The 144,179-nt window shown below is 40.7% G+C and overlaps 2 protein-coding genes, 1 long non-coding RNA gene and 1 other non-coding gene across 5 annotated transcripts; 1 reads left to right on the top strand and 3 right to left on the bottom strand.

The window, feature by feature from the left end:
- The first annotated feature begins 3,567 nt into the window (after positions 1-3,567).
- On the top strand, positions 3,568-93,652 carry znf644a (zinc finger protein 644a). The gene is made up of 6 exons (XM_042101289.1): positions 3,568-3,702; positions 59,712-62,230; positions 89,939-90,430; positions 92,300-92,425; positions 92,529-92,625; positions 92,711-93,652. Exons 2-6 carry the CDS (start codon positions 59,731-59,733, stop codon positions 92,901-92,903), a joined length of 3,408 nt encoding a protein of 1,135 aa, XP_041957223.1. The 5' UTR covers positions 3,568-3,702; positions 59,712-59,730; the 3' UTR covers positions 92,904-93,652.
- On the bottom strand, positions 25,188-26,592 carry LOC121708714 (zinc finger BED domain-containing protein 4-like). The gene is made up of 3 exons (XM_042091583.1): positions 26,383-26,592; positions 25,242-26,016; positions 25,188-25,209 (listed from the first exon to the last, which is right to left on the bottom strand). Exons 1-3 carry the CDS (start codon positions 26,477-26,479, stop codon positions 25,188-25,190), a joined length of 894 nt encoding a protein of 297 aa, XP_041947517.1. The 5' UTR covers positions 26,480-26,592.
- Positions 93,653-134,551: 40,899 nt separating the features above from the next.
- On the bottom strand, positions 134,552-136,916 carry LOC121723043. 2 transcript variants are annotated; one of them, XR_006034895.1, is made up of 5 exons: positions 135,781-136,916; positions 135,578-135,660; positions 135,406-135,453; positions 135,015-135,308; positions 134,552-134,921 (listed from the first exon to the last, which is right to left on the bottom strand). It is a non-coding gene; the product is annotated as an uncharacterized LOC121723043 (long non-coding RNA). The 2 variants fall into 2 exon arrangements; XR_006034894.1 differs by having other exon boundaries at positions 135,578-136,916.
- Positions 136,917-137,016: 100 nt separating this feature from the next.
- On the bottom strand, positions 137,017-137,101 carry trnal-uaa. The gene has a single exon. It is a non-coding gene; the product is annotated as a tRNA-Leu (tRNA).
- Positions 137,102-144,179: the final 7,078 nt, after the last annotated feature.

Consider the following 144,179-nt stretch of genomic DNA (forward strand, 5'->3'; position numbering starts at 1 on the left):
TCAATGGAAGCATAGAAGCTAAGTCATGGGTGATCCCGCAGATCAGCAAATCGGTTGACCCCCGACAGCGACAGCCTGATGCTCCGAGAGACTGCAGAGCTCTCCAACGTCAACGGTGGTTTCGAATGTTAGCAGCAGGCTAGTCTGCTCAATCCAGACTCCAGGCAAGGCAGATGGCAGCTCGCAGGTCAGCAGCATATCGGCGGTCGCGGCAGATCCCTCGCAGAGTAGGCCCAGGTCCAGCTGCCTCGATAAATCTCCTTGACCAGACAGTGAAGTGCAGCACCCAGGGCTCCGAACCGGTTCAAGGAACGAAAACGAAAACCGAAAACGAACGGAATTTTACGAGGAGCGGAAACGGAAACGAAAACAAAATGGTCTTCAACTGTTCCGGAACAGAAACGTTATTCTGAAATCCACAAAACCGGTCAAAAACGTTTTTTTTTCGTTCTCTATATATTTTATAAAATTTCACAAAAGCATATCCTATGTCAGGGAGACTATTTCCGGTTGTGCGAAAAACAAGCCCGCATCTACACTGTTAATGTGAGCTAACAAGCCGCTATGTAGCCAACTACTGTAGGCGAACAGCCTAATAATTTGATTTCTGCCGTTTGAAAAAAAAAAATACGAATCCAAATGTCCAAATGTGTATATTTTGTCTTGCTGTTGTAACCTATCCGTCTGCCACTTCAGATCTTAGGCCAGCTCGTAGCGTAGGCTACTGAAACTGATTTGGAAATTGTTTGTAGCCTATGCGTAATAGCCTATTTTGCCTGTCCACGCCTTGTCGTTTTAAAGTCGGGATTTGAAATGTAGGCCTACCTGAACCGTTCGGAATGGAACGTTTGAAAAATAATTTTGTTTTCAAGCCCTGGCAGCACCACTCACGGATGGATGGATGAAGGATGTCAGTCCAGGGCAAAGGCTAGTTCTAGCCATAGCAAGCTCCCAATGTGTCACGCATTAACTATTTTGGCCACTAGATGTCGCCAAAAACTTCTTTTCTGTCCCTAGCTAGTCACTTGTTACCCAATCCTCTTGTTATCCAATTAACCTGTTCCTCATTGTCTCTGGTCACATGTCTCATTTCCTCATTGTGTCAGTGTATTTAAACCCTGCTCTTTGTCTGTGTCTTTGCTAAGTCTTCGTGATTACCCTGTGTGTCTCAAGCTCTAAGCCTTTGTGGAAATTTGTGGAAGTTTTTACCCTGTGTTGACCCGGACTGTTTAAGGTATCTCCTTTGGATTCTCCTATTGGATTTGTTTGCCTTTCCTCCCTCGGACTGAACTCTGTTATCTGAACCCTGGCTTGGCTCTTGGACTTTGATTTTCTGGATTACGCCTTGGATTGATGTTTTTGGATTTAACTTTTTGGACTGTTTTTGACTTTTTTCGGATCTTCTGAGCTTTTGTGTCTAAAACCTGAATTAAACTCCGTTAATCTTACTTTTTCTGCTCTGCACTTGAGTCATTAGTCTCAGTGGCCTAGTGGGTTAAAAGTCAGTTTGCCACTCCGGCGGCCCGGGTTCTAGACCCGACCGTGACCCAATGGACCAACGCCAACGACATCAGCCGACTTGGAAGCACTAAAACTGTTGATGACAACTACAACTGTTTCCAAATAAAAGTTTATTTTGCATTTTCATGCACTGGTACATTTTCTAGTTTGACATTGTTGTTTTTTCCATTATTGCTATTTTTCCTCATTTCCATTGTTTCCATTTCATTAGGTTATTGATTGAATTGACATTGTTGTTTATTATTGCTATTCTCCTTATCATAGTCTGACCAACATCTGAATTTGTTCCCTGTTAAATTTAAGTATTATATTGTTTTGTATTTGTATGTCGCTTTGGACAAAAGCGTAACCCTAACCATAAATCAATAATATAATAACAATAACAATAGCATGGTCAGACTACATTAAGGAGAATAGCCTACTGTAATGGAGTCGACAGTATGGGGAGACACGGACACAGCGGATATTTAAAAGCCCAAACTCGGGGAAACTTTAATCACCGTAAAAACTTAGTTCGCGTGTCAGTTTTGAGGTCCACACAAGTCGCGCCAGCGAAAATCATCAGACAGTACACAACGACTCAACAGGTAAAAGCAGGCTGTAACTTCAACAATACCATTCAAGTAAACGCATAATGGCTGGCTGTGAATTATGTACAATGCGGTGCCCCTACAATATCAATAAAAACAACAATGTCAAAAAAGAATAGCCTAATGAAAATAAACAATACAAACTGTAACGCATGAGAAGCTCTTAAAGAACTAAATGCAGTTTGAACAAATATGCCTTTAGACCACTCCAGAGAATGTCTAATAGGAAGAGAATTGGCACTGTCTGGTTACTTCCGGTTTCTGGACTGGTTGCAGTTCCTCCTCAGATTCCACTTGAGGGCGCTCGCAGGCGAGTGCAGAATGCATGGAGGTCTATGGAACTTTACCCCTCAATATCCACTTTTCTCTGGATATAATTTTTTGAGTAGTAATTTGAATGTTACATTCGCTAGGAGAGGCAAAGAAAATACACACTGTTGATTGTTATATTTTTTGAAGTCACGTAAGTCTTCTTAAGTCAGGTTCTGCTCAAGGTTTCTTCCTGGAATATGGGAGTTTTTCCTTGCCACAGTTGCCATATGGTGTGCTTGTGGGGGGTAAGAGGGTTAAGGCTGCCAGTCTTATGACGTCATTTTCTATATTTTTGATATGTTGCTGAGTAGATCATAAACAGCAAAGAAAAGTGATTGATAATGACTGACTGACTATCATTGTGTTACATGCTTCAAATGTAAAGCACTTTGAGCTGCATTCTGTGTATGAAAGGTGCTATACAAATAAAGCTTATTATTATTATTATTGTTATTATAAAAAGCCTTTCAAATATGTCAATGACGTCATTCATTAGCACAATGCTAGCGTGATATGGGCAACAACGACCCAACCTGTAAGAAATGAAAAGGACATAAGTACTCGTTCATTCAACTTTAGATCTTAAATCTATATTGAACCTGCATAAACTACAATAAAATCTACGATTCTTCTACGACAAGCGGGTGAAAGAGATACATTTAGCCGTCTAGCTCCATAGACCCCCATTCAACCTGCACTCGCCCGCGATCACCCCCAGTGGAATTCTAATGGAACTGCAACCAATGTCGATACAATGAGGCTTAATAGGAAGTGCCAAGGCTCTCCGTAGACGGGCTCTGACCACTCTTAAAAGACCCAAAACTATCACAGGAACGGAGAGCACTGGGCAACTCATTCCACCAACATGGAACCACTGGAAAAGAGTCTTGAATTTGACCTATGAAACGAAAGGAGCAATTTTGTTTATTTTAAAAGAAGGCAAAATAGGGTCTGACATTTTCACAGTTAGTAAATTATTACCGTTTACACACTGAAAAATATTTTTGATGGCTTGATATTTTTTGGAAAACTAGGTCTATAGGCTACTTAACATTGGAGCTGCTCTTCGATAGTAACGAAACCACTAGGGGTGCTGGTTTTCACTTTTCCTCCTCTGAGCCACAACCACAACCAGCTAGTCTACAACCAAATCGCCGCCCACTCCCAGAAATCATCACGATAGGCAAATATGGCGGCGTTGGTTTAGATGGAAGAGGCGCTGGATCTTTACAAATTAATTTCGCACAGTTGGTGATGTTCGCATTTTCGCTGGAGAAAGGTAAGTGGTATCCCATCAGTAATGTAGCTGAACTAACACATGATCGCTCTGCAATACATCGGTCATGTGTAAAACGTTAGCTAGCAGCTAACGTTTGCAGCTTATGACAATGAACAGTTAGGGAAGCCGAATGAAGCAATAAGTTAACGTTAACGTTCGGTATCATCCTCGGTCAGGAATTACAGTAGTCGATCAAATGTGATGTTCGACTAGGTCTTGCCAAATGCATGCGTGCAGATCTCGCCTATCAGCTACTTTTAAATTATATCGACACCTGCAAAGTAAGCGCACTGTGAGCTATTTGGTCAGAAATCTGTAAGACCCTAGAACTAAGAACTATCTGAGGGCTCGTTTTAATTTTCTGGCAGATCCGTCAAACAGATTTCCACCCGGTCGAAAATCGCCAGATCAATAACATGCAATTATAATTATCTGATATGGGACATTAGGGAAGATGGTCGGCGCACAACACAAAATGCAGGGCTGAATCTAGATTTCAAGATGGACTGATTATTCTTTTGACTGTGTTCCTACTCTCTAAAGCAACCTTGAGTGCTTTGAAAGGCGCTATAACAAATCAAATGTATTATTAATAATTAGATCCAAATTCCCCCCACTTTATTAAAAGTCTTTTCCTCGGTGGTCCACCTGAGGGGGATAGTGTTCTGCGTTCCTTCGATAGTTTTTCATAGTTTGGAGATTCCAGACCCTGGTAATCTATAAAGATTAAGGGTCTTGCCACAAATAATGTAATGACCCAACTCGAGGGGTGGCACCAAGCGTGCATTTGAAAATCTCACTGCACGCAATTGGATAACATAATACGACCACTGTTACTAGCTGTATTCATATTCTCTCTCATTTGTGTTTGATATTGTTATTGACTGGACTCACAAGTACTTAAATAGTACATAAATTGTATTTTAAATCAGTTACTCTGTTCTCTCTTGATGTAATGTTCATTCACCCCAGTAACATGTATGCAATAGTGGACTGTAATGTGCTCAAAGTGCCAGCTAATTTTTAATTAAAAATGTGTAATGATCACTTTTCCTTAACTAAACCTTGATGTTGATTATTTCAGGCACTTAAATGTTTCTCCATATCTTGTTCTGATGGCCATGTCTCCATTATTCTTGTGAATGAAGTGCTTATCAGTATAGGAAACTGATCACCCACATGCAATGTCCTAGTTCATGTATACTGCTCAAAAAAATTAAGGGAACACTTAGGTTTTCCACAATTGTTAAAACACATTTTTTGAAACCTTCCACCCTTTTCTTCATTCTCAAACTACAGTCACAGAATGTCTGACAGTTCTTGCAAAATAAAACACTCGCCTCAAAAGTTTTACTTGTGCTCAGAACCAAACAGTGTCAGAGTACCGATCCAGTGTATGATTGAAGTGTTAGCTTAATTTTATTTTGAGCAGTATATATTACACATGCATATCAAAGTCTGCTTTATTGTCAATTTCTTCACATGTCAAGACATACAAAGAGATCGAAATTACGTTTCCCACTATCCCACGGTGGAGACAAGACATATTTTACCAATTTGGTCCACAGACAAACATAACATTCAAGTAAACAATATAAAAAGTAAATAAGAAGGCACATACAATGAAGAAATTAGAGCAGCAAAATTTGGGTTGAAATTGTGCAATTGTGCATACAGTAGACAGTCAATATAATAGTGCAAAAGTCAGGCCAATAAATGGCTGAGGTAGTTCTGTTTGACCTAAGTATGCGAGTGGCATAGTGGTGCAAGTTATGTAAGAGCAGCAGAAGTGTGTTCAGAAGTATTTTCAGGACAACAGGACAAACAACAACAAGTTGCAAAGTGTGCAAGTGGAGTAGTGCAAGTGGAGTAGTGCAAGGCAGCCATTGTGGGTCCAAAGTCCAGGATGTTATGTAGCTGAGGGTGGAGGGGGGAGAGAGTTCAGCATCCTAACAGCCTGGTGTATAAAGCTGTTGGTGAGTCTGGTGGTGCGAGAGCGCAGACTTCTGTACCTCTTCCCAGAGGGCAGTAGATCAAACAAATTGTGAGCGGGGTGACATGCATCACTCACAATTGTGGTCGCCTTGCGGGTGAGGTGGGAGGTGTAAGGCGTTCTACATACTCGACGCACCCGACCGTTAGCGCGACACCGTGACGTCAAAATGACGTAGATCTTGCTGGCGCGCCAGGATTTTAGCCAGGTAGCGCGAGGTAGCGCACCACTCATTTTTTTTCCGACGAGCGCGACAAAGCGGAAACAGGAAGATGGACTAGTTCGAGGGCAAGCGAGAGTTGCAGTGTTTTGTTACAGTCGTGAATTTGTAATAGTTTGCTGGATAAGTTAATAAAGTTACCAGCGAGAGTTGCAACACATGGAATTAAGAGGAAAGAATAGAAACGATTTATTTTCAAACAAAGGATATCTATTAAGGCCTGAACAAAATCTCTTTCCACTTCAGGAAATTACACAAACTCAGCCAGCTGCTAGCTAGCTAGCCAGCTAACTAAACTGTTTAAATTATTCAAATTTCCCTCGGGATGACTAAAGTATCTATCTATCTCTATCTATCTATCTATCTACTTGTGCGCACACCTTGGAAACTAGATGATAATGATGGTGGTAGTTGTGAATAGTAGCAACCAAAGTCTGAAGTACCATCACAGAGGCTAGCTAATAGCAGAGCCCGTTTACATTCTCTGCTACTAGTGTTTCTTAATGCAGCTTCTTCTGCTGTCTAACGTAGTTAGCGTTAATCTTTTCACAACAGCGACACCTCTGTTCAGGAGAATATTGCAACTAGTGTCGTGACCATGACGCGTGAGTATAAATGGTTACGGCGCTTCTGTGACGTCACATTGTCGCGCTACAGGTCGGGTGCGTCGAGTATGTGGCGCACTTAAATGTCCTTCAGGGAGGGGAGTGAAGCACCAATAATCCTTCCAGCTGTGTTCACTATGCGCTGCAGGGCTTTCCTGTTTTATTCAGTGCAGCTTCCGCCCCACACAGCGATACAGCTGGAGAGGATGCTCTCAATGGTGCCTATATATATGTATATATACATACACACTTTTGCTCAATTATGAAGTCGAGGCTGGTATCCTCAATTGTGCAAGCTCATACATTTTACTGTATCTGTTTGATGCAGAATGTTTGTAGATAATATATATATATATGTGTGTGTGTGTGTTGGGGAAATTCAAATTGCGCATATATGCATGTTTATTTAACAATTTTAATGTGAACTTGGGAATTCGCCTTTTTTTGTCACTTTAAAATTGCTTCGCAAACGTCTTACACAATGTCTTTAAGCAAATACAGTTGTTTATTTAAGATTAGTGAGCATAGCCTATGCTTTCACCTGTATCATCCATGTTTTCCACACATTCCGATGGTAAAGCACATAATGAACACTCGCAGTGGGGAAAACAACGGCATAACAGGTGGTCAGGGCTCTACACTAACATTTTTTTCCAAGAACACTTGTGTGCCCAAGTTAAAAAATTTAGGAGCACAGACAAAAATCTGGGGGCACAGTCAGTTCTGTACTTAACTTACACATAATGTAACTTTACACTGCAGCCAACAGTTAAAGAACATCAGTGCATACTTTATTTTCAGTCCGGTCTATTTTTCTACATTTTGTTAATGTATAATAATATAATGCATTGCCATATTTGCATATAGCCTGAAGTAGGCTATCCTGTCAAATGTAGGTCCCTAGGCCAATTTATTTATTTGTGAATCCACCTGTAGCTAATCCTAATATGCCCATGGGTGACCTATCTGACTGCATACTGCCCAATACTAGGCCTACTACTAAAACCGTGAATTTTCTCTTCCACAAAACCCAACATAGTCTAATCAGTGATATTTATATCTATTTGAAATATCTGCATTGATGGGGGCAGTTGGCAAATGGTAGGCCTATGCATACTTTTGTTTTGCACTTCAGCTTGTATTCGGTGTAAAACAAGCAAGCATGCATGGATGCCTGGAGTTGTCTGCAGCGTTCTCTCTTTGAAGAAAATGGGAGACTATTACGGGAGGCTACTTTTGTGCCTGTTCGCTACAGCTATATTTTGCATATTGCACCCAATACATCAACTGGGCTAAAATGCATGTTACCTTTTCCTTCTCTCATTGCATTCTCAGAATCTTATCCTGTTCCTCATATATCCGATGAATTCAGTGGATTGAAGAAATTAATTCTAGCCTACTTGGGATCTTGGCTGGCTAGTCTAACTTTCCGCTTTTTCTGCGCATCCTTGAATTTGATAGAAGCAACTAGCGAGTCACAACGCGAAAACTGCTAACGTTGATGGGAGGTGTAGTTTTTATGCTATATTGGTGACGTGATTTTATGGTTCACACCAGTAATGTTTTGCGATGTTGCGGTGTATTTTGTAGGCAAACATTGACTTGGCTAGAAGTCATTCGCACCAGTGCGGCTAAATATTTTTTTGCAATCGCACGCAATTATTTTTACTCGCATGTGCGAGTGAAATGGGCGCACTGTAGAGCCCTGGGTGGTGTAACAATATTCCCAGGTGGCATTAACGGACCTTATGAGTAGAACCAGGTGACGACGTAGCAGCTCCGTTATTCACGTTACGAACTGACAACGTAATCACGGGACAAGATAGCGACATCGTGACAACGTAATTCACGGCACGAAATGGCAACATTGTCTCCACCACGTAACTGTCACGTAGCAACGATGCCGAATCTTAGTCTCGTCGCGGTGACCAAACAACGACCAACTAGTTACGTAGTCACTACGTCCTGTGTTTGGTGGGTGATTGCGGGCTTCAACGCAATTGGATAACACTACGACTGTCATCTGTTTAGCTCGCCTCTGGCTTGCCTAGACTATATCAGATACACCGATGTGATTGGCTCGTCATGATACAAGTGCCAAAAGTAACGTGATCATTACTCATTGCCAGAGTGTTTCGCAGAGACAATTACTGACACACTTTAACTGACACAAAGGGTCTGTTCGAAACGGGAAAAACTGCTGTCTTTTAAGATATCTAACTGGGGAGCGAGGCAGCAAGTGCGGTTTGAAACCGAAAAAAAACTAATTTTGCTGCCTTCTAACGGTGGGTTTCCACACAGCGAAACACCTCGCGATTTTCGGCCAGCGAAATTTCACCTCGGGGGCGTGACGGCGAAACCGCTAACCTTTTGACTGCAGTGTCTAGCCAGTGGTGGCAAGCGAGCTAATCAGCTAATTCAAACGTTTAAGTATTTAATGAAGATATCCAGGGGTCTTTATACCTCGACTAAGTTGATGTTGCCTATAAACAACAATTCATGTTCATAGAAACAACAAGGTCAATAAGACATAATATATTTCATACCTGTGTTGCAGCATGTAGCCTAGCTGTCTAGCTAGGTTTACAATGCAATCCAATGTCCTAAAATACTAGCATTTCGCCTGTCAGTTAGCTAAAAAGATCGAGTGCTTAAACTAACATATATAGTGGTCTATTTAGTGGTGTATGTGCTCTGACTAAGTTTGTGTGGCATATAAACCACAATTCGTGTTGATACAAGTGCCAATGTTCGTGTAGAAACATTTTAATCACATACAAATTTTCGTGTTACAGCTCAGGTAGTCTCCGCCATCTTGGTCAGACTTTTTTGTAACTCCCGCCTCCAAACACAAAGACGCAGACCTGATTGGTTCTCGAATGGTCCTCATTTAAATAAAGTTAAACTTTGGCCAACTTTGTTTCGCTTGCCTCGGCGATTCGGTTTCATTTCGCCCAACCAGGGTGAATTTCGTCTCCATTCAACCTCAATGAGTGCGACGCGAAATTTCGGTATGTTTCCACATACCGTAAGATATCTTAAGATTTCCTGATAATGGTAATTTTGGAGGCAGCATTGATGCACACTTCATGTTCCCTCCCATAATCGTTTGCGGCAACGTCTGAAACAGCTGTGAAAAGTAAACAGAGATGGCGGGTGACCTCAGCAATGGCTGCTGAATCTGTTGAAATGTTTACCATCTGATAGCGTCTGGTCTGATATATCTGCCGCCCGTAAAACTAATTTATACCGTTAGCCTGCTAGCTTACGTAAGCTAATTGGTTACACTTTACTTGACACTGTATCGACATTAGGGCTTTGACTCCGAACTTCGTTATTCGAATATAATTCGATTATTTTAAAAATTAAAGATATTCGAACGAATTTTAGGGATCTCTTAATATTCGAACCTGTAGCCTATGGAAATATTTTTTTGTAAATGTATTTGGTTGTAGCCTAAACGTTGTTTTCAATTCAGATTCCGAGGTTTTATTCATGCCTTCTGAAGTGAAATCGCGAGCTCATTAGCAAGGCTGTTATTGGCCATCTGGGCTCCTGTAGGTTAGCATCCTGGCTGGTTCGCACTTAGTGAGCAGCTCCCACATAGACATTTTTATTTTAAACTTAACCTTCCTCTGATTTTAATCACCTTAGTTATCAATCAAAGCAAACAGGGAAAAGAAATGGCAACACAATCATTAAAAACACTCAAATACATAAATGTGCAGATAATTCTGAATGAAAAGCAGCACTGGTTGAAGCCTGGAAATATTGTAAACAAAGTAACGTTAGCTTAATTTGCTAGTTTATCATAGTCTATGGTTAGACTGTTCAGTTTCCCCACGTGTGTTTAAGTTTCAATTGAATACTTTTTCTCCTTGGACAGGCCCGTTTGAGTCTTGGAAAATACTTTTCCATTTGCATTGGGATTGAGATGATTAGAATTTAGCAGTCAATTTGAATGCAGTAGTTTTTAATAAATTCGTGCTGCGTGCTAATGATGCTAACCGGATTTAATAGCAATTCAGCCAGTCGTCTTGCACGATTAATGTTTGGATTACATGTGCATGCTGAGGAGGGATGCGCCTGTTGAGACGGAGAGAGAGAGAGAGTGCACGGGGCAAGGAGAGTCTGTGTTGAGGTAACGTTAGGCCTACTTCTGCCGCCTACTCTGGTAGAGTTTGACATACTACAATGCAAGATATATTTAGCCTAATTTATTTATGGACAACGTAAGGCAGGAGGTGTGTGTTGCTTTTAATTATGAATGTTCTATCGAACGTATTTTTTATTGATATCGATTACATGTGCTATACATATTGCTATCGTTGTATCGCCCAGCCCTATGCTCAATAATAACAATTTTGACACACGCATTTACTCAGCCTTTCGTGCACGTAGTCTATTGACATTGACTGATACACTGCCCTCTGGTGGACAGAACAAATAGAACTTAAGTTTGATACCAATATCGGTCTTACGGAAGACATTTAATGGTTAAAATATTATTAATACATATTCGAATATATTCAAATTTTAATATTAATAATCAAACGAACTTCGAATATGATTTTTGGGCAAAAGTCAAAGCCCTAATCGACATAAGAGTGACATGACACTGTCATGAATGTGTCATAAACAAGTCATAAACGTATGACATAACGCTTCTGGTATTAACCCTCTAGGCGCCACAGGCGACTATAGTCGACAAGATGCGGTACTGAATAAAACGGCCGATTTAGTCAAATAGGGTGTCATATTTCGTTCGACTTCCACTCCACTAGATGGCAGACATGTCATACGTCATCCCCGAGTCGAAAAAAGGACACGCTTTAAACAAAAGTTTCTAGCTACAGCGCATTGAATCAGTGTATGAAATACCGGAGCTAGTGTGCGTGTGAGCCACTTTGTCAGAGCGATATTGTCAACGTCAGCGAGTATTTGCATTAGATTATCGTCTAATGGCATCAAAAAAGTTTACCTGAAATGAAGTGTTGGGTCTTCTATTCGCGGACCCTGATTCTGAAGGGGAATATCTGCCTTCAGAAAATGACGGTGATTCGTTTAGTGAGGCTTCAGATGCGTCCCTGCCTTGCAATGATGCAGCTGGACAAAGTGAGAGTTTACTCCATAGTTTAGCTTACACCAAGCACAAACGTTGAATCGTTTGCCCAATGTCACTGGTGGGAATAATGTTTCACGGGTTCGGAGTGTTCATCGGGAAGTTAGCAGGGTGTTAGTGGTGTGGCGAACGAGGCTGGAGGTAGCCTAATATCCATAGCGCTAGCTTCTGTCTTCTGAACGTGTGCCTCTCCACAATCGCGGCGACAGTAACGTGGTGGAGCCTTTGTCTAATGCCACTGGGTATGTTAGACGAGGTCGAAGTGCTCATAGGACAGTTAGGGGGGAACGTAGTGGCAGTGTGGGGAGTCGCAATGAGAATGACAGTAGGCCTAGTCCGAGCTGCGCAAATTCTCTCCACTCGGCGCGCGCGAGGCAGATCTGGCCATGCTGCTCGCATGGTGGAGGTGGTGACACGCTCTCTCCCTCTCCCACACACACACACACACACACACACACACACATTAGGTCATGCATAGTCTATCACAAGATGATGGGAATGCCGGCCCTGTATGGATAGGGATAGGGAGTCATTATCTCTACAGCAAAAGGCCTGCTACATAAAAAAAAAAAAAGTCAGCCATTTAGTAATGATTTACACTGTTGATTTGCTATCTACTTCCCTGATCATTTAGGACATACAGTACACTATGTGTTCCTTTTTGTGTGTTCATGTCCTTGTGAAGTGTGTGTCTTTGTCAGCTAAGAAAAAAAACAAAAAAACATCAACAAAAACAACAAAAAGAAAAAAAATACTAACATTGTCTCTTGTCTTGTCTCGTCATCTCACTCCTGATCTGTGCCTTGCCGTGGCAAATGAGCTTTTGAACTAAACAGGTCTTGTCTACTTGTGTTTGTGTGTCATCTGAATAATATATATGTGCCCCATACATGGAATCAGAGTGCCTACTGTATGTAGTAAATGGAAAATCTCTACAGCAAAAGGCCAGTCTACCGCTACATGCATTTGGTTTGTTTCTGCCATTTATTAGTAATGATTTACACAGTTTGTTCACTACTTACTATTTACCTGAGCATTCAGTATTGTGCAATATAGCATACAGAAGGTGAGGGACATTTTGGGGGGAAAGAAGTGGTGCATTTTATCATTCAAACATGCAACTTTTCATGAAAATTCTATAATCCAAGATGGCCGCCACCATATGACGTCATAATATGCAAATTAGATATAAACATTTAATCTCTACATACACTTTGGGTCATCCTTAATATTTCTCTAATTTACAGAAAGTCTCTATCTCTTATCACTTTTAAGATATAGCCTTTTGAAATGAAGATGTCAAAATTGATCGTTTCGGAAAAAAACCTCTGGCGCCTAAAGGGTTAAGTGACATTCGGTTTTTGTCATAACAAGTAAGGGTTAGAGGTTAGGATTAGGGTTAGGGTTCATGCGTCATGACAGTGTCATGTCACTCTTATGTCGATACTGTCAAGTAAAGTGTTACTAGCTAATTACGTGGAGTGTCGTTCGTCCGCCATATTGGATTGAACAGAAAGCGAAACTAAATTTTCACAGGTCACAAATTTGGTCCGAACGCCACGAAACTTGACGTACATTATCCTTGGACCAAGCCTCACAAAAGTTACCGGAAGGATTTTTGATTTTCCGGAAGTCATAAAACAGGAAGTCGTCCATATCTCAGGAACACTGTCACATATCGATACCACATTTTGTATTTGAACTCGGGACTCCAATGTGAGGGTGCACAAGCTAAAAAAAAAAAAAAAAGAAATATTCCAAAAGTTTCCATCATTTCACAAACCACCCAAAGGTATTTGGTAACTCACCATTCACCTTCTATCACAATGCCTTCCAAGTATGCACAATGTCTCTGGGCAGCCACAATGTCTATGGGGCAGCCTTGCCTAACCATGAAATCCTTGCTCAGCCATGGGATAGTATGGACTTACGAACTGAAATGGCAAGGTGAACATTAGCTATTTATTGCTGACATAGTACAGTTATTTTCACATTGACGGTATTCAAATTACATTTTTCATTATTGTTAAATATCATGATGGGAGAGTATTATTAAAAATGTTACAAGTATGCAAATGCATATGTTTACGGGCATTAAGGTTTTACTGTGTTGTTTTGTTGTAAAGACATGCAAGGCATTCTGGGCCGTAATGAACAGTGGTCGACAGCACTCCATAGGCTACGTATTAATATGAATAGGTGTTTCTGTAAACCTAGGGACAATAAACAGCTATCTCTGTTACAAAAACCAGCTGGTAATTGCTCATTGAAGAGGGTACTATGATAAAAAGATTGTTTTCCTAAAAGCATGGAGTTGACGAAAGAATAAGCAAGCAATGTCACGTTAATGTTAAATGCATCTGAACGCTAGGTGGCAACGTTGAAATACGGTGGCATTAGTGAGCTTCATAAGTAAGGAAGGTGCAAATATGTAATTTATCATGGGAAATTATTGGAAATGTTATTTCTAATTGCAAACCACACACATCCATTCGTAATCACTCGTACACTTTTGATACCATTGGTATCAAAGACTGTCATTTCGTTTATTTGTTGTTGCCTAGCAACTCTGGGATCAACAGAGCAAAGATTCTAGAACAGAGCTTCAGAGAGACACGTTTTGAGTTCGTGGCCAAGTGCCTAAAATATCGGTTTCCATGTGTATGTGCTGGATGGTGTGCGTCCTTTATGAAAGTAAGTGTTTTATACAGTTACAGATATAATGAGTCACATGGTAGTGGTCAACATAAATGTGCCCCTTCTGTTATTAGAATGCTAAGCGGAGAAGCATGCTAAGCAGAGATTTAACATTATTCATTTCTTGTGTGGCTAGAAGCTAGGGAGGAGATGTTGCTGTATGGGATTTATGTTGCTTAGCGTGATGCCATGGTCATTTGATATGAGATGCTTGTACTCGTAACTTTAGGACTCCTATTTTTTTTTTTTACTAAGAGTAATTCAGGAAGCATTTTAGCCCTAAAAGTAGCGCCTGAGTCTGTGACCGCTTAAAAGAAGTCGCGAAGACTCCTAACTCACTAAGACCGAACAATTTTTTGTGGTGGCATTTCACGTCTCGATGTTTTGAAATGCGTCTGCAGGAGATAACAATCGCGAGGGAACAATTTTGCATTGTAGGCATAACTAAGGGATGCAGTAACCCCACCAACAACAACCAAAACTAGCCTACTCATTGTCAACATGTACATTAAATGTAACGTTTCATTGTGAATCAAATTAAAATGTTCTCCTCCTTGCAAACTATGGCATAGGCATATGGTGACAGATTCATTTAATAATGTTGCTGCGTGGATCACGGTAAGTGTGAATGAAGTGGCCACTTCTTAATGGGACTCGCTGTATGGAAGTAGGCTAAGTAAAATAGATAAGATCAAATAAGATAAGGTTAGGATATGCCCGCTTGACAACGGCAGAGATAAAACTGGCCTTTGGCCATAGCAACCATCCATTTAGAACAGTGGTCCCCAAACTTTTTCTTCCGAGGGCCAGCTTACTATGCCTGGCTCTAAGAGAGGGCCAGAGACTCGGAGTATATCAGTAACCATAAATAGCTTAGTGCTGTGAACAACAGCAGTCTACCTTAGTCGAATATTCCATTACATTTAATCTATAGGCTATTGCAATTTAATACCATTGTTAGCTGTGTTTATATTGCCATGCCATATCAGTGTGTAATTCAAATTAAATAATACTAATAAAAAGACTTTTGCATTCCCAAAAGTATATTTTATTAAAAATGGGTGAACTCTGAAAATGTAAAGTTCTCAAACTATGAGAATTTTATGAAGCGCTGAAGTGGTCTGAAATTACCACTATTCTAACTTTCACTCACCTGAACTTGTGACCTCTTTGTAGGCCTATGAACATTTGAACGAGTGAATACAAAATAGAAATAATTATCCCAGAAAGTCCCAGAAATATGACTTGAATAGAAGTTAGTTAGTTATTAACAATTAATTGATAAACTTTTACAATACTTTTGAGCACTAATGCAGTCAGCATAGGCCTCTTACATTTTTTGCAGGTAGGCCTACATTTCATTCCGTTTTTGATGGCAAACGCGAAATAGCGCCAAAATAACCACCAGTGGACAAAAAGAATATTACATGTGTACTGTTAAGACTCGCCATACAGAATGAATGGGGGAAATTGCGGAGGTTATAGTTTGACGATGTCGTACTCCCGTGCGGGACGGTTGCTATATACCATGGACATGTTTTGGGGGGCCACCCAAAATGAGGTGGCGGGCCGTAGTTTGGGGACCACTGATTTAGAACAACTGGCCTTCATAGCAACCAAAGATCTTAGCTGTGATTCATGTACAGTATGCATTCAATGTGATGCAAAGTATAGAAAGGTGATGAAATATACAGAGACAGGTCAAGAAATATAGTGCAATGTAGACAGTAGTATACAGTTGATTTACAGAAGGTGGTTTAGAGTATATATCTCATACAATAAGTAGAATAATGTATGTAGATGTAGCAGTAACATAATAATAGTAGAAATAATAATATAGATATATGCAGTGTATTAACAGAATATAATAAAACAGAATAAATATGGATATTCAATATGACAAATATATAACAGATATGTACATAACATACAGCTATGTGCAGTGTAGAAACGGTGTCATTGTAGTGCAGAAACAACATTATAAGAGTAGTAAGAATAAGTATGTGCAGGATGAATAGTATAAAGATCAGTAGAATAACTATGTATAAATGTAAATACAGTAGACCTATGTACATTTGTAAATAGAAAACTATGGGTGAGAGGGATAAATTAATTTTATTTAATCGTATAAGTAAATTGCATTCAATTAAATTGCAATTAAAAATATTTCCAGTAGGCTTTAATGTCACGCAAAAAGTACAACCAAAGCTGAGCTTGATCAACTAGAACGTCTAAAGAACCAGAACTTGAGTGTAGTTTTTTTGCTGGGTCCCAGGCCATGTTGGTCTGAGGGGAAATGAGAAAGCGGACAGTGCTGCTAAGCAAGCCCTCAATGAAGAAGTCACATAATGTCAAATCCCTGCCCCAGACCTTAAACCTATACTGAACTCTTACATCTCAGATAAGTGGCAATCTGAATGGGATTAATGTACCAACAACAAGCAAGGAATGTGAATTTTGGCACATTTTCATGATCCACTGGGTCGTTATGGGCCACACAAAATACGGTGTTGCTAAAATTACTCCTACTGTGGCTATTAGAGACATGTGTTCATGAGTATCCAGCTACATTCAATGAGTTAAGTAAAATACATTCATGGACATTCCTTTATTCTGAGATACATCAATAGGCTCTCAAAACAATCCCAAACAGACATAAGGTCTTTATAGAGCAAATCCATATAGATTATTTGTCAAATAAACCAGTAAAACAGAATTAGGGGATGGAATATATAACATTCACACTCATAGCTCATATTTTTAAAATAAATCAGTGAAAAAGTATCCTGACAAACAAGCAGCATTTTAATGCCTTAGTCATATTTCATAATTTCAATGAAATTGAAATTCTCTAGGTTACCTGATAGCCCAGTTTGAGAGGTGCAAGACGCGTGACATTATTTATTTTTGCAGCCAATCACTGCTGTTGTTTTATTTTATTGATTTGATTTTAGTCATAGAAGCTAAATTCGAAGGCAGGCCACAGGTAAAATCCAACGAACCGCATTCACCCCGCAAGGCAATAGTTGAATAGAGCTTTTGAGGTATTGCCACTGCTCCAACACTGAAAGGCACTGTTAGAATGCTTGGATCAAGCCAGGTTCAGCATAGCGTATGTCACTGTCTGCTCACGTTGGTGACCGGACCAGGGCAAGCACACTTTCGCAGTTCCCGCCGGAAATGCAGTCTAGTTTAGTTTAATGTCCGGCTTTTGCTATCATACCCTAGTGTTAACCAAAGATTCTAGAGTGCTATGCTCATTTTTAAAATATGCATGTAATCCAAAGTCATGTCTAGGGAGGGAGGCAGGCAGCAGGCAGCTGTCTTCCGTTTCGAACAGACCCAAAGAATATGCTCTGGTCCAGGTGTGGCCCACACGCAGTAAAATGGCTTATTGTTTCTGTAAGTGTTGGCTAGGTGCCGGCTGGGTCCCCGGGCCTGTGCTGGGCCACACACTATAAAACTGATCTGACTGAGTGTTGGCTGAATGTCGGCTGGGTCCCTGGGCCATTAACTACCAAAAGTACTTGAAAATAAGCACAAATCCAGAATTAGTAATTAAAAGCACTTGCTACTTTTAGTTTAACAAACACAACCTTGCAAATAAAACAAACATTTAAAAATTATACAAACTTATAGAAATTGGAAAATTATACACTATTTTAAATTCTGTATTTTTGTACCATGTACCATGACCTACCTACCCAGCTACACACACTAGGGGTGCCACGGTTTACAAAACCCATGATCCACCATTTAGGCTACAGTATTACAGTGGGCAGTGCTTCGACTTGGCCAGCTTCACTCGCTGGCCAAGTCGAACTGGGATCACGCGGTATCACGCGACTTTAATTTGTATTTTTCCAGTGACGCTGGAACAACCCAAACAACCGGTAGATGTCTCAAGTGAGCAGGGTGTCCCCTGCACCCCAACCCTACACAGACTTCACTACAGACTTTAGCAGACTGGTTTAGAAATAATTTAATAGCCAGAAATATGCCTGCCCTGCCCTAATAAAGAAATATTTGGTTAACTGCGAGTGAATCCCGTTTGCAGCCGTACAAGAAACGCAGGACAAAATGCAACGATGATAGACAGACATCATTTGGACAAAATATAGAGCATATTAACCTCCGTTGCTCAGCCAAATGCCTTCCTGTTACGTCCTGTTATCACGGAGTTACAGGCGATAAACGATTTTTAATGGTCACAAGTTTACTTTACAGTGGGTCCCAAAATTGACACTTCATTCACGATCATGGTGAATGGTGAAATGTAAGTACAACTGCAGCCGCTTGGGGGCAGCATAGTCCGCTGTGGAGTTCCACGGTCGAACCAGACGGCGCATTCGACAGCAAGGGCTGTGATTGGCCGAGTTTTCAGTGCGTTTCTCTGTGTTTTTAGCAGCCCCTGCAACATGCTAGTCCACTGTAGCCTAAGCCTTGTACATGATATTAAACATAGTTTTGGATTCAGTGGCAAGATTTCTTGATTGTACAGTGTCTGTCTCTCAGTAATGTTTTAAAATGAGCAGCTGGCAGTAGGCTACTTAGTCGGTAGTCATGAGAAGTTCGCTTGCTAACAGAACATAAATATGCTGCCCAGAAACCTTGTGAATAGTTCTGATTTTTTTTACTACACTAACGAGGTTGAAATATAGACTTTGCCTACAGCATCTCCTTAACAGTAATGTTAACAAAATGACAGCATTCATATGACAAAGGAAAACGAATTCGGTCACTCAAGACTGTGCCACAGCAACCAGTGTAGGCTACAGTCCTACCCAATAGGCCTACTCGGAGCAGATAGCGTTGTCTGACGGTCGAGTGGGTTAATGCACGTATTTCCAGAACAGGTCTGCAACTTTCAGGCAGTTCTGAGTTCGAATCTAGGCAGAGCAGAGCCATATAAAGGCCTAGGCTTATTGTTATCATTTTTTGCAAGGTGTTGCTCCTGGCAATACTTGTTTATAAGACATTTGGTGATTAATTGATAGCTGTTTTTGGGACACGTTAAACATTCTTTATAATGAGCGCATCCGGGGAGTAAAACGACTGTTACGCGCTGTTACAACTGTAGGCTACAATGATTGCAATACAAAAATATGCGCGTGTTAGTTTAGTTAGTTTTGTGATGTTTTGCACTTTTTCCTCATGTGTGTTCAGGGTTGAGGGCTTTTTTGGCAAGATTGACCTTGGTTAGACTCTGCATATGTTATTTCTCCGTATGGAAAATAAAGTAAATTTTCGACACACGTCTGTTATTAGTTCAATAACAAGTGTTGCTTGTTAAAACATGTGACTAGTGAAACTCAAATGATTTTAGAAATATTTAGCCAAAGCCAAAAAGTGTTAGAGAGAAGGAGAGACGCCGGTGCAGCTCAGATGTCTTCTTAATTTTTTTTATTCTTTAGTAAAAGGTGCAGAACATTATTAAACTTTGACTAACGTTTCGATGTTCGTTAGTCAAAAACATCGACACATCGAAATGTTAGTCAAAGTTTAAAGGAGAATTCCGGTGTGATATTGACCTAAAGTGTATCGAAACATGATACCGAGTGTGAACGTATGTCTCATAGCCCATCTCGGCTTGTCCCCTGCACTCCAAAATCTGGCGCTAGTTAGCCGATGCTACCAACATCTTTTTCAATAGTGGTGCTTCGGCATCGGGCTAGCCATGCAAATAAATCACTGTTTTACACCCATTTACGAGGCTCAATGTATCTCCACACTTCATTGGTAGACTTCCGAGGGCCCTGACATTTAAAACGAGACATTGAGAACTTTGAAAAAGCACTGGTAGTTTACTTACAAGACGATTTATACAGACAGTATCTTCACGAAGTTTAGCGTTTGCAGCCATCTTGAATTTAGTCACGATAAGTCGAGCAACGAGTAAGAATGAACAGCTATGATAAGGGATCAGATTCCAAAAATAATTCAGTGGAAATGCATGGATTCCAGTTGCTGCTACTGGAAGAAACTGGAATCCATGCATTTCCACTGAAAGCTCTTGTTGCTTGCAGTTTGTTAAATAAAGCGATGCAGATTACATTATTTATTTCTGATTAATTGCGTCTTTTGATGTATTTTGCAACATTTGCTTGTTAGGCTGGGCTACTGTCAATGTCCTGTACAGGTCAATGTTCAACAATTGCTGGTGTAGGCCTAGGCTATTAATCAATTAGGGACTGTTCGTTATTTATTTAATTAAGGGGCTACCGGAGGAGTTTTGGGAGCGTTAGTCAAAAAAGACGTGACCCTCCCTCGCCAGCAAGATTTTTTTTCTATGACCCTCCAGTGATTGAGAAAAAACGCATGACCCTCTCCAGTCCCAACAATTTATTGATGCCTTAGGCTACTGGGTCAATTTGGGAGCTTGCATGCTGACTCCTTCCTTGAAATGCCTTGAAAAGGCTGTCGTTTGCACAATTTCACAAATAATCACCGGGACCGAAACAAACCTGTCAACTTTTCCCGGGTTTATCGCGTATTTTAACTTTTTCCTCGCTGTCTTAGGAGGAGCTGCAGGGCCGTCGCAAGGGGATGCGAGGCCCTGTGCGAACTTGACAGATGCAAGGCCCTTTTCACTTACGTGCATGAAATCATGCGATAGCTTACTTTACACATAGCCAAGGCTACCATCGGTGTATTTTAATAGTAGCCTAGTCTAATAAGCTACACCAGCTTGCCTTTAAGAGGGGAAATTCAATTGTATAGCCTATAACATTAGCTGAGTCACATATTTTGCCATATGGTGTTTATCATAGGCTACATCACGAAAACAAATAGTGTAACAAAGGCGAACACTTTAACAGGGGGAATTAATTGGGCATGAATCATTGTGCTGAACGGTATTTGTCAATGAGCAGAAACACACACAACATTCAAAGTATTGATAAGATGTACTGGTCTGTATCTATAGGCTAACATTGGACAAATAAATGACACTGACTCGCCATATCCTTACTCAGGAAAAAAAACATTTTCTTGCTTTGCCGCAAACTCAGCAATGAAATCATAGGCCAGTTTGCAGGTAGCCTAACGTCTTTTTCATAGAAGGGAGAGCCCAGTCTCTCCTGTGACATGGAGGTGCGCAAATAGTTTTTAATAGCCTGTTCAACTTCGAAAAGCTTCGTTCACCCGATGCCAGTCACTGATCGCAATTTCAAAGTCGTGGCGTCAGTGAAGGAGATTGAAGAATGACCATTTTTTTTATACGAAAATATTTCTTAACTACAAAAACTCAGTGTCTAAAAACTCAGTGTCATTCAGACTCAACCCTCTTGTTGTTTTATTATCTTTTTCGTTGTCGTTTGAACGTTGGCAAGCAGGCATGTTGCGGTTGCAATTTAAGTGAAATTTCTACAGTAGGCCTACAACATGCTGTTAGGCTGGGCTACTGTCAATGTACTTGTACAGGTAAATGTTCAACAATTGCTGGTGTACAGGTTATATAATCAATTAGCTAAATCATTTGTTCGTGCTACATTCAAACGCAAAAGGTGCTTTGATATATTTTTCGTTTGAACGTCAGCAAGCAGGCATGCTTTGGTTGCAATGAATGAGGATAATTGCTTTTTTTTGCATTATTTTGAATATGACTCGCTCCAGTCTCAACAGCACATACTTTTTCCACACGCTAAGTTCTAACACACATACTGTAGGCCTATCCCCTCTCGCTTTCTCTCTCTCCATCCCTTTCTTAAAGGAGCTGCACCATTTTACAACAATTGCATCTACATTTTCATATTAGAATGTTTTGTCAAGCGTAAGCTTAAACTACCGTGATCAATTTAAGTTCCCGTGCCCCCGCTGCGTCATGGAAGCAGTAAGTCAGTCGCATCAAAAATAGTAGTGGCACCCAAGTGACACCTTGTGGTTGTTTGTGTCAACTGCAGTTTGTGCCATTTCTGCTGAGAAAATGGGGTGCGTGATTCATGAAGGAACCCGTCCAAACTTAACGGGGACCAACTGTATTAGCGGTTTATTTTTTTTGATTATTAAAGAGTGTTTTTCATTTAAAGGTTTGACTTCGTGCTTATTCAGTAGAGCATTTAGTGCTCTTCCCAATCCCAGACGTTCACATTGCATGTTTGTTTGTAATGGATGCAACCGCGAGATAGGCTACGTGTTTGACGGCAATGAGTTGTTAACAGACATGAACCAAGACATATAGCCCAGCAGCAATCTAGGGACTGCACTGCAAAAAAAGAAATCTAATCAAGTGTTGATAATCTTATATTAAGATCAAAAAATCTATTTGGTATTGTTTTTAGTATGAAAGGACTTACCTAGCGCTCTCTCGAAAGATCATTTTGACTTAATTTAAGAAGACTTTGACTTATTTTAAGGAGTCTTATCAAGACAAATTTGCTCAACGCACTGGCAGACAATTTTGCTTGTTTTTAGGACAAATTTGCTTAACGCACTGGCAGACAAATTTGCTTGTTTTCAGGATGAGATGTCTTAATTTAAGAAAAGTTTGACTTATTTTAAGTCAAATGATTTCATGAGAAAGTGCTAAGTGCTTTTTTTATCTTGATATAAGATTAATAACACTTGGTTAGATTTTGTTAGATAAGCAGTTTTTGCAGTGTGTTCGTTATTTATTGAAGGGGCCACCGGAGGAATTTTGAGTGCTTCAGTCAAAAGTTGCATGACCCTCCCTTGCCTGCTAGAAATTGTTCAATGACCCTACGACAGAATTGTTAAAAAAGACATGACCCTCCCCTGCCAATTGTCGCTGTCTTCCGCCCGCGCTGCTTTGCGCCACAGCCACACACTGTGATAACGTTCTTAAATCAATCTTTCCCGTGAGCTTGCATGCTACCAGTCCTTCCTTTTCAAATTGTGTTCCGTGTTTATCACGTATTTTAACTCCCCCCCCCCCCCCCCCCCGTCTTGCCGTTTTAATGTTTTCCCGTAGAATATCCCATATTTTAATACTCTCATAACAGCCCTGCCATCGGGCCTGTCTCTGTGTTGCCCTGTTGCTACCCCTTGCCCTTCCAACGAAACAGATGTCTTCAAATTATCGTTTTCCTTGCTTGAAGGCGAACTGAGTGATGTTAACCTATTTAAGTTTAACGCCGTGATTGTCGTGAAAGCACGATTCATTGGCGCTTGCGTGTTCAGCCTTATGTCTACGTGCGCACCTGAGGCTCCTCAGCTACTAGAGAAAGAATTTCCCCTGTTTGTATGTTCACTCCAAGTTTGCCTACCATAGTGCAGCAGATTAGTAAAAAAATCGTTCACTTTGGTATAGAAGCATGAAATTTGGCATAGGTACTCTCTAAGGGCCACTATTTTGGAAAAAGCAATGGCCACTCAAAAATTCAATATGGCCGCCATTGCTATTCAATGCTTATTATATCAATTATTCAAACAGTGATCTAAGCATATAATTTGATACAAATACTCTCTAAAGGAAATGTTAATGGGAAAAAAACGCTTGTCCCTCAAAAATTCAAGATGGCTGCCATTTTTAAAGATGGCCACCATTCCTGTCCTATGTTCATTGCCACTGTTTCCAAAAAGTGATACAGAAAATATGCCACAAATATTCTGTTAAGGCCACTTTTTGAAAAAACTGGATGGCCAATAAAAAATTCAAGATGGAGACCTTTTCCAAGATGGCCGTCATTTCGTTAGTATGCACACATGCATGTTAGCAAAAATATTGTAATGGCCATACTTTTAGAAAAACGCAATTGCAAAAATTCAAGGCATTTTTCAAAGTGAGTGTTGCTTTAATAGTGTACTCTGTTGGGACTGGGTTAAAAGGAATGATTCACATTTTTACCAGCTCAAAGGCCTTGTGGTTAGAGTGTCCAGCCTGAGCTTGAGAGGTTGTGCCCTGTCGAGTCATAATAAAGACTGTTAAAATGGTAGCCAATGCCTCCCTGCTTGGCAGTCAGCAAGTGTTGTATTGGGGGCAACATGTCCAGGAAGGTGTTCATATACATCATGGTCCAGAATCAGGAAATCGGCTCTCACCCACTGCAAACTTACTTTTTTATTCACATTTGCAATTGCACAGTTCTGTGCAAGTGAAACCCAATTTTTTTTCACAAAAAATCCGATTTACGATTTAAATCGATTTTCTCAACAGCCCCCAAATTCAGATGCAAAAGAAATAGTTCCAAAAATACTTGTTTATTTTGATTTCTCCCTTGGAGTTAAAGTGCAATCAACAACAATTAGCCAAAAAGGCAATATGGCAGACCCTGCCATTGTAAACTGTGAAAACATGACATGTACATGACACAAAACATGACATGTAACCTTATGTAACATAACATTCAACAGCATCAGTTATCTGTACATGAGAGCATAGGGTGCTTTTTTCTAAACATTTCTAAACATTCTTAGCAAGCCTATCTACCACCTCTGGCTTTAGACATGCCCCGTGGCATGTAACAATGCCCCCCCCCCCCCCCAAAAAAAAAAAAAAAAAAAAAAAACTTGTTTATTTTGATTTCTCCCTTGGAGTTAAAGTGCAATCAACAACAACTAGCCAAAAAGGCAATATGGCAGGCCCTGCCATTGTAAACTGTGAAAATGTAATATGACATGTAACCTTATGTAACATAACATTCAACAGCATCAGTTATCTGTACATGACAGCATAGGGTGCTTTTTTCTAAACATTTCTAAACATTCTTAGCCAGGAAGACAAGCCTATCTACCACCTCTGGCTTTAGACATGCTCGATGGCATGTAACAATGCCCCCCCCCCCCACACTGAAAACCCTCTCTGAGGGTGCACTTGTTGCTGGGATTGAGAGGTATCTTTTTGCCAGGACACTTAGCCTAGGAAAATTTGGTTGGTGGCGCTTCCACCACTCAAGAGGATTGGTATCTGGGTCTACTTCAGGGGTCAATAAGTAAGATTTCAGCTCAGTCTCTATCTTTTCTGCCTCTGACTGGTTGGGAGATGACACTACATTCTGTTTGAAGAAGGCCGCTAAAGTCATCTTTTTCTTGGGTGGAGGCTGTGCATCTTCTTGGCGCACCTGCACAGCTGTGCCAGGCTGCTGTGGTGTACTGTTGTTGGAGGGAGCAGGTAGAGCCATCAGCTCAGCAACAACTCTTTTTTTGACTTCTTCCACCTTGTCTGGGTCAATGTAGGTTGTGCGGAACCTTGGGTCAACCAGTGAGGCCATGTCCAAGAGCTCATCTTTTACAGGGTCACTGTATTTGTCGTCAAGGTACCGCATTACATTCCCTTTTATTATTTTGGTGAGCTCTGTGTCTTCCTCCCCTGGCTCTAGGAGACTGGTTTTGAACAGATGGAGCACTGGTTTAATGTATGAAACACTGACATAGGATTCCCCAGAGAGTGCATCAGTGAACTCTTGGAGTGGTTTCACAGCTTTATTTACCGACTCCAACACATCCAAATCTTGCCAAGTGGGCACAAGATGGCGACTTTTCTTGTCCGAACCCAGGACACGGACTAGAGCCTTCTCCTGTTCGAGAAATCTCTCAATCATTCTTTGGCGTGAACCCCATCTAGTCGGGGACTCTGTTATCAGCTGATGAGTGGGTAGACCAAGCTCTGCCTGTACTTCGCTCATGTCTCTTCTTTTTTTCCAGCTGTAAGAAAAGGCAGACACAGCCTTTTTACAAACCCCAACAGCACGATTGATCCGTGGGTCCTTCACACCATTCTCTGTAGTAAATAAAAAATACATAGGCCTAATCAAAACACATTTTAGGGGAACATACCACTACATTCACAAACTTGTCTTGCTTCAATTTCTGTACAATATGAATGCACATGCACAAAGGGCACACACTCATTCACACACACACACACACACACACACTTCATGTATACCATTATGATTAGATAGATAGATAGATAGATAGATAGATAGATAGATAGATAGATAGATAGATTCCGGGGGAATTTCAAAATGTATTAATTCATACAATTTGTCATAATATTGGCTTGATGCATTAATTACATGATTCATTACTTAGATTGTCTTGCTAAAGTAAAAAATGTCACTTGATGGATAGCCATTAGACTTACCGACAGCATTGTGCAATCTGTGTCCAAAGCACTGCAGGTTAGGCCACGCATTGTCCTTCAGAGCTTTAATCATGTTGCTGCCACTGTCAGTAGTCATACAAATGAGTCGGTCTTCGGCAAGGTTCCATGAGTTGAGGGCATCTCTTAGCCCCTGGGCTACAATTTCACCCGTGTGGTCCTCTGGAAAGTATGCCGTTTGAAGTCAGACGCTCCGCAGAATCCAGTCATTGTTAATGAAGTGCACAGTGAGACTCATGTACGGTTGCATCGTCCGACTTGACCATAAATCTGTGGTGGCAGAGTAAGACGACACATCGTCCAACTCTTTTTTGACCCGTTGTCTTGTGCTATTATATAGATTGGGCAAGGCAACGTCGGAGAAGTACTTTCGGCTAGGTAGCACATACCTGGGGTCCAAAACTTTAATCATGTTAATGAACCCCGGCTTTTCCACCGTATATATTGGCACCATATCCTTTGCTATATACATAGCAATCGCATCTGTTATGGCTTTCCAGCGGGCCGAATTCTTGTCATATGGGATGCAGTTTGAAAACGTTTGTGGTACGGTGGACTGTATTTTAGCGGCTGTGCGTGTGGTGCTTGGGGTGCTGCTGTCTTTTTCATTCCGCTGCGCGCAACATTTCTCCCATTCGACAGGATGCTTTTGTTTGAGGTGCTGCAGTAAATTTGTCGTACTGCTGCCTTTGCTAGCAACAGACTTCATACAGACTTTGCAGCGGGCTGTTGTCTGGTCTAAATCTGACCTCGCGAACGCGAACCAATTCCAAATGACGGATGACACAGTGCCTTTCTTCGGAACGAGTTCTTCCCTGCTTGCTGCCATGTTGTCACTCACTACTATCACTCACTATTTGGTAAATGCGCGCTCTATGCGGGGGGAGGGAGGGCCGAGCTCATTCTACGGGAGGCCAGAGGGAAGCGTTAGCGGATGTTAAAGAGAAAACCGATTTTCATTCAAACAAGTCGACGTGAACTACACACTCGAGTTAATCGATAAAATCGGTTTATCGCCCAGCCCTACTCCACGGCACTCTGATTTGCAGCCACACTTGGCTAGCTGTTCACAGCTTTGTGCAACTGGTGCATTTGCTGTCCAGAAGACCCCCCGTTGTTCACCAAGCTTTTTTCATCTCCAGTCAGCAGGACTCTGCTTCTTACTGACACTGGGTTGCTTGACCCCATATGCAGCACGTTTAGTGTGTTGAAGCAGAGCTGCCCTTGTTGGAGGAATGGCTTCATATGGCCTCTGCTTTCAGGCAAACATGTCAAGTCTAGCCTCATCTACACTGACAGCTGTGCTTGATCGATCATACAGCAGGACCACAAACTTCTCAAGGATCTCCAGGTCACTATTGTGAAAGAGTGGAATGTTGGTGGCAATCATTTTATAGCCATCATGTTGAGAAACATGATGAGAAACATGATGGGTAGGTGGTGATAGGAGGGCTTCCTTTGTGTCTGTCTGACAAAGACAACATTTAATTCAATCAGTTGATCTCTTGGCTGACATGGGATTTTCATTTGCCATTTTGAGGGATTGTTGTCTAATTAAGGCCGAGGGGTTATCCTTTTACCCCCTCAATCATGGACATAGTACACATTCAAGGTAAGTAGGTAGCCAGCTGTGGTTTTATGTTCTTCAGAATCATTTTAACGATTTCTGCCTCAGTGATGGTGGGAGATCGCCATGACCGAGGTCCTTACATGGGCCCAGTTTGAAAAAAAGTTTCTGACTGCCTTCTTGTCCGACGACTATGAGGAAGAACTCACAGACCGTGTGCGACACCGCAAACAAAAAGTGAATGAGTCCATCCGTGACTTCTCTTTCTCATATCGTGCCCTGTGTAAACAATGGAAACCCACCATCACTGAGGCAGAAATCGTTAAAATGATTCTGAAGAACATAAAACCACAGCTGGCTACCTACTTACATGGTCGTGCCCAGAATGTTGAGGAGCTGGTCAGACTAGGTCATCAGCTGGAAAAAGACCTAGAACAACAATCTCTGTGTGAAACTCAACACAACACTCCCAAACATACTGACACAGACACACTGATTACCTGCTGGCGCTGCAAAGGGCAACACCTCCCTGGTTCTTGCCCACAATACCAAGCTTTTGGAGGCCGCCAAAACACACACCATCCCAAGAACAATCCTCGACCACCCAAGCCGGCACAGCAGGGCAATGGAAGCATCAGCCTCACAGTCTCTCATTCAGAAAACGTAATGGCAGGAAACTCCTTCAAAATCTCACGACAACTGGTAGTCACCATCAATGTTGGGCCGTGGAATGGCAGAGCTATCGTGGACACAGGGGCTAGCTACATGCTCATCCATGAAGTGGTCTGGAAGGCTCTCAAACGGCCCAAGGAAGATTTGAAGCCTTGGATTAGTGGACCGCTCTTCCTGGCCAATGGCAAGAGTGAAACACCCCTAGGCAAAGTCGAAGTGACCGTCAATCTAGGTGAAGTTGCATGCACTTACGATGTGGCAGTCCTAACCCCAAAAGCTCTGGCCTACAAAGTGGTGCTTGGACTTGACTACTTGGTCCACAGCGGCTTGCAGATCCACGCAGCTGACTATCAGTACAGTTTCAAAGGAAGACCCGAGAGATACCTTTTCCAGCAGAATGATGCACACACCACACTACACAATACACCACACATGACTACCCTTATGTCTTGCATACCTCCTCCTTACATACCAGTAGAGCCGGTGAAGCTTACCGCTCAGGATTACATTGATCTTGCAGTCGAGGATGCTGAGGTGGAAAACTAGGAGAAGGCTGGTCTAAGACAACTACTGGAAGCCAGATCTATGCAGTCTAAAACCAGGACGAACTGACTTGCTGAAGCACAGTATCCACACCACCAGTGAAGAACCCATTGAGCAAAAGCCGTACAGGAAATCTGCTGAAAAACGCCAGCTCGTAGAGCAGCACCTGAAAGAGATGCTTGATGAAGGAGTGATTGAGCCATCATATTCTGGGTGGACTTCACCAGTCGTTCTTGTTCCAAAAAAGTGTGGAACGTTCAGGTTCTGTGTCGACTACAGAAAGCTAAATGCTGTCACAGAGACCGACACATACCCACTGCCGAACATAAACAAACTCCTAGAATCACTTTCTGGTTCCACAATCTTCTCTACGCTAGACTTAAACAGTGGCTACTGGCAGGTCGCCATGGACCCTGCAAGTGTGGCGAAGACTGCATTCGTTACTCACATGGGCACTTTTCAGTTCAGAGTCATGCCATTTGGCTTAAAGAATGCCCCAGCCAGCTTCCAACGCTTAATGGCCCTGGTCTTGGCCAACTTGAAGGGAAAAGTGTGTCTAGTTTATCTCGACGACATCGTGATTTACTCCCCATCCGTGGAACGCCACTTCCAAGACCTTCATGCCGTACTCAAAAAGCTTCACGTAGCAGGTCTCACCTTGAACCTGAAAAAGTCAAAATTCTGTATGAGGGAGTATCAAGTACTTGGGCCACATTGTATCTGCCAAAGGAATCACTGCAGACCCCACAAAAGTGGAGGCCATCAAGGCCTACCCGGCTCCAACATCTGTCAAGGAGGTGCAGCGGTTTCTTGGCCTAGCGGGATGGTACCACCGTTTTGTACCCGGTTTCTCCCAAATTGCAGAACCACTCAACGCTCTCAAGAAGAAAGGCCGTGTCTTTCAATGGGATGAGAAGTGCTAGAGCGCTTTCCAAACCTTAAAAGACCACTTAACGTCTCCACCTGTCCTTGGTCATCCTGACCTAGCCCTTCCATTCTTCGTTTACACTGACGCCAGTGACTTGGGACTTGGTGGCATCCTGACACAAAAGAAAGGGATCGGCCACGAAGAGGTCATTGCTTTCGCAAGCCGAAGCCTGAACAAGGCAGAAAAGAACTACTCAGCAACTGAGAAGGAATGTCTTGCGGTTGTCTGGGCACTCGAAAAATGGGAGCACTACTTGGAACCAAAAATGTTCACCGTAGTGACCGACCATGCCTCCTTGCAGTGGGTCTTCAGCAGACCTCCAGTTGTCTCCTTCGCTGGGCCCTTCGCCTCCAAAAATTCAATTTCATCATTGAATACCGCGAAGGCACCAATGTGGCACCAGACGCTCTTTCCCGATCTCCTGTTGGACCTTCATGCTTGCTGGCTGTAAGCCAAGAGGAGCCGCAGGATTTCCCCTTCTCCTCCATCACTCTGTGGGAAGAACAACACAAAGACCCCCAGATACAGACAGTTCTGGAAGACCTGGCAAGAGGCTGTAAAGAGACGGAGGATAAATATGTAGTGCTGGATGACATGCTGTACAGGAAGATCAAACAGGACGACAAGCATCACTTTCGTGTGTGGATACCAAAAACACTGATATCTGAAGTGGAAAACTTCAACAGACAGCCGTAAGCTACCCCAACGAGATGCTTGGAGTAGACCTCATGGGGCCTCTACCCCGCAGTTCGAGCTGACACGAACATCTCCTTGTCCTGGTCAACTATTACACCCGCTGGGTAGAACTGTTTCCATTACAACGCACAGCCTCCACAGCTGCCGTGGTCCGCCGCATTGTACGTGACGAAATACTTACCCGCTGGGGCGTGCCTGACCACATTCTGTCTGATAGAGGGCCTCAGTTTGTTTCCAACATGTTCAAGGAACTCTGCCAGACCTGGAAAGTCACTCCCAAACTCACTACCACTTACCATCCCCAAACGAACCTGACCGAGAGGCTCAATAGAAACCTGAAGTCTATGATTGCGTCATATGTCTCAGACAATCACAAAAAATGGGACCAATACTTACCTGAATTCCGATTCGCTCTCAACTCCGCTGTCCATAAGACCACTGGAATTACTCCCGCTGAGTTACACCTGGGAAGGAGACTGCGTAGTCCCATGGACAACCTCCTCAGAGGACAGAACCTCACCCCTGACGACGCCGGATACAATGTTGTGCAACACTTAGCAGACCTGCAAAAGAAAACACACATTAGCAGTAAAAAAGCAAAAGCCAGACAACTTAGGAACTACAACAAAAACAGAAAAGATGTTGAGTACGTACCTAAGGACAGAATATGGGTGCGCAACCATGCTCTGTCATCAAAGGCCAAACACTTCTCTGCGAAGCTGGCGCCCAGGTGGAAAGGTCCTTACTGGGTCCTACAGCAGTTAGGCCCTGTCAACTTCGAGGTAGTCCGGGAGGACACCGGTGAAGATCGGCACAATGTGCACGTCAGCAACATGAAGCCTTGCCTTCCCACAGCGGTACAGGTCGAACGGCAAGAAAGAGAGGCCCTGTGCAAAGTTTTTGATGACGAGTCTAGTGACGAAGACTTCCTTGGTTTCAGGTAGCCACATCTCTTGCCAACCATGGGTTATCTTCCCATGGAGGGGGGAGTGTGGCGGAATTCATTCCACCCTGTCTCAATTGTCCAGAAGCACACCCATACACTGCACACACAAACACAAGTAACAGAATTGACGCTACTTAATCATTTCATCTGCTCTGGAATGAGAAGCACCTGTAGCGAGACTGATTGAGGGGGGTGTGGCTGTAAGCCGGCATTTGGTTTAGATGCCAGTTTGTAGCATTGTTGGGGGGGGAGAGCATTGAGTAAAGCACAGTGAGAAGCGGAATTAACGCGGCCCTAAAAGCAGCGAGAGCACCAGCGCCAAAAGGACTATCGAGAGCCTTAAGGAGTAATACTCTGGGGAGATTCCAAGACGAGCCTACAATGGCCAGTTCAGACAAAGCCGAAATTACTCATTTTGAAACATTTGTATGGTTATATTGCTTGACTTAAATCCCAGAGAGTAGGCTACCGCACCCCACAGTGATGGGCCTAGCGGTCTTACGCGTTCAGTGTGTGGTATAAACAAGCTGAGAATTTAGCGGTGTCACGTCTGCCTGTTACAGATGTGGGGAGCTGAAGCTTGGGATACAGTTACTACAGTAACAGTATTTTATTTTACTACTTATGGAATATTTTTTTTTCACTTTTATAAAGGCTTTGTTTGAATGCTGTTGGAACAAATAGTAGTTGATTATAAAGGCAACTTTCTGTTGCAATATTCTGTGTTTTGGACTGCAGGTAACTTGTTAAGCCAGTGGTTCTCAAACTTTTTCTTTCATTCCCCGCTTTGATCAAGGGGGCATTGACTGATGATAGTCGAGATAACGTGTTATCCCGAGGCCTTTGCAAGTCAGCATCTCCGTCGGTAGTCTACCCTATTAAAAATATAAGTTTTCGATGTCCCAAACGGAGAGCCATACTTTATTGTTTTAATGATCTCTATGCTACTCACCAAAATGTAGGCATGGGAACATGATGAAGTATCCAACTGTCGTGTGTTAAGTTATTGTGATTACGAGCCAGTGGTTTTCAAACATTATGCGTGACTTGGACTAACGAAATGCAACTCATATCGTCCTCGCATTCGCAAAATGAGGACAGACTGCTCAGATAACAGGTGTACCTCCAGTTATGCACGGTTTTAGTCAAGTCATTTAAATGTGCTGGTGAAACAGTTGTGTACTCTATTGTTATTTATCCCTATTCACCCATGCCGTCAATTCTGTGGCGCAGTGCGTTAAGGCCGGCTGATGACAGCCGCCGTTACGCAGCAGTTATCAGTCCCCTGTCCAAGAGTTCGAATCTGGGTTAAGCCCATATTTTGAGAAATGCTGAATAGACCACAACCAATTTCAATTCTTCAACACGGTCACCGTTAGACTAGAGGGGAGAAAGGATGGCAAAAGATCTGGGCACAGTTCTTCCAGAGCTTCGTGCCAAGTAATAAGCGTTGTCGAGATGTTTGTGTGAATGAAACGAAGCGTATAGGCCATAGTGTGACATGCGTAAACCAATGGTGTAGAGATTTAAGAGAGCCTACGTTTGTATGTAGGCAATTTATATTCACAATACTTAGGCCTACTAAAATAAATAGTATTTTATTTGTATTGGTTGTTTAGAGTAAAAAAAAATCGGTCGGTCTTAACGCAAGTCTTAACGCTTGCAAAGCAGCACACTTATTGTTCTTAAGTTTTATTATTATTCCCGTCTCCCTAATTTTTTGGCTGCTCTAGCGCCTAGGCCCTTTGAGACAGAGACACCGTTCCAACTTTAAAACGTCCGGTCAGTACCGGTGTAAGTTGGTCGCGAAGATGACGTCAGGTGGGCGTGTCGTTCGTCCGCCATATTGGATTGAACAGAAAGCGAAACTAAATTTTCCCAGGTCACAAATTTGGTCCGAACGCCACGAAACTTGACGTACATTATCCTTGGACCAAGCCTCACAAAAGTTACCAGAAGGATTTTTGATTTTCGAAAGCGTTTGCCTGTCACAGCCAAACGAAATCGGCGGCGAAGCTCCGAAACAGGAAGTCGTCCATATCTCAGGAACACTGTCACATATCGATACCAAATTTTGTGTTTGAACTCGGGACTCCAATGTGAGGGTGCATAAGCTAAAAAAAAAAAAGAAAACATTCCAAAAGGTTCCAGCATTTGGCAAACCACCCACCTGTATTTGGTAACTATCACCTTCCACATTTGCAGTTGTTCTGGTACATCTATCACAATGCCTTCTAAGTATGCACAATGTCTCTGGGCAGCCACAATGTCTCCGGGCATGAAATCCTCAAGGATTAAAGTTCTCCGTCATAGGACGAATTTCCGTCAATTTGATTTTAGAAATGTCATATTTGAGATCGATGCAGATCCGATGAGAAATAAAATAGGGGGGGGGGGGGGGGGGGCTGGCTATCACCTTTGCTTTTCCAAAGAACACATATGGAGGACTATAACGGTCTAAAAGTTGGATTATAGTGACACATTAGAGACAGCTGATGAGGTTGGCCAATCCGTTTAACTTTTTTGGATATGATATTGTGAGCTCTATGTGCGAATTTGGAGAAAAAGCGTAGGCTGTGTTCTTTCCGTGCATCAATGTAGACAACTTCTTACTATCGCGAACTCTTGTCAGGGGGAGGTCATTCATTTGGGTGTCACCTATGACTTGAACAGATAGCCTTCTATGCCACCCGATGTAGGCTACTATTATTGTTACAGTTTTTAATCAATGCAACTAACATTATGTGTAAAGCGACGCAATATAAACCGTAGCCTATGCAATTTATTATCCCGTCTGTTATGACATGTACATGTAATGTTTTTCACAATTTGCGACGGAAGGTTTTGACTGAGCGTGTTGGCATAAAAAAAATAATATCACTGTCATCATCGCAAACTGTTGAGTAAGGGGGTCAGTCTGTTTGTGACGCACAGACAGCCTTGCACCCTACGGGGGAGAACTAACAAGCCATGGTGTAAAGAAATTAAAGTGCCAGGGGTTTGCTTTTGCGCGGTTCGCTGCAAGAAAATTGTTTATGGATGCAATAGGAAAACGTTTTAGCACGCCACCAATCAGAAGACCGCCATAAGGTCATAACGTTCGTGCACTATAGGACATCTTCCCTACCTGGTGCAACTAGCCACCACGACAGAGGTAGGCTACGTTTATCTATGGCTGACCGTTTTTACGTTAGAAAGTAGGCTACGCATGTTCTTTCATAGCGCAACACGACCTGTCCCTCACCATATCGCAACCCTTTTGTCAACCTTATACTGAAGACAAAAGCACCATCTCCAGATTGTCGTTATCAAATGCGCAGACCTCCTGCATGAGCACACACAGTATTGCTGCTCATTGGAAAACTGAGTTGTCTGTAAAACTCAAAATTACCATGTTTTCATTAAATGCGGATGAGGCAACAAATGGAAATATGAACAATATCTAGAATGTTCTGATTCGTTACTTTGATGAGGAAATGGGAAGTCTTACAAACTTGATTTTATAGATTTTACTTGGTGTAGAATTGCATATTAACAAGAAAAAAATCTCCCCTTTAAACACTTTTGGCCTGAAGTAATTAAATAAGAGTGTGTTAAAGCCTTTCTACAATATTGCTGCAGTAGAAAAGAACAGCAATGGCTAATCAGCAATGGTCAGGGATGGTACTAAAATATATTTTTGTTCATCAGGAAAACTCAAATCTCAATCAAGAACACTCTCAATTCGCCTTATTCACATGGTGGCCATTGGCGGCTAAAACGAGGCTACAGGGTACACAAACCATAGGATTGTTATGTTCTATGCATTGACCTGTAGGTGGCATTAATTTTATAGTAAGTGTACCCTGTAACCTCGTTTTGGTTTAAACAATGGCCGCCGTGTGAGTAAGGCGAATACTCCCTTTACTTTGCTGTTTGCATCTTTTTGTACATTAAAAACCAATAGGTCGCGACCGCAAAAGGGTTGCTATCTCTATAGGTAGATATGTATGACTTATGGCCTGAAAAAAGTTCAGTCAAACGATTTTTTTTCACTTTAATCCCTGAATCCTTGCTCTGCCATGGGATAGTATGGACTTACGAACTGAAATGGTATGGAGAACATTAGCTATTTATTGCTGACGTAGTACAGTTATTTTCACATCCACGGTATTCAAATTAAAATTTTCATTATTGTTAAATATCATGATGGGAGAGAGGAAAATGTTACAAGTATGCAAATGCATATGTTTACGGGCATTTAGGTTTTACTGTGTTGTTTTGTTGTAAAGACATGCAGGGCCGTAATGAACAGTGGTCGGCAGCACTCCATAGGCTATACGTATTAATATGAATAGGTGTTTCTGTAAACCTAGGGACAATAAACAGCTATCTCTGTTACAAAAATGAGCTGGTAATCGCTCATTGAAGAGGGAACTATGATAAAAAGATTGTTTTCCTAAAAGCATGGAGTTGACGAAAGAATAAGCAAGCAATGTCACGTTAATGTTAAATAGCCTACATCTGAATGCTAGGTGGCAACGTTGTATTGCATTTCACTAGTGTACTTGAAATATGGCGTGAGCTTCACAAGTAAGGAAGGTGCAAATATTATGTAATTTATCATGGGATATTATTGGAAATGTTATTTCTTGTTTATTCTAATTGCAAACCACACACATCCATTCGTAATCACACGTACACTTTTAATACCTTGAAAAGACTACCATTTTGTTTATTTGATGTTGCCTAGCAACAGTGTTCAGAGCAAAGATTCTAGAACAGAGCTTCAGAGAGACACGTTTTGAGTTCGTGGCCAAGTACCTAAAATATCGGTTTCCATGTGTATGTGCTGGATGGTGTGCTTCCTTTATGAAAGTAAGTGTTTTATACAGTTAACGTTACAGACATAATGAGTGTCATGTTGTAGTGGTCCACATAAATGTGCCCCTTCTGTTATTAGAATGCTAAGCAGAGATTTAACATCATTCATTTATTTCTTGTGTGGCTAGAAGCTAGCTAGCTATGTCATAGGGAGGAGATGTTGCTGTAACGTTATGGGATTTATTATGACCGCCGCGCAGCGAAGCGGCGGTCATATAGGTAGGTTTAGTCAGAATTTTTTTTTTTTTGTCTTTTTTATTTATTTCTATTTTTTTTTTCTTTTTTTTTTTTTTTTTCTTTTTCGCATGCCCAAATTTCCGTCAATGAGTCCCGGGACACTGAAAGACCGGGGTACACGAAACTTGGTGGGCATGTAACCCCACATGGATAGCATGGAACCATCGTTTTTCGTTTTGATCTGTAGCCCCCCCGCTGGACTGGACCCCCCGAAAGGAGGGTAGGGCAGACACAGTTTTCTGTGAATATCTCGAAAACCGTAGGGTTTAGGAGGACCATTTTTTTTTTTGTATGTTGATCTCAAGGGGCCATGTCAACCCATTCCATAACCACTCATTTCATGTATAGCGCCACCTAGTTAAACACAAAAAAGTAAAAATGAGGTGTTGTAATTTAAGGTATCTGTGACCTAACATAGTCAAAACTGCACGAAATTGGAAGTGTAGGATCATTATGACACCATCTGTATGCACGCCAAGTTTCGTGGAATTCCGTTCATGGGGGGCCACACAATAAATTAATTTATGTTACTATACACCAACTGGCCTGTAGGTGGCCGGAGACAGTTTTCTGTGAATATCTCGAGAACCGTAGGGCCTAGGAGGTCCACCTTTTTTATGTATGTTGGTCTTAAGGGGGCATGTCAACCCATCCCATTACCACTTATTTCATGTATAGCGCCACCTAGTTAAAAATTAAAAAGCAAAAAATGTGGTGTTTTCATCACAATATCTCTGGCTGACAAGGTCAAAACTGCACGAAATTAAAAGTGTAGGATCATTATGACACCCTCCGAATGCATGCCAAGTTTTGAGTACTTTCGTTCATGGGGGGCCTTACAATAAAATAATTTATGTGTACATTTAGTGACGTACACCAACAAGGATTCCCGGGACACTGAAAGACCGGGGTACACGAAACTTGGTGGGCATGTACCCCCACATGGATAGCATGGAACGCGGAACATGGAATGCGGTTATACCAAGCAAATGTATAGCAGCACTGTTTGTATCTTTCGACTGTCATTTATTGCACGTGCTACAAAATCATTCTGTGCAATGGAAGATTTACCAACGTTACACCGGTCTGATACAGTTTTGCCTATACATGCGTGAGACTGAGACGCCTGTTTATTTTGTTTTAAGTGCGTGCAGGGTGTGAGAGGGGAATCGATGTGCTTTGATTACAGCTTGGTAGTTGTAGTCTGTGAAATTAAAAAGCACGTGTGTGTGAAGTATCCAAACAATGACACCTTCATTTCATTATGGCTGCTTTAGCAAAACACCTTAAGCTACTGTGTAGTGGGTCCCATTTAGAAGTGGCTACTTCATTCGCGCTTTCCTTGACTCATGGAGCTGCGTGAATGTTATTACAACTTTTCGCCACGATATGACAGTTTAAGTCCGCTTGATGCTGTAAGGCGTAAGCCATTGGTTTCCAAAGGAGATTTTATTTGTGTCGCCAGCATAGCCTATTGACAATTTATGTTGTAAATAGGCCTACCTTATAATCCTACCTGTAGCTTATGGAAGCTAACAGCTTTCTATTAGGATCTAGTTTGTTAGTTACCGTTTTGTCATAACTCCCTGATGCATTTTTGCATTTAGAATAGCCAGAGCGTGTATATCTCAATCGGAAAATTAAACAATATCGGGTGCCTATGGACTAGGCTGGGTGAACCCAGCGTGATCTGCCCGCTATTTATTTTTTGATTTCTTAAAAGATTGAGCTTGGTCTGATGAAAGCCAGACTAGCCATGGACCTCAGTTAAACAATGCAAGGGAACATGAATCAGCCTATATTTGCACGAACAATAACGGACAAAAGCTCTTCAACTTTGGCCCGTTAAAATGTGTATGAACAGTCTAGCGACGCATTTCATCAAGGCCCATTTGGACATGTCAGTTATTTGCACCACTGGTTAGATGTAAAACAGCATTTCGTTTCAGACTAGGCTACTGTTACTTAATTTGTGCATTAACAATAACGTTTCAGACTACTGTTACTTAATTTGTGCATTGACAATAAAGTATTACATGAACTAAAGATGACTAAAATCTTATGTAGAAGAAGAAACATTCACAAAAAACCCATCCATCCAAAAATGACCTTTGTTTATGATAGCTGTTGAAAACGGCATGGAACTGACAGAGATGTTTTTGTTTATAAATAATAATAAATAAATAAATAAATAAATAACATTATGCTGATACCTTTTGCTTTTCCCAAATACAATGTAGCCTACAGGTGTAAGTGACCTTTCATCAATCCAGTTGCAATGGATGAACTGTGATGAACTGCCCTACTTGTGATTGTTTAGAGATTTTAAAGGTTTTATAACAATGCTACATCTTCTTTGGCTATTCTACAATCTATTCACCTTTTCAGCACCAGTAGGCTACTTTCTGTGCAGCCGCACACACACACTCAGGCATGCCAAACAAGCATACACAAAAGTTTCAAGAGTGGGGGATGGAGTAAAATATGGAGACAAATTGAAGTGTGATTTATTTTCGCGGAACGGATGTACAGGACTGAGCGGCGGTCATATTTTGTACCGCTATGCGGTACATCTAGTTTTGCTTAGCATAATGCCATGGTCATTTGATATGAGCTGCTTGTACTCGTAACTTTGTCACTCGTAACTTTAGGACTCCTATTTTTTTTTTTACTAAGAGTAATTCAGGAAGCATTTTAGCCCTAAAAGTAGCGCCTGAGTCTGTGACAGCTTAAGCGAGGACTCCTAATAAGACCGATTCACAAACAATGTTTTGTGGTGGCATTTCACGTCGCGATGTTTTGAAATGCGTCTAACAATCACGAGGGAACAGTTTTGCATTGTAGGCATAACTAAGGGATGCAGTAACACCACCAACAACAACCAAAACTTGTGTAGCCTACTCATTGTTTACATGTACATTAAATATAACGTTTCATTGTGAATCAAATTAAAAGATTCTCCTCTTTGCAAACGTTGCCATAGGCATATGGTGACAGATTAATTTAATAATGTTGCTGCGTGAATCACGGTAAGCGCGAATGAAGTGGCCACTTCTTAATGGGACTCACTGTATGGAAGTAGGCTAAGTAAAATAGAGATGTTTAAAATAAGATAAAGTTAGGATATGCCCGCTTGACAACGGCAGAGATAACTGGCCTTTGGCCATAGCAACCATCCATTTAGAACGACTGGCCTTCATAGCAACCAAGGATCTTAGCTGTGATTCATGTAGCTACAGTATGCATGCAATGTGATGCAAAGTATAGAAAGGTGATGAAATATACAGAGACAGGTCAAGAAATATAGTGCAATGTAGACAGTAGTATACAGTTGATTTACAGAAGGTGGTTTAGAGTAATATGAATTAAATATAAATATGTGCAGTGTATTAGCAGTTATCTCATACAATAAGTAAAATAATGTATGTAATGATGTAGCAGTAACATTATAATAGTAGAAATAATTATATAGATATATGCAGTGTATTAACAGAATATAATAAAACAGAATAAATATGGATATTCAATATGACAAATATATAACAGATATGTACTGTACATAACGTACAGCTATGTGCAGTGTGGAAACGGTGTCATTGTAGTGCAGAAACAACATTATAAGAGTAGTAAGAATAAGTCTATGTGCAGGATGAATAGTATAAAGATCAGTAGAATAACTATGTATAAATGTAATTACAGTAGGCCTATGTACATTTGTAAATAAATAGAAAACTATGGGTGAGAGGGATAAATTAATTTTATTTAATCGTAAAAGTAAATTGCATTCAATTAAATTGCAATTAAAAATCTTTCCAGTAGGCTTTAATGTCACGCAAAAAGTACAACCAAAGCTGAGCTTGATCAACTAGAACGTCTAAAGAACCAGAACTTGAGTGTAGTTTTTTGCTGGGTCCCAGGCCATGTTGGTCTGAGGAGAAATGAGAAAGCGGACAGTGCTGCCAAGCAAGCCCTCAATGAAGAAGTCACAGAATGTCAAATCCCTGCCCCAGACCTTAAAATGTTATGGGCCACACAAAATACGGTGTTGCTAAAATTACTCCTATTGTATAATATATATATATATATATATATATATATATATATATATATATATATATATATATATATATATATATATATATATATATATATATATATATATACACATTATTATATACATTCACACACACACAAAAAAACATCACTAATGTTGTGGACATTCCTTTATTCTGAGATCCATCAATAGGCTCTCAAAACAATCCCAAACAGACATAAGGTCTTTATAGAGCAAATCCATATAGATTATTTGTCAAATAAACCAGTAAAACAGAATTAGGGGATGGAATATATTAAAATAAATCAGTGAAAAAGTATCCTGACAAACAAGCAGCATTTTAATGCCTTAGTCATATTTCATAATTTCAATTTTTTCTCTAGGTTCCCTGATAGCCCAGTTTGAGAGGTGCAAGATGCGTGACATTATTTATTTTTGCAGCCAATCACTGCTGTTGTTTTATTTTATTGATTTGATTTTAGTCATAGAAGCTAAATTCGAAGGCAGGCCACAGGTAAAATCCAACGAACCGCATTCACCCCGCAAGGCAATAGTTGAATAGAGCTTTTGAGGTATTGCTACTGCTCCAACACTGAAAGGCACTGTTAGAATGCTTGGATCAAGCCAGGTTCAGCATAGCGTATGTCACTGTCTGCTCACGTTGGTGACCGGACCAGGGCAAGCACACTTTCGCAGTTCCCGCCGGAAATGCAGTCTAGTTCTGAACAGTTATTTCTCTACTGGCTCAATTATCACACAAGACACTGTTTTAATTTGCGAAGTTGATGTGAAGTTGAAGCATGATTTATTTTGTTATTGAGTTCGTAGGCTGGGATTACTCTCGGCAACAATTATGTTTAATGGTAGCCTCCTTATTTTTCAGAAGGGCCGGCAGGCAGAGCGATGTACAGTGGCAGAGCGACGCACAGTGGCTGAAAGTGGTACTAAAGCTTCACGCAGCTTCACGCCTCGTAATGCGCGACTGAAGTGGTCATTTGAAAGCGATGCCCACTGTAGTATAGTTATATCATGTAATCATGCACAAACTGAAATAATTGATGCACATCATTATTGTATATATTGTAAATAATTGTAGCACATCTAACACCATCTTTGAGGAAATGTGAGTTTTTAATACAGCAAGAGTGAAGACATTGATTTCAAATTGCTTTTCATTTATTATTATTTATTAGCCACTCCGGGCCTGTACTAGCATAATTACGTGTTGCACAATGCTTGCACACAGTCGCAGTTCTATATCTACCGTTTTCTAAATCCAAAATGTTCGCACACACCAGACTTCTGCGACGCTGGTGCCTCCTCCAACTCCGGGCTGCCTATGTTCCCACTTGTCATTTCTGCACGTGACGCTCCACATCTTTCACGCGAAAGGGGGAAAAACTGTCATATATGGGCATGAGGCTACATTACGCATGCCATGAACTGTCAAAACCGTGGGATGCACACATGCTCAGAACCGAGACAAGCGAACCGAACGGTTCAGATTTTTTTTCATGAACCGTGCCACCCCTAACAGGCTCATTTCTGACTTCACTAGACTATTAATGCATTTATTTATGTTGTAAGACGTGAAGAAATGAATGACATCAGCAATAGCCTACGCACAAATTCATCATCCACTAAATGGACACAGAGAGACCTCCACTCTCCAAGTTTTTCTTTCGCTATCGTGGCAACAAAAAGAAAATAGCCAGGCTACTATATAGAAAAACTTTAAAATTCCCTTTGAGTCGGATCTGCTCCACTTTTCCACCAACTTTTGCGGAAATGTTACCAGTGGCTTTTGCGATATTGTTGACAAAGTATTTGTGTGGTGCAACCTGTTAATAGTAGGCTAGTTCATAAACTCCAACGTAGTGGCAATTTAGGTTAAAACTAAACTAAAATGGAACTTACGTTCAGCTTACTTACAAATGTAATAAATTGTAATGTAACTTGTGCAATGGGCTGAGGTGCAGTGGCTGCAGGATGATGGACACGGAGTCAGATTTTGTGTACCTTGATCAGAGGTTGGTGCTGATGCCTATTCCGTCGGCAAATCAACGGCTAGACCGAGAATTCTCGTTGTGAAATCAAAATTCCACTGGAGCTCCAACGGTTTCGTACACGCAGATTTAAGTTACAAAACTGTTTACAGCTCTTCGACTCACGGTAAAATGTCATTTTTGGTACATAGCCTAGCTAATTTAAATACACTGATGAATGCTTGCGTTTAGCGATATACAGTAGCAGATCTAAAGTCCTCAGGGAGACAACCTACACGCTGATTTTATTAAGAGGATATGCACGCGGGGACTCGCGAGCAGTTAGGGGCATCATTTTTTATGATTCCTGAAACCCCATTCAATCGTGATTTTTCTTACGAACCAGAACATGCAAAAATGAACGCATACAAAACGACGGTAGCGTCTATCACACTCTTTATGAGTGACTCAGTTACGTTGTTTAGGTAGCCTAATTGTTTGAAACAATTTTTGTTGTTGATGGCAACATGTCTAGGCCATCATAGGCTACATCTGCTTGTCATCTAGGCCCTATCAAACCCTTACGGGTAAAAAAACTGCATTGTGTGACAAAACTGCAGGTTTTTCGATATTTTTGTGCCCAAAATATTGCATTGTGCAGTACAATGTAGGCTTGCGTTGTCCGTCAGGGTCAACTTTTGGTCTTTTGTTATTTGCACAGCTTTATCAGAGCAACTGTAGCCTATGCCTATTGTAGGCCTATGTTATTGTTTACACTTTTTTGCACAGCTGTGTTAGAGCAGTCTGAAATCATTCTAATTAAAGCTGGTTGAGTGAATACGAAACACTTAGCTCTTTCTGTTTAAAATATCGATATATATCGTATATCGCCAATCAGCTCCAAAATATATTGGGATATCAGTTTTGGTCCATATCGCCCAGCCCTACTCCTTGTGCAGTTAAATATTTACAAACAGGTATGTGCTGTGTAGCTAACTTTTTTCTTATTTGCACAGCTCTATCTGTATGCCAATTGGTTTATTATATTGGCTTTTAATGGTAGCCTATGTTTTGTGTTACCTTTATTGTAAAGCTGTAGGCCTGTGTTGCCAATCAGGGTCGACCGAATATTGTTATTTGCACAGCCCTCAGCAACTGTATGCCTATTGGTATATGTTATTGTTTACACCTTTTTTGCACAGCTCTGTTAGAGCAGTCTGAAATGAATATAATTAAAACCGGCTGTGTTGTCATAATTGTTGTGTTGAGTGAATATATGAAGCACTTCGCTCTTTCTGTTTGAAATATCAATATCGTATCGATATCGTATATCGCCAATCAGCCCATAAATTTCGGGATATCAGTTTTGGTCCATATTGCCCAGCCCTACTCACATCCAACCCCAGAAATTCTAGCCACAACTTTAGCCTTTCTGGATCGTTGAAAGGAAGTCTGTGACAACATTTTTTGCCACGAATTGTCTCGCAATTCGAAACTGCACAAAATCGCCCTATTTTTAGCTGTCTGTTGCAAAATACTTCAAGACAGCCAGTGGTTTGCTTGTAATTGGCAAGTGTACGGTGTAAGGTGCATTATCGCCACCAACTGTGCTTGAATGTCTATTATTCAAGCTCTCAACGGAAGAATGTACGGGTGTGAGGCGTTTGGAAAAATAGCTCCAGTTTTACAACGAATGGTAAAACACCTGTTAGAAAGCATCTTTTGCAGCGATTTTTGTGTGAGCATAGTGAGTCTCACTCAGTGAGTTTCACGTCTTTGTAAACGAAAGTTTAATGCGTTTTAGGTAGGATTTTTCCAGTGCACCTATGCAGCGTTGTGGAGGTGGGGGGGTGCTACCACAGAAACCGAAAATTCTCAGGACAGCAGCCTGTGTCCAAATTTCAATCTTAAACGTTCTATTTAATCATCAACTATCTGAAAACAGGGCTTTAAGTGTAAAATACCGAACTTGTCCTTTAACATTTGGGGGCAGCCGTGGCCTATTGGTTAGCCCTTCGGACTTGTAACCGGAGGGTTGCCGGTTCGAACCCCGACCAGTAGGCACGGCTGAAGTGGAAGTGCCCTTGAGCAAGGCACCTAACCCCTCACTGCTCCCCGAGCACTGCTGTTGTTGCAGGCAGCTCACTGCGCCGGGATTAGTGTGTGCTTCACCCCTCTGTGTGGTTGTTTGACAGCTTGTGTGAGCCCAAGTAGCTTACTTTTAAGTGATCACGAGCGTCTGTCAAAATCTACAGTGGGCCTAACTACACACAAGCAAAAGGCTATGAAACAACATCAACAGTATACCTTACACAATATCCTTACGAACGTGCTAACTGGCATTTATTTGAAATGTTATCAGCAAAGTTGTAAGGTGAAATAAAGTTTTCTCGGTGTGTTCTAAACAACATAATGACATGATATTAGGCTAATCTTTCTTGTGCATGAGGCCTATATAGCATCACAATGAATATGAAGATCATGTTAAAAGTTAGCTGGCAAGAACATAAATATGTAGGTTACATACCTGATGTCACTGAGCTGTCAAAGAGGCTAGGAACCATCTCCGAGATTCTCCGTTCATTATCGCTAATTAAACTCAGCTGACTGGTGTTAGCGCATAGCCATAGTTGCTGTTAAAATGCCTAGGCCTACTAGCGCTGGAAATCTAAACACTTCAACACCGACATAATGTAGCCTTACATGTTCAAAACTATTGCGTGTTATGGGGGAAGACATGACATTTCTTGAAGCATTTGGGAACACACTGAAATGAATTAACTGGAAAGTAGAGTCCCTGTTTTTTTAGATAAGCTTGCTTGCAAATGCCTTTGTCCATGACCTGGGAGTTCTATGGCAAGCGGTTTTAACATACCTTATGGCAAACCGCCTACACTGGGTAAACTTGAAAGCATCCATGGCAAGCTGTTTTAACATTTAAATGTATTATGCATAGGAGCATGCTTTGGTCTTAATGGTTAAAATGGTCTTCATGCTTTAGACCATTTTAATTTAAAAACAAAGTACCGGTTCAGGCACCGTTTAGGCACCGGCACCGTTTTAAAAGTATCGATTTAGCACCGGTATCGGATAAAACCCAAACGATACCCAACCCTACTCCTAATAATGCCGTACCAAAGGCCATCTTCTCTGGCCCCAGCTTGATAAAAAACATAGGCTCTGATTTAGTCATTACCCTTGGACTTTTCTCAGCCGATTAACTTGCAACCAGTTGGACTAAGTTAACCCTTACGTGCCCGACCGTTCTAATTTCGTTACAAAAGCTGTCCAATGACTGATTTTATTTCTGAAATCTTCCCTATAATGCTGACAACATAAGCTTTAATTTGATGATTGGTTAAGAGGTTTATGGCGCGGAATGTTTTGGATACTTTAAGATGAGTCATGAAAAAATAATGTCACTTCAGTCGACTTGGACATTGACGTGGACAGCCGGACGCCGTCTGCACTTCGGAAGATTACATCGACTGATACCCACACAGCTGGATAAACTGAGGTAATATATATTTTAAATCGGTTCTAGTTATGGTTTATCTAAAATCATGTTATTTGACAGTAATATGCTTTCTTATCGGCGTCATCATTACGGCATAGCGGGGGCTAGTGCACGTCATGCACACTTTAGCTAGCTGCATTACTCTGAACTGCTTGCAATATTCTCGTTTGCTTTTGATATCAGTTATTTTTATTTGACAATTTCTTTAAAAAACCTGTTAGTATATAACCTGTAAGTAAGTTTGTTTTGTAGTACCAATTTGCTTGTTAGGTAAGCATTATTGGCAAGTCAGTATAGCATACCAAAGCTGAATAAATGAATGGGTGCCGCTACGTTCGTGACATGAAATAAGTTGAGCGATATTTTTACTCCTCAATATGTAATTATAGAAAACAAGATGTGAATCACAGATTCTCTCAGAATGTATTGCCTTTCCTCGGGTTGTTAACTCGCTAGGCAGTCTAGTGAACTATTTTAGCTTGCTAACTTCTAAATGACAAACATCAGACGTGCTTGTCTCAACATTTTCTAAGATGGCATGACTTGAAATAGACGATAGCACTCTACTCCTCTCAATATGTAGTTATAGAAAACATGATGTGAAATCACATATTCTGTCAGAAATGTAATTATTGCATTTCAGCAGCTAGTAACTAGGTGAAATGTAATCTGTCTTTTTTGGGCAGCCGTGGCCCACTGGTTAGCACTCTGGACTTGTAACCGGAGGGTTGCCGGTTCGAGCCCCGACCAGTGGGCTGCGGCTGAAGTGCCCTTGAGCAAGGCACCTAACCCCTCACTGCTCCCCGAGCGCCGCCGTTGTTGCAGGCAGCTCACTGCGCCGGGATTAGTGTGTGCTTCACCTCACTGTGTGTTCACTGTGTGCTGTTTGTGTTTCACTAATTCACCGATTGGGTTAAATGCAGAGACCAAATTTCCCTCACGGGATCAAAAAAGTATATATACTTTATCTTGATGCCAGCCAGACAATCAGATTTAGGGTAGCTAAACCCATGTGTAATAAAATGAGTTTTTATACTTCTAAATAATTTGAGTTACTCAGAATGCTTCAATAAATTAGGCTACCTCTTCTTTTGTGTGTATGTGCATACACACACGCATCTGTAGTTGTAGTCTGTAGATTTTATTTTTTAAATTAATAAAGGTATTTGTATGATTTTGCTGTTGTTTCAGATGGATGATGACAAGACCTACAAAGACCATCTTGCAAGCCTGAAGAGGTAGCTGACTGCTGATGAGCTTGCGCTTACAATGCTGAAGACCATGAGGGAATGGAGGAAGAAGGTATAGATTTACAGTGGGTCCCAGTTAAAAATTGACACTTCATTCACGATCAAGGTGATTCACGCAGCTGGGTGAAATGTAAGCTTGGGGCAGCATAGTCCGCTGTGGCGTTCCACGGTCGAACCAGACGACAATTCGACAGCAAGGGCTGTGATTGGCTGAGTTTTCAGTGCGTTTCTGTGTGTTTTTAGCAGCCCCTGCAACATGCTAGTCTACTGTAGCCTAAGCTTTGTACATAATGTTAAACATAGTTTTGGACTCAGTGGCAAGATTTCTTGATTGTACAGTGCCTGTCTCTCAGTAATGTTTTAAAATGAGAGCTTCGTCAGCTGGCAGTAGGCTACTTTGTCGGTAGTCATGAGAAGTTCGCTTGCTAACAGAACATAAATATGCTGCCCAGAAACCTTGTGAATAGTTCTGACACTAACGAGGTTGAAATATAGCCTTTGCCTACAGCATCTCCTTAACAGTAAAGTTAACAAAATGACAGCATTCATATGACAAAGGAAAACGAATTCGGTCACTCAAGACTGTGCCACAGCAACCAGTGTAGGCTACAGTCCTACTCAATAGGCCTACTCGAAGCAGATAGCGTTGTCTGACGGTCAAGTGGGTTAATGCGCGTATTTCCAGAACAGGTCTGCAACTTTCAGGCAGTTCTGAGTTTGAATCTAGGCAGGAGCAGAGCCATATAAAGGCCTAGGCCTATTGTTATCATTTTTTGCAAGGTGTTGCTCCTGGCAATACTTGTTTATAAGACGTTTGGTGATTTAATATATAGCTGTTTTGGGACACGTTAAACGTTCTTTATAATGAGCGCATACGGGGAGTAAAACGACTGTTACGCGCTGTTACAACTGTAGGCTACAATGATTGCAATACAAAAATATGCGCGTGTTAGTTTAGTTAGTTTTGTGATGTTTTGCACTTTTGCCTCATGTGTTTTCAGGTTTGAGGGCTTTTTTGGCAAGATTGACCTTGGTTAGACTCTGCATATGTTATTTCTCCGTATGGAAAATAAAGTCAATTTTCGACACACGTCTGTTATTAGTTCAATAACAAGTGTTGCTTGTTAAAACATGTGACTAGTGAAACTCAAATGATTTTAGAAATATTTAGCCAAAGCCAAAAAGTGTTAGACAGAAGGAGAGACGCCGGTACAGCTCAGATGTCTTCTTAATTTTCTTAGTAAAAGGTGCAGAACATTATTAAACTTTGACTAACGTTTCGATGTTCGTTAGTCAAAAACATCGACACATCGAAACGTTAGTCAAAGTTTAATAATGTTCTGCACCTTTTACTAAAGAATAAAGAAAATTAATAAGACATCTGAGCTGCACCGCGTCTCTCCTTCTCTCTAAAACGGTGTCAAACATACTCGATGCACGATGATTTTGAACGGCCCGCACGTCAGTCCCTCAACAACGAGAGAAAACTTCCCTTGTGTGTGTGTAATGTTTATCACACCAAATTTGCTCACCAAACCTTCCCAACTATGCACAGTATCCCATTAGCTGCATGCCATCAGGCTATTTACAATTTTCTATCGCGTAAAGTTAGTGAACACGTTATCAAAATTAACGCGAACACATTTTGTTTGAGCAGGAGACAGAATACGCACGCAGGCACAACTAGGCTACTTGTTTTCTTTTACTCGGCTATCTATATATGGTTATCAGCACACAATGTTGGGCTACTTCACTAGTTATGGATATCACACGTTTAAACAACGAAAACAGAAAGGATGGAGGCAGCAAAGCTAGAGGAGTTATTCCAGATGGGCAAGAACAAGGTAGGCAATTGGTGTGCTTGTCAGAACGTTAGATTACAGCTGTTTAAAGCCAGACGTCACGGTACGCTAGAACAAAACTAAAGGTAACTTTAGCTATAGGGCTGTATCAATTTGTCCAAATGAATAGGTCATCGTAGACGTTGTTGTTGTAGTATTGCATGTGGATATTGTTATGCTATGTAGGCTACTTTTTTTGCAATGCACGGACCTAAAACCGGGACAAATACGGACAAATGTTGTACACGCGTGAATTTGTTTTTGCGGGGGTGGGTGGGTGGGTGTACGTACCATAGCTCTCTCTCTCTCTCTCTCTCTCTCTCTCTCTCTCACTCACACTCACACTCATACTCACACACACACACACAGTACCTTTCTTAGCCACAGTTAATTTTAGTGGTGATATGTGTTATGGACATTGTTATGCACATTATTGACTGCAGTTTATTCTCATCAATGTCAGTCCATGAATGCATATTGATCAGTTGTTAACTAATACTGTAGGCCTAAAAGTTGCATTTGAAAATGTTACTGTTGTAGGCTTTTTGTTTTTTATTTCAGCCACACTGTTTTAAAGTGGTTAGGACCATTATTTCACACCAATTTTGAATAAGCCATACTGCAATACCGATTTCATGGTTGCACCATGCACATGTTCGCCGATTATGTGGCCCTCAGTAACCTATAAATTCAATGATGTGGCCCTCTATGAAAATGAGTTTGACACCCCTGCTCTAAAATATCTGTCCTGGCCTGGTTGCACCGGATTGTGGCCAAACGACAGAAGCGCGGAGAACCCTCCTTTGTCTAAAAAGTGTTACTTTGTGCCCCGCGCTCCCCCACTGCTTGTGAAAGAAGGGGGTGGGGGAGGGGGGCTTAACGTGAAAAAGCTTAATGTCCCAAAACGACAACAAGTCATAATGGTAGGCTACAGGAAGTGGGGGGAGGGTATGGGATGCCAGAGCCGTCTTCGCTGTGCTATTCAGAAAGCATCTTCTATTGTCTTTCCAGGCGCACACAGCTCGTTATAGCCTATCGAGTGCCTTAACAGATAGGCTCTGCTCTTGGGTTTGGCCTCACAGCGAACTCAACCCTCTTGTTGCTTGCAGTTTGTTAAATAAAGCGATGCAGATTACATTATTTATTTCTGATTAATTGCGTCTTTTGATGTCTTTTGCGACATCTGCTTGTTAGGCTGGGCTACTGTCAATGTCCTGTACAGGTAAATGTTCAACAATTGCTGGTGTAGGCCTACAGGCTATAATCAATTAGGGACTGTTCAGGGGCTACCGGAGGAGTTTTGGGAGCGTTAGTCAAAAAGACCCTCCCTCGCCAGCAAGAAATTTTTCTATGACCCTCCAAAGTGATTGAGAAAACGCATGACCCTCCCCAGTCCCCAATTTAGGCTATTGATGCCTTCTGTAGGCTACTGGGTGAATTTGGGAGCTTGCATGCTACGACTCCTTCCTTGAAATGCCTTGAAAAGGCTGTCGTTTGCACAATTTCACATATAATCACTGGGACCGAAACAAACCTGTCAACTTTTCCCGGGTTTATCGCGTATTTGAACTTCCTTGCTGTCTTAGGAGGAGCTGCAGGGCCGTCGCAAGGGGGTGCGAGGCCCTGTGCGAACTTGACAGATGCATGAACTTATATGCATGAAATCATGCGATAGCTTACTTTACACATAGCCAAGGCTACCGTCGGTGCATTTTAATAATAGCTTAGTCTAATAAGCTACACCAGCTTGTCTTTAAGAGGGGAAATTGTATAGCCTATAACATTAGCTGAGTCACATATTTGGGCATATGGTGTTTATCATAGGCTACATCACGAAACCAAATAGTGTAACAAAGGCGAACACTTTAACAGGGGAAATTAATTGGGCATGAATCATTGTGCTGAACGGTATTTGTCAATGAGCAGAAACACACACGACATTCAAACTGTTGATAAGATGTGCACTATGGAAACTGGTCTGTAGGCTAACATTGGACAAATAAATGACACTGACTCGCCATATCTTGCTTTGCCGCAAACTCAGCAATGAAATCATAGGCCAGTTTGCAGGTAGCATAACGTCTTTTTCAATTAATAGAAGGGAGAGCCCAGTCTCTCCTGTGACATTGAGGTGCGCAAATAGTTTTTAATAGCCTGTTCAACTTCGAAAAGCTTTGTTCACCCGATGCCAGTCACTGATCGCAATTTCAAATTTCGGGAAGCTTCGTTCAAGTTTTAAGTGCAGTAGGCCCCTATCTGCCCCTTTTGGAATTATATCTCGAGCCTATTATAAGGTCCAGTGCGTTATGTCCTGGGATTCGGACGTGCTCAAAAAGAAAAGAAAAAACACTTTTTTTATAGACAGTTATGAGGATATGAGTCGTGTCATTCAGACTCAACCCTCTTGTTGCTTTGATATCTTTTTCGTTGTCGTTTGAACGTCGGCAAGCAGGCATGTTGCGGTTGCAATTTAAGTGAAATTTCTACAGTAGGCCTACAACATGCAACATGCTTGTTAGGCTGGGCTACTGTCAATGTACTTGTACAGGTAAATGTTCAACAATTGCTGGTGTACAGGCTATAATCAATTAGCTAAATCATTTGTCTAGCTGTTTAAAAAAAAAATCGTGCTACATTCAAACGCAAAAGGTGCTTTGATATCTTTTTTGTTTGAACGTCGGCAAGCAGGCATGCTGCGGTTGCAATGAATGAGGATAATTGGTTTTATCTGCGGATTTATTTTTTGCATTATTTTGAATATGACTCGCTCCAGTCTCAACAGCACGTCTACTTTTTCCACACGCATCTATGTTCTAACACACCCTCTCGCTTTCTCTCTCTCCATCCCTGCGCACGATGCTTTCTTAAAGGAGCTGCACCATCTTACAACAATTGCATCTACATTTTCATATTAGAATGTTTTGTCAAGTGTAAGCTTAAACTACCGTGATCAATTTAAGTTCCCGTGCCCCCGCTGAAAGTCTCATGTGCTTTTCGTTACACTATCAAATGTATCTTTGTACCGTGACAAATAGGGTATGATATATAAACTCACGCTATTGTATTATCATATATGTTTGGTAATGGCTCAGCTTTCTCTGATTGTTCTACTGACTGTAGGTAATGGCACAAACTGCAGTTGACCCAAACAACCACCAGGTGGCTCTTGGGAGTTCTGTCACTACTATTTTTGATGCGACTTGACTTACTGCTTCCATGACGCATCCAGTTTCCAAGTCAGTAGAACAATCAGGGACAGTTGAGCCATTACCAAACATATATGATAATACAATAGCGTGAGTTTATATATCTTATCAGGGGCGTCGCCAGCCGATTTTGCCGGGGCTTCAGCCCCGAATGTTTCGAGTGTAGCCCCGAATGTATTTTGCAAAGTTGACTAACAAATATTAAACCATTATTCGGATCATGCATTGGAACTGTTTCCTCTCACTCTCCTTCATGCAGCAGATCTAACTTGAACGTTATCTTACCATAATTTGGAACGCAGGCTGCTTAGAGTGCGCGCACGCACGAGAGAGACAGAGAGTCAGTCAGTTCCAGGGTTGGGCATGTCATTGTTTGCATTTCCTATTTAGTATACAGTAAGAAAGTTATAAGGAAATCATAAAGGCAACAAGGTAGGGGCGCCGGAACGAGTTTCAAAGTGCAGGGACCAGATAACAAAAAAAATACCTTATTACTGAGTAGGAAACGGTGTACAACTAACTAGCTAATGACAACAAGTGGCGGGCGAGGCTAGCGTTGGAGGGATATTGTGTATTGTGTGTTACTGTAAAGGACGAGCCCAATCGCCTATTTCTCAGTTGTGTGATAAAAGCAGTATCATCATGCAGTGGTTGAAGTTTGCCAGGGCGGATAAGCATAGTTGTAAAGGGCATGAATAAAAAAGGTGAAAAACGTCCTTTGCCGAACCCAAAATTTTTAAAAAAGAATTTTATCTTAACGATACAACTCTAAATGTCAGAGTGGGATAGATTGGGATATTGTAGAAATTTCCCCTAAAAATTGCAACGGCAACATGCCTGCTTGCCGACGTTCAAACGACAACGAAAAAGATGTCAAAGCACTTTTTGCGTTTGAATGTAGCACGAAACTTTTTTTAAACAGCTGGACAAATGATTACACCAGCAATTGTTGAACATTTACCTGTACAAGGACATTGACAGTAGCCCAGCCTAACAAGCAGATATTGCAAAAGACATCGAAAGACGCAATTAATCAGAAATAAGTAATGTAATCTCCATGCTTCATTGGTAGACTTCCGAGGGCTTTGACATTTAAAACGAGACATTGAGAACTTTGAAAAAGCACTGGTAGGGCCATCCTTAAAAATATTTTTGTTTGCCGTAACCCGACCGACCCTGTCAATTTAGAACCGACCCAAATATTTATTTTTTTCCCCTTTTCCCCCGACCGACTTGCCGGTTGTAAACTTGCGTTAAGACCGACCAATTTTTTTTTTTTTCTCTAAACAACCAATACAAATAAAATACTATTTATTTTAGTAGGCCTAAGTATTGTGAATATAAATTGCCTACATACAAATGTGTGGCGTCATCTCTACACCATTGGTTTACGCATGTCACACTCTGGCCTATACGCTTCGTTTCATTCACACAAACATCTCGACAACGCTTATTACTTGGCACGAAGCTCTGGAAGAACTGTGTCCAGATCTTTTGCCTTTCTCCCCTCTAGTCTAAAAGTGACCGTGTTGAAGAATTTAAATTGGTTGTGGTCTATTCAGCATTTCTCAAAATATGGGTCCGCAACGTGGAGACTGCTGGTCCGCAGAGTCGTGGAGTGAATTTAGGCCTGGTGCTTCGTCTGATAATTTGCTGCTCAGTTGATCAAGATACCGCGGACCGACAAAAAAGAGAGCGTTTTCTGCTATCGATGTCATTAAACATGGAGCCATACAATAAAGTGGTGGTATGAGCGCTCATTCAATGTAGGCGTCTGCGCGAGAGAAACTAAAACTAATTGATAACGTTGGTATCAAAGCTCCGCTTCAACCTGTTGAATGCTATTTAATTGTTTAACGACACTTAATAGAACGACGTTTATTTTTGGAACTTCCATAGAAACAGAGCAGAGACTGTATAATACACTGTATAGCACGGAGTATTGTATAGTCAAATTTTAATATAACGTGGCCAAAAGCTATTGTAGCCTTCTTTTTATCTGTTACAGATCAGTGATTTACGCCTATCTGCTCGCCAAAAAAAGCTGGTATTGTGTTTCCTGAATCCTTACATTCAGGCATTCAAATTAAACATGTATTTTTTTTCTCCATTTCCTACCAATGTAGGAACATCCCAAAACAATAGCACCCATATAATTGTTGCTGTTTTGAGAAGTATTTCTTTTCTTATGCAAGCATCATGCAACCATGCAAAAGCAATGAAACTAATTATATCTTACATTAGTAAAGCAGTCCTCTGATGTGCATGTCACAAAACATTTAAGTGAAAGTGCATGTGTAACAATATAGGCATAATAATGATTGTGATAATGATAATGACAATTTGATTTGGAGGGAGTGGGGTTGGGCACGTGTAGATGAGCCCTATGACCCCAAAGTCTGCCATGACTGGGCCTCAGGTCAAAGAAGTTTGAGAAAGGCTGGTCTACATAACCTGCATCAGATTGAGGTTTGCAATGATGCGCCTGAAGGCACGGGTTGAAGACCCGGTCAGTTACGTCACAATATGCACATTTGTTTAAATTCATACCTACGTAATCACCATGACCAAAATTGTACTTTTTTTTTTTTACTTTGAATCTTGGAAAAAAAAAAAAAATATTGACCTACCTACCGACCCATTTATTAAATTTTTTTGGCTGTTACTGCAAACAAGAATATTTTTAAGGATGGCCTAGTTTATTTACAAGACGATTTATACAGACAGTACCTTGAGGAATTTTACCGTTCGACACCATCTTGAATTTAGTCACGATAAGTCGAGCGACGAGTACGAACGAACAGGTATGATAAGGGATCAGATTCCAAAAATAATTCAGTGGAAATGTATGGATTCAGTTGCTTCCAGTAGCAGCAACTGGAATCCATGCATTTCCACAGAATTATTTTAAAATTACATAATGGTATAGTCTGTTTTCCATTTAGGATGTGCGGGTGAGGGATAAGGCTTTTATGGTGGACCACGCACTTTTTCTTGTGTCAGGAACTCTGCACATAGGCATAGTCCATAGCTCCAGTGAAGACGGCTCTGGTCATCCCATTTTACCCTCCCCCCACTTCTAGCCTTCTAGGCTATGAAGACCTGCAGGGAGTAAAACGACTTGTTGCCGTTTTGGGACATTAATCTATGTTAAGCTTTTTCACGTTAAGCCCCCCTCCCCCACCCCCTTCTTTCGCAAGCAGTGCAGTTTTCTGAAGTCGCAAAGACCCACCTCCATTCACAGACGCACCGTGACTATCACTGTCAATAGATGATCGATCGTATTCTCCAAAAGGCAGATATTCTCCTTCAGAATCAGAGACTTCATCACACGTGATTTTTTTTTTTTCTTCAACATTTGGTGTATTTCTGCTTCAATTTGTGCAAAACTATGGCCCTATGACTTCCGTGTTATAGAGGAAATACATGTGTGTTTCTCGCATACTTCCTGAAAACTTTCACAAACAAACATGAGCTTTAATCGGAGCTCTGGATGTCTGCCAACTAGTGGTAAAGAGTACAAATTAGATTTTACACTGTACTCGAGTCTATCGTCTGTTTTATTCAGTAATGACGCTTGTCGCAATATTGCGACTTGGGCGGTTAGAGAGTTAAAGGAGAATTCCGGTGTGATATTGACCTAAAGTGTGTTGAAACATGATACCGAGTGTGAACGTATGTCTCCTAGCTCATCTCGGCTTGTACCCTGCACCCAGAAAGCTGGCGCTAGTTAACCGATGCTACCAACAATTTTTCGATGGGGGTGCCCCGGGTATCGGCCTAGCCATGCAAAAAAATCAATCGACAAAGTAGCCTACTGCCAGCTGACGAAGCTCTCATTTTAAAACATTACTGAGACAGGCACTGTACAATCAAGAAATCCTGCCACTGAATCCAAAACTATGTTTGACATTATGTACAAAGCTTATAGGCTACAGTGGACTACCATGTTGCAGGGGCTGCTGAAAACACCGACAAACAACACGCTGAAAACTTGGCCAATCACAGCCCTTGCTGTCGAACGCTCCATCCGGTTCGACCGTGGAACGCCACAGCGGACTTATGCTGCCCCCAAGCGGCTGCAGTTGTACTTACATTTCATGCAGCTGCGTGAATCACGTTTTTCGTGAATTAAGTATCAATTTTTAACTAGTACCCACTGTAGGGTGGTGCAGACTTCCACTAAAACACTATGTGAAATAGACTTTTTATGTTGTTTTTTTACTCACGTTAATGTCCCAAGCATATGTGGTTTTACCAACCGGAAGGGGTGGGAGCTTGTGCTTAGTAGGCCGTTGTATGCAAACAGTGTAGGGGCATGGGTCGAAGAGACCCCAGAAGAGTTTCACAGGTTTCTGGGATTGATCATTTACATGGGGTTCACTTCCCTCCCTAATATCCATTGCTACTGGGGAACCAAGTCTCTACAGGGATCAGGAGACACTGACCAAGTGATAAGTACATATTGTGTACTCAGAATACGCAGAATACCAGAAAACACTTTTCTCCATTGACATTGCCGTTGTCAGCAATTTCTTATTATTTCAAGTTTGGCAATGTGATGCAGAATCTGGTGTTGAACCTTGGTTTGGTAGCTACAGCCAGAGAGACTTTGGAGAAAATCTATTACAACAGCTGGCAGGCATTTCCGTCGAAATTTCAGCCTCGCCTTCAGCTGCTCCAATTACTACTCTGTCGTCTTTCCATCAAGTACATCATATTCCTGCAGGAGCCACAGAAAAATTGTTGGCTTTGTTATGAAAAACTAACATAATAAAACTAAAGTAGCCTGTATGGCCCTGGAGTGTAACGGTAGGTGAATTTGTTTTATTGGTAAACAAAATTGCTGTCAGATTAAAATTTTGGCATTCTGCAAAAGGGAATGCGTTTTGTAATGAGTCATAGCTCTTCTGTGTTCAACCTTCAGGTTCTCCACCCCACCTTTACCTTTCCTCCTCTGTGTGTGTGTGTGTGTGAGTGTGAGTTTGTTTGTGTATGTTTATTCTCCACAGGCTTGTTCAATGTAATCCACTTTCAGATGTTTAGAACACATTGATTTTTGAGTGATGTTGAAGTTGATTGTATTCCTAGCTTTCATAAATAATAATACATGTTATATACTGTATAGGCCAAAAAGTTTGGACACACCTTCTCTATGCGTTTCCTTTATTTTCATGACTATTTACATTGTAGATTCATCAAAACTATTAATGAACACATGTGGAATTATGTACTTAACAAAAAAGTGTGAAATAACTGAAAACATGTCTTATTTTTTAGTTTCTTCAAAGTTGCTTTTTTTTTATTATTTAATACCATCATCAGCAAGCCATAACTTGACAAATATTCATCTGTGGGCCAAATAACTTTGCATTCATTCATAGTGTTGATGCCTTCAGTGAGAATCTACAATGTAAATAGTCATGAAAATAAAGAAAACGCATTGAAATGAGAAGGTGTGGCCAAACTTTTGGCCTGTACTGTATGTATATAATTTTTTATATTATACTGATTTATATAAGGAAGTTGTATCCGTTGAATCAAATATATTTTATGTCTCTATTCCGAAATGGTCTTCAGTATACTTACTTCCTGTATTACTGGTAAGGTATGTTTTTTTTTTTTATGTCATTCTTGATTGTAGCATTTGCATATATACAAATAAATGTTTTATTCTTATAGACCAAATAAATCTAAACCATTGTGTCTGACTTCATTATTAGTTTTTATGCATACTTTTATGTTGTTGGTGAGAGAGAGAATATAAATTCTGTCAACATTCTAAATCTTGTTTCCTGCATTTTTTACACTGATCACTAAATGTATCATAACTTTTGAAAAGTAAATGATATTCCCAGTCTTTTTTGTCAAATAGCCCACAACTTGCTGAACATGTCATATACTCTATATGTTTCTCTATCTTGTAGAGAAATATGATGAAAAATCATTTTTATGTGTATGAAATTAAATTTTTACAAATTTTGGATATATATTTGGAGAGGATTTTCAAAGACTGTTCATTACTATAATCAACATTACCATATGTATTTTACATAGAACTGATTCTCCTAATTACAATGGTATGTACAGGGTTCCCACGGGTCCTTGAAATCCTTGAAAGTTTGTGAATCTGAAAAAAAAAAATTAAGGCCCTTGAAAGTTTTTGAAAACAGACGTGGAATGGACGTCCTTGAACAGGTTCATGGTAACGAATTTAACTTGTTTAGGAAAAGTTTATTTCAGCTCAGTTTTATGCAAAATACAAACATGAAAAATAGAATAGGCCTACCATCTGTCATATGTCCAAAAATGAAAGAAAACTGCGACAAGGTGTCCTTGGTCTGTTGAGGTAACTTGATTTAACCATGCCCGCGCTTGACGACACATTAGGTCCTTTAATTTGAGGATATTGGGCCTGGAAAGTCCTTGAAAGGTCCTTGAATTTGATCTTAACCAAGGTGTGGGAATCCTGTATGTATATCCCATTGATGGTATGTATTATACTCAAGAAATAAGGTTTTTTGTGTGAGGAGGTCATCCAGCCCCGAAAATCCGGGCACAAAAGGGTTAACATGGAATTTTCTTTTTTTAAATGTCTTATTTATTTATTTTATTATTTGTTAATTTTGTTTGTTGTCTGTCTTTTGTGTCTTGGTGTCACTGTGTGACATGTGCTGGCAAATATGCCGCTCCGTCCGGCATCTTATGTCTTGTGTGTGCAGCGCTTTGGGTTGCACTCTGTGCATGTCAAAGTTGCCGTTGGCACTCTAGACTCACAGTTTGAGCCACCTTAGTCAACTCTGTATTCAAAGTTGATTGAATACAGTGAATGGTGCAGAATGTGAAATATTTCCTCAGTTCACATGTCTGAACCATTTGGGTGTTTTTTTGTAAACTCTTGATATGTCCAGTTTTACATAAGGTAAATTGCAGATTTTTGTGATGTGTTTTGTATATTATAAAAGTCTTATTTGGCATTCATTAATGCCTACTCTTTATTCTCTAGAAAGAAGTTGACAGTCAACATGTCGGGGTCAAAGCTGAAGGAGGAAGGCCTTGATTTGAAGTCTGAAGTCACAAACAACACTCAGGATCTACCCATAAACCAAGCTTCTTCACTCAAAACCAACATGCTACTTTCAGTTCAGTATGAAAAAGTTCATATACCAAGAACTATCAACTACCCTGAGATGGACAAACTACTGAAAGACAAACATGTGAAATGTTCCATATCAGGTCAAATGTCTGACAAGCCCCTGCTAGGTAAATCTGAAAATGTGCAAGGTTGTGCTATTGGCAATGGTATACTTGCAATGCAGGATGGGATTAAGTCCAGTATAGATGAGGGACGTGATCAAAACTCTAGAACCATGTATCCTGGACTTGAGATATCGACACATGGCTTTGACAACAGAGGGCTGTGGAGCATTGAATCCTCAAGTTGTTTAGATGATGTGCCAAATAGTGTGGGGAAGATGACATCAGTTACTTCACCCACCCACGGTAGACGGCAAAAACGCAAAATGGAAATGGTTGCCATGTCTGATCCCTCAGAAGACCTTTACACAGTCGCCAGTCTTGATTCCCAGCTGAGTGATGAAATGTTTAAAGGTGAGCAAACCAATGGATCATCACAACTCAAAATCCCTAATGTAAGATTGTTGGATACATTTGGCTGTGTGTCCAGGCCTGAAACTAAGCAAGTAAAGAGGAGTTCTGCAATATCCCAAAATGCTGTAAATGAGTGGGAACAGAAAAACAAGGACATGGTACTGAGACCAGAAACATCTGACCAAAGTAATGAAAATAAAAAGATGCATGATTTTGATTCTGAGCATTCCAGCAGCTCTTTGGATAATTATGATGATGCCAATGATTTTAACTGGGATCCTCAAAAAGAATTCATTAAATTCTTGTGGGATAATCTTGATGATCAAGACCAAAAGAATGCAGAAGTCTCTGCCCACATTGTGAGGAAACAGAGGGCATCTATTGATACAGGGACAGATTACACAAATGATCTTTGTATGAACTTTATTCAAAAGACTGGCCAGCATGACCATAGAGATCCAATTTACATCATGCCTCAGGAGAAAGATTTGGGAACCACACAGGTAGTTAGATGTAGAAAATATTACAAAGAACGTGTCAAATGTGTTAACACGTGTATTAATGGCAAACGGGAGGGGACAGAACACACCAGCACAGGGTGTGAGCTTTCAGTTTTAAAAGAAGAGCTATTAGAATCTGGATCTAATGTTAAGCCTTTGTTTTCCCCCTGCACAAACTGTGACATCACATGTAAAGATAGAACCCTATTACACAGGCACATAAGGCAGCATGGAGAACCAGTCAACCAAGCTCAGACACTGTCTTTAATTTGCAGAGAGTGTGGATGGTCTTGTCATAGGTCTGCTTCCCTCCTACAGCATAGGTCTATCCACAAAGAGAAACAACATAGATTAATTGAGGAACTGAAGGAAATTGTTTCCCCCAAAGTTTTGAATGCTGAAAACAATACTACCACTTTGACAGATCCTAGAAACCCAGGCAATGTATCAAAATATTGGTCTTTTGGAAATTCAGAAATCATTGAAAGTAATAACCAACTTCCATCACCTGGGCAGCACTGTCTTAGTACATCGTCTTCATTATTTCAAGAATTGGAAAACAGTCCCAGCAAAGGAAAAGGTAGTTCTTCAAACTTAGAGAGAATGCCAGACTTGATTGGAACAGAAAAAGCTTTACAGAATCATAACAAAGGCCTCAAACCAAGACTTCATACATCAGTGAATATGCTAGTCTCTCAGAACACAAATGAACAAGCAAGCCATGACTATAGATCAGATGCTCAAGAAAGAAGAACTGATAGTTCTGCATTTTTTTCTGATTGTAATGACCACTGTAATAAAATCCTCAACAGTAACAAATGTGAAAACTATGAACAGCAAAATGAAGATGGTTCTTGCCATACTTCTGATGAAGCTTTCCTGCCACAGCTAATGGGCATTATGGATAGTACCTCTCAATGGCAAGCAGACATTAAGGATGACCCGAACATCAGCGGAAAACTTTTAAATATTAAAAAGCCAGAAACAAATAGCTCTCTGTCAAAAAATATTACCACTCAACTGCATGATATGGAAGTTCATGATGGATCTTTACACTTACCTGTCTGCCAGAACAGTCTACAAAAAGAAGAACTGAACAATCTATCTGTCAAGGATTCACAAAATCCTGTTGCTGAAAATTTGAAGATAAATGGTGATGTTGGTCAGGTTAGACGTAAGGAGGTCTCTTCAATGTCAGAACCTCAGTCTGATTCTGATTTTAGGAAAAAGCCTTGTCCAGCAATGTTTGAAACAGGAGTCCGTTTTTCTGATCATATAAGAGGACATCTACAAAGGATTGGAATGACTACCCATGAACAGCATGTAATTCCATCTCAGGAAATTACATTTCTGGATATGCAGAACACCCGAGGAATGATTACTTCAGTTCCTGCAGGAAGTAAAAAAACTTCAGGTAAAAAGATTTTGATTCATTATCTATATCTAGTTCTGTGTCAGTTTGTTGTTTTTCTTCTTTGGCTTTGGTCCTACTATTTACAATAAGGTTTGCTCACTTTTCTGTGAATCAATTTCTTGCCCTGGTTTTGTGTGTATAAGTGGATCCCATTCCATCCACTCCTCTTCAGTTTATTATCACACCCTATTCTGCTTATATTAAGATTGAGATTAAGATGGACATTCAATCCAGCTGTTGCAAGGAACTATAGACCTGACTCCCTTTTTTCCTTCTTGTCAAAAGTTCTTGAGAAAGTGCGCAGTCTGTTCTTTAGAGTGGTCATTCTCTTTTAACTTTATATCAAAAATCCTTTGTTATCTGTGACTGAAGCATTTTCATGAAAATCCTGTGGATGGCGATTGGCGATTTGTTGGATGGTGATTGAACAGAAATCCTCTAGTATTCCCTTAATGTTACAACATATATCCTCTATCCTCGTCAATCTACTGTTTTGGTCTACTTTTCACGCATGAGCAGACATTAAGCTAACCTAAGCCTCGCTTGAATAAACAAAGGCAAGATGCAGCTAACTTGAGTTAATGGACCGGCTTCAGCCTCAAGTAAAAGTCTATGCTACTTCAAGCCAGGCTATTTCTGTTAATCGCTGCCTTTATTAGCGAGGTTAATGGAATACCCCAAAGAAGACAGTCTGTCTAACTTTCTAATGTTAGCTTTGATTGAAACCATCTTTGTCTTACACTGCAACCAAGTGTTATTAATCTTATATTAAAGGAGATTTCCGGTGTGATATTGACCTAAAGTGTTTTGAAACGTGATACCAAGTGTGAACGTATGTCTCATAGCCCATCTCGGCTTGTCCCCTGCACTCCAAAATCTGGCGCTAGTTAGCAGATGCTACCAACAGCTTTTTCAATGGTGGTGCTTCGGCATCGGGCTAGCCATGCAAATAAATCACTGTTTTACACCATTTACGAGGCTCAATGTATCTCCACACTTCATTGGTAGACTTCCGAGGGCCCTAACATTTAAAACGAGACATTGAGAACTTTAAAAAAGCACTGGTAGTTTACTTACAAGACGATTTATACAGACAGTATCTTCACGAAGTTTAGCGTTTGCAGCCATCTTGAATTTAGTCACGATAAGTCGAGCGACGAGTAAGAATGAACAGGTATGATAAGGGATCAGATTCCAAAAATAATTTTCTGAAACTGGAATCCATGCATTTCCACAGAATTATTTTTGGAATTCAGAATTATAACCATGCATACACAGGTGGAATAGTTATGGTGATATTGCAATAAGTTCACAACCACAAAAACATATGCTACATTTCACAGTTCAGAAATTTTCAAAAATGTGTGTACATTTCAGCACTCCATGAAATTATGCAGAAGTGGTCACCTGTGTTATTCAGCTAGTTCATTTAAGATAATATATTGGTCATTGTAATGGCCATAGCCTATAGCCTATGCTATTCCTTTTTCAGGATGTACCCATATGGCTTATGCATATGGCTTAAGTCAGGCTTTATATAAATATTTGTGTCTCGTTATTTGATTTTCTTCATATTTTTGCATTAATGTCACAAGGAAGCATGCCAATATAAATATATTCATTTATCTGTATATCTAAGTGGGATTGGCTGGAACCTGACAATATAAGAACCATGATAGTGGGATAATCTATGGCTGAGCAATTTACAAAAATTTATGTAGGCCTACTGACAAATAGTTTACATACAATACATTAGAATTTCGCCCCAATGAGGCTATGTAGAAATGTGTTGCAATTTCAAAACCGGATTACGCAGGAACCACTTATTGCACAGAGGCATGCTTTATATCCTCGTATTCGGTATGGTTTGCTGTTTATTGTGATATTGGGTTTTACCACGTGTTGTGTGAAGGGTTAGTGAGATATTTAACCGAGAGTAATGGGTGTGCACTGTGTGCAAAATGCAAATATGATTAGCCAAAATTGCATGTCGGTTCAATGATAATTTTCTCGCGAACCATTTATCACAGCAACTTGGCGCTAATATCATTAGAAAGCTTAGATTCCGCTCGTTCACATGATGTGTGATATCACATGTATAGGTTTAGTTTAGTTAAACCTCATCTGCCAGGTATTTGACCTACCAGGTTGACACTTCAGCGTGAAAAATACTCAATAATACTCAAAGCATACCTGAAGCCGGGGAAATGCGGGGAGAATGCGCCTGGGATGGCTTCTGAAGTAGCATCACAAATGAGAGAAAATTTAGAAAATTCCACAGACAGGGTGCTCCTGAACCCTCTCACCGTCTCTGAAAGCATAACCGTGGCTCAACAGGTAGATCTATAGATAGGCTAAACTCATTTTTCAGGCATCTGACCGGGTTGACAGTTGGCGTGTGGGTGTGTGAAACTAATCAAATGCGTGGGTCTCGCGGGCAATGCGTGAGAGTTGGCAGCTATGGATTGTGAATGTTTGGATTACATGTGCATGCTGAGGAGGGATGCGCCTGTTGAGAGGGAGAGAGGGAGAGAGAGAGAGAGAGAGAGAGCGAGCGAGCGCAAGGGGCAAGGACTCATTGAGAGTCTGTGTTGAGGTAGGCCTACTTCTATCGCCTAGGCTACTCTGGTCGAGTTGCACATAGCTACAATGCAAGATATATTTAGCCTATTATTTATGGACAACGTAAGGCGGGAGGTGTGTGTTGCTTTTAATTATCGAATGTTCTATCGAACGTCTTTTTTATTGATATCGATTACATGTCTATTGCGATATATATCGCTATCGTTTTATCGCCCAGCCCTAGTTCAGATACTCTCAATTACACCCCTTTTTACTTTTTACAGGAATTACACTTAAATTTGCGGTTTAATGGTATACAGTGCGTCCCAGTTAAAAATTGACACTTCATTCAAGGTGATTCACGCAGCTGAGTGAAATGTAAGTACAACTGCAGCCGCTTGGGGGCAGCATAGTGTGCTGTGCGTTCCACGGTCGAACCGGACGGCGCATTCGACAGCAAGGGCTGTGATTGGCCGAGTTTTCAGCGTTTCTCTGTGTTTTTAGCAGCCCCTGCAACATGCTAGTCACCTGTAGCCTAAGCTTTGTACATAATGTTTAACATAGTTTTGGATTCAGTGGCAAGATTTCTTGATTGTACAGTGCCTGTCTCTCAATAATGTTTTAAAATGAGAGCTTCGTCAGCTGGCAGTAGGCTACTTTGTCGGTAGTCATGAGAAGTTTGCTTGCTACAGAACATAAATATGCTGCCCAGAAACCTTGTGAATAGTTCTGTTTTTTTTTTACTACACTAACGAGGTTGAAATATAGCCTTTGCCTACAGCATCTCCTTAACAGTAATGCTAACAAAATGACAGCATTCATATGACAAAGGAAAACGAATTCGGTCACTCAAGACTGTGCCACAGCAACCAGTGTAGGCTACAGTCCTACCCAATAGGCCTACTCGGAGCAGATAGCGTTGTCTGACGGTCGAGTGGGTTAATGCACGTATTTCCAGAACAGGTCTGCAACTTTCAGGCAGTTCTGAGTTCGAATCTAGGCAGAGCAGAGCCATATAAAGGCCTAGGCCTATTGTTATCATTTTTTGCAAGGTGTTGCTCCTGGCAATACTTGTTTATAAGACGTTTGGTGATTCATTGATAGCTGTTTTTGGGACACGTTAAACATTCTTTATAATGAGCGCATACGGGGAGTAAAACGACTGTTACGCGCTGTTACAACTGTAGGCTACAATGATTGCAATACAAAAATATGCGCGTGTTAGTTTAGTTAGTTTTGTGATTTTTTGCACTTTTGCCTCATGTGTTTTCAGGTTTGAGGGCTTTTTTGGCAAGATTGACCTTGGTAGACTCTGCATATGTTATTTCTCCGTATGGAAAATAAAGTCAATTTTCGACACACGTCTGTTATTAGTTCAATAAGAAGTGTTGCTTGTTAAAACATGTGACTAGTGAAACTCAAATGATTTTAGAAATATTTAGCCAAAGCCAAAAAGTGTTAGAGAAGGAGAGACGCCGGTGCAGCTCAGATGTCTTCTTAATTTTCTTTATTCTTTAGTAAAAGGTGCAGAACATTATTAAACTTTAAAGACATAATACGCACGCAGGCACAACTAGGCTACTTGTTGTTTTCTTTTACTCGGCTATCTATATATGGTTATCAGCACACAATGTTGGGCTAATTCACTAGTTATGGATATCACAAGTTTAAACAACGAAAACAGAAAGGATGGAGACAGCAAAGCTAGAGGAGTTATTCCAGATGGGCAAGAACAAGGTAGGCAATTGGTCTGCTTGTCAGAACCTTAGATTACAGCTGTTTAAAGCCAGACGTCACGGTACGCTAGAACAAAACTAAAGGTAACTTTAGCTGTATCAATTTGTCCAAATTAATAGGTCATCGTAGACGTTGTTGTTGTATTATTGCGTGTGGATATTGTTATGCTATGTAGGCTACTTTTTTTGCAATGCACGGACCTAAAACCGGGAAACGGACAAATATTGTACACGCGTGAATTTGTTTTTGCGGGGATGGGTGGGTGTACGTACCATAGCTCTCTCTCTCTCTCTCTCTCTCACACTCACACACACACACACACACACACACACACACACACACACACACACAGTACCTTTCTTAGCCACAGTTAATTTTAGTGGTGATCTGTGTTATGGACATTGTTATGCACATTATTGACTGCAGTTTATTCTCATCAATGTCAGTCCATGAATGCATATTGATCAGTTGTTAACTAATACTGTAGGCCTAGAAGTTGCATTTGAAAATGTTACTGTTGTAGGCTTTTTTATTTTTGTTTTTTATTTCAGCCACACTGTTTTAAAGTGGTTAGGACCATTACACACCAATTTTGAATAAGCCATACTGCAATACCGATTTCATGGTTGCACCATGCACATGTTCGCCGATTATGTGGCCCTCAGTAACCTATAAATTCAATGATGTGGCCCTCTATGAAAATGAGTTTGACACCCCTGCTCTAAAATATCTGTCCTGGCCTGGTTGCACCGGATTGTGGCCAAACGACAGAAGCGCGGAGAACCCTCCTTTGTCTACCAAAAAGTGTTACTTTGTGCCCCGCGCTCCCCCACTGCTTGTGAAAGAAGGGGGTGGGGGAGGGGGGCTTAACGTGAAAAAGCTTAATGTCCCAAAACGGCAAAGTCATAATGGTAGGCTACAGGAAGTGGGGGGAGGGTATGGGATGCCAGAGCCGTCTTCGCTGTGCTATTCAGAAAGCATCTTATTGTCTTTCCAGGCGCACACAGCTCGTTATAGCCTATCGAGTGCCTTAGCAGATAGGCTCTGCTCTTCTTGGGTTTGGCCTCACAGCGAACTCAACCCTCGTGTTGCTTGCAGTTTGTTAAATAAAGCGATGCAGATTACATTATTTATTTCTGATTAATTGCGTCTTTTTTGCAACATCTGCTTGTTAGGCTGGGCTACTGTCAATGTCCTGTACAGGTATATGTTCAACAATTGCTGGTGTAGGCCTACAGGCTATAATCAATTAGGGACTGTTCGTTATTTATTTAAGGGGCTACCGGAGGAGTTTTGGGAGCGTTAGTCAAAAAAGACGTGACCCTCCCTCGCCAGCAAGACATTTTTCTATGACACTCTAAAGTGATTGTGAAAAAACGCATGCCCCTCCCCAGTCCCAACAATAGGCTATTGATGCCTTCTGTCTACTGGGTCAATTTGGGAGCTTGCATGCTACGACTCCTTCCTTGAAATGCCTTGAAAAGGCTGTCGTTTGCACAATTTCACAAATAATCACTGGGACCGAAACAAACCTGTCAACTTTTCCCGGGTTTATCGCGTATTTTAACTTTTTCCTCGCTGTCTTAGGAGGAGCTGCAGGGCCGTCGCAAGGGGGTGCGAGGCCCTGTACGAACTTGACAGATGCATGAACTTACGTGCATGAAATCATGTGATAGCTTACTTTACACATTGCCATGGCTACCGTCGGTGCATTTTAGTAGCCTAGTCTAATAAGCTACACCAGCTTGTCTTTAAGAGGGGAAATTGTATAGCCTATAACATTAGCTGAGTATTTGGCCATATGGTGTTTATCATAGGCTACATCATGAAACCAAATAGTGTAACAAAGGCGAACACTTTAACAGGGGAAATTAATTGGGCATGAATCATTGTGCTGAACGGTATTTGTCAATGCAGAAACACACGGCATTCAAACTGTTGATAAGATGTGCACTATGGAAATTGGTCTGTAGGCTAACAATGTACTTGTACAGGTAAATGTTCAACAATTGCTGTACAGGCTATAATCAATTAGCTAAATCATTTGTCAAGCTGTTTAAATTCGTGCTACATTCAAACGCAAAAGGTGCTTTGATATATTTTTCGTTTGAACGTCGGCAAGCAGGCATGCTGCGGTTGCAATGAATGAGGATAATTGGTTTTATCTGCGGATTTATTTTTTGCATTATTTTGAATATGACTCGCTCCAGTCTCAACAGCACTTTCCACACGCATCTAAGTTCTAACACATATCCCCTCTCGCTTTCTCTCTCTCCATCCCTGCACACGGTGCTTTCTTAAAGGAGCTGCACCATCTTACAACAATTGCATCTACATTTTCATATTAGAATGTTTTGTCAAGTGTAAGCTTAAACTACCTTGATCAATTTAAGTTCCCGTGCCCCCGCTGAAAGTCTCATGCGCTTATCGTTACACTATCAAATCTATAAGTAACTGTGACAAATAGGGTATAAGATATATAAACTCACGCTATTGTATTATCATATATGTTTGGTAATGGCTCAGCTTTCTCTGATTGTTCTACTGACTTGGAAAATGCATCATGGAAGCAGTAAGTCAAGTCGTATCAAAAATACTAGTGGCAGAACTCCAAAGTGACACCTTGTGGTTGTTTGTGTCAACTGCAGTTTGTGCCATTTCTGCTGAGAAAATGGGGTGCGTGATTCCTGAAGGAACCCGTCCAAACTTAACGGGGACCCACTGTAATTACATGGGGAAATGTGGGTGGAGCTGTGGAGAGCAGTAGTGTAGTGTGTTAACCACCAGGATCAGGTTTTCCCAAAATGCTAAATCTTTCATACAATATTACTCTCCGTCTACCTCTCTACAGTACATTCTACTTCACTTACCAAAATGTTTCTGGCTACATATTGTAGCGCCGAGGCTATTTACTCCAGTGTTGGACTTTCCCCTGTGTTCCCCTGTGTCTCTGTTTTCCCGGCGTGTGCGCGTGTGTGTGTGTGTGCGCGAGAGTGTCTGTGTCTCCTTCTCCCTTCTGTGCCATAGAATGTGTCAATAAGTTCTGATGTGTTTTGATTGGGGGGAGGTGTCCGGGAGGGAATATTTAGGGGTTCGGATAGGTTAGCGATTGATAAGGGGAGGGAATAGAATTGGGGGTTCTAAGACATTTTAGTAAGTTTAGTCAGAGTAGAGGTGAATTACGTGCGAGTGGGTTGTTTTCTGTTGTTGGCAGATGCGAGTGAATGATGAGTGATTGAGACGTGATTTGTCAGGATCGGTTTGTTGCTTTGTAGTGGACACCTCCTGCTACCCGTACCTTAGCCTGTACATCATTTGAAAAATAAATAACCGGAGTTTGGAACGATACCTAGGCCTCCCCGTCTCCTAACTACTCCTCGGCATTACAATATCTTCTTTAAGTTATAGCTTAATGTTGGTCTGGTCTGGTTTTCAGATAACTGTTGGCTAGACCTGTGCACGTGCTGCCATGTGAGAAGAACATGTGTTGCATTGCACATTGTGGTTCATCATAATAATAATAATAATAATAATAATAATAATAATGTCATTATAAATTAATTAACCTTTTGGTTCTATGAGTAACATGTTGCCTACAGACCTGATATTTGGAGACCTCTGTCATTTTGACTTGCATATTTCATGACGATTACCAGCACTGTCATGTCAAACAAATCTCACATATGCTGAAACCTATGCTATTGGAATGACAATATTCAACGCCAGAAATATTAATTCAGCCTCTTAAGACATAGGTAAGGTATATGTTGGAAAGAACCAAGATCAAGATACCTTAAAGTCTTATTAAATGTGAAGAGACAAGGTTATCACGAACAAAAAAAACTATGGCTTTGTCCGAAACAATAAAAATCCAATCAAATCAAATATTGGTATAAAATTCTGTCCTCTAAGATACCTTAATTTTGAAGGCAGCATAGATGTATCCTTCATGCTGCCTTCAACGCCCAAAATTCAAAATCTAATTATGAGCAGCTGTTGGTAATTGGCAACAGCTGAATGATGTAAAGAACTGTGCAGTCGAACATTACGTTATTTTGCTTTCTGGTATCCTGGTAATGTCGTTCTGTGTTGCTATCTTGCTAGGGCATCCAAAACAAAGTTTATGGTACCTTGATGTCACTACGGCAAGTGAGTCGTTAGACAGCTGAAGACAGCGAGGCAAGCAGATCGCTACCTTCCGGTTTGGACAAGGCAGCCATAGGGCAGCCGTGGCCTACTGGTTATGGCTTCGGGCTTGTAACCGAAGGGTTGCTGGTTCAATCCCCAACCAGTAGGAAAAATGTGGGCGGGAAAGTGGTTTGAGTACTGCTCTCCTATGCCCACATCCACGGCTGAAGTGCCTCTGTAGGCCAGTCAATCTAGCCCAAAAAGACAAAGAATTTGCAACAGAAATGCCTTATAGTTTTTATTGGTCCTAATACCCTCCTGAATCATATATTAATTAATATATTTTGTGGGAACCAAACGTCTGATGAAGCACTGACAGTCAAATTAAGTGAAGGTACCCACAGAGCCAGTCAACAATGCAATGCTGACATAACTGTAGTCCCTGGCCAAGTTGTTCATGCATAGTGCCGGACTGCCGGTAGAAGTTCACAAATCCCAAAAGAATAGCGCAAAGTAAGAAATAGCAGCAAGCAGTGATAGTTGGTTGTAAGCGGAGATCCTGCAGCCCCTTCATTTTCATACGTAGTAGTATTATAGTATATGTAGTATAGTATATAGTAGTAGTATAGTATATATACTCTTTTGATCTGTAATGATATGTGTTTTGATCTGTCTTCTGATCCAATCTGTAAATTAGTGAAACACACTCACAGCACACAGTGAGGTGAAGCACACACTAATCCCGACGCAGTGAGCTGCCTGCAACAGCGGGAGCAGTGAGGGGTTAGGTGCTCAAGGGCACTTCAGCCGTTCCTCCTGGTCGGAGGTTCGAACCAGCAACCCTTCAGTTACAAGTCCGAAGCGCTAACCAGTAGGCCACGGGTGCCCCAATGAGGTACAGAAGTACGAAAGAAGTGCCGCAGTAGCACAGAAAACAGAGGTTGATGGATTCACACCAGGGTACTTCATTCAGTATGTTGCTGATATATAAGTATAAGTATATAGACTCTTTTGATCCCGTGAGGGAAATTTGGTCTGCAATCCATGAAGTAGTGAAACACACTCAGCACACAGTGAGGTGAAACACACACTAATCTCGACGCAGTGAGCTGCCTGCTACAGCTGGGGGAGCAGTGAGGGGTTAGGTGCCTTGCTCAAGGGCCGTTCCTACTGGTCGGGGGTTTGAACCGGCAACCCTTTGGTTACAAGTCCGAAACGCTAGCCAGTAGGCCACGGCTGCCCCAATGCATATGTGCAAATATGTCGGCAAACTTGGATGAGAACATTGATTGAACTTTTTTTGTTGTTGGCCAGTTATGTACCTCCTGTTTTGTAAAGTGCCTACTGGTCTTTCTCTTCTATCAGTCTCTTGAGTAGTGGTTTTGGGTACGTATTGTCTATTTACAGATTTCAATATCAATGACTTGTCTGTTAATAGTGGTTTCCGCTGAAATATGTATTCCCTTTCACTGTAATCTTTAAAGGGAGTTTTCTCAAAATTAGTTTTCCGTACACTGTGGAGGAGAACTATCCACTTCAGTAACACTATTATAAACTATTCATTACAGATTTCTCCCTATCTATATGTTGTGTTTGATTAGGGAGGAGTTATGTGTGGGGATATGTTGGGGGCAGCCGTGGCCTACTGGTTAGCGTTTCGGACTTGTAACCGGAGGGTTGCCGGTTCGAACCCCGACCAGTAGGAAGCGGCTGAAGTGCCCTTGAGCAAGGCACCTCACTGCGCCGGGATTAGTGTGTGCTTCACCTCACTGTTTGTTCACTGTGTGCTGAGTGTGTTTCACTAATTCATGGTTTGGGATAAATGCAGAGACCAATCTTCTAAATAGTATGGGATGATGGAGAAACAAAGCCGCAGTCCCTTCTTTAGTTGTGTCTTTCTGTATTGTCTCAACATAATGAAACACTACATGTTTAATCTGGCTTCATCCAATTTTCAGATTATGTGTTTTCTATATGCAAATGATGGTACATTTTATGATTTAAATGCCTAATTTGCATATATAAACATAAAATCTCAAAAACTTGTAACATTTTTTCTTTGGTTTGATGTCACTAATCAACTGGAGAAGTTTCATAGTGATGGCTATAAAAAAAAAAAAAATTCCCTATTACTTAGAATGTTGGGCAGAACTTTGGCCTTTAATCTAAAATAAAAATATGTTCCACTCCATCTTCGGCAGAAGACTTTTAGTATATGATTCAGGGGGGTATTAGGAGCAATAAAAACTATGAGGCATTTCTGTTGCAAATTTTTTGTCTTTTTGGGCTAGATTGACTGGCTTACTGAGCAAGGCACCAAACCCCTCACTGCTCCCCGAGCGCTGCTGTAGCAGGCAGCTCACTGCTCCAGGTTAGTGTGTGCTTCACCTCACTGTGTGTTCACTATGTGCTGTGTGTAGGGCTGGGACAACGCGTCGACGTAATCGATGACGTCGACGCAAAAAATACGTCGACGCAAATTATGAGAGTCGATTCGCCAAGCATAACATGTGCTGCTAAATATTTTTCATTTTACACCTTCAGTGTTTTCCATACGTTGACTAATCTGTGGCTGGGCACCACGAAATCAAAACCGGCCACCACACATTGATGTTATGTTATAGTCCTTCTATTTAAATTAAAGATAAGATAATTTCATTGAGCTGCACTTTTTACTCACACAGCCTTTCCTCGCCCCGCCCTCTCTCTCTCGTAACGAGCCCGCTGCTCCTCCTCTACATGTGCATTTAACAAATTATTCACGATTGTTGTTGCCACATAGAAGCACTGCATAGAACACAGTGGGCTAAATTGCTATTAAATCCGCTTAGCATCGTGACCATGCTGCGCAAATTTGTTCAAAACTGCAGCATTAAAGTTAAGGTAAACTCTGCTAAGGTCTTATCACAACATAGTACATTGAGGAGACTAAACTAAGTTAAGTTACAGTATGCAATCAAGCAGTATTTCACAGCTAACGTTAGAATACTTTTTGGATGTCAAGTTTAGCATGCTTACTTGCAGCTGCTTGTATTCGTTACTCAGGCTCATTTTATTGACTCTGAATGTTTGCAAAATCCCGATGTAAATGGAAGTGTAAAGTGTTTTCCAAGACTCAAAAGTGCTTGTCCAAAGGAGAAGTACGAACCGCTATTTGAACTAACTACGTTATGAATTGCATCCACACATCAGCAGCCTTTTAACTGTGTTAATGTTAATTGCAAGGATTCCCACACAAACGTCTTAAAATGACAGGCACTCAATTAGACATACTGAACTTTGTTGAATGCTACCTCTGACTAAGAATGCATTACTTTGCACTTGTATAGTCTTTTATTTTGGAATCTTAAGAGCAATAAACATATATTGCAATGTTAAAGAATTCATATGTGTAAATAAACATGTATAAGTTGCTATTAGTGAATTAATTGGGAGATAATCGATAATCGAATCGGACTGAAAAAATTAATCGTTAGATTAATCGATGCATCGAAAAAATAATCGTTAGATTAATCGATGCATCGAAAAAATAATCGCTAGATTAATCGTTTAAAAAATAATCGTTTATCCCAGCCCTAGCTGTGTGTGTTTAACTAATTCACGGATTGGGATAAATGCAGAGACCAAATTTCCCTCACGGGATCAAAAGAGTATATATACTTATACTATACAAACCTGTATTCATTTTTGTACATTAACCTGTTGAGGACTACGGTCACAAATGTGATCAGCTGCGGCTGGTCCCCAGGGAGTACACTTACAAATATGTGAATTAGAACGTTCACGAAAAAAAGTTTTGCACGATGACGCGACAATTGTTTATGTCTTGGCATCTTTTGTCTTGGCTGTAAAATGTGTGGCCTCTTGTTTATTTTCTTTGTTTTTATCTAGGCCTGTCTTAAAGCCTGTGTCTACAGGAATGCTGTGCGAGTATGCCACATCTTGCATCTTGTTCTGTTTGATTTGATACCCATGATGACTTATTAGCCTATTTTGTGTTTGTAAATTGTCTGTATTTTTTAAATTCCTTTTGTTTGAAGCGAGGGTGTCTTGAAAGGCTCTTTATGAATAAAATGTATTATTATTTTTATTATTATTATTATTATTATTACTACATAGAGATGCACCGATAGATCGGCTGGTGACCAGAATCGGCCGATTTTCACGTGATCGACCATGACCGACATGCCGATTTTATGCGGGGTCGACCATGACCGACATGCCGATTTTATGCGGGGTCAAATATGCACTCGCGCGCCGCAATTGTAACAACACCCAGCTGAATTTGCAAAGTTAGAAGAAGCTAGGAAACAGGCCAACACTCAGGGCTGGATGTAGGGCTACAAAGAAAGCGCTACTGGCTACTGAGTTTTACTAAGAGGAATTTACTAAGCTGTCACTTCATTAGGCTACGTAAACATCGCTCATCACCTCCTGTCCCTGCCACTAATTGCGTGCCCACAGCTGAACCACAAGCGCAGCTGAATGGAGATAACCTATTGCGACATTAAAAAGAATCAAAGTTTAGCGATCATAGGCTACATGATAATGAACATGAACATGTCAACAATACTACAATAAATTGTTATATTGATAGCAATCTCTCTGGTGGTTACGGTAAGGAATTTATGATGAACAGTATTTGGTAAAGAGATAATCCGTTGGGAATAGCCTATATATTACGGATTGGTGGTTGATTCAACCAATGGTAGATATGCGACTAGTATAAATGGAGTCAGATGGTCAACCAATAATTAATAGTTCAATTAAATCTCATTGAAGCACCGGATAAGACAGAACACGTATTTTCTGGGAATTGTGTTACAATTTCCCGGCTTTCAACAAAGTAGTCTACAATGAAAACTGATGCTCTGAATAGTGAATCAGCTGTCTCTAAAAGTTTCTATAGCCTAATTGATGCATTTAACCGGAATTCGGATTTAAGTTTTTCACCGCAAAACAGACGCGCGCTGTTTTCATATATGGTGGCGCACCTAATCGCTATTAGCACTTCTCCCCTGTGTTTGCGTGATGGCCTACTCCCACTTTTCCCTCGCCCTCCCATAAATGCATCAATGCATATGAAAATATGTTCCATGGTAGCATGTTCAAATGTATCATGAAATCAGCTGTCTTGTATTTTTTCTTGTATTTTTAGTTGGATATTGGATGTGCAGTGTTTCCCCTACAATGTATTCATCAGCAGCGCAGCGCCGCTCCTGGAATTCAAGCGCCACTGCAAAAAAAGTTGCCTAATTAAAAAAAAAAAAATAGACGCAAGTGAACTTCAGGAACAGCTAATAGTAGGCTAACGTTGAAGGCGCAGTCAGGGATTCCACAGATCACACTTGTTTGTGTTTATGTTTAAGTTTATTAGCAGACGCAATTTTGTGCAAAAAAACATAGCCTACATTATGTTAACCAAGGAACCAAATTAAACACGCCAGCGAGATAGCTCGCCCCTACCTTCAGTAGCCTATTCCCAGATAAATTCCACGCATTGTTTAGTTTTTGTTTGTGATACAGCCAATGCTTTCAAGCCCTGTGTTGCTAACATACCTAGGCTGTGAAACTAAGGTCTAGCTAGCCTATTGGTGGGTTTAATTGAATTTGAGTAATAGGATACGCAACCATTTACATCTGAGATAGTTTGTAATTCCTTTAGAGCTCACCAAAATTATAGATATGATACAAGACACTTCTTCTGCTATAATCCAAGATAGATTTTCTTCGAGTTTTTGACCATTTATTTTACCAAATGACATGGGAAACATAATTCATTTCATCCACATATTCTTATGGACCATGCACAACAACGCTACTAAGTTAGCTTAAAACCGTGAGAATCAAGCAAGCGTCACGGGCCGTCACGGCATTAAAGTGACAGGCACTCAATTCGACTTGCACAGCACCAATACAGTGTAATGACATGAAAGAGAAGTCTATATAATTTATACAGTGCTGTGCAAAAGTTAAGACACCCATGCTGAAATTGACTAAAGGGAGGAATAAAAAACATATTTTGCCTTTTGTCTTAATGCCTTAATTAAAAAAATAGGACATCAATTATTTTTTAATGCATCATATATTGTAAATAAATAAATAAATGTTATTATATATAAATGTCTTAACTTATGCACAGCACTGTATATTCTAAATAGTAATAGTTTGTACAGTGGCCTACAGTGTACAGTTGTACAGTGGCTAATACTAATAATGTAAATGAAAAAGGTGAAAGAAAAACATGAATAATCCTGTTCAAGTACTGCAATAATCATGCTTTGTAAATGCTTGTGTTGATGGTTATGTCATAATTTGTAACTCAATCTGTCCAGAAGTCACCATGTTAGCCGTTCCAGAGTAATCCACAAATTTCGACATGCATGTCTTCAAATTTGGGCTTTAAGTTTCACAATGTGTTTAAATTGTTCTACATTATTTCATAACATGCCAAATATAAAATAAATGTTAAATGTAGCCTAAATATCTGTAAATATTAAAATCAGATGATTTACAGTTCTATGTAATATGTCATGTTTCATGTTTTTGTAATGTTTCATAGGCTAATGCAGGTCTACTGCTGTGAATAGGCTGAATACAACTTTGATCATTTTTATAGCCTACTACTGTATAGTTAACTTTGGCCTTGGTGCCCTGACGTGTGGCCTTTGTGCCCTCCACCAAATATGCCCAACTGAAGGCCAAGTGGCCTTGCCCCTAAAATTGTGAAATTCCAAGCCTGCTTTTAATAGCCGACAGTCTTTGAGAAGACGTGAAATATCCACTGGAATTTTGTTTCTTTCTATTACACCTGCCAGTGTTATGTGGCTAAGCTGCTGCCTAGCAGGTAAAACACATTCAAATGGCTATAGCCTACATTTAAAAAATGTATAAGCTAGAAATGATGCCACATGTCTACATTCAATGCTATTTAAGCCACTTCGAAAGTTTGTTTAGATCCAGTGATTTTAAGTTTGTTTAGATCCAGTGATTCTGCCGTCATGGAAATGGAACATCACACTTCGGTACTGCCATGTACAATCTCTGCTTGAGTGCATTATGACATCGAATGGAATAAAAAGAATGATTTACAAATCATGTCAACACTTTGTTTAATTGAGAATAGTTTAAAGACAACATTTAAACTGTTGAAGGAGATACATTTGACTATTTCATGGAAACCATAAGTACATTTAGAATTTGATGCCAGCAACTGAACAGTCTCAAAAAAGTTGAAAAGTTGTGTAATGATAAAGACAGCAAAAGGAGGAGCATGGCACAACTAGTTAGGTGAACTGGAATCATGAATGGGGATTAAAGTATAAGTAAGTATACTCTTTTGGTCCCGTGAGGGAAATTTGGTCTCTGCCTTTATCCCAATCTGTGAATTAGTGAAACACACTTAGCACACAGTGAACACACAGTGAGGTGAAGCACAGACTAATCCTGACTCAGTGAGCTGCCTGCTACAGCGGCACTCGGGGAGCAGTGAGGGGTTAGGTGCTAGGGATCGACCGATATGGTTTTTTCAGGGCCGATACCGATATCAATTATTACCAAAACAGGAGGCCGATAACCGATATGTAAAACCGATATGTCAGTTGTCAAAAAGGGGGGTAGGTAGTAAAGGTGATATGCTGCAAAAAAGTATTTAATTATGCAAACTTTTCTTTCTTCTTTTGATACACAATTGTCTATCAACTTGCATCACTTGCAAGTGTAAATCCTGTGTTTCATGTTAATCCAAGAGCTAAGTGATAGCAATTATTTTCATAGACTAGGCCTACACAATGGGCTATGTGCTTGTTAAGGGACCTGTCACAAAGAGGATGCTTTGCCATCGTGTGTGTGAGTGCACGAGAGAGGGAGAGGAAGAGGTGCATGCGTGATGGCAAGTGTTACGGTTGAATAGTTTAACAAAACAGTTTTAAAATAGTTCTTAGGCTATTTAAGTATGCAATTTGTGTCCATGTGTAGACTACAAGCTACACTTTTGAGAGCCTAAAGCTCAGGACGCGATTTAGTTTAGGTCGGATTAAATTACGGCTGACCCTGGGTGCATGTTGTCTTTTCTGACAGTCCGTTTCAAAAAGGAGCAATTAGACTTTTTGACGTTCGCTATCGCATAATTTAGGACTTGTATGTACTATGTCCGCCGTGGTGTCCCGTTATTCACAATTAACAAACGAGGCGGAGGCAGAGAACTCCCGACACGCAGTACCCGAGAGTTTGTAGGCTAACTAGTAAACAGTAACGTGCATCAATCGGGAATTCGATGAAGGAAGTGGGTGCTTTACTTATTGATCCGGATCAAAGAGACAATAACTTACAAAGTGGTGTTTTTGTAACTTCAGTGTAGATGATTGTGATTCATTGCAACTTCAGCAATGTAGGCTACCTTCCTTACCGTCGAAAAATAGCTCCGTACAGCTGAAGCCCAGTCTACAGTCTGCCTCAGTGAGAATCCTAAACTTTGTCTGTGTTCAGTCTTCGATCCTGATTGGCTGCATTCGTGCTAACTAACAAATCAGACAGTGTAGTGGGCGGGACAATGCTCTTGACCACAGAGTAGCAAATGCAGGGAGTGAGAGACGCTTTACTGACAAAGTAGCGTGTTTCATTCTTTATCCATTTCAATATCGGCTTATCGGTGGAAAAAATGACCGATACCAATTATTATAAAAATGCTAAATATCGGCCCTAATAATCGGCCAGGCCGATAATTGGTCGATCCCTATTAGGTGCCTTGCTCAAATGCACTTCAGCCGTTCCTACAGGTCGGGGTTCGAACTGGCAACCCTCTGGTTACAAGTCCAAAGCCCTAACCAGTAGGCCACGGCTTCCCCAAAAGAGCATCCCAGAGAGGAGGTATTCATCACTCTGTATAAACCCGTTTGAGCAAATGATGAAACAATATAAGAATAATGTTTCTTATCATGAAATTGTGAAGGATTTGAGGATTTCATTATCTACAGCACATAATATCATTCAAATGTTGAGAGAATCTAGAGAAATCTTTAAAACAAGAGACAGGGCTGTGAAAAATATATTGGATGCCGTGGTCTTTTATACTAGCCTGGGAACACTCAGACCTTCACAATTGTACAATTGGGAGTGGGTCTGGAAAAGGTTGATTGACTTACAACTTCCAGCAGGGGCGTAACTATAGCAGTGAAATTAAACTTAAATTGGTACATTAAATTCTTGTCAAATCGTTTCAAAAGTGTAGCAATCTTGTAAACGAAGATTTGTTTACTCAATTCCAAAGACATACACGTCTATGCTAGCCTGGAAAATCCAGACCCTGATAATCTAGAAAGATTAAGGGTCTGGAAAAGAGCAATGTAATGGCCCAACTCGAGGGGCGGCAACCAGCATGCATTTAAAAATCTAGACCATGTTTACTTTGAATGATTTCGGACTTCAACGCAATGGGATAACACTACGACCAATGTGTACTGTCCTCCAACGTTGCAGCGCTGTCTTCATCAGTTTAGCTGGTTCCCAGGAATGTTGGGGGAAGTAATGTTGGGGTAAAAAGTAACGTGCATCATTGCTCTTTGCCAGAGTGTCTCGCAGAGACAATTCCATTGTGCTCTCGCGAGAACTCTGGATTTCCAGGGTACGTCTATGCTGGATTAGCCATTGTATTTGCGTGCCCATGTTCTAGGGACATTGGGCTCAGGAAAACTTCTGACAACCATTCATTGTCTAAAAACTGGGTCCTGATCGAAGTCCCCAGCTTATATTATATATTATTAAATCCTATACCAGGCAGGAATGGGATCCCATTTCATTCTCAAAACTTTAGGAACTGGTCTCCTCACTTCCTAAGCATTTACAGAATGTTGTTAAATGGAGAGGTGAATCAACACAGTGATAAAAATGCCCCGGTCCCAGCTTTTTTGATGTCATTAAATAAAAAAATTAACATTTTTCCAAAAAACAATACAATTTCTCTCCTTCAATAGTTAATATGGTGTCTTTGAATTACTCTCAATTAAATATAGGGTTGACATGATTTATAAATCATGCATTGTTTTTTATTCACATTTTACCATAACTTGGAATTATCCAGAGTAAAATGCACTTTAGATCAATTTATGGATGATTAGGAGTACATATGTTGAGTTGACATCAAAATCATGTCATCCGGATGTGTTTTGAGAAAGTTCGATTTTACCGTTTTTAGTCAAAACTCGTTAGCCTGGAAGTGACCAGGGCATGTCATTTCGCCACTACAAAAGGCTATTTTTATACCTTTTCTACAGTTCCAAACAACATTACACTTACGTAGTAGTGAGTAGAGGGTCCCTAAAGCCAAACCAAAGTATCCCAAGGTCTTTAAGTGGTCGGATAGAGTCCAGAATGAATTTCATCAAGCCAGTACCTTTCCGGAAATGTTGCTGCTGCAGTTGGCATCTTTAGGGGAAAGTCCGTAGGAGTTAACCTGACTCTCGCCAGATGAATTTCGTTCCGCCTAGCTTCACTCACATCCATCTGGGACCTCTTCCATTGAGAGTGATTTCTGCACCCGATTTTATGGTACAGCCAATCAGGACGCAGGGCGGGAGTTTCATAGATGTGACATAGCATAGAAGCGACTGTGAGACTGTCAGCGTTTACGGGTTGGCTTCGATGTGAGTGGTTGAAGTAGCACGTCAATAGATGACGGACAAGTGGCTTATTCAATCATATGCAAGCATTTTTTGATTAGGCCCAGCCTTCTGAAGCAACACTCCAATGGATTGGTCCCAGATGGATGAGTGGAGCTAGGCGGAACGAAATTCATCTGGCGAGAATCAGGTTACGTAGGAGTAGGAGAACATATTACATTTTTTTATTTTTTTTTATTCAATTTTAGCATTGCATACTGGTCTGTTTTCTGTCTAATACTCCCAACACAGAACAGCCCACAAATATTTTGGCAGAGCAATTTGTATGCAAATAATTCTGTATCTTGAATTTCAAAGCAGCATTTCTAACATTAACATCTAGCTGTTTTGTGGATGCCTCATGTAATATTTCTGAACCAGCTGGTTCATTACAAAAGAAACACAAATGCTCTTGGATGGAAACATGACCGTGTCAATGTGTATGGACCATTGGCACATCTTCCTTCACCGTTTCTAATGACTTGCGCCTTCGCTGCAGCTTTATTTGGTTGTACTTTAATCAGCAGGTCGTGTGCCACTTTGCCCCATTGCTCCTGAGTGTGGCTTCTACAGTATGCCAGTCCCATCATCTAGCCTGTCCAGCTCTGGGGCTAATTGTCATTGGCAATCCTTAAACTCAACAAGATCCTTGGCCAATGAAACATGGCCACTACCTATTTTAAACGAAATTAGTTAAGATGTTAGTTTCTTTACACTTATAAGTAATAATAAGTAATATTAAGTAAATAATTTATTGTTTCTTCTATACTCTTTGACCTGATACAAAAGTTACAGTTACTCAACGTTGCTTTGCAACCATTCTGATAGAGGAAATGTACTTGGTGGAAGGATGATTATCAATGAATAAATTGTTATTGTTGTGTGTTTTTTTTAAAGGGGTTCCTTATTAAATTGCTGTTATATATATTTCTACATATTATTTAACATCTACCATTCCTCTATCTATCTATCTATCTATCTATCGGCATCATAACAGTATAGGCCTAAAAGTGCAAAAAGAAATCACATTTGTATGTGATTAGAATGTTGCCAATTAAAGGTTCCATTTGATACTGTCATAATTAACCCAAGCAACCAGTTTGAATGGCAGTTAACCCTTAAGGTGTATGGCTCTGGGTGTAGGTTTTTGAACATTCTAAGTTCCGCAACAATTGAAGGTTCTAAAATTCTATGGTGAATTCAATGAGCCCAGATATTCTTTATAACATTCATTTCCCAACATTCCGGTACTCCTTTAAGGGTAAGTTTTAGATCTTCACAGTAGAATTCTGGAATGACTTGTAAAAGTATTTTACTCCTCAAAGATGTGTATTATACAGCAAATATCTAGCCCCAGAGGTTAGATCTGAAGTGGCTCCAAGTCTGAAACCTTAGGGGGCAGGGGCGGAGTGGGGCACTAAAATCCACCAGGAAAATTATGACGGCACCGGCCCCCCCCCACCCCCCCCCCCCCCACCCCAAACATGCACACACATCAATAGCACAAACAAAATATATAGTGCTAATGCAATACAACAAGCCAATCAACCACAAACCAGGCACTTTCAATAAATGTGTAAGGAACTAAATATGCAACAGTGCAGTATAAAAACAGCTTTGTGGGTGGATGGAAATTTCAAGCATCATGCAAGGACATATCTGGGTATCATAGCACTCCAATAGTTGCCTGTATACATTTCAAAAAGGCCTAGCCTACAGACAATGTCAACCTAATAACACAGGTAATTAAATAATTGGAAAAAAAACAGGCACTTTGAATAGGTTTGTATGAGAACGATTAAAGTAGGCCTATATAGGCTTACATATTTTAAGGAGTAAATTTTCCTCTTTTTTGGGGGGGGGCTTCCCACAATCAACAGCACCGCTGCTGGAAAAAATTCTAGAGGAAACACTGATGTGAGGAAAAAAAATAGGTGTTCCATAACAATGCATTTATATTAGTAGCCTGTGAAATGAATGTCCCACACTGGGAAGCAGGGCTTGAAAACAAAATAATTTTTCAAACGTTCCGTTCCGAACGGTTCAGGTAGGCCTATGTTTAACGTTTTCGTTCTTGCATGCGTTCCGCCACCAACATATCGGTCCTGAACCGGTTCGGAACGCAAAATATCGTTCGTTCTTAAAGTTCCGGCAGTGTTTGGCGGGCCTATCAAGTCTATTTTTGTGGACTTTAGAATAGACGTACTCATTATTTCCCCTTGATTTAGCCTATACCGTAGCTATGCCCAAAAATAATAAATCACCAAAAACATTCAGATGGGCTATCCATCCCATAGCCTACAGACTTACTGTAGGCCTAACCTATGCCTATAAATCATTTCTTATCAAATAAAATATTTCTGGATACGTGCTAAACTCCTTACCTGGTTGTAGCCTAAGTTTTGCATATGGAGATCTTCAAAGGCTTGCGCTATAATTCCAACCCTGTTTATAAACGAACCTGTCTGTTGCTGACAAGGCCTATCTCAAATTTCCCGTTAATCCCGTTTGCATAGAATAGGCTATAATTGCGCAAACATTTCAAATCCCGACTTTAAAACGACAAGGCGTGGACAGGCAAAATAGGCTATTACGCATAGGCTACAAGCAATTTCCAAATCAGTTTCAGTAGCCTACGCTACGAGCTGGCCTAAGATCCGAAGTGGCAGACGGATAGGTTACATTACAACAGCAAGACAAAATATACACATTTGGACCAAATGTCCATTTATTTGGGGGGTTTTTTTCAAACTGCAGAAATCAAATTATTAGGCTGTTCGCCTACAATCAAACGAGTAGAACACTTAGGATATGCTTTTGTGAAATTTTATAAAATATATAGAGAACGAAAAAAAACATTATTAACCGGTTTTGTGGATTTCAGAATAACGTTTCTGTTCCGGAACAGTTGAAGACCATTTTGTTTTCGTTTCCGTTTCCGCTCCTCGTAAAATTCCGTTCGTTTTCGGTTTTCGTTTTCGTTCCTTGAACCGGTTCGGAGCCCTGCTGGGAAGCATTATAGTTTGATACTGCACCTGAAGTTAGACTTCAAGAAGAATCTGTCTGCTCACCGGTTCCATTTTTTTAACAGCCATTTCATTATTGATAAGTTGGTTACATTAATATATTAACATGTTCCATTAAAGAAAATATAGAAAATAACTATTTGTGTGTGCTGTAAAATGGTTAGAAGAAATTAAATCGGAATCGGCTAAAATCGGTATCGGCAGGTCAAACTCTATGAAAAATCGGAATCAGCCCAAAAAATTGCAATCGTAGCACAATTACATGCCCACAATGTCAACAGTCTCTAGTGTTGAGTGACATCACGCTCTGTCTGCCACTCACTGTCTGTAGCTGATCGAAATGAAATAAGCTTAAAGCTTTCATGTAAGACTGTATGTTTAGCCTCTTGAATAACTTAATGATATAGAAGACAAGCCATTTTGTAGAGAGATGCATCATCATATGAGATTTGCAATGATGTGACTCTAAAACAGTCTTGGTAGCATAAGTGACATGTCGCTCTGTCTGCCACTCGTTGTCTAGCTGTGTGGCATTCTGAAACATCCTTAAATTCGGGACCATTGCTATTGCTTGTTTCAAATCGGGACCTTGCAGTTGGAATTATCGTTTGTTTATTCAAAGTCTCAAGTCCAAAGTAGCCTGGGCTATTTGAAGTGTCAGTTTATTGCACATCATGTTTACGTCATTTTGATTAGCCACTGCATACCCATGTTTGTTGGCGTGCAAAATCCACGGAAACCATTTTATGCAAGCAAACTGCAAACAGTGATTCTTTATGGTTGAGGTCAGACATGACAATCCTCCAAATATCATGCATCTTGACCCGTGCTGTGCCCTGATTCAGTGCTGCCAAAACTCTGCTTACCCGCTCTGTCTCTGGCACTGCACTGTGCTGTGTGAGAGGGGAGTGGTTACAGTAGAGCGGAGAAAGCCAATGTCAGCTTCTTTGACCGATATATTTAACAATATGTTTTGCATTACTTATCCAAACAACATCAAACTTGGCACTGCACTTACTCGTGCCCATAGCAAGACACTTGCCATGTTTGAAATCAATCGGACGAATGGTTCGAGAGATATGCGAATAATAGACACACTGACAGACAGACATTCCTGTCATTTATAGATAGATTATTATTATTATTATTATTATTATTATATTAATAATAATAATTAATGATGATAATAATAATAATAATAATAATAATAATAATAACCCTCACAGACTTTTCTGCCATTAAAGGTCTCATCTCATCGTTTTTTCATTAATTTTGCAGTGGTCTGTAGTATTGATGAATGCCCTGTGAGCCGGTTTTGGTGAAAAAAATGCTGTCCTGCGTCTGTTTCATGCTGTTCTAGTTTGGTGGGGAAGGTGGGCGGGGAGGAACGACTGGATTTCGCCTCTAGTCATGAATATTAATGACATGCTAATGAATTCACCTCTGATTGGCTAACAGTACTGTGACGCTTCCTCCAGTGCGTCCTCATCCGATTCTGCCTGTGCTATGCTCCATATTCAACTTTACAGTGCTAAAACCTGGCTAAAACTCGAGTCAAAACTGTTGCACAAAATGTCTTCGGAGATACAACTTCATGTGTTTGATCCTAGTATTCGAGTAGGAAGAAGAACTGCTTCCTGATCGTTTGTCGGTGAACGTTGGTTTAATAGAATGGTAACAATTGCCTGTCAGCTTAAAATTTCTCCTAAAAGAGGTAAACGTTTGTGACAATCGTCATCTTGCTTTCAAGTAATAAACAGTTGGAAACGTTTTAAAATAAAGACCTATTTCTTTACACAGTCAAAAGTCTTTGCAATCTTCCTAGTAGATATTTTACTTCACAACACAGGTAAGCACCCTAAATGCAGTTCAGCCACTGACCTAGCCTGCTAATGCTATCGGAATAGCTAGATAGTTATGGTTTGAATTCCATGCTACTATCATTGAAAGACCACTTGGTCATAGCCCAATATATAGATAGATCTAAATGCAAACACGCCTACCTAGCTATATTTTGCTGGAATTGTACCAGAATGCCTACAGAAGCAAGAGAATGTGTGCTGCAAGACTTCTCCGGTAATGAGAACTATGGCTTTGATAGCCTGACATTGGCAAAGGTTAGCCTACTCAAGTTGTTTTCTGTCACGTATGACAGAAAAAGTAGCCTATAGGAATCTTATAGTATTTTGGGACTAAATATTACAGTAATCTTATAGGAATACTAGGTACTATAAGACTACTATAGAAAAACTATAGCGGTTACAGGATATTATAGAGTTATTAGTAGTACTTCTACAGTATGTCCCAATTATTCCTATAAGATTACTATAATATTTTGTCCCAAATACTATAAGATTCCTATACTACTTTTTCGTAAGGGGATTGGTCATGTGGTTAGAAAAATGGGCAACACCAGTACCCCTGTTGTCTGTATGACCCTGTACCCAGGATTAGAACCAGTCTGCCTTAGCATAATGTACTCCCTTCAAAATGCACTAAACATTCGACTATGACAACTATGGCCCTCTGTGAGACTGAAGATATGAAAGGTAAGATAAACCTTTAGCTTAAAAGGGACAAAAACTGATGAAACTCCTAAAACAAATATACAAAACAGGTCAGTTGTCTATAAACAACTTTATTATATTTACATACAGCAGTGGTACTCAAAGTGTGGTCCGCAAGCTCTCTCAAGTGTTCCACAAGTAGATGTGGTAAAATATAATAGATGAGTTGTTTGCAATATTGAACCAACTTGTATGTAAATCCAAACAGTTCTGCAACACTGATGTAACCTATGCCAGTTTAAATCATACGAATCCTCTGACACCATAAGCAAGGTGCAAAGACAATAAGCAAGGTGGTTCAGTAAGAAGGCCTATTGTGTAATATACTGTTGAAGTAGGTCTACTGTTTTGTTTTTTTTTTGCTAGGTGGTCCGTGAAACACTGACAAATAGTAATATTGCAGTCTATTAAAATAATGCAAACACAAAACAAGAACATCCAAACTATGCACAGAATTCAAAATGTCCTCTTTTTGCCAGATGATGCAGACATCTGGCCTACAGATCCTTTGTAAGATAGTGCTGGGATTATTTAGGGAAAAAGGTCTGAGTTGTTGTTTTGGCTTGTATTGTCCTGGGGATCCGAAGGGACAACACACAAAACACATTCGTTGGCTGTGATGATTTTATTACATTGCTCTTTGATTGCGCTGGGCCATAGGTGGAGCCATCAGGTGTTATTGTGGAGATGTCGCTTTCATCCTCCTCCTCCTCTTGATCAATCCGAGGTCTTCTAGCTGGCCTTGGATGAACAGGCTTGATGGCAGTAGAGGTAGCAGGCCCCCATGCCCATGGTGTATCCGAAGTGCTTGTATCAATACTCATACTTTTCATGAAGTATTCTGTTTGGGTACCTAAAGTAAATAAATGTGTATTACTGTCAAGTTACAAGATACTAATAGTACACAGGACATTCACTATCTCACAAAACTGTACTGGCGCAATGGAAACAAAAATATTTTAGTGACTGTGGTAAGGTGTATGATGTACTAAGTAGCACACCCACAAGAAGACATTCGGTAATATCAATTCTATCTGTTATGCAATTCATGGGTTTCATCAGGTCCATTTACACAGGTGTATTAATCAAGCACCATGCAGTCTGCATTCATAATCGAGGTGCTTGATTTTATACACCTGTGGAAAGTGACCTGAAGAAACCCATGAATTGACTTCCCAAAACATTGACGAGCACATAAGAACCTGTATTAGACTACTAGAAAAAGACTTCTAGAAACTAACTAGCACAACAATAAAAGTTAGATCACAAACCTTTGCTTCTAACGTGATGACCTAATGTAGGCTAGAAAGCTGTGTAGCCTGACATGAGGATGTGCTCTGGAAGACATACAAAACACTAAGTAAACAGCAAGTAATCAAACAAAACATCATTGTATGTCAATGTAATAATGGCAAGAAGACATAAATTAGACTGAAGTGTAAATACCTGAGCTCTAGTGATAGCAACTTAGCCTAATAGTGCAGGGGTATTGTGTTTTTGATTTTCCCTGTTTAGACTAGAACAATACCCGTACTTAGTTGAGCATAAAATATTGTTGCTAATATTATTATTTGTGGTTTAACGCTTAGGTTAGAAGATTATAGGTTCAACAAGCTAAATCTCTGGGTAGTGTGGTCAGTTTCTTATGAGTGTAGCTACACCAGGCACGTAACTGAAGCATTCCGTTCGCGTTATGTACTGCAACAATTAGCTTCCAATAGGCCTAATCAATGGAAGTAGCTACACCTGGCGTGTTAGTGGCCTGTAGGCTACGTTCGGGAAAATAGACCATTCCTCTAATGGATTTTACCAGAGCCCTTCCTATTAGGCATTCTCTGATTTTACACGTCGCGAACAGAACACTTCAGTTACGTGCCTGGTGTAGCTTCCTGTAATATAGGCTAGCCTAAGCCTAGCTTGTACCCTTTTCATGCATGCTAACGTGAAGAATATGAACATGCTATTTTGTAACAGACGTTAGGTGGAAAAGTTTGTTTGTACTTACAGCCTGTGAGCTGGTGGTCGATCGTCATGACGGTACAGAACCAGGTTTTCAGAACATCGATGCAAAACCACTTTCTAAGGCAGTGAGTGTTGTCGAAATGATTGGAACACAGAACTAATGTTGCACTACTTCGGTGGTGGTGTTCCAACGATAAATCCAAACCATTTCTTCCTCAACTCATGTTTCTAAGGCAAGACATGCAACATTGATGTGTTATTGCCAGAAATAAAACAGGCACGATTTTTTTTCTGCCATGTTGGCAACTTGCTGTTAGCTCCTACTAGCTGCAGAGAGACAATCCCCTAGCCGCAAAATCTTCCAGTCTTCCTGTAGGCGGTCACAAGCCAAGGTGGGCGAGGCCATGAATAGTCAGTTTCCCTTCGGCGTCATTGGGAAGGGCTCTTTCTGATTCGCTTGTTTTTCCGTGTATTTTCTTTCATTGGCTAATGCGGGCAATGGGGGTAGAAGATCATTTTCACGTGCAGCATGCATATGCAACTTGGAGTGAGCTATAGTATTTCGAAAGTAACAAGTATTAAACGGTTTGTCAGTGAATGTGACCTTTAAACAATTGAACAATAAGAACACTGAATCAGAGAGGGTTAAAGCGGAGCTAGTAATCAAGGATCTTTGACTGAATCTATAGAATGTTGGCGTGGGATTCTAGAAGAAACCAGGAAATGTATGCTGGTTAAAACAATTCAGTACAGATTTATGATAAGGGGACAAAGCTGGTAGTCACACCTGTATAACTAAATGTGTCCATTTAGTTAAAGTCTGGTTAGCTATGACCTCATGTTGACAGTTATACCTGTGCCCTGTTTCGTTAAAATACTTTCTCCTCATTTCAATAATGTGACAAAGCAGCAAAAAATTCCTCTAAAAAAACAGGGATTCACAACTTCTCTATTTTCCACAATCCATTTATTACTGCATTGCTGCCATGGTATTTCCATGTATGCAGTATTCAAGGTTTTACCATTTCATACCATAATAAATTGTTCATTCATTCTGATTTCTGATTGCAGAACAGATGGACGAAGTGCATACAGAATCACCGGCTGAAGTAACCTGCCCATTATGTGGGGTAAGGTTTGATACAAAGAAGGGACTATCCAATCATGTGCGAGGCCATCTTAAGAGACTGGGAAAAGCATACTCTACAGCTACTTTTCGATCTCCACTTGACATTTTAAAGCAGTTGATGAGCAATAGAAAAGAGTTTCAGAAAACTCTCCAGGCTTTCCATAAGCGACAAATTACTTCTAAAACTTATAGCAGGAAAGATCCATTTTTCTTATCCATTGAATCATTTACAGAAAATGATCAGAATTGTTGTGAAGTGCTAGCCGAAGGAGCCAAAAATAAACAGTTTGAGGTTACAGATTCAGAAAAATCCCCCCCCTCAAGTGATTTGATAGGAATGCTGAAAAAGCGGAAGGCACATCAAGTGAAGAATCTCAATCATACAACAAGGAAAGCTCTCAGTTTACCACTGCAACAGACTGACTCCCTCTCAGGTGATTTTTATTTTAACCTTACCTAACCACCCTCAGGCATTCAAATTATACGTACACTGTACATACTGCATATAACTGTTTTTGTATTATTATTTGCTATAAATTGATAGTTTTAATATGATTGTCTTGTAATATTGTAAGTCACTTTGGATAAAAATGTCTGCTAAATACCATTACCATGATAGGCAGATGGATATTTTGTTATGGTTGGTTGTGAAGTAGGAATCACACAATCACATGCAATTAGGATTGCGCATTAGGAGTTATCATTGGGGGCCAAGCAGCGAAGCTGCGAAGGCACCCATTGTGTTTCTACCTTTTCTTATTGGGGGCCAAGCAGCGAAGCTGCGAAGGCACCCATTGTGTTTCTAGCTTTTCCTATTATTGGGGGCCAAGCAGCGAAGCTGCGAAGGCACCCATTGTGTTTCTAGCTTTTCCTATTATTATTGGGGGCCAAGCAGCGAAGCTGCGAAGGCACCCTATTGTGTTTCTAGCTTTTCCTATTATTATTACACATCTTTCCTCTGCCATTTAAGTCTATGGCAGCCCATAGAACCGTCTGGTGAAAAGTTGTGAAATTTGGCACACTAATTAGGCTGCATCCCAGAATTAATTTCACCAAGTTTCGAGTCCGCACCACGAGCGCTCTAGCGCCACCAACAGGCCAAATTGGAATCATTGGAATCCTTGGACCAGGCCGAGTTCAACGCACCCTATGACGTCATTTTCCGCCATGATGGATTTTCCGCCATATTGGATTTTAGTGAAAGTGAAATTAATTTTTCACAGGTCACAAATTTTGTCCGATCGTCACCAAACTTGACATACCTGATCTTCAGACCAAGCCTAACAAAAGTTGTGGTGTTTTATCTTCGGAACTTAAACCGTTCACCCGTAATATCCAATTGAAACTTGCGGCGAAGCCGCCAAACAGGAAGTGAGCTCATATCTCAGCAACCCATTCATCTATCATAACCAAACTAAGTATATGGACTCAGGACCCAATCAGGGGGACGCTCAAGAAATTTGGTGACCTTTGACCTCTAGGGGGCACTGTAATTAAGAAACATGCCTTTTGGCCTGTAGCAGCAGTTGTGCTTAGAATTAAAATACACTAGTGGTGTCTGGTACTACTGTTGAAGGTCCTTAGGTCAACCCAAGCCAATTTGTGATGTCATCATAATTGATTCGGCCGCCATATTGGATTTAATCAAAAACACGTACAAATTTTCGCAGGTCACAAATCTTAGTGGATCCTCACAAAAATTGGCAGAGACAATCTTCAGACCATGTCTTATCAGTGCATCACTTTTTGGAACAATTGACAGAAGCATTCGGCTGTAACAGCCAATCGAAATTTGTGGCGAAGCCGCCAAACAGGAAGTGAGCTCATATCTCAGCAACCCTTGCATGTATCAAAGCCAAACGTTGTGCATGGACTCATGACCCAATCAGGGGGACACTCAATAAATCAGGTGACCTTTGACCTCTAGGGGGCGCTGTAATTAAGAAACATGCCTTTTGGCCTGTAGCTGCTGTTCTAGCTATCGATCTTTTATTTTTTGATGTGAAACTGATGACAACATGTTCCATCCAGTTCATTCTAATGCGTGCATGCAACGGCAGGGCGGGGTGGGACGGTGGGACGGGCAGGGGTGATTAGGTGGAGGGGGCTGGCTGGCGGAGGCGGAAGCAATACTCAGCCCTGTTTCAGCCCAACAAAGTCAGTTATGTTTTGATGTGACACTTGTTGAAAGTGTTGATCGCAGGTGTCTGAGTTCTATCTTGTCGCCGTGGTTACTTCGGCCTATTCAGCTTGGCCCCCTCATTGCTGCTTGCAGCTATATTTTCAATATGCTTTCTTCGCAGAAAAAAGTCATTTAAACGGGAAGGTGTGTGAACATTGTAATGCAGCATTTCATAGTGGTATCAGTCTGTCCAATCACCTTCGGGCATATGAAAAACGAAAGAGAGCTGCGCTGCGCTATGGCACAAGTAAGTAATTCTTTGGAAAAGGTGAAATTGTTTCTTTACTTCCAAACTCCATTTCCATAACCACAAATGTGATTTTATGCCTTTTATACTTTACGCCTTATAGCATATGACTGCAAACAAAGGAAGCAGAGGTCTGGATCCAAGAAAAAAATATTTCCTCTACCCTACACTACCGAGAAAATTTATCGACTCACATGCAGGTATTACATGCCTTACCCATTTTTATTTTCCTTGTATGCACCACAATTACAGAGAGTTTTTTTAAATATCTTATTTACTTTGTAGATTCTGTGATTTGGTGTTCCAAGGCCCTTTATCTGTTCAAGAGGACTGGATCAAGCATTTACAGAGACACATCATTAATACCAGTGTTCCACATACTGGAGTATGCATGGTTGAGGTGACATCCTTGCCCATGGGCCCTGTCAGTGAAAGGAGGACAGAAGCCTCCTTATTTTTGACTGAAGTATTAACTTGAAGATAAGATCAATAAAAATATTTGTATCGCGCATATTTCAAAAGGCACATACTGTTTTGATGTTGCAGCAGTGTTATTTTCATTGGTAATACTTTACTTTAGGGAACATACTGTATATTGGCCATTAATACATAACTAGTATGTCTGTATGGGTGACTTATAAACATATGGGTTTGCATTAAACATTGTTAATGATTTTCATAAAACTTTATAGCCAAGAATAGATTACTTATTCAATGAAAATAGGCAAATGAATTAAATTGGTGATTCTTAAGAAACTTTAGTGGTTTACTGTTACACCAGTAACCGATACCTCCATATCCTCTTATCTAACTGGGGTAAAAATGTTAATATTGTTAATTGATCAATACAGTATTATCTTTTTATTACAGTTGGCATTGAAATTTAATTTGTCATGAGGTTTATTTTTATGGACTGATAAATCTTAAATATTATATTCCCATATTTGTGTTGGACTTTCTACCAAACCAAAGGCTTCTAAGGTTGGTGCCAGAGTGGTGGATACGTTTTATACATTTTGTATCATTTTCAAAATTGTATATGTTGTTTATGTTCTTTTTTCGGCTAAATATGGGTTTACAGATTATCACATTCTGTTTTTATTTGCATTTTACACTTTGTCTGAAACTGTCATCGTAATTGTAAATGTGTGTTTTTTTATCATTAGAATTGTATCATACCTTCATCATTTTCCTTCTTAGAGTAACATGATGTTATTTAACCCCTCACTTGTGCCTATAGCTACTTCTGTTTGTTGTGACAATGACTAAACAGGTATTACTACAGGCTATGAAGTCTGACATGTCTGGAGAAGAGAAGGAGAACTAACTGACATATTGGATTATGAGGAACCAATTCACAACCTAGCACCACCACCTTCTGTAGAACCTAGGTACAATTTCCTTTTTCTCTTCTAACCTGCCTTTGTGTGTTACGGTTAGGGTTGCAAAATTCCGTGGATTTTCAAAGTTGGAAACTCTCCGTGGGAATTGCCCAAAAATAAATAATCACATTCATCTAATCTTTCCTAACAATCCACTAGCTGTCTGCCCCATAAGAAGGAGGTCAAAAAAACGTGTCTCTGTAGGCAGCCTAGGCTCTGAGATCTGTACACAAAAACAATTGCTACCAATAAGGATTGGCAACCCACTCAAAGGCAAAATAAAATGTTTCAACCAATAACCGACGAGATGTGCATTTGGGAGAGTTTTAATTGAACGGGAGGGAGTAGCGAGCTAGCTCTCTGTTTTGATTGAACATCAACAGAAGTGACGTATCCCCGCTGTCGCTGATGCAACCTTTAACGGGAATTAATGGGAATAAACTGATCATTTTTAATATGGCAAATTAGTCTATAACAGGGAACTTAAAATGTAATTGACAAAACCCCATCTTGCAGCATAATATTAACACAGCCTGATTTAATGCAATGTTGAATTTCTACACTGCACACTAGACATAAAGGAAACTAACTAACTTATTCATTTGTCATATACAAACCTTACTGTTCTGTAACTGACCCTAGGCAGATGAGTCAGGCCCTTGAGTCGTGGATCTGCTCGAGGTTTCTTTCTAAATATGTATCTCCAATTCTAGGGAGATTTTCCTCGCCCCTGTTACTCATGGGCCTTCTTTGATTGTTTAACACTCTGTAAAGAGCCATGAGACATGTGTAATGTTTTGGCGCCTTGGGCAGTTCAGTGGCTTCGGTGTTGCTAGCTTAGCATGCTAGTAAACTGTGAGGGATCAAGCAGTCGGCATGGGACGCAGAGGCAAAAGGTTGACCAAAAAGAGAATTTATTTCTCAAAATTAATCTGACAAAATAACATAGAGGTTCTGAGCACAAAATAAGGGAACTTAAACAGAACTAAACTTAAGCAAACAAAGCACAAGATACCCTAACCACGGTCTCTCACACTGTGACAAAGGGCAAACTTAAATACTAGTGACCAAAACCATAATTAACACAAAGGGGAAATGGCTAAATCAATTAAGACTGTGAAATAATAAAAACCATTTCAAAGAAACCCAAATAATTCTGTGACAAAATAAACTATATTAAATGAAATAAATAAAGAAATACAGAATTATGTAATACAAAACAAGAGACAGAAAATCCCAAATCCCAACTAAACTTCCCCATGACTAGACTAGAAGGTGGACTTGGCTGGAGCGCTCTTAAGACAGCGGAACGTTTGGCTCCGTTTTGACAACCCAATGTTCCACCCGGAGACAACACCGTGACGCACCCGGCAAGTTGGCCAGACCATAGACATAATATACATAGACGCCGCATCGACCGCTACTCCTTACTAGCGCTGACGAGATTTGGAGCCGCCATCTTGGACCGGTCATCCACTCCACTCAGTGTAATCTGTTTGGCCGGTGAGATGAGCTGTCAGCGCACTTAATTAATCATATCTCACTGAATACCGAACAGATTCTCACGCGTTTTTTTTTTTTTTTGCTGCAAAGGTCATACATGTAGCTATGATACAGGACACATGATTTAGCGTATTTTAATATTCATAGTGGGTTTAACAGTAATAGAATATTCTGATATATGATAAAGTTACCTGACGTCCGATATCAAAACTGGGAACATAATCCATGTTTGACAGCATAGACAAAACTAGTTTGATACAAGTTTAATGAGTTAAATATAGTTCACAGTTGACAGAAAAGTTCCATCAACAGCATTATTCACAGTCCACAGAAAGGTTCCATAAACATTTAAGTGAGATCAGTGCCATTCAGACATCTGAGGGGTATTCCAATTAGGCCTATGTGGTTTAGTGACAAACTTGGGTAAATTGACTCAGAATAAGTTGTAAACCTCCCAGTAGAAAAGCTGTATAATACAGGAAACATGGTTGTGTGTATATTCATAGTGGGCTTAACAGTAATAGAATATTCTGATATATGATATATTATAAAGTGATGACATCCAATATAAAAACTGGGAACATAACTAATCCACGTTTGACAGCATAGACAAAAACTTAAATTTAAATTTAATGAGTTAAATTTACAGAAAAAAATCCATTAACATTTTCAGTTCAGTGCCATCAAAAATAAAGTGATGAACAGACATTGGTGTGGCATAAAGGAAATGGAGTAACTGGGTTCAATATCAACAGCATTTGTTAGACAAGTTCCATAAATATTGTAAAGTGCAAGTTTGTAGGTTTGTTTCTGATCCTTAAAAATCAGACATTGGTTTGGCATAGTAAGTGTAACAGTTCATCAATTCAAGACAAAAAGGTGACTTGTCACTTGTACAGTGTCAATGGGTTCATCAACAGCATCTGTTATTTACAGTTCACAGAAAGGTTCCAGCCCCAATGAAGAGATTAAATAAAAAGGAATTAAGAAACATTTTAGAAACTGCTAAGATCAACCCGTTCATGGAAGAATCAGGGAGTGTCTTCACAGGCTCAGTGAGACAGTTACCGTCATGCAGTTGGTTCTATGATTTCGACAACTGGTGCATGTCATTTTGTATGTTCCCACCTTGCTAAAATTGCTTGGGTACACTTTGGCTGAGAACAAAAGTGCTTCAGACAGCAGGTGGGCAAATAAGATGGCATAGTAAACTGGGTAAACTCCATAAAAGAGGACTGAGTCAACCAGACGATGGGAAAATGGGACACAGAGTGGCGAATGCAGGTGATGAAGGTGGAGCTCATAAATCAAACATTCAGTCACAGTGTAGCAGATGCCCTGCAGTACTGCAATGAAGAGCTGCACCTTCCTCAGTTCCAGGGGTGTGAGGAGACCGTTCAGTTCATTCACAGTCTTCTTGAACAAGGCAGTTGTTCTGGAGAGATACAAAATAATAAATAAATGAATGAAAAGGAATTTGAGAGGCATCTTATTCTTGTTAGGGTAAATTACATGTGAATAATACAGTGTTGGGCAAGCTACTTCGAAATTTTAGTGAGCTAAACTATCAGTTACTCTGCCATGAATAAAACACTACACAAAACTACCACCCAGTCAAATGTATTAGTAGCCTAACACAAACACAGCAGTAGGCTAGTTCACTACATAGGAAGCTACTTTAAATTGTGCTAATTTCACATGACAAGAAAAGTGTAGCTTGTCTGGCTAAGCTACTTGATAAATAAAGAAGTTGAGCTATTGAAAAGTTACTTTATTCAGGAAATAGTGAGGCTACCACCAACACACTTAGGCTACAAGTAGCAGCTAGCGATTGCCCAATAGGCTAGTCTGTGCCACTTGTGTAAAATTCGCCGGCCAAATCTAGTATGATTTATTTCTACAATAGACTTCTTGTGTCAGTTGTAATCTAAGTCAGTGTTATGGAATATGACTTATCAAGTCTCAGTTCATAGCCGGGTGAACACCGAGTAAACATAGCCTAGCTAGATGGCTACGATTTTCATACAGTAATATCAAAGATTGCTCCTTCTCAGCTCTCTGGTAATATTCTATTCACAAAATACAACCAATAGTAGCCTACGGTTATGTTAAATCTTACTTGTGAAAAGTAAATCCCCCGAGTATGGTCCGATGATTTGAGAAGGAACATGCTGCACAGTGCTGTCATCTTGTGTCTTCTGCTGCAACGCAACGAGGAGTATGACCGGTCCAAGATGGCGGCCGCATTTCTTGTTTCCAGCAGCCAATGCGGCGTCTATGTATATTATGTCTATGGGCCAGACTCGATCCAGGAACGGCGCGGTCATGGTAAAGCAAACAAACATAAATTAGTGAAATGATACTTAATGAAAGTGATAACGTAAATAATACTTAACAAAACATAATCAACCAAATGTGTGCACTCATTTTAGTGACCATGTAATGTTAAGAATTTGAATAAAGTTTGAATGTGTAACGGAATCAAATGTGTCGGTTTTAACCGTTTTAACGTGGGCATGTTCAAGTGTTTTTGTGATTTAGATACTGAGATGTTATGTAGGATGTATGTAGTGTATGTATGCGTAATGCAACAATATAAATGCATAAATGTACAAACTTAAGAAACGTGAGTGAGTGCAAAGAGGAGGGATTACCGACAGGCTACTGGCGTGAGTGTGAGGACGTGGCTGCGTCCCTCACATAAGGCCATCCTATGTGCGTCCCTCACATAACACCATCCTCCAAGGCCATTTTTTTCAAGTTTCAAAGTAAATAAAGTACAATTTTGGTCATGGTGATTACGTAGGTATGAATTTAAACAAATGTGCATATTGTGACGTAACTGACCGGGTCCTCGACCCGTGCCTTCAGGCGCATCATTGCAAACCTCAATCCGATGCAGGTTATGTAGACCAGCCTTTCTCAAACTTCTTTGACCTGAGGCCCAGTCATGGCAGACTTTGGGGTCATAGGGCTCATCTACACGTACCCAACCCCACTCCCTCCAAATCAAATTGTCATTATCATTATCACAATCATTATTATGCCTATATTGTTATTGGGCGAGCAGATAGGCGTAAATCACTGATCTGTTGATCTTTAACAGACAAAAAGAAGGCTACAATAGCCTTTGGCCACGTTATATTCAAATTTGACTATACAATACTCAGTGCTATACAGTGTCACTCTTCCTCTTCTCTGAGCACTCCAAAGTTGTGACTGAGACTGAGCAACCGTTGCTTGAGACAGATTGTCAATCTGTGCCTTGGTGGGAATGGCATCCTCAATTATAGTCTGTGGAGAGCAATTTAGTGAACTGAGTAGCGCGAGGCTACAGCGCGCTATCCAGTTCACCGTCAAAAAAAGCTCACGTCTGTGCCATCCGATCCGAGCAACAGAAAACGATCATAGTCTTTTTAGTTATTAGACAACAGGGACATAGACCATCTACCACAACCTAACAGATTTTAAGTCAAACAGCAAGAATCACTTAAAGAACTACTCAATGGTAGGCTGAGGCTCATTCACAAATGGTAGTAGACTAGACTAGGCTAGAATATTACGAGGTAACGGTAGTCTCCTGGGTCAGTCCCTCAATGATCATGTTAACTATGTCTGTTATTTCCCACCACGTCTGTTTTTTAATCAACTTACCTGTTGAATTGTAGATCAGGCTACAATAGCTTTTGGCCACGTTATATTAAAATTTGACTATGCAATACTCAGTGCTATACAGTGTATTATACAGTCTCTGCTCTGTTTCTATGGAAGTTCCAAAAATAAACCTCGTTCTATTAAGTGTCGTTAAACAATTAAATAGCATTCAACAGGTTGAAGCAGAGCTTTGATACCAACGTTATCAATTAGTTTTAGTTTCTCTCGCGCAGACGCCTGCATTGAATGAGCGCTCATACCACCACTTTATTGTATGGCTCCATGTTTAATGACATCGATAGCAGAAAACGTTTGTTTTCTTTTTTGTCGGTCCGCGGTATCTTGATCAAATGCGCAGCAAATTATCAGACGAAGCACCAGGCCTATTAAGGTTTTGCACCTACGTCATAATGTCATGTGACCGTTTGTTTACAACTAGAGTGGTAGGCAAGAATGGTAGGCAAGGCAATGCAGAGAGTGGTAGGCAAGTCTACAACAGTCGGGTTGCATAGGCTACACATAGTTACAAATAGCTTCAAAATTGAAATTTTAATATCAAATATTGACCGGGATGCCGACCACTTGTGTATGCCCTAACAGTTGGTTTTACAATAAGAAGCAAAAAGGCGACAAACGACCTTTTAGATTACCTATCCTTGTGGTTGTGGAGGATGATCGTTAGCAGCTGTGAAGTCTTTTATTCTCAAGATGGCCTAATGGTGTATCCTACTGTCTACGAAGACGTAGGCTAAAATACAACTATCTACAGTCATCCAAAAATGAATTGCCAGAGATAGGCTATGAAGGGGAAAAGTGCAGCATTTTAAACATGGCAAGATTTTTTTTACAGTTTGTTCTAATTTGTCTCGTGAAATTCGTGCTTGTAGACATCAATCACCTATCTCCTGTCCTTCTATTTCACGTTATCATGAGTGTCATTTGATTATATAATCACAACAAATGCTAATAAATGAAAACATAATAGGTTTATGTGCTATAGCCTACAGGTCAGTTAGGCTAACTCCCGTCTGTCAAAATAAACTGATTTGATCCTATGAATTGTTTAGCGATCACACGCAACAACTTAACACAGCAACCTCGAACACCACTGTTGAACCTAGGCTACTGCTTCAGTCATGTAAGAAATAAGCAGTTTATGAATTATCTTTACCCGTTTAATAAAGTCCACATGAATAAAATAACAGCATATTTAAAGGCTGAGCTAGCATAACAGCCCAATATAGCCGATGCTGCAATGAACTAGTAAAAAGGTTTCATACAATTAATGAACTTTATCACTCACATTCTGAGTTTTTCTGGGTGGTTATATATCCATGCAGATCGTCTTCGAATGAGTCATCGCTGTTATATGTTATAATATGTTACAGGATTCATGACTTTAACGACATAATATTACATGATGCTGACTGACGCTGCATGGCTATGTAGGCTACCGTTTTAACGTCTGCTGAGTCTACTGCCTACCAAAACCTGTCGCTGTTCAGTTCAAGTTAAATTATCAAATATTGTTTGATTTTGTGTCAACTTTCAGAGGGAAGACATGTTCCTTTCTGGTCAAATTTCACAGCTTCTAAGAAAGTCTATCGTCTTCGTGTAAACCGAGTTTTGAACAGAGAAAAAAAAGTTAGGCTACCATAGGCTACATGCAGGTTCTCCCATAACGTTATCGATACAGATCAATGCACCAAATCAGGGCGATTTTAGCGAAATAACGTTCCTGTGACAGGCTAGCAAATATTGAACAATGGGATAACGTTTCATCATCACCTTTATTGATGCCTGAAATGTTGACATTGCTGAAATACAGAGATGTAGCCTACTGAGAGGCAGGTGCAGACAACGATGTTCAATGGGTTCAACTTGTCCCTTGCCTACCAGGTGGATGTAAACAAAGCTATAGAACCTAGAATACGTCACATGAAAAACGTTAATACTCCACGACTCCGCGGACCAGCAGTCTCCACGTTGCGGACCCATATTTTGAGAAATGCTGAATAGACCACAACCAATTTCAATTCTTCAACACGGTCACCGTTAGACTAGAGGGGAGAAAGGATGGCAAAAGATCTGGGCACAGTTCTTCCAGAGCTTCGTGCCAAGTAATAAGCGTTGTCGAGATGTTTGTGTGAATGAAACAAAGCGTATAGGCCAGAGTGTGATATGCGTAAACCAATGGTGTAGAGATGACGCCACAGGGTTTTATTTAAGAGAGCCTACATTTGTATGTAGGCAATTTATATTCACAATACTTAGGCCTACTAAAATAAATAGTATTTTATTTGTATTGGTTGTTTAGAGTAAAAAAAAAATTGGTCGCTCTTAACGCAAGTTTACAACCGGCAAGTAGGTCGGACTAAAAGGGGGAAAAAACATTTTTTGGGTCGGTTCTAAATTGACAGGGTCGGTCGGGTTACGGCAAACGAAAATATTTTTAAGGATGGCCTAAACCATAGGCAGAGAAAGGGATCCCCGCTAGCATGTTAGCTGGCTTACTAAACTAAGCTAAGTTAGCTAGCTTTGTATACTAAGATAAGTGAAAATATATTTACCAACGAATCATATTGCTTATGAAACAATGTTTATGTAGCCCCTTCTTAACGGGTGTGCACGTTACCAGACACTTAAAACTACAACCCCAAATCAGAAAAAGTTGGGACGATGTGTAAAATGTGAATAAAAACAAAATGTAATAATCTGCTAATCTCTTAAACTCATATTTAGTTGCAAAAAGGACACATACACCATATAAAATGTTGAATTTGACTATTTCATGGAAAATGCCTATGTTAATTGTGAATTTGATACCAGCAACATGTTTCAAATGTTGGGACCGGGTAATAGAATGCTGGAAAAGATGTGTAATGATAAAGAAAACAAAAGGAGGAATGTTTGACACCTAATTAGGGTAACTCTCAACACGATTGGCTATGAAAAAGAGCATCCCAGAGAGGCAGGGTCTCTTAGAAGTAAAGATGTACGGTTATTCATCACCGTGTAAACCTGTGTGCAAACATTATGAAACAATGTGCTTTTAATGCTTATTAACATTAAATTGTGAAGTATTTTGGGGAGTTCATCATCTACAGGACATAACATAATTAATCCTGAGAAATCTTTGGAAACAAGGGATAGAGCTGAAAAACAATATTGGATGGCCGTTGTCTTTTGAACCTCAGATGGCACTGCATCAAAACCAGACCTGTTTCTGTAAAGAAAATCATGGGTTTCCACCGTAAAGGAGAAGCATGTAACTTCACAGCATGCGGTTAAAATCCTTAAATTCACGGACGTGTTTTAGTTTTATTTTTTTTTAGCAAAAAACGTCACTCTTAACCAGGGTAGGAATTCCACGGCGGCCACGATGGCCATGGCACAGCATTTGAGAATCGGAGGTTTACAGGCCACTGTGGCCTGTGGCCCTTTCGGTCAATATTCTGCTTTGCGTCCGACTAATAGTGATTTTTATTTAGCCTTTGGCCTGTCAAAATAATCTTAGCATTTATAGCGCAAATTAATTTAGTCTTGTACGCAGTGGAGAAAATGACAGCGCATGGCGAGAAAGCAAGTGGGTCCAAATTCACCCATTCTTCTCAGTTGAACTACTCGTGAAATGGCCTACTCATCACAGACATCACATATATCACATCACATGAAAGAGCTTTTTCTCAGCTTTTAAACAATGTTAGCCGCTAATTGCTGTGGTGAACGGTTTTGCGAGAAAAGTAGGCTAAATATGATTAAATGCAATTGTATTATTCTGCATAATGATGGTTCTGCGCCCATCTCCCTACCCATTCATCTCGGTGGAATACTTCACGAACCCTTCGTACAACACATGGCAAACCATATATCAGAATAAACAGCAGACCGAACACAAAGGTGCAGTTAGCGGCTTACAGTTTGTGGAACTCGTTGGAACTGTCTATATTATAGACAGTTCCAACGAGTTCCACAAACCATTTATCAGCCTGAGTGGCCCACTAATTAGTCATTAGGCTAGGCCTAGGCTACATATCAACATAAGACTAGCTTGTGCTAGTTTCAATAACGTCAATGCTTTAGCTCCGCTAACCTTTCTCTCTGCCTTCCATCCATATGTAAAACAGCAAGCAACCACGCAAATCCGTCGACTGTCAAAACGTCTGTAGTTTTCCTCGAACTTGATCGTTTGTAGGGTCATCGGTTCATTGGATAAACCAGAAACACATTCCCCATTCCCAGGAGGCTTTGCTCCATTCTAGCCTAGGCTTCCGTTAATTTAAGTACAAACAAACAAATTAAATTGTCATTTTTTTTTTATTTGTGATGAAAGTTCTGTAACGCCTGAATAAGACAAAAATGATCAAAAATGAAGGCTAGCCTTCACAGAAATCAGCATGGGAGAGATGAGTGTGCAGGGTAACCATGAATGACATATAGACAGTGAGCGAGTGGTTGGACTTCACAAACGTTCAAGTGTAGATCTCGGAGATTTTCGCGGAAAATTCTTAATGCATCTATCAGGTCGATGGCCGCGTACGACTCTAGGCATAAATGTGAGCAAATGTAACATTAGCTGTTGGATTGCTAACTTTATCGTTACACTAACTTACAACCATGAATCACTCAACTGTTAACGTTAGTTTGTAGCGTTCATCAATAAAGTCAAAAGCCCATGACCTAAAGTCAATGGTAGTTAAAGTTAGTAGCCTAGTCTATCATTACATTTAAGTTGAGTAGGCTAGTTAACCTCACTGATTCATAACCTTAGGTTAATTTATTTATTTCCGTAATTTAGGTTTAAATGAACAGTTTTCAGCGTAAAAACGATTAATGTTATTATACCCTATAGGTTATTACAATACACTGTAAATAAGGACACTTACGGTACGGTAATTTTGCTGAATTAGATTTAACTTACTGTTATTTCTAGAGATGCGTCTTTCCTCTTCGACAAATTGCCACAGAATGAATTTGACAACTTTGTCGCGCGACAGAAGTTACAGTGCAGTTGCTAGGGAAACACATCTAAAGCATTTAAGTTGCTAGGGAAACACATCTGAGCATTTGAGGTAGCTCAAAATTACAGTCATTCTGTCAACAAGCGATTGTGACGCTTTTTCCCCCAACTGCGCTTGCGTGGTAGCATAACTCGACGGGTAGCCCAGTTCGACACGACACCGGCCCGCACCGCACCGCGCAGACTCATTGGCCGGCCCACCGGGAAAACTCCCGATCCTCCCGATTGCCACTCCGCCCCTGTTAGGGGGTGAAGATTATATGGTGAAACTTTCATGCTTTAGTCATAAAATGTACAATTGTTTTGCTTATCAGCCTAACTATGTGAATTGCTACTCAATTCAAAAACTTTAAGCCACGCAACAGCCAAAATAGTATTGAGACATGATGCAGAAAATATCGCCGTCTTATCTGGGCCTGAACTTGTTTAAAATGATCTGAGGTAACATGGAAAAACGTCTTGTGGTTAGACCAATCAAAATTAGCCATTCTTTTTGGAAGCCATGGACTCATCTGGGCTAAAGAGGAGAGGGCCTATCAAAGTATCCAACCTATCTAACTTGTTTTAGTGCTCATTTTGTGCCTACAACATGGGCATCTTAGATTAGTTTAGATCCTTTATTAATCCTTTAACAGGAAATTACAGTGTCACAGCACACATAAAGGATTTCCTATACCTCTCAGACTTGCACACTGGTGCAATCAGTCTTTGACTGAAGGTGCTGTTTATTACTTTCAGGGGGTTGAGTGGGTGTGCAGAGTTGTCCAGTATTGAACCTAGTTTGTTTAATGTTCTGGTCCCAGCCACCTGCTGTACTGTCTCATGTTCAGCCCCTACCACTGAGCCGGCCTTCTTGATGAGCTTGTCTACTCTGTTTCTGTCTACTGTGTGCACTCTCTCTCCCCAACAGGCCACAGCGAAAAACAGAGCACTGGCCACCACTGTGTGATAGACACTGCAGAGCAAGTGGCAGATGTTAAATGTCCTTTGCCTCCTTGAAAAATCGGCTTTGCCCTTTATGGTATACCACCTCCATGTGACTTCCAGTCCAGCTTGCTGTCAAGCTGCACACCAAGGTACCTGTGATTGCCAACCAACTCCACCTCGGTGCCACTGATGGTGACTGGTGTTGATTGGGTCCTTCCCCTCCCCCTCCTGAAATCCACAACCATCTGCTTGGTTTTTGTGGAATTGAGATGAAGGTTATTGTCAGCACTCCATTGCACAAAGTTGCTGATCGTCTCCTTTGATGAGGCCGACCACTGAGGTGTCATCTAAGAATTTCTGCAGGAAGCAACCATCGGTGTTGTATTGGAAATCCTGCTGTGTGGATGGTAAACAGGAACGGAGCTAGCACAGTTCCTTGTGGCGCTCCCATGCTGCTTAGAATGGTGCTTGAGACACTGTTATGCAGGCGTACTGTGGTCTGAGGGATAGATAATCCAAACACAGTTGAACACATTAAGGAATAATACAATAAATATCCAGACCATATTAATACCCATACAGTGAGGCTCATGAGTTTTAGAGCCCATACTTAAGTTGACTTAAAAGAGGAATATAAAATCATCTTTGGGAAATTGATCTTAATGCCTTAAGTAAAAGTATGAGGAAATATCCAACCTTTAAGGACATCCATTTTCTTTGTGAATGAATAATGTATTGTAAATAAATATGTTCTTCCTTAAAATACAGTTATTTAATGGATCCAGGATACTATGCATCTTGATAAAGTTTCCTTGGTCTTTGGAATTAAAATATCCCCACATCATCACATACCCTTCACCATATCTCATGATTGGCATGGGGTACTTTCCAGAAGATCATCTCTCAATGCTCAATCAAACCAGCTATTAGGCTAACTGAAATAAAACCATGCCAATCTCTAGGTATGGTGAAGGGTATGTGATAATATTTTAATTAAAAACAGCAAAGTATAACCTCTCTCTTCACACTGTAGACACGGACTGACGAGCCTTCTCCTCACTGAGGAGATGTAACCTTCCCATTCCCCGGAATTTTACGGGCATAATCAAAAAAACAAGTAATCATTAGCTGTTTATACAATTCAAATACAAACATAACAAACAAAGACATTTGATGTGGTCCACATGTGCAGAATGTCATATTAACCACAGGAGCACGAATGACAAAGAATTACACATTCTGGTACATGGAGTTAATTCATACAGTAAAACAAAGGGTAGTACAAGGTATTAAGCATACTGAAATTTTAAATTTGACAGGCGCTTATATGAAGCAGGTTGTATGAATTACCCAAAATTCCTAGTTAATTCCTGTAAATTCCCATTAATTCTTAGCCTGGCTAACGCCAGACCTCATCTCAATCTACAACATTGAGATTTGGGGTCTGGGAACCACACATTCATTTTCATGTATGAATGCATTTTGTTGTGTGGTTTACGAATGTCCAGAACCGTTTATTGGGTGCTACGAATGTCTATCAAATGCCTCTGTAGGTAGCTCATAGCCAATCATATCAATTATACCAAATGACGTATGTAGAGCGACATAAATTCGACGAGGAAGAAGACGATGGGTCAGAGATTTAGCTAAACCCCATTGCCTTAGCCACTAACGGGACTAGCTGATCGAAAGACTAAGCATCTGCTGCCATGTTGGATCCATAGATATAAACAAACAAGCTTCGGTGTGTCACATAGACATTGTCATCGTCTTGCTGTCCTCCCCGTTCTGTGATTGGTTCCTTCACTGAGGCGAATAAAATCACAAGCAAGGCAGCATGGGTATACCCAGGTTTCCAGCTTGGAATATTTCCAAAATTCCCCAGTTTAACCCTTAGAACCCGATTGACGCAAAGTGCGTCAAAAAACACACCCTTTCATCTCTGTTACATTGCTCCGGAACTGTTCATCGCAGTGAGATGAAACCTTTATTGCATGACAGAGCAGAAGTGGGGCTTTCCAAAGAGACTGCACAGTTGTTTGTACGATCAAGTATGAAAATTTAAAAAAAAAATCATGAAATTAAATCAAATTTCATCATATTTACAGTCTATACTTCTCTGCGTTCACCTGCGCACCCATTACTCTCGTTTGAATTACTCGCGAACCCGTGATCGCATATGGTAAGCATATCAGATGAAAGAGACACTGGGCTATCCATTGGTACCATGTATATCGATCCTTCTGGCTTATAAAAACATACGAAATGACTGCAAAATAATAACGTCATGTACACAAACCAACGCTGCACACCCATTACTCTCGTTGGAATTACTCGCGGACCCGTGATCGGATAGATATGCCACGCATGTCAGATGAAAGAGATCATTTGATACCAAGTACATCCTTCTGGGTTATAAAACAGACGAAGTGACAGCAAAATAATAACTTCATATAGCTGGACTTACCCCACGTTTTTGTCTGTTTTTGTGGCAAAGCATGCTTATAATCCAACGCTATCGTGTGTTTCTCTATGGCAAAGCATGTTCATAATCCGGTTTTGAGATCCCAGCAAATTCCTGCATGGCATCCAATTCAAGGCTCACATTGCATCCCAATTTCTTCAACAAAGAAACACCTTTTTTGCCTTTACTTTGTTCATGGCAATGCAGTAAAAAGTTGATAATCATTATAAGTGCATACACCATAGGCACACACAAACTCGCTAACATGCTAAGTCGGGTCAAGTCAGGTCAGATCAGTTCGTGTCTCAGATGTGGAGCGCAGAAAGGTCATTTTTCATCACTAAATAAAAAATGGCATTTATTTCCATAAATCACACACCACATATTTCTGTAAATTGCTCAACCCCAGAGTATCCCTCCAACATGGCAATTATATTGCCCGATTCAGGACAGTCTGCCCTACACACACATGAAATGCATGTAGAGCTATGAGCTTGCTGTGGTGAGATACATTTCAAAATATAATAATTTTTATAATATGCTTTTTATATTTTAATTCTTTAAAAATCTAAATAAAATCAATGCTAGTATTAATACATTAAATGATGGCAGATCTGGATAGCCTAGACTCTGCTGAAAAAAAAAAATGTGTGTGTGGCACTTACAATGACCAGAATAAATCCTTATGAATAAAGGTAGTGAAAATGCCCTAAAAACAGCTTAGGGTTCTGGGTTAAAGAGCAACTTGAAGTATAAATTCAGTTTTGAAATCAACCTGCATCTTGTCTGAAAATGTCTTTAAAAATGTATATGTAGGAATTAATGTTTTACAAAACATAAAGAAAAAAAGTGTACCCATTTTAGCAGGCTCCTAATGCCTCTCCTGCCCACAAATGCATCATATTACGTAGGGGAAGGTAAACCTTTGAAATTGGCACCTGAACTCTGCTGTCATGGGTGTAGATCAGGCTTGGAATTTCACCATTTTAAGGGCGAGGCCACTTGGCCTTCAGTTGGGCATATTTGGTGGGGGGGCACAAAGGCCACATGTCAGGGCACCAAGGCCAAAGTTAACTATACAGTAGTAGGCTATAAAAATGATCAAAGTTGTATTTAGCCTATTCACAGCAGTAGGCCTGCATCACTGTATGAAACATTACAAAAACATGAAACATGACATATTACTGTACATAAAACTGTAAATCACCTGATCATCTAATATTTACAGATATCTAGGCTATATTTACCATTTATTTTATATTTGGCCTGTTATGAAATCATGTTTTGAACAACTCAAATAGCCTAGGTATGCTTAGCATTTTGTGATCATTAAGGCTACTTTCACGAACTCTTGCTGCTGTAGGCATATCCTCTGATTTTAATATATACTGATATCTAGGCGATATTTGTAACATTTATTTTGTATATGGCCTGTTATGAAAACATGTAGAACAATTTAAACACATTGTGAAACCTAAAGTTTCACTTCCCAAATTTGGAGACATGCATGTCGAAATTTGCTGCAAATTCAAAACCGGACTACTCTGGAACGGCTAACTGTGCAGGGGACTGCTTTTCATCTTTGTGTTCGGTAAGGTCTGCTGTTTATTGTTTGTCATGTGTTGAACGAAGGGTTCGCGAAGTAGGCCTATTCCACCGAGATGAATGGGTCGGGAGATGGGCGCAGAACCTTATGTAGAATTTATGATTAATTGAATTATTTACTTTTCTCGCGAACTGTTCACTATGCAATTAGCGGCTAACATCATTTAAAAGCTGAGAAAAAGCTCTTTCATGTGATGTGATACTTGTGATGTCTGTGTGATGAGTAGGCTACTTTGGGAGTAATTGAACTGAGAAGAATGGGTGAATTTGGACGCACTTTCTTTCTTGCAGTGTGCTGTCACTTTCTCCACTGCGTAAAAGACTAAATTAATTTGCACTGTGAATGCTAAGATTATTTTGACAGGCCATAGGCTAAATAAAAATCGGTATTAGTCGGACGCAAAGCAGAATATTGAAAGAAGGGGGCACCAAGGCCACAGTGGCCTGTAAACCTGTAAACCGCCGCCCTGAAATTCCTACCCTGGTGTAGATACTAATCTGAGCAGTGGCGATAGAGTTTTTTTTTTGGAAAGTCATAATAATGGTTAATCATTGTGTTTGTGCTGGTTGCACAAATTCTACTAAATTCAGGACATTATGTCCACCGTTTTCCTAACCAGAAAAGCAAGGATTTTTGTGCTTGGGTGTGTTTTGTGCAGGTAGCCTAAATAGACGAGACTTCACGCCTCATCGGTCACAAGAACGTTTACACGGACATTAATATTCAGAGTATTGACCGTATTCAGAAAAAAACAATATTGTGAATATGTTGTTTACATGACTTGTTAATAAAATATTCTGTTCATATTCCTGTTTACATGTCATGCAGCACATTCTGATTAATAACGACTTCATCAAAGTTCTAAACTCTCCCTCTGTGAATGTTTCCATTGTGTGCGTTCAGATACCTGTAGGTATTACATTGTGTTTGTTATATATTTGCGCTGACATTGCCAGTGGTATTTCATTATGTAAATGCTTGTTAGAATAGGCATTTTCACACAGAGATCACGCTAAATTTGCGGGAAGAGGAGACGTTTTTTTGCCGCAACGTGTGTCTGAAAACGAGGTGAAAATTTACCGGCCTGCTGATCTGTTCACATGATGCGGCATTTTGGGGAGCCAGGATCAGCTAGCAAATTAAAATGTGACGGGCAACAGGAGGCGTGTAGAGTGATAGCCGTAGGCCGTATTATGCATGGGCCTTCAGATGCAGCAGGTGTGTGATTTCCAAAACCATGGCGGGAGAACCGACTGCACTTTGGTTAGCTTGTGAAGTTGCTTTGCTGTTGCTTAGAATGTTAGATTCTTGCGATAGATGTCTTCAGACAATAAAAAGTAATTTGGAAGGGAAATTGAAGAGAAGAGTTGCCCCCTTGGCCGTGATTTCCCTTTGAAAATCAGAGGTTAACAGGCTACTGTGGCCTTCGTCAGTGGCGCCGCCAGCCGTAATCCTGTACGCACTGTGCGTAAAATGTATTCATGAAATCATTCAATATTACAACAATAAAAATAGCTTGTGTACTGTCTTAATTGAAACATGCTTCGCGCAAAAATGATAGCCTAGGGCAAAGAGAATGAACATCTCAACATAAGGATACATTAGAAGATGATGATTGGTGTAAACTTTGTCACACGACGTGGCTTAAAAACATAACGTTCCATTCAGTCATAAATCATTCAAGCGTAGGCCTAGTGCTCGTCATGAAAAGAAAACAGCAGCTTAATATTTGTCTGGTGTTTAGTAGGCCTAGGCACACTGTTGGCAGTAATGCCGAAGGCAGTGAGATTATTAGGCATTGCATCCTGTCACTCTGTTTGGAACATCGCAGTTCGGGTTGATAAGATAAAGTTAATGCGAGTATGGATCGTCTCAAAGTTTGGGAAAACCAAACAGCAGTGTAGGCAAAGCAAATCCTAATTGTTAGGTTACCATAGCTGTCTTTTCTCTAGGCCTAGGCCTATTGGAAATCGCGACATGAGCTCATTGGTTTCTTTTTTCTTTTCTTTCTTGTTCGCGTGAAGCGATAATGCATTTAAAGCAATGTAAATCATGTAAGCCAGAGCCGATATGGCCAGAGCTGCTTGCTCTGTAAATTGCTCTGTATTTCTGTCCCACCCAAATTTGCTGAAGTACTTGCGAAGTAGCCTATTCATCACAGACATCACATGTATCACACGAAAGAGCTTTTTCTCAGCTTTTAAACGATATTAGTGGTTAGTTGTTGCGGTAAACGGTTTGTGAGAAAGTAATTAAGTGTGCTTGCTGCAAAGCAGCACACTTATTAAGTGTGCTTGCTGCAAAGCAGCACACTTATTGTTCTTCTTAAGTTTTATTATTAAGTGTGCTTGCTGCAAAGCAGCACACTTATTGTTCTTCTTAAGTTTTATTATTATTATTTTTCCCGTCTCCCTAATTTTTTGTCAGCCCTAGCGCCTAGGCCCTTTGAGACAGAGACACCGTTCCAACTTTAAAACGTCCGGTCAGTACCGGTGTAAGTTGGTCGCGAAGATGACGTCAGGTGGGCGTGCCGTTCGTCCGCCATATTGGATTGAACAGAAAGCGAAACTAAATTTTCACAGGTCACAAATTTGGTCCGAACGCCACGAAACTTGACGTACATTATCCTTGGACCAAGCCTCACAAATGTTAGCGGAAGGATTTTTGATTTTCGAAAGCGTTTGCCCGTCACAGCCAAACGAAATCGGCGGCGAAGCTCCGAAACAAGAAGTCGTCCATATCTCAGGAACACTGTCACATATCGATACCAAATTTTGTATATGAACTGGGGACTCCAGTGTGAGGGTGCATAGGCAAAAAAAAAAAAAAGAAATATTCCAAAAGTTTCCATCATTTGGCAAACCACCCACAGGTATTTGGTAACTCACACCATTCACCTTTTCACCATTCACCTTCTATCACAATGCCTTCCATGTATGCACAATGTCTCAGAGCAGACACAATGTCTCCAGGCAACCTTGCCCAATCATGAAATCCTTGCTCTGCCATGGGATAGTATGGACTTACGAACTGATATAGCAAGGAGAACAGTAGCTATATATAGCTTACATAATAGAGTTGTTTTCACATTGACGGTATTCAAATTAAATTTTTCATTATTGTTACATATCATGATGGGAGAGTATTATTAAAAATGTTACAAGTATGCAAATGCATATGTTTATGAGCATTTAGGTTTTACTGTGTTGTTTTGTTGTAAAGTTGCAAGGCATTCTGGGCCGTAATGAACAGTGGTCGGCAGCACTCCATAGGCTACGTATTAATATGAAAAGGTATTTCTGTAAACCTAGGGATAATAAACAGCTATCTCTGTTACAAAAACGAGCTGGTAATCGCTCATTGAAGAGGGTACTATGATAAAAAGATTGTTTTCCTAAAAGCATGGAGTTGACGAAAGAATAAACAAGCAATGTCACGTTAATGTTAAATAGCCTAGAACTATCTGAACGCTAGGTGGCAACATTGTATTACATTTCACTAGTGTAGCCTACTTGAAATACGGTGTGAGATTCACAAGTAAGGAAGGTGCAAATATTATGTAATTTATTATGGGAAATTATTGGAAATGTTATTTCTTGTTTATTCTAATTGCAAACCACACACATCCATTCGGAATCACACGTACACATTTAATACTGAAAGACTATAATTTCGTTTATTTGATGTTGCCTTAGCAACACAGCCTTCAGAGCAAAGATTCTAGAACAGGGCTTCAGAGAGACACGTTTTGAGTTTGTGGCCAAGAACCTAAAATATCGGTTTCCATGTGCTGGATGGTATGCGTCCTTTATGAAAGTAAGTGTTTTATACAGTTAACGTTACAGACATAATGAGTCATGTTGTAGTGGTCAACATAAATGTGCCCCTTCTGTTATTAGAATGCTAAGCAGAGATTTAGTATCACTAATTTCTTGTGTGGCTAGCTATAGGGAGGAGGAGATGTAGTGCTATGTTGCTAATTGGGATTTATGTTGTTTAGTGTAATGCCATGGTCATTTGATATGAGATACTTGCACTCGTAACTTCGTCACGTGTAACTTTAGGACTGCTATTTTTTTTTACTAACAGTAATTCACGAAGCACTTTAGCCCTAAAAGTAGCACCTACGTCTGTGACAGCTTAAAAGAAGTGGCAAGGACTCCTAACGCGATGTTTTGAAATGCGTCTACTATTGTCTACAGGAGCTTCCAATCGCGAGGGAACTTGCATTGTAGGCATAACTAAGGGATGCAATAACACCACCAACAACCAAAACTAGCCTACTCATTGTCAACATGTACATGAAATGTAACGTTTCATGTGAATCAAATTAAAATGTTTTCTTTGCAAACGTAGGCATAGGCGTATGGTGACAGATTAATTTAATGCTGCTGTGTGTATCACGGTAAGCGTGAATGAAGTGGCCACTTCTTAATGGGACCCACTGTATGGAAGTGGGCTAAGTAAAATAGAGATGTTTTAAGATAAGGTTAATCAGAATTCTACGATATGCCCGCTTGACAACGGCAGAGATAGAACTGGCCTTTGGCCATAGCAACCATCCATTTAGAACGACTGGCCTTCATAGCAACCAAAGATCTGAGCTGTGTTGCAATGTGAGGCAAAGTATAGAAAGGTGATGAAACATACAGAGACAGGTCAAGAAATATAGTGCAATGTAGACCGTAGTATACAGTTGATTTACAGACGGTGGTTTAGAGTAATATGAAGTATTCCTTTATTCTGAGATAGGCTACATCAATAGGCTCTCAAAACAACCCCAGGCTCACAAAACAATCCCAAACAGACATAAGGTCTTTATAGAGCAAATCTATATAGATTATTTGTGAAATAAACCAGTAAAACATAATTTGTGGGATGGAATATATAACATTCACACTCATAGCTCATATTTTTTTTTAAATAAATCAGTGAAAAAGTATCCTGACAAACAAGCAGCTTTTTAATGCCTTGGTCATATTTCATAATTTCTGTTGTACTGTAGGTTACCTGATAGCCCAGTTTGAGAGGCGCAAGATGCATCATTTCACTGCTGTCATTTCAATCACTGCTGTCATTTTATTTTATTGATTTGATCTCAGTCATAGAAGCTAAATTCGAAGGCAGGCCAAAGGTAAAATCCAACAAATCGCATTCAACCCGCAAGCCAATAGTTGAATAGCCCTCTCCTAGAGCTTTTGAGATATTGCCACTGCTCCAACATTGAAAGGCACTGTTACAATGCCTGGATCAAGCCAGGTTCAGCATAGCATATGCCACTGTCCGCTCACGTTGCTGACCGGACCAGGGCAAGCACACTTTCGCAGTTCCCGCCGGAAATGCAGTCTAGTTATTATTATTTTTCCCGTCTCCCTAATTTTTTGTCAGCTCTAGCGCCTAGGCCCTTTGAGACAGAGACACCGTTCCAACTTTAAAACGTCCGGTCAGTACCGGTGTAAGTTGGTCGCGAAGATGACGTCAGGTGGGCATGCCCGTCGTCCGCCATATTGGATTGAACAGAAAGCGAAACAAAATTTTCACAGGTCACAAATTTGATCCGAACGCCACGAAACTTGACGTACATTATCCTTGGACCAAGCCTCACAAAAGTTACCGGAAGGATTTTTGATTTTCGAAAGCGTTTGCCCGTCACAGCCAAACAAAATCGGCGGCGAAGCTCCGAAACAGGAAGTCGTCCATATCTCAGGAACACTGTCACATATCGATACCAAATTTTGTATATGAACTGGGGACTCCAATGTGAGGGTGCATAAGCTAAAAATAAAAATAAATATTCCAAAAGTTCCCATCATTTTGCAAACCACCCATAGGTATTTGGTAACTCTCACCATTCACCTTCTATCACAATGCCTTTCAAGTATGCTCAATGCCTCTGGGCAGCCTCAATGTCTCCGGGCAACCTTGCCCACTCATGAAATCCTTGCTCTGCCATGGGATAGTATGGACTTGCGAACTGAAATAGCAAGGAGAACAGTAGCTATTTATAGCTTACATAATACGAGTTGTTTTCACATTGACGGTATTCAAATTAAATTTTTCATTATTGTTAAATATCATGATGGGAGAGTATTATTAAAAATGTTACAAGTATGCAAATTCATATGTTTACGGGAAATTAGGTTTTACTGGGTTGTTTTGTTGTAAAGACATGCAAGGCATTCTGGGCTGTAATGAACAGTGGTCGGCAGCACTCCAGGCTACGTATTAATATGAATAGGTGTTTCTGTAAACCTAGGGACAATAAACAGCTATCTCTGTTACAAAAACGAGCTGGTAATCGCTCATTGAAGAGGGAACTATGATAAAAAGATTGTTTTCCTAAAAGCATGGTGTTGTTGACAAAAGAATAAGCAGGAAATGCCACGTTTATCTTAAATAGCCTACTGAACGCTAGGTGGCAACGTTGTATTACATTTCACTAAATGCGGTGGAATTAGTGTGAGCTTCACAAGGAAGGAAGGTGCAAATATTATGTAATTTATCATGGGAAATTATTGGAAATGTTATTTCTTGTTTATTCTAATTGCAAACCACACACATCCATTCGTAATCACACGTACACATGTAATACTGGAAGACAGTCTATTCGTTTATTTGATGTTGCTTAGCAATGGGGACAGACTTCAGAGCAAAGATTCTAGAACAGAGCTTCAGAGAGACACGTTTTGAGTTCGTGGCCAAGTAGGCTACCTAAAATATCGGTTTCCATGTGTATGTGCTGGATGGTGTGCTTCCTTTATGAAAGTAAGTGTTTTATACAGTTAACGTTACAGACATAATGAGTGTCATGTTGTAGTGGTCCACATAAATGTGCCCCTTCTGTTATTAGAATGCTAAGCGGAGATTTTAACATCATTAATTTCTTGTGTGGCTAGAAGCTAGCTTCTAGCTAGCTAGGTCATAGGGAGGAGATGTTGCTGTAACGTTATGAGATTTATGTTGCTTAGCGTAATGCCATGGTCATTTGATATGAGATGCTTGTACTCGTAACTTCGTCACTCATAACTTTAGGACTCCTATTTTTTTTTACTAAGAGTAATTCAGGAAGCATTTTAGCCCTAAAAGTAGCGCCTGAGTCTGTGACAGCTTAAGCGAGGACTCCTAATAAGACCGATTCACAAACAATGTTTTGTGGTGGCATTTCACGTCGCGATGTTTTGAAATGCGTCTAACAATCACGAGGGAACAATTTTGCCTTGTAGGCATAACTAAGGGATGCAGTAACACCACCAACAACAAACAAAACTAGACTACTCATTGTTTACATGTACATTAAATGTAACGTTTCATTGTGAATCAAATTAAAAGATTCTCCTCTTTGCAAACGTTGGCATAGGCATATGGTGACAGATTAATTTAATAATGTTGCTGCGTGAAGTAAAATAGAGTAAAATAGAGATGTTTAAAATAGGATAAAGTTAGGATATGTCCGCTTGACAACGGCAGAGATAACTGGCCTTTGGCCATAGTAACCATCCATTTAGAACGACTGGCCTTCATAGCAACCAAGGATCTTAGCTGTGATTCATGTAGCTACAGTATGCATACAATGTGATGCAAAGTATAGAAAGGTGATGAAATATACAGAGACAGGTCAAGAAATATAGTGCAATGTAGACAGTAGTATACAGTTGATTTACAGAAGGTGGTTTAGAGTAATATGAATTAAATATAAATATGTGCAGTGTATTAGCAGTTATCTCATACAATAAGTAGAATAATGTATGTAGATGTAGCAGTATCATTATAATAGTAGAAATAATAATATAGATATATGCAGTGTATTAACAGAATGTAATAAAACAGAATAAATATGGATATTCAATATGACAAATATATAACAGATATGTACATAACATACAGCTTTGTGCAGTGTGGAAACCGTGTCATTGTAGTACAGAAACAACATTATAAGAGTAGTAAGAATAAGTTTATGTGCAGGATGAATAGTATAAAGATCAGTAGAATAACTATGTAGAAATGTAATTACAGTAGGCCTATGTACATTTGTAAATAAATAGAAAACTATGGGTGAGAGGGATAAATTAATTTTATTTAGTCGTAAAAGTAAATTGCATTCAATTAAATTGCAATTAAAAATCTTTCCAGTAGGCTTTAATGTCACGCAAAAAGTACAACCAAAGCTGAGCTTGATCAACTAGAAGGTCTAAAGAACCAGAACTTGAGTGTAGTTTTTTGCTGGGTCCCAGGCCATGTTGGTCTGAGGGGAAATGAGAAAGCGGACAGTGCTGCTAAGCAAGCCCTCAATGAAGAAGTCACAGAATGTCAAATCCCTGCCCCAGACCTTAAACCTATACTGAACTCTTACATCACATTCAGTGGCAATCTGAATGGGATTAATGTACCAACAAGCAAGGAATGTGAATTTTGGCACATTTTCATGATCCACTGGGTCGTTATGGGCCACACAAAATACGGTGTTGCTAAAATTACTCCTATTGTGGCTATTAGAGACATGCGTTCATGAGTATCCAGCTACATTCAATGAGTTAAGTAAAATACATTTACACACAAAAAAAAAACCCATCACTAATGTTGTGGACATTCTTTTATTCTGAGATACATCAATAGGCTCTCAAAACAATCCCAAACAGACATAAGGTCTTTATAGAGCAAATCCATATAGATTATTTGTCAAATAAACCAGTAAAACAGAATTAGGGGATGGAATATATAACATTCACACTCATAGCTCATATTTCTAAAATAAATCAGTGAAAAAATATCCTGACAAACAAGCAGCATTTTAATGCCTTAGTCATACTTCATAATTTCAAATTTTTCTCTAGGTTACCTGATAGCCCAGTTTGAGAGGTGCAAGACACGTGACATTATTTATTTTTGCAGCCAATCACTGCTGTTGTTTTATTTTATTGATTTGATTTTAGTCATAGAAGCTAAATTCGAAGGCAGGCCACAGGTAAAAGCCAACGAACCGCGTTCACCCCGCAAGGCAATAGTTGAATAGAGCTTCTGAGGTATTGCCACTGCTCCAACACTGAAAGGCACTGTTAGAATGCTTGGATCAAGCCAGGTTCAGCATAGCGTATGTCACTGTCTGCTCACGTTGGTGACCGGACCAGGGCAAGCACACTTTCGCAGTTCCCGCCGGAAATGCAGTCTAGTTTAATCATATTTTCTGCGCCTGTCTCCCTACCCATTCATCTTGGTGGAATACTTTGCGAACTTTCCCTCAACACATGACAAACCATATATCAGAATAAACAGCAGACCTTACCGAACACAAAGGTGTAAAGCATTCCCCTGTAAAGCATTCCCCTGTAGTTAGCCATTTTAAATTTGCAGCAATGTCTATATGCATGTCTCCAATTTTGGGGTTCACAATGTGTTTAAATTGTTCAATAGGCCTACATGATTTTATAACAGGCCAAATACAAAATAAATGTTACAAATATCGCCTAGATATCTGTAAACATTACAATCAGAGGATATACATATAGGGCAGACAGACGCTCATGAGTACATGCTTTGTTTTATCACTGGATTTTAGGATAGCCTATTATGGCAACCAATTGCATTCCGAGCTACAGTCAACTCTAGCAGGCATTAAATGACTGGAGACTTTGTGAATTTAAAGATTGACATAATGTGCTGTCTCTGCTATTGCTGCTTTTGATCAGTTAGATGTATTTGCAATCTCCTGTGGTGGGCTGGACATAGCATCAAAATGCCCGCCCAGATTCCCCTTTCCGCCTTGACCCATTCACACTGGTGCCGGAATGTATCGATTCGGCAAAAAGTCTAGGGTGCTTGGTAGTAAATTTGGCGAGACACTTCGTCCCGCCGTTCCGCCTCGGTCTATGTGAAAAGGACAGGCGTTCCGCGAAATTTGGTACATAATTTAGCGGGGATTTTGGCAGTGTGTAAGGGCCTAATGTGAGTGTTTGTTTACCGGCCGCGGTATCAACGCAAATGCCTGTAATTGGGGGCCTAGCAGTGAAGCTGCAGGACCCCGTTGTGTTTCTATGTTTTCTATGAAAATGTAGTATATTTGGAATCCTTGGATGATGCCGAATCCAACGCACCCCATGACATCAATTTCCGCCATATTGGACCATCCGCCATATTGGATTTTATTGAAAGTGAAACTAAATTTTCAGACGTCGCAAATTTTCTCAGATTTTCACGAAAATTGGCACAGATGATCTTCAGACCAAGCCTCACAAAAGTTACCTATAGGCGTTTCAATATTCGAAAGCATTCACTCAATACAGCCAATCAAATTTGACGGCGAAGTCACCAAACAGGAAGAGAGCTCATATCTTGGCAAGTCTTTTACGTATCAACACCAAACTTAATACATAGGTATTGGGAAGATGCTCAAGAAATTTGGTGACCTTAGACCTATAGGGGATGCTGTAATTAGCAAAATTACATTTTGGCCTATAACGGTTGATGTGTTTGGAATTAAAACTTACTAGTGGTGTCTGTTAATACTATGGGAGGTCATAAGTCCGACACAAGCCAATTTGTGACATCAATATAATTGATACGGCCGCCATATTGGATTTGATCAAAAACACTAAAAAGTTTTCACAGGTCACAAACTTGGTCCGATGAAGCCTCACAAAAGATACCTATAGGCATTTTGATATTCGAAAGCGTTCACTCAATATAGCCAATCAAATTTGGTGGTGAAACCACCAAACAGGAAGTGAGCTCATATCTCAGCAAAGCTTTGATGTATGAAGTCCAGACTTGTATCTGATTGTGAGGACGCACTAGGAAATTTGCATAATTTGGCCTCTATAGGGGGCGCTGCAATACAGGAAGTGAGCTTGTATCTAAGCAACGGTTTGATGTACGAAGACCAAACTTGGTATAGGGACTTGGTACCTGATTATGAGGACGCCCTAGGAAATTGGCGTCATTTGGCCTCTGTAGGGGGCGCTGCAATACAGGAAGTGACCTCGTATCTTAGCAACACTAGGAAGTACAAAGTCCAAACTTGGTATAGGGACTTGGTACCTGATTGTGAGGACGCACTAGGAAATTGGCATCATTTGGCCTCTATAGGGGGCGCTGCAATACAGGAAGTGAGCTCAGTGTTCGAATTATACAGTGAGCTTCGGGGAGTACAGCTATTTCAACTGGTGACGTCACTCTCCATTTTATATAGGCTCACATACATGATTTCACACTTGTGGTTCACAGTCAACTTCGAAATATAGGTCATATGACTGTGGCTGGTTGGCCAACAAGTTAAAAGAAACTAATATAGCAAGCACAATGCACCCTACACGTTATGGGAAGGGTTGAATTCGGGCAGGGGTAAACACTGTTTGAAGGTGCGCCCTGTGCGTAAAATTGCGTTCCACAGTCAAAAAATATTTTTTGATATAGCAGTGCAATGCAAACATGGATATGCATACAGACCAATAGCACAGAATTGTCAAACAAGCAACTTAAATTTAAGACCCAGAATTGTTTACAGATGGGCTACAGAAAGTCTCCCATTTAATAGCCAGTTCACCTAGCAAAGTCCCGTTTAATAGCCAAGTTCACCTAGCCTAATAAAAGGCTTGCCTTTGGTTCATTTGATTTGTTTTACTTGGATAGCCTAAGCCTACTAAACATCAAGCAAATGAAAAAAAATGACTTGTTCGACTTTTGTTCACGGTTGGAAAACAAATATATTCACGTTGTTTAGCCTAGGCATTTCATATAATGTAGCCTAGTGCATTGTGCGCCTGGTGTTATATCACAAAACGTTTGTGCAGGAATACGCTTTTATGACCGGCTTATCTCTAGTAATGCCAACGAGGAAAGACATTTCAGGTCCAATTGACTTATTATATGTTCACGTAGGGTTTCAAACAAACTGCAGGTAACGTTGCAATTAAGGGTGTATGGGCATTTGCTTAAAAAAGGTTGAGAACCACTAATCTACATGTGAAATTCCCTGAATATTAGTGCAGATTCCCTCTTGTTAAGACATTAAGAATGAAATTGCACAAAATCATAAATCGCCTCATTAAACCTCTCCCGTGTCAGTTTATCTATGGAACTCCTCCTACGGCGTGTGATTGTAGGCCTAATGATTTTTAAGCTAAGCAGCAGCGATGGTCGTGGCCCCTGAGTGGAAGGGAGACCTCCGGTTAAACCATAGCGATCTTGCTACTCAATGTTTTTCAAAGGTTGACTATCACTATGTTACAAAGGCAGTGAAATATAAGACAAATCAGGCGCGCCTGCAGGTGTACGTCCATACGCACCGTGCGTACCATCAGGCTACTCAACAACGAGAGAAAATGTCCCTTCTGTGTGTGTGTGTGTATTCACACCAAATTGGCCTACCATACCTTCCCAACTATGCACAGTATCCCATTAGCTGCATGCCATCAGGCTATTTACAATTTTCTATTACGTAAAGTTAGTGAACACGTTATCAAAATTAACACGCATACATTTTGTTTGAGCAGGAGAGAGAATACGCACGCAGGCACGCAACTAGGCTACTTGTTGTTTTCTTTTACTCTGCTATATATATATATATATATATATATATATATATATATATATATATATGGTTATCAGCACACAATGTCGAGCTAATTCACTAACTCAATACTCATCATGGATATCACAAGTTTAAACAACGAAAACAGAAAGGATGGAGGCAGCAAAGCTAGAGGAGTTATTCCAGATGGGCAAGAACAATGTAGGCACGTTAGACTGCATTACAGCTGTTAAAGCCAGAAGTCACGGTAGGCTACGCTAGAACAAAACTAAAGGTAACTTTAGCCTGTATAGGGCTGCATCAAGTTGTCCACAAGACATTGTTGTTGTATTATTGCATGTGGATGTTGTTAAGCTATGTAGGCTACTTTGTTGCTGACTGTGGCAGGATAACCGATGGCGGAGTCAGGGAAGATGCAGGTTTCCAAAAAAGGTCTTTTGTTTATTTTTTTTTTTATTTTTTCAAAAATATTTTTTCTAATACGTGCAAATATTCAGTGTCAAGATGAGCAAAAATGCAAAACAAAAACTGTTCAAAAAGAAAATGAATAGGCATCAAGTTGCCAGGCTATGTCTCAAAAGACCCTGCACACTTAACCAGTCCACAATTCTCATTCACAGTTCTCTCTCTCTGCACAGACCCACTGCAACTGAGGCCATGGGGCCTAATACAGCCTTAGGATAGCTGTAGCCCCTCCCACTAGATTGCCCCATTGCTAACCAAAATCAATTAACCAAATAATCACACAATAATAACCAAATAATAAACCAAACAAGCAAACAGCAAATATAGAAATACATACAAAATGTTTCCCCCACCAAAATCACATTTGTAAAGAGAAAAACCCATATTAGTGATAAACACAAAAACACCCCTGCAATAATGGTTCCCACCACCAATCACCCGCGAAACCCCTCTATTTCAACCTAGTGGAACATTCCCTCGGCTTCCCCACGTTAAACCAGGAAGTTGAAACGGAGTTCGGGATGGTGGTGAGTTAACTGTGTACAGAGTTGTAATTACGAAGGTTTAACTAAATAAATGAGAAGTTTGACAGCCAGTGTGGGTATTTTCATTACTTGCTACCAGAAGACATTAATACAGATGGGAGATGGAAATGACAATGTATATAGTTTGAGCAATGTGAATGGAGTCATGCACACATTTGCTACTTAAGAATGCCGGTAGGCCTTTCCCTGCACCTTAAACAACAACGCATGCTAGCTGGCATTTATGGTGAACGGTGGTAAATGACATTGTGAATAGAGAACCAGGAATACAACAGAGCAAACGGTAATGACAGTGATATTACACGGAGAACAGCGGCAGGACAGTTTGAATGTTAGCGCCGGCGTTTGGCTGGCTGCACGCTGCGTGAGCACTTCAAAGTCAAAGTCAAAGTCAGCTTTATTGTCAATTTCTTCACATGTTCCAGACATACAAAGAGATCGAAATTACGTTTCTCTCAGTCCGTGACACTGACCAATGCACATTTTTTTGCGGGGGTGGGGGAATCATGGGTGTGCGTACCACATAGACTGTATATATAGAACTGGACAGTGTGTCGTCTGTTAAGAGTGATGCGAGCGCTAGTCCAGAGCCCCCTGGTGGCTGGTTGCAGTACAATGTGTAACTCCGCCCATCCCCATGTATTTCAATGGCCAAATAGCCAACTTTCCGTGTCACTTTTCTCACCTAAAACTATTTTTGTATCTACAACTTTTTATTCGAAAAAATAGTTTTCAAGATGCTTCAATACACACATTTTTTCTTTTCTCGCTGAAATTATTTTTTTTAATGTTATATTAACAAATCTAAAAAGGGCGTGTTTACACCTATGATTGACAGCTGGCTGGCTGCAGACACGACGCTTTGTCCATTATGTTTTAACGTCTAGGCTGCAGACACTACCACGTCATTGCTCACTTATTTTAACGACACCTGATTTCGACACATAATCTAACCTAAATAAGTGTTGCTGTTATTATCATTAGGCTACATCTTATCACAGTCTGACTAAATACAAAATTGATAGTCATACATTGTGTAGTTGTTTGTAAGAGACATCGTTGTTAGTTGTGACAGATTCTTTGTGAAAAAAGATATGTGCTGTTTAGTTCTTTCGTAGATGCTAAGTATATTAGCTCATAGCATGCTACATCATGCTAGCATTAGCCAGTTGATAGGTAAAGTAAAAGGGCTCTGCTATATTGAAGTGACGTTAGCCATAGTCACCATCATTTACAGTCCTACTTGTTTCAAATGGTTTAACGTAACCAGTGATTGCCGCCATCATCGTTGCAACTTCATTTGAATACACTTAAGTCACTGGAGAAGGCGATGTTAAGTTTCATTAACGTTAACTCTTGCTTAGTTTTGCGAATGGCAATAAACGCCACCTAGCCTGCTAGGTCGACAACCTCGGTATGCCCATTTATGAATCAGCCCGACAAATAATGTTACTTGTGTTTTAGTGAACACATTATTGGACCATAGCTTAACGTGAGGAGGGATTCAAAGTTGCAAATGCTTAGTATGCTCAGAACAGCGGTATCTGAAAATGCGTTAAGGTATCGTTGTTACCTGCGATTGCACTGCTGGAGAAGCATTTTGCATTGGTATGATTTGATCAGGTCTTGCCAGTGATGTGTAATCCTCCCGTAGACGTACATCATTTCAAAATAATACGTCTAAATTGAAAACTGTGACAACTCATTGATAGGCCCTCTCAATATGTCTGTAATCGTATGCCTCTACCACAGGCTTGCTAGTCAGAGGGTGCTCCATTATAAATCAAAAATGTAATATTGCAGCCTTCATGTCAGCTGTAAAAATATGAGAACATGGACCTACTACATCAGGATACTCTGTAAACATTTTACACATAATCAGGAAGCTACTTTGCTGTTCAGTGTGTGATGTGTTTAAAGCGGTACTATGTTTAAAGAAACATTTTTATTCTTTGTTTCAAGTGCATAAGAAAATACCACATTATGATGATGGTTATGGTTACCCTTAACAAATACAAAACAATATAATACTTAAAACAGGGATCAATCAATAGCCTAATGAAATAAACAATGAAAATGAGGGGGGTAAGCAATAATAAATAATAATGCCCATTCAATCAATAATATAATAACAATAACATGGTAAGACTACATTAAGGAGAATATCAATAATAAACAAATGTCAAATTAATCAACAGCCTATAATGAAAATAAAACAGTACTACTGCATACAAACCATAATGTATAAGAAGTGCTTAAAAAACCAAAAACTATCACAAGAACGAAGAGCACTGGGCAACTCATTCCACCAACATGGAACCACTGAGGAAAAGAGTCTTGAATTTGACCTAGCGTTTAAGACTGGTCGACACAACAGACGCTCATCAGAAGACCGCAGTGGGCGGTTGGGGATGTATATCTTGATCATTGAATTAAAATAACAAGGAGCCGATCCAGTCAGTGTCCTATAGGCCAAAGTGAGAGATTTAAATGTAATTCTGGCTACTGTAGGGAGCCAATGGAGAGTAACTAGGAGAGGAGTTACGATGTGTCCTCTTTGGCTGATTGAAGACCAGTCATGTTGCAACATTCTGAATGATATATCACACAAAAGAAAAAAAAAACAAAAAAACATTCAATATTGATTTAGTATCAACCAATAATTATTCTGATATTAATATTCTTGTAACGTCTACATCTTTGTGTAGGCTACAGTTAAATACTAAGCAATGGCCTCTGACTTAAATACCAATACGGTATTTAAGTATAAATACTTAAATACCTTAATATGGTATAGTCTACGTGATACACAGCACTACACAGTAAACCCATTTAAAAAGAATCATCTCAGTATACCCATTTAAAATAGACAAGGATACGTATTCAATAACATTTGGGGTTGCTCACAGTATTCCCACCACTGCAACTAACTAACTAACTAACTAACTAGACTACACCACTGGTTAAATGGCGCATTGCAATTTACAATTTGTGTGAGTTCAGGGGCATACAGAAAGTTGAAGTTTGGGTGACATCAATAAAGAAAATAGAAACAAAGGAATGTGTACAGCCTCAAGTATGAATGAGGTCACATTAACAGAAGGTTCAGAGCAGCGGCAGACCTTTCTTGGTGCCACGCAAGTTATTGAAAGTCATGTGTTTTCAGAACGTGGTGCTGTGCCATGTCCCATGTATAAGGGGCTTCAGGTTGATCCAGTGACGGTGGGTGATGTCAGGGAGATGGATGTCAGGGGACTTGGAGAAAGGAGGAGGACATGCCACCTCAGACCACCCCAGCCAAACCACTTCACGTAGGCATTCCCTTGCTTGCAGACTAATGTAGACCATGGAGACCACCTTGCCGCCACCTCCAGTACATTCAGCCATCTTACCTGCAAAAAGTAAAGTTACAATAAAGTTAGTCAGACAATTTTACAACATTACAAAGCATCTAATCAGGCACTCAACACCACTAGTAATACCAAATATATGTGTGCAATAAAGTTCACAGCCTACCTAATGTTAACTACACATTTAAATATGCGGTGGGAATGTTATTAACTTGCGTCAGCTTGAAAAATAACGTATGATAAAGTATGACTGATCATGGACGTTAGATGACAAACTAAGGTCTTTCTGGTTCTTGGCGTAGTGTTTAATGCAGGCGTTTCATTTATCGATCATTCACTTATGCGGTCTACAACTACCGACCTATTTTTTACAGTCTATGCTACCGACCTACCATCACAGAAGTAGCTCTAACAGAGGTGTCTGTCGTTAACGTTAGAAAAAATGCAACGCTGGCAAACTGGCTAGTAGTTACATTAACATGACGGGTTGATGAGGTCCATGCTTCACATTACGTTAACGTTAACTTGCGTTGCTTTATCACATCATACCGTTGCTTTATCACATCATATACTGTACTGACTGTCTAGTGTTATTAATTCCCATGTACAGTCAATGGTTACTCCATGTTGAGATGGCATACATTAAGATTGAGATATTTGAAAACAGCAACAACTAATAAAACCAAGTATATCATGCATCGACTGTTACGGGAGCTGTGTGCTAATCTTCACTTCAACGACTAACTTAGCCTCCTGTTGACGGTAACGTTAATGTAGCTGCTAACGTTAGCATGTAATTCGTTGTCCGTATTTCTGTTGTTAGCTCATTAGTATTCACCATACTAAATTGTCACAGTCTATAATCAACATAATAAGCTCTCTTAGACGTATTTAAGAACAACAATAGACAAAAAAAAACTTTTCAGTTGATACGCAACACTTACCAGACAAGAACAAACCGATTGTTGTTTGTACTGTTTAGCTAACTCACAGCCGCAAAATTCATCCAGCCAGCTAGCCTTCGGCGCCGAGTCGACCTGCGTTGTGGAAAGGAGAAGGGGGCGGGTTTCACTTGACAAGGGGCGTGTTTAACTCGCTGAGTGGCAACTGAGTGGGCGTGCCTGACCGCGACTCCTCTTCACTGCGCATGCTTCAACTTCTGCTGCGCAGCCGCACTTCAAATTGGTTGCAAATTTTCCAAGATGGCGTCGCCTCGGCGGCTTCAATTCCATAGAACACTGCTGAATGCAACCACACTGTCCAGTTCTATATATACAGTCTATCGCGTACCATAGCATTAATTCCTGCAGGCGCCCCTGAGACAAATGTATGGCCACCGCGTGTTAACCTATTCATATATCAAGCTTTTCCAGCCTACACTATTTAATTCATCAGTATTATATCATAGCAAAGAACACAATCTAAATGTAAATGGTACAGCCCAATGGGGGTGAGGATTTGAAAATCGTATTTCATTAGATTATGTATTAAATTGTTGGTATGTGATAGTACTACTGCATTTAATTACATGCAATATTGGAGAGACACAGTGTTAGCCATCATTATCACAGAGTCACTCACCAAATCTTTACCTCTCTTCTCTGCCTGTCGTTCCCTCCCATGTTCTCTCCCTGGCCCCTTTCTCACATAGGTGGCTCATAGTGGCCCTGTGGCCCGTTACATCCATTTTCGTTGTTTATAATCTCATCTATGTCTGTGTCTGGATCCATTACACCATTCATTAAACTTGACCTGTTTACCTCGGGTTACCTCACTTCCGGTTAATGGTTTATAGAGGCGGAAGGTAACACTTTATAATAAGGTGCCATAATAAATAGCAAACTAGTCATTACCTAACCCTTTGTTAATATTTGTTAATTATTACTAAAACATCTATTAGGCACAAGTTAATAGTTTTTTCATCATTAATTAAATATTAGTTGTTTGTTATTGTTTTAAATTCAGCAAATCCTCGTGAATTCTGGGCGACCTCGCAATTTTGTCCAAACACTGCAACTTTTTCGCAAATTTGACCAATCATCATGGTTTCCCCATGAAATTTCACCTACCACAACAGTCCCTCGCGCAGAATATTGAGTCAGATGCCACACTCACTTCTGCAGACACCAGAGACTGCCCTATAACTTGTTCACTCCTCTGCAGTTTTGATGACAGTAAATAGAAGGCTAACGATAATGATCTGCTTTACTTGCATCTCTCAACCTGGTGTTGATAACCTGCCTAGGCTATGAAAGTAAGTTAATTAAGGCCTACTTGGTTTACTGACACTTGAGTAGGCTACAATATGCAACCCATTGGCAAGCGTTTACACCTGGAGATGTCCTTTTAGCTCGTGTCATGTTTGCTAGCTTGTGGGCTCAGTTTGTGTAGTGCTACCAAAATCATAGAAATTAATAACATTGTAAGACATTTACTATGATCCAAGAATGATTTTATACGAGTTATTTTTTAACATTTATTTTAACTAATGACATAGAAAACATCCCGAATTCCATCCACATATCGTAATGCACTATGCAAAAAGTTATTTCCAATCGTAGCCGAACACAGTGAGATGCAAGCGTTCCAATCCACTTAGAAATGTTATTACGCTACTCTCACATCCTTAAAGTGGCAGGCAGTCAATTAGACTTACACACCAACAATGTAATAACATTAAAGAAAAGTGTAGTCTAATAGTTTAAATCAATATGAAATTACTAGATACTTAGTTGGCTATTAGTAATTATGCAAGTCACAGAATATGAATTATTAAAAAGATATGAACTTAATATGAATTACAACATATATGAATGTATTGAAACATATGACATGATGCCATCTCTTTAGGGGGCTGTCTTTTTTGGACAGTTCTACAAAAGGTTATAGTGCTTTGTGAATTACCCCAGTCAAAGTATTACTATTTACCTTTACTTATCCTTTTTAATAAGCATCAAGATGATCAGTGTAATTTTGGTCTTACTAACCTTAATTACCCTCAATTAAAAAATAATAAAAATGTTCACTTCCTCTCGCAATTTCTTTGCAACAAACAGCTAAAAACACCGCAACTTCCACCGCAATTTTTTAGAAAAGCAACAATCTCAAAAAATCCTCGCGAAATCCTGGAGGGACTGAGTAATATATAGCTCAGTGTGAGGCCCCTTATAATAAAGTTAGCACCTTATTATAAAGTGTTACCTGAGAATCTAGTTCCTTTACCATTTATCTACACCATGCTTTATTGGGATTTTCAACCTGCAAGTTGCTCTTTAACTTCCCATGGAAAGGTTCCAGAAATGTTCTGCCCCTTTGCAACCCTAGTTATGGTAACGTCTGTGATCGAGTCCTGAATTGTGGCATACTGTAATGCTATAAACTGTATGTGAATATTGTCCCCCATTTGGCCTGTTTCATTCATCCAGACCAGGAGGGAGGAATTAAACATTAGCTATGTCGTCAACCTTTTCCTCCAATTGAAATAGCCATTTCAAACACTAAGGAGGAGAAAATAAACCACATCCAACATGAATCTAAACTTTTAATTAAAAAGAAATATATCAATAACAATGTCATCCTGACCTGCACACTAACAGTTTCGTGATGGCCACAGTTACTTGATAGCCAACATATTGTCCGTCGGGAGCCATGAATCCTGCCTGCCTGTTCCTAAGTTAGGCTGGCAAAACAAAACGATTGCCTTTCACAATTCTCTCGCCTTCGGGATCTTCCAGGACCCCCCTGTCCATGTGTGGCGCAAAACTATGGTGCTCTATATACTGCCATTTCCTCAGCTGATTACGCGAGAGCACTGACACCACCAGTCTGCCCCTGCGGCCCGGGCTCTTCCTACTAATTGACAGGCAGTTCTTGCTGCAGGCCTCCTGTTCCTCAATCATCCTAAACTGTTCCTCGCTGTATTGTGGCTCATACAGGCAGTCAAGAGCATTGGATTTGTGTACCATAGCTTCAAAATCCCCTTTTGCCATATCAGTTTCAAAACTACCATCCGCCTTCGTAGTTACTTATCATCTTACTCCGCAGAGCAAGAGCCTAGCCTGTTAGCTTAGCTTAAAAGAAAGATGGCGGACACTGTTACTAAATTCTGGGGTTGAGGTCACACCCCCATAGACAGTAAAGGATGGGCGTGTTGAAAACATGTGAAACTAGCAATGTAGTCTCCAGCCTCTGGCCAAAAATCCTCCGATGATGCAAAATGACAATTTTTGCGTCATCGGAGGATTTTCTCCAGACAAAAAATACAGATATATCTCGTCTCATGGGGACATGAGGAAGGGAAGCATGGCCATTCAAACAAAGCTTAATGCTAATCGGTGAAGTGTCCCTTTAATTAATTAAGAGGTTCTTATGAGTTATTAATAATGCCATGATATTGGAATGGCATTACTGTGTATTATTGTTATCTTCCTTAATGTAGTCTTACCAACATTTTAAAACTGTTCACTGTTCATTTTAAGCAAAGGTGTCTTTAATACAAGCAAATGTGTCTGCCTGTGAGTTGAGCAAATTTGTTAAGACTCCTTAAATGAAGTCAAACTCGTATTAAATTAAGTCAAAATGATCTTTCAAGAGAGCACTAGGTGTCTTAACACTAAAAACAATACAATAAACAAAACAATATTTGATCTTAATATAAGGCTGATTAAATGATTATAATGAAATTAGATTTCATTTTTTGTAGTGTAGTCCTTTGTCACAGTTGTCTTTTCAAAACACCAATATGTTCACATGAATTATGATTTCAAGTAAAGAAGCAGTGGTAGGCTCTTTGTTATCATCGCATGTGAGTAACATACGCCATAGCTACAGTAGACCATTCATGTCAGCTCCTGAACTCAACAGTCCATTCTAATGAAGTTGCCCTAAGCACAACTGTGGTGGGATAACTCATTCTAATAGGTTCCTCCTTGATTTCACAAATGCTTTCTTGGTTGTTTCATTAGTTTATTGTCACTTTAATTCACATCCATTTGCACATTTTGCATTCCTTTTACATAAAAATTAACTGTTTGGTTATTTGTAATGTGCAGTTTAGTACTGTCTTGATGTAACTTCTTTTACCGTTTTACTTTTTATGCGTAATGTTTATGTCCCATCCTTACCTGAGCCTGTCTCTCAGACTGGACCCATCAATATTTTTCCAGGACTCATATTGTAAAAAGCTTTCTCTAAAGAAATGAACACATTATTAGAATGTTTCTGCCACTAAAATAACTGAAGATTGTTCGTCATGACTGACGAACATGACATGACATGACTTGTAGTTGCACAGTCTATTCATTGCTGACATTTGAAATATGAGAATTATTTAACCCCAGTAGTTATTATCATGAACTATCTGTCAAAATAACCCCCGCCCCCTGAAACGTCATAAATCACGTCATAACCACGCCTCCTTTTTATGCAAATTAGCCACGTGGTTGTCGCCACGTGTTGTTTGTTATTGTTATTGTTTTGTGAGTCATGTGACAGTCATGTGACTGGTGTCAAACCCCTGGGCGGCCATATTGGATGTAAAGTCATGTGACAGTCATGTGTCTGGTGTCAAACAATGCCACGCCCCCTTGGCATCCATATTGGATGTAGTGTCATGTGACAGTCATGTGCCTGATGTCAAACCCCTGGGCGGCCATATTGGCCCCCAAACCCCCATGTGTGTTTTGTGGATAATGGGGGATCAGATAAACTTTGTAAGAGTTGTATATGTTTAGTGGTAAATGGGGCTAAATACAAAAAAAAGAAAATGGTTATGCTTTGGACCGGTTGATTGAAGCTATTGAGAGGGTGTTACAGAGTAATACGATGCTCTTGGCCGATCAGAGTCTGGATCTCCTCGTCTCTATAGTGCGCAGTGGAAACGGTGGTGGTTATAGGAAGCTGAAGGATTTGGCTCATGATGAGGTCATCAGGAAGAAAAAAATATGTTTGTTCACGCCTGTTAATGACTCAAACAATGCCTGTTTAGCTATTTGTCTGGCTCATTTTTTGAACCCTGATGCCACAGCCGATAGATTATTGGAGCTGGGGGCTGACATGCATGAGCATGCGGGGTTCACGCCTCAGCAGCAAATAGGTTTTGCTGATGTGGCCGTGTTTGAGGACATGTATGATGTTAAAATTGTGGTCTTTTACCGAACCCCCCTACATGAGTTGCTGACGTATCAGACTAGGGTGACACCCAACCCTAAGAAAACTGTTTATCTGTACCTCCATGACAATCATTACCACCGGATTTTGCGCCCCAATACATTCCTGGGGGAAGGACACTTTTGTGGTTTTTGCTACCGTGGCTACAGTAGTAAACGTGATCGCGCGTGTAAATACAACTGTGATGTATGCAACGATGTGAATTGCCACAAAAATAAAGGACCATCAGTATACTGCCGTGATTGTATGCGATACTGCAAATCAGCTTACTGCCATTCCAGACACAAACAACCTGAGCCCACTGGGGTTATAGGCAGAATGGTGGTCCCATGTGATGTCACTAAGTACTGCAAAAAGTGTAACAGACGATATCATGTTAGCATGAATAAGAAAAACCCCCACAGATGCTCATCCATGCGTTGTCCTCACTGTAAAGCCAATTTGGTGCCTGGTGATAACCATAGCTGTTTCATTCAACCCTTCAAGCCGGAAGAGACAGAGCCCAAGTATATCTTTTTCGATTTAGAAACACGATTTGAAAATGGTAAACACCAGGCTAATTTTGCTGCTGCCATGACTTTCAAAGGGGGATCTTTTGAGGCCGAGGGTAGTAGTTGTGTGTTTATGATGTTGAGACACTTCAGACGGTCTACATATAAGGGCTACACATGGATGGCCCACAATGCATCAGGGTTTGATAATATCATTTTACTGGAGCATTTCACCAAGCTAGGGGTTACGCCCAAAATAATCATGACTGGATGCAGATTAATTTTCATGTATGATGAGATCTTTAAACAGCGGTTCATTGACAGCTATTCGTTCATCCCCATGCGTTTGGCTAAGACAACTGCGGCCTTAAATCTGAACACCGGTGAGAAAGGGTACTTCCCACACAAATTTAACACAGCAGTGAACAACTACTATAGGGGCCCCTATCCAGACCGTGAGTACTATGGGTACGACACCATGTCCGATGAAGACAGAGCTGACTTTGACACATGGTATAGCGAAGCATCCAAAGGCGTATTTGATTTTCAGAAAGAGCTACGATCTTACGGGGTTCATGATGTTGTGCTACTGAGGGACGCGTGCATGAAATACCGCGAGACGTTCATGGGCTGTACTGGTGTAGACCCATTCACTCAGACTACATTAGCATCCTGCTGCATGGCTGTCTACAAGGCGCGCTTCCTGCAACGAGACACAATAGCACTCACACACAACAATGCCTATGTTAACCAACATAAGGCATACTCCAACTCCTCTATCCAATGGTTGGAATATGTGAATGATAGTAGAGATATGGTTGTACAACATGCTTTGAAAGGTGGCGAGGTGCAAGTAGGTCAGTACTACCTCGACGGCTATTATGAAAAAAATGGTGTCAAACATGCACTCGAATTTAATGGCTGTTTTCATCACGGCCATGATTGCCGCTACAATCCAGACCATATACACCCCCTGTTAAATATCCCTTACGGGGATGTGAGGAGCCATTTTGATGATAAGGTGACATACCTTACCAAGACCAAAGGGTTTAGGGTCGAAGTGATGTGGGAATGTGAGTGGAACCAGGCTAAGCAGCGTGACCCTGATGTTAAGAGATTCATGGCCACATACGTACACCCTGAGCGTTTAAATCCTCGCGATTCTCTTAACGGCGGAAGAACAGATGCCTACAATCTTTACCGCAAAGCTGGTGAGGGTGAGAAAATTCACTACGTTGATTTCACATCCCTATACCCGGCATGTCAGAGCAAGTGTGAGTACCCCATCCACAACCCCCAGATCATAGTGGGAGATTTTCAGCCACTTGAAAATTATTACGGGTTGATCAAAGCTACAGTCTCTCCACCTAGGGGCTTACTACACCCCGTGCTGCCATACCGCTGCAACGGCAAATTGATGTTCCCCCTCTGCAGGACTTGTGCTGTAGAAGAGAATCAGACCATCCCCTGCGAGCACAGTGATGATGAGCGCTCCATTTCGGGGTGTTGGGTTAGTCTTGAGCTGATGAAGGCTATTGAAAAGGGCTACATTGTTACCAAGGTTGATGAGGTCTGGCATTTTTCTCAGAGATCTGACACATTGTTTTCAGACTATGTGAAGACATTTCTCCAATACAAGCAGGAAGCTAGCGGATACCCTGCCCATGCAGTGACTGATGAGGCTAAAGAGGCCTACATCGAGGACTATTATGAGAAGGAGGGGATTAGGCTGGATCCTGATAAGATCTGTTTGAACCCAGCCGTAAGGCAAATAAACAAGTTGTTGCTCAACAGCCTCTGGGGTCGCTTCTCTATGAGAGAGAATTTGCCCACCACCGAAATGGTGAAAGACCCCGAGCAGTTTGCCCGATACATTTTTGGTTGTGAATATGATGTCACACACTTTTCATTTGTGTCTGATGATGTGGCCTTAGTCCAATGGCGTCATGTTGAGGGGAGTTGTGTACAGACCTCAGACATAAATGTGTTTGTGGGTGCATTCACCACCGCTCATGCTCGCCTTTTAGCATCAACACAACAGTATCCAAGGCTGATTCTGCATCTGTGTACTTATAGTGACCTGAGTTTACATCACACACTGCATTACTTACAGAGGGCCCAGCCGACCCCAAGTCATCAACAACCGTTAAAACTGACCTTTTATGAACTTCACAGTATTCGTTGGCCTCCACAGCGTTTAGTATATCCCAGTCAGATATGTCATCAAAATCCGTTCCATTAATATCCCATGTTTCAAGTTGTGTATCAGTCCATAAATCCGCGCGGTTGATATCCTCTGATTGAGTCTTGACAATAGGTCGATAGTCCTTTGAATAAGCAACCCCGTTGTTGATAGATGCGTCTCCAAGGCCTATAGCGTCATCCGTTGTAGTCAGATCTGTAAATGATAGCGAACACATTAGCCTACTATGGGAGCGCCTAGCCCATGTTTTATTTGATCATAAACAGATATTGGTGAATTTCAACTTACCAATCGTTTCTTGAACACCCACATATAACCGCTTAGCAGACCCCTCAGTTTCGTTTAGATCTTCTTCAACATCGCAATGACAACGCTTCTCAGTTGCTTTGTGATAGATACGGACGTCGGATGATACCCCCGCTGTAGCGGCTGTAGACCCCGTGGGGGTAGGCCTACTCGATGTGTCCTCCACTTCAGACACCCCGATCGGTATATCCAATTCGTGTTCGCCAGGCAGAATGGACTCTGTTGTGTCGGAGTCTCTGATGACCTGATTATCATCAGATAGAACCGGTCTCGTGGCTATGAAATAGGATGGATATTGAATGTGTAAATATAAAAAAGAAACACTTTTAGATTAAGACACGATATCAAGCAGTAAATTCCAGGGAAACCATACCTTCAGAAGCACAATCACCCTCTGCCTTGTCAAGTATATCACCATGCACTGAAAATGTAGAAACAATCAGAATACACTATTAACAAATAGCCTACTAATAAAAAGAATAGGAAACAGGAATAAACAAATACAAATCTCCACACAAGGTAATATTTAGCTTGGGGGGTCTTACAAAGTAGGCTTAGATATCCGGGTCTAACATTAGATGCTATAGGATCACCAGTTGTATTCAATGAACCACCAAGGATTGACAAACTGTTAAAAACAAAAACAAAAAAACAAAAATGCGTTAATGGCAATTAAAGTATTTCATGTATGTTATAGACAACCATTGACAGTAAGGGTAAATAGATCTTAATGCAAATACATACTCACATGTACTGAGGTCCATGCTGCACAGCTATCTTCTGACTACAGACAAGTCAATGATGAAGACTGATGAATACCTGGCAGAATGTTCTAACAGGGATTTTTAAACCTTAGGGGCTGACCATTCAAAATGTAGGCCGGTAATATGTCATTACATTAGTTTGTAGGTTTGGCCCCCAGGCCTTCAATTGGTCAACGGAACATTGACCACGACCCTCATCACCCCGCCTACTGTATGCCATAGGCCTTATTACAAATGCAGATCCAGACAGTCGCCACCCCCTGCCAATACGTTTTTAATTGTTTGATCCTCTGTCCAATACACTAACTACTTACATCCTGATATGCATAGTAGTTGGCAATATCAGACACCATGTCTCCGGTTCTAACCAGCATCACCGTTTAATTGTTTGATCCTAAGCCCCATACACTAACTGCTTACATCCCCATATGAATAGTAGTTAGCAACATCAGACAGCAAGTCTCCGGTTCCGGCCATCACCCGTTTAATTGTTTGATCCTAACCCCCCATACACTAACTGCTTACATCCCCCTATGCAGAGTAGTTAGCAACATCAGGGCAGACACATGGCTACCTAGCACAACCAAAACACATCATTATAATGACTCTACGTGCATGCATACAGTTGTCACTAGCCATATACAGTTCTCACAGATACATTTGTGTATGTAATCAGTTAAACAGGACGACAGCGTCTAGCCCTCTATATGGTGCATACATGAAAGGGTCTTCAAACAATAAACTCAGAGACATGTCCGGACCCAACACCTCCTCTACAAAGTGTGGGGGAATCATAGACCCCCAATACATACATACATAATTAACCATTGTGATTGTAGTCAGTTAAACAGCACGCCTGAGCCGAGCCAACTGTTTGATAAGACACATGAAGGGGACTTCAAACAATAAACTCAGAGACATGCCCGGGCCCAACACCTCCTCCGGGCATAGACCCAACCCCTCCTCCAGACATAGACCCATTTGGTCACACACACACACACACACACACACACACACACACGACCCCATGATTCTAGTTATAAAAATTACAGTATATGGGATTTGGCTGACACCTTTTTAACCAAAGCGCCTAGCAATATGGTAACCAATTTAAACTTTTTATTTAAAAAAAATATTTTTTAGTCCATATCTCTCAACATCTCTAGGACTCATCAAAAAATAAAAGTAAACTTCATTCTACTCTCAGCCATTAATATAGTTGCTAGGAGTGGGGGTCGAACCCACGAGGATACAAACATCCATTGGTTCTTAAGTCCAACGCCTTAACCACTCGTCCATCCTAGCAGCACACTTTGTATTTAGCCCCATTTACCACTAAACATATACAACTCTTACAAAGTTTATCTGATCCCCCATTATCCACAAAACACACATGGGGGTTTGGGGGCCAATATGGCCGCCCAGGGGTTTGACATCAGGCACATGACTGTCACATGACACTACATCCAATATGGATGCCAAGGGGGCGTGGCATTGTTTGACACCAGACACATGACTGTCACATGACTTTACATCCAATATGGCCGCCCAGGGGTTTGACACCAGTCACATGACTGTCACATGACTCACAAAACAATAACAATAACAAACAACACGTGGCGACAACCACGTGGCTAATTTGCATAAAAAGGAGGCGTGGTTATGACGTAATTTATGACGTTTCAGGGGGCGGGGCTTATTTTGACAGATAGTTCATGATAATAACTACTCCTGTGTCAGTGAAATCGCTGATCGCGAGAACGTGCTGTGCGTGCGTACGTGCGATCTCTTAAGAAGCCAATTGCGTGACTGTTTCTAACTGTTTGCTGTCTTTTTGTTGCGCTGTTTACTGAGGGCACTCATATTAACCACTGATATCAATTGCAACAGCCAGAGAAATAAAAATCATTTTTTACGAGAAGGAGGGCCTTTGGTTTACAAACGCTAAGGCCAGCGTCACGAGACTGTCATAATTGATAGAACACCAAGCACTACCTTAAACAGCACTCCCATAGCACAATGGAGTAGTCGATGTGCAGAGCACTAGAAGCATTGTGCCAGCGTCACAGGTTCTAATCCTGCTTCGTGACGTGACCACCGCGGTCTCCCGTTAATTTTACCGGTGTCCATTAGCCTGTGTCAGTGCAATCGCTGATCGCGAGAACGTGCCGTGCGTGCGTACGTGCGATCTCTTAAGAAGCCAATTGCGTGACTGTTTCTAACTGTTTGCTGTCTTTTTGTTGCGCTGTTTACTGAGGGCACTCATATTAACCACTGATATCAATTGCAACAGCCAGAGAAATAAAAATTATTTTTTACGAGAAAGAGGGCCTTTGGTTTACAAACGCTACGGCCAGCGTCACGAGACTGTCATAATTGATAGAACACCGAGCACTACATTAAACAGCGATCCCATAGCACAATGGAGTAGTCGCTGTGCAAAGCACTTGAAGCATTGTGCCAGCGTCACAGGTTCTAATCCTGCTTCGTGACGTGACCACCGCGGTCTCCCGTTATTTTGACCGGTGTCCGGTCACCTGTATCAGTGCAATCGCTGATCGCGAGAACGTGCGTGCGTGCGTGCGATCTCTTAAGAAGCCAATTGCGTGACTGTTTCTAACTGTTTGCTGTCTTTTTGTTGCGCTGTTTACTGAGGGCACTCATATTAACCACTGATATCAATTGCAACAGCCAGAGAAATAAAAATAATTTTTTACGAGAAGGAGGGCCTTTGGTTTACAAACGCTACGGCCAGCGTCACGAGACTGTCATAATTGATAGAACGCCGAGCACTACATTAAACAGCGATCACATAGCACATTGGAGTAGTCGCTGTGCAAAGCACTTGAAGCATTGTGCCAGCGTCACAGGTTCTCATCCTGATTCGCAGGGGTCCGAACCGGTTCAAGGAACGAAAACGAAAACCGAAAACGAACGGAATTTTACGGAATTTTACGAGGAGCAGAAACGGAAACGAAAACAAAATGGTCTTCAACTGTTCCGGAACAGAAACGTTATTCTGAAATCCACAAAACCGGTTAATAACGTTTTTTTTTTTCGTTCTCTATATATTTTATAAAATTTCACAAAAGCATATCCTATGTCAGGGAGACTATTTCCGGTTGTGCGAAAAACAAGCCCGCATATACACTACAATGTGAGCTAACAAGCCGCTATGTAGCCAACTAGGCCTACCTATCCGTCTGCCACTTCAGATCTTAGGCCAGCTCGTAGCGTAGGCTACTGAAACTTATTTGGAAATTGTTTGTAGCCTATGCGTAATAGCCTATTTTGCCTGTCCACGCCTTGTCGTTTTAAAGTCGGGATTTGAAATGTTTGCGCAATTATAGCCTATTCTATGTATCGTAACTGCCCCTATTTCCACCGTCTTGCGTGTATGTGTCACTTAATATCCATTTCTATACAAACCAAGACAGCGGACTCCTATAGAAACGCAACCAACCACAGCATAGGTGTATCTAAATTAGCTATGTACCAAAAATGACATTTTACCGTGACTCGAGGAGCTGTAAACAGTGTTGTAAGGCTGCGTGTACACAACCGCTTGGAGCTCCAGTGGAATTTTAATTTCACGACGAGAATTTTCGGTCTAACCGTCCATGTGCCGTTGAAACGGTGTAAATAGGCGACCCATCAGGCCAGCACTATAACTCCGAGCGTGATAAACAAAATCGGATATTTCAGGCAGTAAATGCTCCCGTTAAGAACCAAACCAGATTTTGTTCAAATCTACACAACTATGGCTACTGAAAAATGTAAGGTTCATTTAGTAAATGTTATTTTGAAGTGTTAAAAACATCGTTGTTTTAGAATTTCTGAACAAAAGTGGTGATAATTGGGGGTGTTACGATAGAAGAGTTAAACGGGAAATTTGAGATAGGCCTTGTTAGCAACAGACAGGTTGGAAATTATAGCGCAAGCCTTTGAAGAAATCCATATGGATAAAACCAGGTAAGGAGTTTAGCACGTATCCAGAAATATTTTTGATAAGAAATTATTTATAGGCATAGGTTAGGCTTACAGTAAGTCTGTAGGCTATGGGATGGATAGCACATCTGAATGTTTTTGGATGCCGCCTGTGATTTATTTTTTTTGGGCATAGCTACGGTATAGGCTAAATCAAGGGGAAATAATGAGTACGTCTATTCTAAGGTAAAGTTCACAAAAATAGACTTGATAGGCCCGCCAAACACTGCCGGAACTTTAAGAACGAACGATATTTTGCGTTCCGAACCGGTTCAGGACCGATATGTTGGTGGCGGAACGCATGCAAGAACGAAAACGTTAAACATAGGCCTACCTGAACCGTTCGGAACGGAACGTTTGAAAAATAATTTCGTTTTCAAGCCCTGCTGATTTGTGACGTGACCACCGCGGTTTCCCGTTAATTTTACGGTGTCCAGTAGTCTGTGTCAGTGCAATCGCTGATCGCGAGAACGTGCGTGCGTGCGTGCGTGCGTGCGATCTCTTAAGAAGCCAATTGCGTGACTGTTTCTAACTGTTTGCAGTCTTTTTGTGTCGCTGTTTACTGAGGGCACTCATATTAACCACTGATATCAATTGCAAAAGCCAGAGAAATAAAAATCATTTCTTACGAGAAGGAGGGCCTTTGGTTTACAAACGCTACGTCCAGCGTCACGAGACTGTCATAATTGATAGAACACCGAGCACTACATTAAACAGCGATCCCATAGCACAATGGAGTAGTCGCTGTGCAAAGCACTTGAAGCATTGTGCCAGCGTCACAGGTTCTAATCCTGCTTCGTGACGTGACCACCGCGGTCTCCCGTTATTTTGACCGGTGTCCAGTAGCCTGTGTCAGTGCAATCGCTGATCGCGAGAACGTGCGTGCGTGCGATCTCTTAAGAAGCCAATTGCGTGACTGTTTCTAACTGTTTGCTGTCTTTTTGTTGCGCTGTTTACTGAGGGCACTCATATTAACCACTGATATCAATTGCAACAGCGGGAGAAATAAAAATCATTTTTTTACGAGAAGGAGGGCCTTTGGTTTACAAATGCTACGGCCAGCGTCACGAGACTGTCATAATTGATAGAACACCGAGCACTACATTAAACAGCGATCACATAGCACAATGGAGTAGTCGCTGTGTAAAGCACTTGAAGCACTGTGCCAGCGTCACAGTTTCTAATCCTGCTTCGTGAAGTGACCACCGCGGTCTCCCGTTAATTTTACCGGTGTCCGGTCACCTGTATCAGTGCAATCGCTGACGCGAGAACGTGCGTGCGTGCGTGCGATCTCTTAAGAAGCCAATTGCGTGACTGTTTCTAACTGTTTGCTGTCTTTTTGTTGCGCTGTTTACTGAGGGCACTCATATTAACCACTGATATCAATTGCAACAGCCAGAGAAATAAAAATCATTTTTTACGAGAAGGAGGGCCTTTGGTTTACAAACGCTACGGCCAGCGTCACGAGACTGTCATAATTGATAGAACGCCGAGCACTACATTAAACAGCGATCACATAGCACAATGGAGTAGTCGCTGTGCAAAGCACTTGAAGCATTGTGCCAGCGTCACAGGTTCTCATCCTGATTCGTGACGTGACCACCGCGGTTTCCCGTTAATTTTACGGTGTCCAGTAGTCTGTGTCAGTGCAATCGCTGATCGCGAGAACGTGCGTGCGTGCGTGCGATCTCTTAAGAAGCCAATTGCGTGACTGTTTCTAACTGTTTGCAGTCTTTTTGTTGCGCTGTTTACTGAGGGCACTCATATTAACCACTGATATCAATTGCAAAAGCCAGAGAAATAAAAATCATTTTTTACGAGAAGGAGGGCCTTTGGTTTACAAACGCTACGTCCAGCGTCACGAGACTGTCATAATTGATAGAACACCGAGCACTACATTAAACAGTGATCCCATAGCACAATGGAGTAGTCGCTGTGCAAAGCACTTGAAGTATTGTGCCAGCGTCACAGGTTCTAATCCTGCTCCGTGACGTGACCACCGCGGTCTCCCGTTAATTTTACCGGTGTCCATTAGCCTGTGTCAGTGCAATCGCTGATCGCGAGAACGTGCGTGCGTGCGTGCGTGCGATCTCTTAAGAAGCCAATTGCGTGACTGTTTCTAACTGTTTGCTGTCTTTTTGTTGCGCTGTTTACTGAGGGCACTCATATTAACCACTGATATCAATTGCAACAGCCAGAGAAATAAAAATCATTTTTTACGAGAAGGAGGGCCTTTGGTTTACAAACGCTACGGCCAGCGTCACGAGACTGTCATAATTGATAGAACACCGAGCACTACATTAAACAGCGATCCCATAGCACAATGGAGTAGTCGCTGTGCAAAGCACTTGAAGCATTGTGCCAGCGTCACAGGTTCTAATCCTGCTTCGTGACGTGACCACCGCGGTCTCCTGTTAATTTTACCGGTGTCCATTAGCCTGTGTCAGTGCAATCGCTGATCGCGAGAACGTGCCGTGCGTGCGTACGTGCGATCTCTTAAGAAGCCAATTGCTTCTTTCCAATTGCTGACTGTTTCTAACTGTTTGCTGTCTTTTTGTTGCGCTGTTTACTGAGGGCACTCATATTAACCACTGATATCAATTGCAACAGCAGGAGAAATAAAAATCATTTTTTACGAGAAGGAGGGCCTTTGGTTTACAAATGCTACGGCCAGCGTCACGACTGTCATAATTGATAGAACACCGAGCACTACATTAAACAGCGATCACATAGCACAATGGAGTAGTCGCTGTGTAAAGCACTTGAAGCACTGTGCCAGCGTCACAGTTTCTAATCCTGCTTCGTGACGTGACCACCGCGGTCTCCCGTTAATTTTACCGGTGTCCATTAGCCTGTGTCAGTGTAATCGCTGATCGCGAGAACGTGCCGTGCGTGCGTACGTGCGATCTCTTAAGAAGCCAATTGCGTGACTGTTTCTAACTGTTTGCTGTCTTTTTGTTGCGCTGTTTACTGAGGGCACTCATATTAACCACTGATATCAATTGCAACAGCCAGAGAAATAAAAATTATTTTTTACGAGAAAGAGGGCCTTTGGTTTACAAACGCTACGGCCAGCGTCACGAGACTGTCATAATTGATAGAACACCGAGCACTACATTAAACAGCGATCCCATAGCACAATGGAGTAGTCGCTGTGCAAAGCACTTGAAGCATTGTGCCAGCGTCACAGGTTCTAATCCTGCTTCGTGACGTGACCACCGCGGTCTCCCGTTAATTTTACCGGTGTCCGGTCACCTGTATCAGTGCAATCGCTGATCGCGAGAACGTGCGTGCGTGCGTGCGATCTCTTAAGAAGCCAATTGCGTGACTGTTTCTAACTGTTTGCTGTCTTTTTGTTGCGCTGTTTACTGAGGGCACTCATATTAACCACTGATATCAATTGCAACAGCCAGAGAAATAAAAAATATTTTTTACGAGAAAGAGGGCCTTTGGTTTACAAACGCTACGGCCAGCGTCACGAGACTGTCATAATTGATAGAACACCGAGCACTACATTAAACAGCGATCCCATAGCACAATGGAGTAGTCGCTGTGCAAAGCACTTGAAGCATTGTGCCAGCGTCACAGGTTCTAATCCTGCTTCGTGACGTGACCACCGCGGTCTCCCGTTAATTTTACCGGTGTCCATTAGCCTGTGTCAGTGCAATCGCTGATCGCGAGAACGTGCGTGCGTGCGTGTGTGCGATCTCTTAAGAAGCCAATTGCATGACTGTTTCTAACTGTTTGCTGTCTTTTTGTTGCGCTGTTTACTGAGGGCACTCATATTAACCACTGATATCAATTGCAACAGCCAGAGAAATAAAAATTATTTTTTACGAGAAAGAGGGCCTTTGGTTTACAAATGCTACGGCCAGCGTCACGAGACTGTCATAATTGATAGAACACCGAGCACTACATTAAACAGCGATCCCATAGCACAATGGAGTAGTCGCTGTGCAAAGCACTTGAAGCATTGTGCCAGCGTCACAGGTTCTAATCCTGCTTCGTGACGTGACCACCGCGGTCTCCCGTTAATTTTACCGGTGTCCGGTCACCTGTATCAGTGCAATCGCTGATCGCGAGAACGTGCGTGCGTGCGTGCGATCTCTTAAGAAGCCAATTGCGTGACTGTTTCTAACTGTTTGCTGTCTTTTTGTTGCGCTGTTTACTGAGGGCACTCATATTAACCACTGATATCAATTGCAACAGCCAGAGAAATAAAAATTATTTTTTACGAGAAAGAGGGCCTTTGGTTTACAAACGCTACGGCCAGCGTCACGAGACTGTCATAATTGATAGAACACCGAGCACTACATTAAACAGCGATCCCATAGCACAATGGAGTAGTCGCTGTGCAAAGCACTTGAAGCATTGTGCCAGCGTCACAGGTTCTAAT

The sequence above is a fragment of the Alosa sapidissima genome, chromosome 1, assembly GCF_018492685.1.
Source record: "Alosa sapidissima isolate fAloSap1 chromosome 1, fAloSap1.pri, whole genome shotgun sequence".
NCBI lineage: Eukaryota > Metazoa > Chordata > Actinopteri > Clupeiformes > Clupeidae > Alosa > Alosa sapidissima.

Bases quoted from the DNA above. Each gene is read 5' to 3' on its own strand.
- LOC121708714 (XM_042091583.1), bottom strand. From the start codon at position 26,479: ATGACTACTGACAGTGGCAGCAACATGATTAAAGCTCTGAAGGACAAT. The intron at 26,017-26,382 runs GTAAGTCTAATG...TATTTACTACAG, and splicing joins CAGATTGCACAATGCTGTCG to AGAATGGTGTGAAGGACCCA. The intron at 25,210-25,241 runs GCTGAAATCTTA...CCCCTGAAGTAG, and splicing joins GCAGAAAAGATAGAGACTGA to ACCCAGATACCAATCCTCTT.
- znf644a (XM_042101289.1), top strand. From the start codon at position 59,731: ATGTCGGGGTCAAAGCTGAAGGAGGAAGGCCTTGATTTGAAGTCTGAA. The intron at 90,431-92,299 runs GTGATTTTTATT...CTTTCTTCGCAG, and splicing joins ACAGACTGACTCCCTCTCAG to AAAAAAGTCATTTAAACGGG. The intron at 92,426-92,528 runs GTAAGTAATTCT...TACGCCTTATAG, and splicing joins TGCGCTGCGCTATGGCACAA to CATATGACTGCAAACAAAGG.